The sequence below is a fragment of the Cynocephalus volans genome, chromosome 11 (assembly GCF_027409185.1).
Source record: "Cynocephalus volans isolate mCynVol1 chromosome 11, mCynVol1.pri, whole genome shotgun sequence".
NCBI lineage: Eukaryota > Metazoa > Chordata > Mammalia > Dermoptera > Cynocephalidae > Cynocephalus > Cynocephalus volans.
The window spans coordinates 94429102-94573280 of record NC_084470.1 but is presented as its reverse complement, the minus strand read 5'-3'; the positions used below and the strand labels follow the sequence as shown (position 1 = coordinate 94573280).

The window sequence follows — 144179 nt, the reverse complement described above, 5'->3', positions numbered from 1 at the left end:
AATACCACATGTTCTCACTTATTGGTGGGAGCTAAAAATAAATAAAATTCACACACACACACACACACACACACACAAACGGGTGGGGGAGAAGAAGACATAACAACTACAATTCCTTGAAGTTGATACAACAAGCAAACAGAAAGGACATTGTCGGGAGGGAGGGGGGAGAGGGGAGAGGAGGAGGGAGGGAGGTATCGGTAATGGGCCACAATAATCAACCACATTGTATATCGATAAAATAAAATTAAGAAAAAAAAAAATCTAATGTTTGCCATGCACTGTGTGTGTCATCTCATTTAATCTTCAAATTTCACTTGTTCATTTACTCAGCATATATTCATTGAGTGCTATTTTGTGCCAGATATTTTAGGGACTCAGAGATGAGCAATACATAGCAACCCTATGGGGCAGATACTATTATTATTCCTATTGCACAGATAAGGAAACTGAGGGCTGTGAGATGAATTGCTTAAGAATACACAGAGAGTAGCTGTTTCTTGGGCTGCTTCATCCTTTGCACAGAGAAAATCTCTTCTGGCTCTCAGCAGCCTGATGTATTGTTCTGTGTGGAAGGGGATATTTTCATTTGGAGTGGCAACTCTTTTTTCCTCTTTTATTTTTCCATTACCATTCTGGAAAAAATCAAATGAGGAAACCTCCTGGCACATAGCTTAGGAAATAAAGCTTGTCCAAAAGCTGCCAGGAGTAAAAGCTAACAACTTTCTCGACAGAGTTCGATTTCCCACTTTTAAGAAATTAGGCAGAATTCCTCCAAAATTATACTTGTTAAGAAAACTTTTAACAGAAAGCATGATATCTGTCTGCAGAGAGGAGGCTGAAAATAAAAAGAAAATAAAAAGCATGATAGATGTGAGTGGGCATGTAACAGTGTAGTCAGATCTTATTTTTCACTTTCCTAAATTAAGTCTGATTACAGTTATTGGCTGGGTAGCTTAGTGGCTATGTGCAAAAGCTTGTGAGTCAAACAGATTTGACAAAGCAGAAAGTTTTACAATAAATATTTTTATACCTCTAAGCTTCAGTTTTCTCATTTGTTTAAGACCTAAAGGATTCAGGGGTAGTGGTCACCATCTACCCCACCACACACCCACACACTTAATTTTCTAATATCCCTGCAAGATCCAAACAGATCCTGGAGGATGACAGCGGACTACTGAAAACTCAACCAAATAGCCCCAATTGTGGTTGGTGTGTTGGATGTGGTATCTCTTCTTGACCTGATTAACATAGCTTCAAGTTCATGACACCCAACCATTAATCTGGCTTACACATTTTTTTCACCCCTAACAAGAAAGAGGATCAGAAAAAGTTCGCTTTTGTGTGGGGCATACGACAATACAAGTTTATGGTCTACTTTAAGGCTATGTTAATTAACTCTCTTAACCTCTGTCATAATAAAATCTGAAGGGACAGGGCCATCTGGACATTCTGCAAAACATTGGTCCACGCTATCAGTGAAATAGTGTGAATAGGACTGGATGAACAAGACATGGCTCCAGAGAGTAGAAAATAAACCCTACAAGAATTCTAAGGACTCCAGAGGATGGTTGATTAAATTTCAGGGGCTCACCACATCAGTGAAGTTTTTAGGAGTTCAGTAGTCTCGGGCATGGTGGAACATCCTTTCCAAAGTAAAGGACAAGTGATTATATCTTGTTTCTCCTTAAGAAGGAAGTTCAATACCTGGTAGACCTCTGCAGTTTCTGGAATCAGTATATTTTATACCTGGGAATACTGCACCAGCCACTTTTGTGAGTGATATGGATGGCTGCCAACTTTGAGCGGGTCCTAGGGCAGAAAAGTTCTGCAGTAGATCCAGTTTATAGTGCAAGTGGCTCTGCCTTTTGGGCCATATCACCCAGAAGACCCTATGGTATTAGAGGTATCTGTGGTGGGAAAAGATGCCATCTGTTTACGGCAAGCCCCAGTATAATAATCACCACCTAGACCCTAGATTTCTGGAGCAAAGCCATTCAGTTTGTAGCAAAGAATTACTGACATTGGAGAAAGTCTTGGGGTGGGCCCTTGGAGAGGTAGAGTATGACCATGGGACATTACATAGCCCTGTAGCCATAACTCAGCGTCACAAGCTGGGATCTGCCAGATCCACTAAGTAATAAGTCAGGTGGGCTCGACAACAATCCATAGTAAGGTAGTACATCTGGAATCAGGCACAAGAAGGACCAGAGGGCATAAATAAGCTACACAAGACCCCCATGGTGGCCTAGACCCTCATGTCACCCACCAATGTTGCACCAGCATGCCTCCTTCAGCTCATGCTATGGCTGCACTGGGGCTCCATTATGACCCGCTGGCAAGGAGGAAAAAGACCAGGCTTGATTAGCAGATGGGTCTGTTTGGTATGTGGGTGCAAGCTGGAAACAGAACAGCTGTACAACAGCCTCACTGCAAAGTGACCCTTAAAGACAATATTGAGGAGGAATCTTCTCAGTGGGCAGTGCACCTGGTCATATACTTTGTGGACAAGAGAAATGGCCTGAGGTAAGAATAAATACAGACACATAGGCAGTGGCAAAAATAGGAAGGATAAATATAGAAAATTAGGGACAAGGAGGTCTGGCAAAGAGGGGTGTGTGTGGACAAAGTGTGATAATCTTGGCATTGCAGGTTGATGTCCACCGGATAGCATTCCTCATGGAAGAGGTACTACGCAACCACATAGAGTGACTCGGGCAGTTCAGCAGTCACTTCTGTCTCTGGCCACCCCAGTTTTGGCACAAGGGGCTCGTGCATGGAAAAGCTATGTGGCAGTGAGAGGTTTTGCTTTCATTAAGAATGATGTAGCTACTGCTACTGTTGAATGTCCAGTTTTCCAGCAACAAAGATTAACATGGAGTCCTCAATATGACAGGCATCATTTGAGGAGCCCCATCAGCCACTTGGTGTCAGGTTAATTACATCGGACATCTTTTATCTGTAAGGGGAAGAAATTCATCTTGACCGGGACTGGCATATGTTGGATGTGGGTATGCCTTTGCTGGCTACACAGCTTCAGCCAATCTAAAGACTTGCAAAGTGTTTGATAAACTGACATTTGGTCTCAGATAACATCACCTTAGAACAATGGTCTCAGATAACTCACATTAGACCAAGGGACAGCAATGGTGGTGCAGCAGTTTGCATATGACAGTGGGATCCACTGGACTTACCACAAACCACATTGCCTGAAAGACTTTGGAGGACTTTAGGCCTTTTACCTCCATCCGAGCCAGTCAGACTGGGCCCCAAGGAAAAGGCAGGTTTTTGGTCTCTTCCAGCCCCAGAAATATCATCTCACTTCTACCTCCACAGACCTGTAGAAAGCAAGTATGTAAGCTTTTAACTCTTTCCAATGTGTGTCCTTTCTCTCTTCCACACATGCAATACATTCTGCCTGACACTCTTGTACCAGGTGCTCCCTGGAGTACTTCCGACCCCAGCTTCTTTCCACAGACCTCCCTGGCCTGCCTTGAAGCTGTCTTGGTGAACGCCTGGCAAGGCTCCAACCTGGTGGGCCGAAGGCTCTGTAATTCCCTCCCTTCCCACCATCTGAGCAGATCCATTCCAGCTTTCTAGAGGCAAAGAATCCTAGTAGGAGGTAGACTCAGTTCCAATTTCTGTTCTTCTCCCAGGTACATGTTTAGCTCTTTTCAATCCAACAGTACCTAGAAAATGCTATCCCCAAAAGGCATGATCATAAGAATGCTGAGGAATGTTAACTCTCTTCTAAGCAACAATCACTTTCCTATTGTCTCCTAACTGGATTTGGCTTTCCCTAAAGCTTGCCATGATGTCATGGTGGAGGGGCCCACTGTACTCAGGCCACCTGAGAGTGAGCATTAAGGCCCGTACACCTCTGGCTGCCTTGACTCATCCTCCACTAAGACCATGTTCTCACAGGCGACAAGAGTGAGTGCACGTGAGGAAAGCAGTCAGGAACCTCATGACCCCACCACCCCAACCACTGTTCAATGGATACTGTTATGACTGAAGTTTGTATATCAAAGAATTGTTATATTAAATATGTTTGGTAAGTCTAAAAAAGTTTTAAGGGCCAGCCCATGGCTCACTTGGGAGAGTGTGGTGCTGACAACACCAGGTTGGGGGTTAAGATCCCCTTACAGGTCATCTTTTTAAAAAAAAATGTTTAAAAGTACTTTAGTGAAAAAGAGATATGGATGTGTTGCTTTGCCTCCCACGGATTTGTCACCCCTTTTTCCCCTGGGTGATGGAGCTGCCAAAGATTACTCAAAGCCCATCTCTTTTGAGCAGTGAGAAGCCCCAGAAAGGGGTTAATATCCCAGAACTTCTTCAAGCACAAGGCATTTCTTCCATTTGGGAAATTAACCATGAATTGGGGTTCTCTTCCTGCATTTATTCTCCAGACCAAGAAGTTACAGGAAGAGACATAGGTGGGGTTTTGCTAAGTACAGTTTAACAAGTTTTACAATAGAAGCTAGTAACATTCAGTAAAAACCGGTCAGATGACATTCTGTTAGGCAATTAAGTGATCCACTAACAAAGGCTTGATTTAGCAAACATTCCTTTTCCCTCCAGCAGCTTTTTAGTAACTTTACATATCGATTATTAACTTGTCTATCTTAGAACCAGCAGCCTTGCTGTGTTACGATTCTTATCTTGCAACAGAGACTCAATAGCCTGGGGAAAATTTCCTGTCCTTTGCAAGGTCAATATTTGAAACTGCAAGGCTTTGGAAAACCAGGCCCTGTGAAGTACATTTGCTTTATGAATCCTCTACATGGGTGAGTGACCCACTTGGGCATGATACTCAGCAAGGATGGAGCACCACCTTCCAGGTTGTGGTATTCACCCTAAATCAACAACCATGGATGGCTGCTGTCTACAATAAGTAGAACAAATGGATCTGGGAATCCATTTGGATGTATGAGTTGCTCCTCATCCCCACAGCTCTTGGCTCTGTAGGCCTAGAGGTCCTCATTCCCTGCAGAGGGATGCTTCCACCAGGAGACACAGTGAGAGTCTCATTAAACTTTAAGGTAGAGTTGGTAGAGCTCGTCACTTCAGGCTCCTTGTACCAAGAGGCCAACAGGTATGAAAAAAGAAGGAGTCACTACCTGCATTAGTCCGTTTTGTGTTGCTATAACAATACCTGAGACTGGGTGATTTATAAAGAAGAGAGGTTTACTTGGCTTACGATTCTGGGACAGCTGCATCTGGCACGGGCCTCAGGCTGTTTCTACTCATGGCAGAAAAGTGGCAGGCAACCAGCAGGTACAAGCAGATCACATGGCGAGAGGAAGCAAGAGAGGGGAAGCAAGAGAGAGAAGGTGCCAGGGTCTTTTTAAGCAACAAGCTCTCATGGGAACTAATCGAGCGAGAATTCACTCATTAATACCCCTCCCCCAGGGAGAGCATTAATCCATTCATGAGGGATCCGCCCCATGATTCAATCAGTTTCCAACACTGCCACATTGGAGATCAAATTTCCACATGAGGGGCCAACCCCGTGGCTCACTCGGGAGGGTGCGGTGCTGGGAGCGCAGCAGCGCTCCCGCCGCGGGTTTGGATCCTATATAGGGATGGCCGGTGCGCTCACTGGCTGAGCGCGGTGCGGCTGACACCAAGCCAAGGGTTGCTATCCCCTTACCGGTCACAAAAAAGAAAAAACAAAAACAAAAACAAATTTCCACATGAGTTTTGGTGGGGACAACACATCCAAACTGCATCATTCCACCCCTGGCCCCCCAAAACTCATGTTACTCTCATGTCACCCCAAAAGTCTTAGCTTGCTCCAGCACCAACTTAAAAGTCCAAAGTCTCATCTGAGACCAAAAGCAAAAGTCCTTCCAGCTGTGAACCTGAAAAACAAAACCAAATTTATCTACTGCCAAGATACAATGGTGGAACAGACATTGAGCATACATTCCCATTCCAAAAGGAAGGAATAGGCCAAAAGAAAGGAGAAACAGGCCCCAAACAAGTCCAAAACCCAGCAGGGCAGGCATTAAATCTCAAGGCTGGAGAATCAGATACCTTGATTCCATGTTCGACTGCCTCTGCACACTGGTGTGGGGGTTGTGTCCCCAAGTCCTTGGGCAGCTCTGCTCCTATGGCTTTCCTGGTTTCTGGCCACACTTCACCTCTCCCAGGCTGGTGTTCTACTCTCGTAGCTCCACAGGTCTGGGGTCTCCATGGCGGTCCTGCTCTCATGGCTGCACTAGGCATGGTGCATTTGGGGTTTCTCTGCTGTAACTCTGACCCCACATCTCTGCTCCACATTGCTCTAGTAGATGGCCTCTGCAGTGGCTCCACCCCTGCAGCAGGTCTCTTCCTGGGTCCCCAGGCTTTTCCATACATCCTCTGGAATTTGGGTGGAGGCTGCCACACCTCCACTGCTCTCACATCCTGCCAGCCTGCGGACTTAACACAATGTGGATGCTACTGAGGTTTCAGCCTCTACTTTCCAGAGCTGCTACAAGAACCACACTTGGGGCTACTCCAGTCGGAGCAGCTGGGATGCAGGGAGCAGGATCCCAAGGGCAGCTGTGCCCCAGGTCTGTCCTCCAGGATAACTCAGTCCTTCTAGGCCTCAGGGCCTGTGATGGGTGGGGCACCCTTCCAGACTTCTTAAATGCCTTTAGGGCATTTTTTCCCATTGTCCTGGTTCTTAGCATCTGGCTGCTTCACCACCAAGATAATGTCTTTAGCAAACAGTTTATCTGCTTCACCCATGTATTTTTCTCTTGCTCTCTACTTCTCTACCACATGGCCAGGCTGCACATTTTCCAAAACTTTACACTCTGCTTCCCTTTTAAATTCTGGCTTTACATCATGATTTTGCCGCCATAACTCAGAGTAGGCTCTTAAAAGCAACAATGCAGCTTGCTTAATGCTTTGCTGCTTAGAAATTTCTTTGGCCAAATGCTCTGGTTCACAACTCCTAAGTTCCAACTTCCACAAAGTCCTAGGGCATGGACACAATGCAGCCAGGTTCCTTGTATTGGTGTAGCAAAGGTTATCTTTTGTCCAACTCCCAATAAGTCCCTCATTTCTATCTGAGACCTCATCATCCATATTGCCTTTACTGTCCACATTTCCATCAGCATTCTGCTCGCCACCACATAAGTCTCTAAGACATTCCAAACTTTCCCTTATCTTTTTCTCTTCTTCTAAGTCCTCCAGACTCCTACAACCTTTGCCCATTACCCAGTTCCAAAGCTGCATCCACATTTTCAGGTATCTGTATAGCAACACCCCACTCCTCAGTACCAATTTTCTGTTTTAGTCCGTTTTGTGTTGCTATAACAGAATACCTGAAACTGGGTAATATATAAAGAAGAGAAGTTTATTTGGCTTACAATTCTGGGACAGCTGCATCTGGCACGGGCCTCAGGCTACTTCTACTCATGGTGGAAAGTGGCAGGGAGCCGGTGGGTACAAGCAGATCACATGGCAACAGGAAGCAAAAGAAAGAGAAGCAAGAGAGAGGAAGCAAGAGAGAGAAGAAGGTGCCAGAGTCCTTTTAAAGCAATGAGCTCTCTTGGGCCGGCCCGTGGCTCACTCGGGAGAGTGCGGTGCTGATAACACCAAGGCCCCGGGTTCGGATCCCATATACGGATGGCCGGTTTGCTCACTGGCTGAGCGTGGTGCTGACAACACCAAGTCAAGGGTTAAGATCCCCTTACTGGTCATCTTTTAAAAAAAAAAAAAAAAAAAAAAAGCAATGAGCTCTCACGGGAACTAATCGAGCGAGAACTCACTCATTAATCCCCCCTTCTCCAGGGAGAGCATTAATCCATTCATGAGGGATCCGCCCCCATGACTCAATCAGTTTCCAACACTGCCACATTGGAGATCAAATTTCCACATGAGTTTTTGAGGAGACAACACATCCAAACTCCATCACTCTCCTAGCAGGTTAATTGACCATGCTCATTCAGAGGAGGCAGGGCTGCTGTTACACAACACAGAAGAATACACTGACACTCTAGCTGATCTATTGGGGTGGTTTTTCGCTCTTCTGTGACCAACTTTGATGATAAGTAGACAGATGCAGCACCCATGACCAGGGTCTCAAAATCTAGGGCCATCTCACTAGGTAAGCCACCTAGATCAGCAGAGATGCTAGCTGAAGGTGAGGAGATCCAGAATTGGTAGGACAGGAGGGAGATGATGACCATCAGTTGTAGCCAGAGACCAGCTGTAGCATGAGAGCTGCAGTTCATTCCACTAACCCTCTTAAGTTTCCCCAGAAGAAGAGATGGATCAGAATCCCTGAGGGGCTGTTCTCGGGTGGGGTTAGCTTATTTTAGGAAGGAGGGGGATCCACATGGTGGAGGACTGTAGTGGATGCTGTGTTATGCTGCTAGATCTCCCCCTACAGGACCAAGGCACTCATTCCCCAAGTGCTAGGAGTTGTGTCCTCTAATGCAAGAGGTTACAAACCTTCTTTGGGGGCAGCCCCAGCCAGTGAGTGGCCTCTATTGGAGTACAAAGGCATGGTGCCCTTCTGTCAATTCAGGACAACTCTGAGAGGCCTTCCCAGTTTCAGAGCTCCCAGTGACTGAGGTCTCTGTTACAACTCCATCACAGTTCATTGTTTCCCTATGTAAAATTCTGTTTCCTCACTCCTCTGCAAGTGTTTTTCCTGAGAGCATTCCACAGTAAATCTGCATGCCAACCTCCTCCGCAGTTTGTTTCCCAGGGAACCTAACACACTATGCACATCCTCAACCACACCAGTTAATGTCAAACCATTCCCAAGATGGTTGTATCAACTTACATTGCTACCAGTAATGCAAGAAAGTTCCGTTTGCTCAACATCCTTACCAAATCCTGGTATTGTTAGATTTTTTATTTTTAGCCTATCTGGTGGGTGTGAAATGGAACCTCATTGTGGTTTTGATTTACATTTCCCTGGTGACTAATGAGATTGAGCACCTTTTCATGGGTTTACTGGCCATCTGGATTCCCTCTTTGGGAACAGCCTCAGCTCCTTTGCCAATTCCTATTTTATGGACCCACTCATTTCATGCTGGCTAATAAGGGAGTGAGTGCAGGATTAAGCCCAAGTAAAACTGAAATAGCTTATCTGAAGGCCCCCAACCTCGATGAATCTTTCTGACGACATCTGAGCAGTGTAAAATTTGGTTAACCACTCCCTCTGTCACCCTCTTTTTTTTTTTTTTTCTTCAAAAGATGACCAGTAAGGGGATCTTAACCCTTGACTTGGTGTTGTCAGCACCATGCTCTCCCAAGTAAGCCACAGGCCGGCCCCTGTCACCCTCTTTTGGGGGCTTCCCTGATATTGCACAATGCTTGTTTTCTCCCTACCTCTCTGGCTGTCCCTTCTCTGTCTCCTTTGCAGGCTTGACTGTTAAATGTTGGGGTTCTTCAGAGCTCAGTCTTTGGGCCCTCTTCTCATCTTACTCTGGACTTTCTCTCTGGGCAAACTCACCCTCACCCTCACCCTCATCTGCTATTACCATCTTTACACACTGATGGTTCCCACATTCCTCTCCTTTGACACATCCACTTGAACATCCTAAAGCCTCTCAACTTCAAAATATCCAAAATGGAAATCATGCTTTTTCAAAACCTGGTTGTTGTCCAGCATTTCCTGCTTCAGTAAAGGTCTCACAGTTCTTTCGGTTATGAACATCAAAACCCCAGGAATCCCTCTCTCTCTCACCCTGTACCCAAGCCATGATCAGAGTTGCTTATCTTAAATTTACCCCTCCAGATCCACTCTCCACCCTTCTGCATTCCACCCTCTGCTTCAGGAAGCTGATTATACGGACACCATTAGTGGGCTTCCATGTTCTTTACCTCATGACTGGGTTTGGCCAATGGCGGTTTAGTTACTTATTGCTGTATAACAAACTACTCTACAACTTAATGGCTTAAAAATAGCACCATTTTATTGCTTCTCGTGACTCTATGGGTTGACTGGAGTCATCTGGAGTCAGTCCTGCTCTATGTGGTGTTGTCTGGGGTGGCAGTCATCCGGAAACTCAATTGTGCTAGATCATCCAAGGTGGTGCTCTCATTTCTGACAGCTTAGTATGGATGGCGAGATATCTGAACTCAGCTGGACTGGACTGAAACTCTCTTTTCCAAGTAGTTTCAAGGCCTCTCCCTCTCCCTAAGGCCTTTCCATGTGGTCTTTCCAGCATGAGGTAACCAGACTTCTCATATGGCAGCTCAGGGTTTCCCAAACTGCAAAAGCTGAAACTGCCAGGCCCTTTTAGTTCTCAGGCCTAGAGTGGGCACAGCATCACTTCTGCTGCCTTCTCTTGGTTAAAGTAGGTCACAGGTCCAGCTTAGATATGATGTGGGATGGAACTACACAAAAGCGTGAACACTGGAAGGCATAATTCATTGGGGGCTGTCTTTGGAAACTAGCCAACATAGTCTACTATCTGGTCCTTACAGCCCTTCTCACATGCAAGATGAACTCTCCCACCACAACCCCTAAAGTCTAATCCCATTTCAGCCTCAGGCCCAGGTTTGAAGTCAAGTTTCTCATCAACCATCTCATCTTGTTGTTGAAGAGGCACTTGGGTATGGCTCCTCTTGATCTAGAGACCTGTGTACCAAAAACAACTTATCTGCCCCATACCATACTGTACCTGAATGAATGATGAAAAAGAGCTGGTGCACCACAATATACACCCCCATTCAGAAAGGAGAGACGTAGAGTAGTCACAGGCCCATAGCAATTCTGAAATTCCACTGGGAACAATTCTCCCCTCTCCAGGACTAGGAAATGTATGCTGATTATGGCCAGGTCTGCTTCCAGGTAATGATTTTATTTAGCCCTTGGCTCCATTCTCTGAGTCATCCTTCTTTTCTGTAAGAAATGGCCCACCTTTTCTTGCTTTCTATGCTTAGGAGAGTTGGGGCTACAAAAGCCGCTTTCTGTTTGAAATGGTTCTGTCCCTTTTAGTCCAAGTTAGTATAATTTAAAACTTTGTGAATTTCCTATGTATTGAATTATAATCTACCCCATTAGACAAAAGCCCCCTTTTTTCTTTACACTTCTGAGACAGGCCCTTTTCTGCTTTAGGCTATACGTAGGCTGCTAAAGGACAATGCCCTGAAGACTCTTAGAAGCCTTTTTGTCTAGCTGGGAGGACCTACCTTGTACATCCTTAAGTTTGAGCTCTCAACAAAAGGGTCTTATAATGCATCCTCCATCTGATTTTGACCCTGAGGCTACATTTTACTGGCAGTACCCTGAATTTTATCTTTGCCACCAGGTTTTCCCCCTCCCCTCATATTTTTGTTTTCTTTGAGAATCTTTATAGTTTGGGAATGAGAAACAATTTTATTTTCCAATCCAGCCAGTTTGGAGTCAGAAACTTTTTCTTTAGATTCTGCTTGAATACTGAATAATTCCTTCTTTAGCTCGTCTGTCTGTCAAAGGACAAAATTACACCAAATTTAGTTAAAAATCTCAGTTGGCTTTATTGTGGTACTGACCAATTATCTCACTTGGTTGGAAGTAATGCTGATAACACCAAGGTCAAGGATCCGGATCCCCTTACTAGCCAGCAGCCAAAACCAAAAAAAAAAAAAAAAAAGAGTAAGTATTCCGATGACCTGAGCAAAAGAGGTTGGTTTTATACACAGAAAAAGAGCTGAAGAAAGCAGAAACAAAGAATAAAAAGTGGATTGGTCATTTCAAAGTTATTTTGTAAAGTTATTTCTTTGTAAAGTGGGGACAGAACAATAGAAAAATAACTGATTATTTAACATCAGGTTACTTCTTTTGTGTAAGGATTAAAACAGATGGAACTTCATTATTATACCTTCTGAAGATTTAAACTGGCCAGTTAGCTCAGTTGGTTAGAGTATGGCCTTGTAACACTAAGGTCAACGGTTTGGTTTCCCATATTGGCCAGCTGCCCCCAAAACAAATAAACTGGTCTGTTTGAGAAATTGGCTATCTCTCTCCTGATTTCTTGGAAGATCAGACAACAACTTAGTTTCGGTCTGGAGATGTGGAACTTTAGCAGGGGAGACTCCATTTATATTTTTTAGTCTGATCTGTTGGGGCCTAGTGCAGAAACTTAGTACAAATAAATGACCTCCTATAATTTTTATTTAACGTGTCTATCCATGCCTTCTGATATGCAGCTAAAATGAACCAGTTGGCTCTTTCAGCATTCTGCCTTAGCCAAATCAACAAGTTCATAATGTTTGGGTCCTTGTACCAAAGGCAAACAAGTCATCAAAAACAAACAAACAAAAAGTTCGTGAGGTATATTTTCTATTTCCCACATTATCACAGGGAACAGTTTTACTAAGTGTTCTGCCAATACTTAAATTGGGTCCCCTTTACTCAGACTCCAATAACAATTTCTTCATAGTCCTTCCAGTTTCCAATGAGGATCTCTTCAAGGCTATTCCAGGATTTGGTAAGGATGTTGAGCAAATGGAATTTTCTTGCATGGCTGGTAGCAATGTAAGCTGATACAAACATCTTGAGAATGGTTTGACATTAACTAGTGTGGTTGAGGATGTGCATAGTGTGTTAGGTTCCCTGGGAAACAAACTCTGCAGAAGAGGTTGGCATGCAGGTTATCTATTGCTGAATAGCAGTCACCCCAAAGTTTGATGACTTAAAACAACATCAATGTATTGTCTCACAGTTCTGTGGACTCAGCTTCATGTTAATTTTGTTGGGAGAGCAGTCATCTGGGGTCTCACTCACATGGCTGGCACCTTGGTGGGGACAGCTTGAAGACTGGGCTCAGCTGGGGCACTGGGACACGGGGCCTCCCTCTATCTCTCTACTTGGCTTCTTTATGTCTCTCCTTGTTACCAAACCCAAGTATGGCTGCCCACCGCCCAAATGAACAAACAAACAAAAAAATGACTCAAAAATCAAATTGTTGGTGGACTAGGAAAACAGCTAAATTCAGCTGAGGAGATAATCAGACAAAATAACCCTCTCAAAAGCTCAGTTTTAATGGGGGGTTTTATGGGATAAGAAGCAGGAAGTGAAAAGCACGAGGAAGGGGAATGTGAGCTATGGGGGCTCCGTGCAAGGAGTCTGGTGCAAGGTCTCGCCAAGGCTCTGTCCGGTTTCTGTTCTCATGCTTGACGTTATCTTAGGGTCCTGTAGGATTTGATTTTTGGTTTGTTTTGGGATAGAATCAGCTTCTTTGTCAAGTCTCCATGTAGTTTTGCAGGGCTCTGGCTGGCCTTGGAATTCTGCAAGCCTCAAAAAAGAACTGTTAGTTTTGTAAGGTACTGATTAGCTTTCAACAGTCTTGATTTTTTACTTAGCAAGTAAGATAAGAAAGTCAGGGGATGGGACGAAGAGAGGAGGAAAAAATTGTGTTTTTTAAGAATATTCCAACAGCCCAGGTGGTTTTAGGTCCCAACATGGCTCAATCCTGTTCATTCTAACAGCATTCCCACCATCAATAGTTCCTTCCATTTCTATGGAATGGGCTGATGACTCATCTTACTGCTTCATGCTGAGTCAGGGCTTAATGGGAGGTTAATTTGGAATGAAACTATTTGACATGATGGAGGACATAGCTTTTGGTACCCAGCTGGAGTGGTGGAGGGACCAAAGGCATTTGTTTATCTGTTGTTTTAACAGTTGATTGACAACAGTACATATAATACAAAGCATAAGCATAAGGAAGAGGACAAAGATGCTGATGATTATAATAACAACAATTTGGAATACAGATTGAAATAAATTTCTTAATCCCAAAGGTAGCCAACTAAATAAATCATTGAGGGGGTCGGTGGGCCACACTTCTTTTTTTTTTTTTTTTTTTTTTTTTTAAAAAAGATGACCGGTAAGGGGATCTTAACCCTTGACTTGGTGTTGTCAGCACCACGCTCAGCCAGTGAGTGAACCGGCCATCCCTATATGGGATCCGAACCCGGTGCCTTGGTGTTATCAGCACCGCACTCTCCCGAGTGAGCCACAGGCCGGCCCGGCCACACTTCTTATAACCATTTTGTATGGGCAAATATTTTATTTACTTGGGTCTTGACTCTTCCTAAGGTATTAATGTAAGTACAACAGGTGGTGTTTGTTAAGACATAAACCTTTTCTTGCTCTGCCAGCAGAAAATGTAAAGCCATGTGGTTATCTAATATTACATGGCAGCTTACTCAGAGTTAGCAAGTTATACATTAATTGGCACATCAACAATTTAAAGAGCTACACGAATCCTTTGTCTAAGAATAGTATGTCTCATCCAAGTCATGAGGCCCCCCTTCAAGATATAAATATTTTTAGAGAACTGCTGGTGTAACTGAGTCAATAACAAGACATTATTTCCCCCTTTTCAATCAAAGTATTCTTCACAGAAGCATTGATGATAAGTTTTTCGATTGCCTACTTTTCTTTGTATTGATCCTTCAGCACTGTGAAGGCTCATTCCCAGGTAGACTGATCCCTCAGTGCTGGGAAAGCTTATTCCTGGGTAGTCATGTCCCATATCAAAGTGAAAGATGAAATAGCAGTTAGGCCAAATTAGGGCAACATGAAGTGGGGTCAGGAACTTATAAGAGACATGCTATAACCGATTGAATAGTTTAAATGGCCATCATCCTATCAAGTGAAAAAGATAGACATTAAAGAGGTAAGAGTCTCATTATGGCATTGGGTGGTTTGGTGAACTTTTTGTGTGGCCCATACATCAGTAATAAGAATTGTCACTTAAAATTCATTTAATTTCAGCTCATAGGGCTTTAGGAACAGAGCAATTTCCAATTTTAGTAATTCTATGGAGTAAAGGTGGATTGGAGGAAACTGGAAGAATTCAGGATCCAGTCTAATCTACAGGTAGGTAAGAAAGAGTCAAATACAATGCACAGAGCTACAATCCAACAACAGGCATATTATAGCATTTTTTTTAAACATAACTTTTTTCTACATTGACTACATAGGAATTCCAGATTTAAAACTTCTTGAGGCTAAGAAGCAAAATTAAGGTAGACTTTATTTATTTATTTATTTTATTAAAGCACCACACTCTCCCGAGTGAGCCACGGGCCGGCCCTAAGGTAGACTTTAGATTTTACTTTCAGTCTTAAAGTTTTGGGGCCTGCCAGATAGTGACAGTTTTATTTACTCACTGTAAGGCTGAGAACCCTTGAAATCAGGCATTTTATGCACATTTTAAAATATGATATCTCAGTCAAAGCCTCAGCAATATACCTAATGTTTTCAATTGCATCCTATTATAAAGAGAGAGCAAATTCTTATTGAACTTATGCAAAAAACCATAGAGCCATATAATAATGATACACATAGTTTTTAAATTTTGGAGGAATCAAATAGGGGGAAAAAGCAAATGCTTCCATCTTTGTTCATAAAATATATTTTACCAAATTACTCTAAGTTATGGATAGCTTAAGACAGAAATTTTTCTTAATTCTGGAAAACAAAACATTTAAGTAAAAAACTAACAATGAACGTTACAAAACATTATCTTTATCAGTTATTTAACCTAATGTAATTAATTTTTGCTTTGTTTGATCTTGACCAACAGTTTTATAAACCCATTAGTTTTCTTATTAGAGTTCTGAAAAACATTTATTTTGTCCATTGATCTGAAAGTCATTTGAAACCTGTATTTAAGAATACTTGTTATAGTCTTTTTCATGAGTCTGATTGTAGATGTCTTCAGAAAAAAAATCAAACCTGTGGATGACAGATACTTAGAAGAGTCATGGTTAAAATCTGATGAAAGCTTATTATAATCAATAATTTAGTGGAATTATTCTATTGCATATAGCACCTTCAGATAATAACCAAAATCTGACTGATAGTGTCACATCAGGACCATCAGACTTTTGTAAGCTTTATGTAATCTATATAGTATTTATATCAACAGTATTTTATATAAATATTCCCTTAAAGAAGATTTAATATAATAACCCAAATATGACTGATAACATATGAGATTTTAAGAATTTTATATAATTTATAACATTTATATTAACAACATATTCATAAATGGACCTGAAAGAAGATCTAATAAAATTTATCATTTGACAATCTTTCTCATATAATTTACTAAACAAGCTTAATCATTTATTATCTCCACAAGATGATAGATCTATTTCTCTGAGGTTCTCCAGGGGACCAACTGGAAAACCTCAGAGACTTAATCCATCAAAACAGGATCACAGGTCACTGTTGAATAATAGTCATTTATTTAACCTAAGTGATCATCAGAGACTTCAAAAGCAACTCAGAAAGTTACATAGATGTAAGAACCTTAACCCTTTCAAAGTTGCTTCCCAAGTAATCTAAAACCAATAAAGACAGCATAAGAAATTATTTGTCAAAATACAAAATCTTTGTTTGTTAGACCAGTTAAGAAAAAGGTAAAGAAAAACCTCCTGTAGTGTGATTGTTTTTCTTTACCAGAAGCCCGTTTAGATAACCTGTAAATCAAACTTAATGAAAAGGTATTTTGAATTTAATCAGACACAGGAAGAAAGTGTCCAAGGTTGTGAGAGTAACAATCCAAACATATAATGAAAAAGCCAAGAGTACAGAATCAAATTATACTGGAGGAAAAATATTGCTTTCCTGGGCCTTTAAGACAGCGTTTCAGGGTCAAATGATAACAGCAGAGTTAGCTCATGAAAAAGTTAAAGAGAGACCTATTCAAACCTTTTTAAGGGCAGAAGAAGTGAGGGCTGCAGGCAATGATAACCTGCAAATCATGTATAGTAAGATACAGCAGAAGATTCACTTCTGAGATATGAATCTAAGAAGCTTTAAGAGGAAGCTCTTACCTCAAGAAATAAAATTCTTAGTTTAAATGAAGAAGACATACTTTTCAACCTGAAAATGGGGGGATTAAGTGTCAAAGAAATGTGACAAAAGTAGAAACTGTAGTTTAGAAGATGACTGTTAAAGAAACAGATTTTGGAATTAAAAATCAAAACCTTTTGCACTTTTATTAAGAGCAGACCAATATGTCAAAAGAAACTTGTTGTTCTAACATGGGGGATGGGGGTGGGGGGAATTTAGTTCTGTATCAGTGTCCTTTTAGTATCAAAGTTCAATCTTTAGATAGACTTAGAAATAATTCCCCTTCTAATTATAGTCAACTTAATCATGTACAAAATTTTTTCATAAATTCACCCTTTACAAACCAATATTACAACTTACTCAGACATTCGCATGACATGTTTCAGAATTTCTGCTTTGTCATATATTTTCCCTTTCCTAAATAACCAGTCATTTTGTTTTAGAACAAAAGTTTATTACACAAGATGCCTTTTTATATAATAGTATTCTCTCTCTTTGTTTAACCTGTTAAACCAAAACTGCATCTTTATATCCATAACTTTTTTACATTTTCCCTTCTCCTACTTACTGGGGTTTTTCGGGTTTTTTAAATTTTTTAAAATTTTTTTTTCTAAATTACATTTTGAAGCAACCTCTAATAACCTCTGACTTTAGACAAAATTATTTTTTTAAGTAAAGAATACATAGCATTTCTTTTTAATGATTTTTTAATAAAAAAAAAAACCCATCTTATTTTTGTTACATTTTCTATATATAATTATATATACCAATTAGGCTTTTAACTCTTAATATTCTTCATTTTTAGTGAAACGCTAGCAAGCAAGTAATTTTGAACTGTCTGCTATATTTCAGTATTATTATTATTTTTTTTTAAAGATGACCGGTAAGGGGATCTTAACCCTTGACTTGGTGTAGTCAGTACCATGCTCTCCCAAGTAGGCTAACCAACCATCCCTATACAGGGATCCAAACCCGTGGCCTTGGTGTTGTCAGCACCACACTCTCCCAAGTGAGCCATGGGCCGGCCCTACCATATTTCAGTATTTTATTAATGAATATTTATCTCATATCTAAAATCTAACATACAATTTAAACAAGCACAGAAAAAAGACCAAATGAAGTGCACCACAAAAGCCAAAAAAAAAACAACAATCAGGTAGCAAGTCCAACAACTATTTCACTTGTCAGACAGTACCAACAAACAGCTGAACTCCCAAATGGCAAGGAAAGGGATTTTCAGCATGCACACCAGAGCGACTCGCCTGATTTTGGAGTCCAACTCACTTCAAACACCGAAACACAACATATAACATAATACATGTACATATGTCTAAACACCTATTCATATACAAATAAAAATCTTACCGCTTTCATTCTAGTAATGAGATAGTGATATAGACTCACCAGTTTATAAAAGACTGTTGAATCAAAATCATACTTCAGACATAATGGGACCTGTTCATATGGTTAAACTTGATTTACCCTGATAAAGGTAATTTATCCAATAAAGGCTGTGGACCAGACCTTAGGTAAAACAATTTTCATAGCAGTCTGATTTTTTTTTTTTTTTTTTTTTTTTAAGATGACCGGTAAGGGGATCTTAACCCTTGACTTGGTGTTGTCAGCACCACACTCTCCCAAGTGAGCCACGGGCTGGCCCATAGCAGTCTGATTTTTAAAGAAAAACCTTTTACACTTTTTTTCTTTAGTTTTAAATGAATTTGGGATTAAATTCTCAAATATTTATGTTTAGCTAGGACTGGCTGAATTGTATAAGAAAAACAAAATCTCTAAGTGGCTTTGATTCTTTCTAACAGTTTTCTCTTTTTTTCTTATTTTGTCTGTAATGCCATAAACAGTGAGTTTTTGTCTTAACAGTTGCAGAACTGTGTGCACAGAAAGACAAATTTCGTCTAGAGACTTAGCCAATTATAACTTTCTGTATTATAGTTTGTTTTTCAAGCTTGCCAAGAGAAACTCAGAAAAAACAACAAACAAAACATTTTTGTTTTGGTCATCAGGTCTTTAATGACCAAAAGGCACAAACTTAGTTACTCAAACCCAAACATACGAGCTCTCCCAAATAAACAACAAAATGCTGGCTTTTATGTCCTTGAGTCATTTCTCACACCCAAAATGTTACCTTTTAACAAACAAATGGTGTAGAAAAAGGACTCGGCATGCACATACTGGTGCAACTTACCAGCTTGGAGCCTAGCGACTCCTTACTAATGCTGCCCTTCCTTTACCAACCAAAAGGCAGGGAACTGATGGTTAATGCCAGCACTGGAAGATCAGGGAAAGCCCCGAAGATCCCAGGCACAGGGCTGGCCTACCACAGGTCGACCCAGCTGGCATTGATATGTGGACCCAGCCTTGCTCCCGTAGTGTGAACAGGTAAGCCCTGGCACCCTGATGTGGCCAATTGCTCCATCCACTGGAGGGGGTGGGGGGACCCTAGGCCACCCAGGGCATTTAGCTCCTGGTGGGATTGTAAAAATCTGTTACCCCCAGGGCATTCCACTCCTTGCTTGGCTTCCCAAAATCTTGTTACCAAACACAACTCTGGCCACCTGCCCCAAACTAAAACAAACAACTCAAAATTCAAATGCTGGTGGAATAGGAATTCAGCTTTACTCAGGAATACCAGTGACCTGAGGAGAGATGTTAGGCTAACCCATCTCTCTGGTAAACCCGAAGGAGATGGTTTTAGTCTGGCCAAGCCAGGGTTTTTGTTTGGGAGAAGCTGCTGCACTAGTTTTGGGAACATCCTGGTGGTCCTTCAACAGGGCAGGAAGACCAAGGACAAGTTTCATAAATGTTCTGCTCCCTAGGTGTGCTCATTCCTCAGTTGCCCGTTCCCCCAAGAAGATTTTGTATCTTGACAGGGCAGATGTCTTGTTTAAGCCACCATTTACCAGCCACTTGGAATTTATCTGTGCTGTCTTGTGCTGAGCCCTGGGGTAGAAGTTTGATATGTATTTTCTACCTTAAGCCTTAAGGCAAACACAGTTAGGGAGGTATTGCTTCCTCATTTTATAAAACTGAGAAATGTTCAGTGATTTGCCCAAGGTCATGAGCTAGACTGGAATCCAGGTCTAACCAACTCCACAGTCTTTGCCCTCTTCAGTCCACTGCCTGTCCAGACCTCCAGGGTTAGTTAGTGAACACTAGGGCAAGGTCACTGTTGGATGAGGGGCTTGGGAATTTTTAGGTGTAACACACATGGTAAAGTGCATAAAATGCACTAATTTTCCATGTACAGCTCAGTGATTCTTATATCTGTACACACCCCTGCCACAACTACCCAGATCAAGATACAGAACATCTCCAGCACCCTAACAAGCTTCCTTATGGCTCTCCCCAATCTATATTCCTCTGACTTTTATCATCAGCAATTAGTTTTGCATATTTTTGTCCCAGTGATAGTGTGAAGAGACAGACCTGAAATCACAGTTCAACACTACTTCCTACCTGTGGGACCTTGGCCAAGTTATTTAAGTTCTCTGAGCCTCAATGTTCTTATCTGTATAATGGGCACTAATAACCCCTACTTTACAGATAGCACAGCTTCATGGGTGCTGATCAGCAAGAGAGGCATGGACCCAATAAGGGTTAGTTCTCTCCCCTTTTTCCTTCTTTCAGCCAATTTTTCATAATCCCCAAAAATGTGCAACTCAGAGCAAAAAAAAATGACTTCAGGCAGGAGCATTGTCTCTTAACCCTAGCTATGCGTTAAAGTCACAGGGGAAAAATTTTAGCATACCAATGCCCAGCCCCTAACTCCAGAGTTTCTGATTTAATTTCTCTGGGTTAGTGAGCGGGCATCTTCATTTTGTCAAAGCTGCCCAGGTGATTCTAAGATGCAGCCAAGGCTGAGAATCACTGTGTTAAGTAATGAATTACTGTGCATTTGTTTGAGAGGCTGAAATGAGGGATATGTTGACCAACCATCCCAGTTTGCCCAGAACTGTCCTATTATACTGATAAGAACACTGAGGCTCAGAGAACCTCAGTCTCTGAGGTTCTCTGTGTGTACAGCCTGTGTGTACCTTGGCCAAGGTCACACAGCCAGGAACTAGTGGTGAACTATGATTTCAGGTCTGTCTCTTCACACTATCACTGAGACAAGAATATGCAAAACTAATTGCTAATGATAGAAGTCAGAGGAGTATAGACTGGGAAGAGGCATGAGGCAGCTTGTTAGGGTGCTTTAGCAATAAAAGTCGGGCATCCCAAGCGACCCCTCAGTTCCAGGCATAGTGGGATGGTTAGTCACTCATCAGGGAAATGATATGCAAATGTTTGCTGTATGGTGCTTAAATTTAGGATTTCCTTCCCATTTAAGTTTCAGGCTTGAAGTCAAAGTACTTTTAAGATTGGGGGGGTGGAGCGGGGGTGGAGCGCTGCTGGCCAGTATGGGGATCAGAGCCCTTGACCTTGGTGTTACAACACCATGTTCTAACCAACAGCCCTTGAAGTACTTTTGAACTTAGGGAATAAAGGCCAGAAAGCTGCTTTTACATCCCGGCTCATTTGGAGCATTTCAGCAGAGTTTGAAATGCATAGGGAAGCTTCTAATTCTGCAGCCCCACCACAAGTAGAAAGGATACAGAGGTCAGGAGAGAAGAGGATAGGGCAGTACTTCTCAAAGCTTAACATGCATGAGAATCATTGCAGGCTTCTATAAAATGCAGCTTCTGATCCAGTAGGTCTGGGGTGGGCCTGAGATTGTGCTTTTTTTTTTTTTAAAGATGACCGGTTAAGGGGATCTTAACCCTTGACTTGGTGTTGTAAGCACCACGCTCAGCCAGTGAGCTAACCAGCCATCCCTATATGGGATCCGAACCTGTGGCCTTGGTGTTATCAGCACCCCACTCTCCTGAGTGAGCCACAAGCCGGCCCGAGATTGTGCATTTTTAACAAGATTCCAGGTGACTCTGATGTTACTGGTCCAGGGACTGCACCTTGAGTAGCTAGGTTTCAGGGACAATGTTTGGAGTATAAGCTTTGGGTAGATAGCAACTTCTCTTTTACAACCCACGTGGCCTTGGGGAAATTCCTTCTCCTTTCAGACCTTCTGTTTTATCAGCTATAAGATGGAAATGATACCTATTTCACAGGTGATACCCAGGAAGTTCCACAGTTTAGAAAATGCATTGTTGTGAAGATTCAATGTGCCTGACATGCAATAGAGGGTGAGTACCTGTTAGTTCCCTTCCCATCTCCACCTAACTTCCCCCCTCCTGCTTGAAGGGCTCTAATGGTTCCTCACCAGTTAGCACAGTCCTTAATGTAGAGTAGGCACCCAATGAACATGCCTAATTGTTTGGAGAGAGGGTGGGGGTAGGCAGAGGACTTGGAACTAGAGCCAGTGGCAGGGGCCAGCTCTGCCTTTAATGTAACCATTTGTGTGCCTTGAAGAGGGAAACCTCATTTTATTTAGAGATGATGTTGGTAGCCAACAGTTTTTATTTCAAGACAAAAAATAAAAAAATTTAAGAGAAAGAAACGCTACGGAAAGAAAATTTTTTCTTGTTAACTGTTCTCGGAATGCTGAGGTTGGAGGAACTGTTACTGTTAGACAGGGCAAGTACTAGACTCATAAATAGCCTTAAGAGAAGCACAACCTTTGGAATCAAACATTCTTGAGTTTAATTCCTGGCTCCACCAGTTACTATGCTATGTGACCTTGGGCAAATCACTACCCCTCTCTGAGCCTTAGTTTCTTTTTTTTTTTTTTTTTAAGATGACTGGTAAGGGGGTCTTAAACCTTGACTTGGTGTTGTCAGCACCACGCTCACCCAGTGAGCTAACCGGCCATCCCTATATGGGATCCGAACCCGTGGCCTTGGTGTTATCAGCACCATACTCTCCCGAGTGAGCCACGGGCCGGCCCCTCTGAGCCTTAGTTTCATCATTTGTAAAATGGAGAAGACAATCCCTACCTGATTAGTGCCACCTCCTTCCAAATGCAGGCATCTGTGACTCATGCAATGTCTCTTACCAGTCAGCTACTAGGGAGCTGGGGCCGTTAGACAAGAGGTCCATGGAAGTGAGTGTGCAGGTTGGCAGTCTGGGGCCTAAGGGCTCTGCAGACCCCTCCCAGTCTTCTTATTAAATTTGAGCCAACTCCAAACCTTAAGGGACTCCTAATAAAATCCTGGAGTTGCAGCTCCCCTGGAAAGAATATTGGATCCAAAAACATTTCCTCTCCTTCCAGCAACAATTGTGCACAGTCCAGTCTGCCACAGGCCTTACCCTTCATGAATACTGACAGTTGAGGCTGCTTTGGGGCTTTCTTTACATCTCCTTGCATTTCTAGTCATAATCTGAAGTGCCCGATGATGGCAGGCTCTTATATAATCCTTACTATGTGACAGACACTGCCTCCTGCCCATCCTATGAGGCAGATGTTACAGATGCTATTATTAGCCTCCATTCCGTGGATGAGGAAGCAGAGGCACAGAGACACTGAATAAATGACCTAAGGCCACACAGCTAGGAAGTAGCAGTGTGCAAATTTAAGTTCAGGCAGCCTGGCTCCAGAGTGTGTGACGTTAGCTACTATACCACACTGCCCCTGCCAGAGATGCTGAGAGCTTTCTCCTATTTATTTCACTCAAAATAAACTAGTACCAGCTGGCTAGTTAGTTCAGTTGGTTAGAGCACAACCTTGTAACACCAAGGTCGCAGGTTCAGATCCCCATACTGGCCAGATGCTGAAAAATAAAATAAACTAGTGTTTGTTTTTCTGATAAAAGATAATGTTCATAAAAAATATAGAGAAAAGTTTAAAGAAGCAAGTAAAATATGTCTCACATTTTCACTCCCTACCCCTCTTCAGAAGTAACATTTTGGGGGCCAGCCCGTGGCTCACTCAGGAGAGTGTGGTGCTGATAACACCAAGGCCACGGGTTCGGATCCCATATAGGGATGGCCGGTTAGCTCACTGGGTGAGTGTGGTGCTGACAATACCAAGTCAAGGGTTAAGAGCCCCTTACCGGTCATCTTTAAAAAAAAAAAAGAAGAAGAAGAAGTAACATTTGGGGGTTTAATAGTCTCTGTAGGTAAATGGACATTATGCAAAATTAGAAAATATCATTCATGGGCCGACCCAGTGGCGTACTCGGGAGAGTGCGGCTCTGGGAGCGCAGCAGTGCTCCCGCCGCGGGTTCGGATCCTACATAAGGATGGCCGGTGCGCTCACTGGCTGAGCACGATGCGGCCGGTCACAAAAAGACAACAACAAAAAAAGAAAATATCATTCATATATAAAAAAAATCCTACAATGATGACAGCATGATCCAGAGCTCACAGTTGGGAGCCATTCAACCTGGGTTCAGATCTCCTAGATCTTTCTCTGCCTAACTATGTGACCCTGGAAGAGTTACTTAACCTAAGTTTCAGTCTTTCTTTCTGCAAAATGGGACTGATGATAGCCAAACCTCATAGAGTGGCCCTAAATATTCAGTAAGATAGTACATGAGGACCAAAAAAAACCCCCAAAAACAAACAAAACAAAGGTAGTACATGAGGAATGCTTAGCATGATTCTTGGCATCTAGTAAGTGCTCAATAAAAAATTTTAGCTAGGATCGGTTATGATTATTCCAGGCTGATCTATGCTTCTTAGATTTGGTAAGCCACTGGCCCAAGGAAGATCTGAATTGTGGCCACGGTGAGAAGAAAAAGGTGAAGATTACAGACAGTCTGAGGGTTGAGACACCAAGCTAGAAAGCAAAGCCTGTGGTCTGGTCCTGAGGGCCAGGAGCAGTTTAGAAAGTGAAGTGCATGGGGGCCTGGGGCTATGTATGTATGTGCTGGGGGTGAGGGAAGAGGCTGGAGCAGCTGCTGGCTCCAGCAGGTGCAAATAGAACCGGGTTCTGGGTCTCCGCCTGAGCCAGCCAGGCCCTCTGATGGGGAGTAGGATTCTCTCTGAGCACGCTCATCCACGCAGTCCAGAATAGTCACCAGGCACTGAAACTGGTCCTACAGTCTCCGCCCTCCAAATAAATAGGTGTTACTATTCTAAGTGAGGCCTGTGATAAAAATACTTGCTTTGCTTTGGAGGATTTTTTTTTTTTTTAAGCCATGAAAATAACAGGGCAGTATGCTGTCTATTTTAGGTTGGGGCCTTTGGACTGCTTTCAAAGTCACGGCCCAAATGAGATCTATTTAGAAACAGATCACTGTATACTTTGCACACGTTGATAGTCCCCTAGAACAAGCCCACACAGATTCAGCTAAGAGACTCTGGGGCCTGTACCCAAGGGGTGGAGTTGGAAGGAATTATGGGGCCATTGTTTATGCCCAAATGTAAATGTGAGCCCTGGCATCTCTCTCTGGGGCCTCAGAGGCCACCTGCTCTCTCCCAGCTCCCTCCCACCAAGTTCTCAGGAGGCGGAGCCACCAGCCTGCCTCTCTCCCACCTTAGGAATCCCGCCTCAGGGTGGAACTGGGATGTGGGGAATGCTCCCCGACTTCTCTATAAATCAGTCTAGCATGTGGCAGGACTGGAGTCAGGCAGGAGCTCCAGCTAGGGCCCAGCATCTGGAACTGGGCTGGATTTTTCCATCGTCGGTGGACCAAAGTGTGCCTTTGGGGACCGAGAAAGACACTCTCAGAGGGGATGGCCGAAGATGACAGAGCAGCTGGAGTGGAAAGAAACTGAGCAAGCTTTAAAACCTTGGCCCTGGCCCTCACTAGCTGTGTGACCTTAGGCAGGTTACATCACCTCTCTGTTCCCTTGTTTTCTTATTAGTAAAATGGAGATACAACTATTGAAAGGGTTAAAGAAGGCAATGTATTTAAAAGTACCTAGTACATATAGGGTGGCTACAAAGTCTGGAAACATAGAGCAATTTTCAGAATAAATGATTTATTGATAATGCATGCTAAAACTCTCCATATTTCCAGACTTTAGGGTCACTCTGTGGTTATAATAATTGCTAGCACTTATATGGTACTTACCATGTGCCAGGCACCATTCTAAATGCTTTACATATATGAACTCATTATATAACAACCCTATGAAGTAGGCATTGTTATCCTATTGTACAGATGAAGAAACTGAGATTCACAGGTTAAATGACTTACCCAAGGTCACACAACTAGCAAGTGGCAGAACCAAAAATCAAACCTATGCAGTTAACCACTATACTGTAGTTAACCACTATAATATTGCCTGTTTTACTTTTCTTTCTTTCTTTCTTTTTTTTTTTGTGGCTAGGAGGTGTGGGGATCTGTCCCTTTTCCTAATACTACTGATGTCTTGACACTCAGATGATGCTAATAGGTGAGCATAGTGACAAGTATAATGGTCGCAAATTCCTAGCATTACAAAGAATCTTAAGAAGTCATCCACTGACTCTGTGGTCTTAATCCTCTGCCTTTCTTAGTTAAGAATGCACCAAAAACATGTGGGGAGTAGTCAGCAAACGTTTTTTGACTTTACTCAGTCTGGTAGGTGAGAAGTGGTCTCTCAGTGTAGTTTCTCTTATTATGATGGTGGCTTTTTATATGTTTGATTTATTCGCATGTTCCTTTCTATGAATTGTCTGTTCAGTCCTTTGACTATTTTTCTTTTAGGTTTTTGGTTTCTTCTTACTGATTTTTGGAGCTCTCTTTATTAGGGAAATCAATCTTTTCTTTTTTTTTCAACTTTATAAATATTCAGCCTTTCTATTTTTTTTGGCAGCTGGCTGGTACAGGGATCCGGATCCATATCAGTCTTTCCTTTCATGGCTTCTGGCATTTGTATCATGCTTAGAAATGAGCCTTTCTTTAGCCTGTACTGAAAAAAAATTTTTTTAACTTTCCCATGTTTTCCTCTAGTACCTCTATGGTTTCATTTTTTACATTTAAATGTTCCCGTCATTTGGTTGGTATAACTTGCAAGGTAGAGATCATACTTGCCCCTCATTTTTCTAGCTGCTGGGAAAACAGCACTTTGGTCCCATTCTTCTACATGCCTGGCTCTTCCACATTCAGCATGGAATTATTTCCACCCAGTTGTCCTTGGTTCTGATTTTAATAAGAAAAATTTGCCTTAATTTGGCGTAGTAGTGTTCAGGGCTGCCATAACAAAGTACCACAAATTTGGTGGCTCAAAACAACAGAAATTTATTCTCTCACCATTCTGGAGGCCAGAAGTCCTAAACTGAGGTGTCTGCAGGACCATGCTCCCTCTGTATACAATCCTTCCTTTCCTCTCTCCTATCTCCTAGTGCTGCTGACGGTCCTTGGCCTACCTTGGCTTGCAGCTGCAGCACTCCATTCTCTGCCTCTATTATCTCCTGTGTGTCTCCGTCTTCCCCTCTTATAAAGACATCGATCATACTGAGTTAATGCTCACCTTACTCCACTACAACTTCATCTTAGCTTGATTACATATGCAAAGAGTTTATTTCCAAATAAGGTCACATTCACAGGTTCTAGGGATTAGGAATTCAACATCTCTTTTTGAGGGAACCAATCCCACTCTTAACATTTGGTTCTTCGAAATTATCTAATCTCTGGAGAGGACAGCATAAAAGCCATAAAATAAATCATAAAAAATGTCAAAATACAGATGAAAGAATTCTCTGGTTTAAAAATCTCCAAAATCACCACCACAATAATAATAACTATAGCAACAAAATTACTAAAACAAACAGCTTATTTTTTAAAATTTTTATTTTTAAATTTTATTTTGTCGATATACAATGTGGTTGATTATTGTGGCCCATTACCGAAACCTCACTCCCTCCTCCCTCTCCTCCCTCCCAACCAACAATGTCCTTTCTGTAAAACAAACAGCTTAAAAATAAAAGGGTGAAAACTAGGAATAAACATTTGCAGCAAATATAAATTATAAAAAGTTAACTTCTTTACTGTAAAAGATAAGTCACACATAGTGATAAGAAAGAACACCAATACCCCAATGGTCAAAAGTCGTGAACAGGTAAGTCAGAAAACAAGGAACATATCTATGGGGAAATATTCACCCCCATGATTAAACAAAGAGATACAACTTAAAACACTGATAAAGTACTTTCCTTTTATTAACAACCAAAAGAAAAAAATTACAGTATTCTGTGTTGGCAAAAGTATAGTGAAACTGGCAATCTCACATGTTGCTGGTAGCAGTTATATTGGTACGTTTTTGGAAAACAAGTTGGCAATATAGATTGAGGCCCATAAAAATGTTTATACCAGTTGATCTAGTTATTAAACTTCTGGGACTCTATATTGGATAAATATTCCAAAGCATGGAAAAGTTCTTTGAAAAGGTAGAGAAAAGGAACATTTGTTGGATCCCTACCAGATGCCAAGTTCTTTACATATCTTATTTAATTCTTTCAACAGCCTCATGAAGTACCTATTTGTATTCTTTACTCCATTTACAGAGCAAGGCTCTGTGAGGTCAAGCCTCTGTCAAGGTCACACAGAGTTGGGGGAAGTGATCCTGTTCTAAGGCCATGGGCTCTCAGCTCTTCAGACCAGCTAACCCCTCTGCCAAATGTGGGGACTATTGAAGGGTCTCTAAGATCTGAGCTTTTGTGACTCTTTATTACTGTAAGTAAACCTCAGGAAGGAAGGACAAGTACAGAAATGAGTAAGAATTGTGCAGAAAATATCAGAGACACTTCATTTCCCACTTCAGCTTTGGGACTTTCAGCCAAGATTAATCTTTGTTTTGGATTTTCATTTTAAGTATATTGGTGTTTTCTTAATTAAGATTCGCTACTTACTGGCTGGCGGGTTAGCTCACTCAGTTAGAGGGTTAGGGCTGTGGTGCTGATAACACCAAGGTCGACGGGTTCTGATCCTAGACTGGCTGGCCACCAAAAGCAAAAAACAAAAAAACAAGAAAAAGATTAGCTACTTACTTGTTCAGTGCCTATTTATTTGTTGAACAGTTAGATTGCAACAATTAAAAGTACAGGTTCTATATATGGGAGTTCTTTGCAAATTTTATCCTTGTTTGAAATTATGTCCAAATAAAGTTACTTTAAAAAATAGGGGTGAGGTTGGAGCTGGACAGCTTGAATTGGATCAAGAGCTCACACACACAGTGTTAGCTGTGTGTCTTTGCCTCAGTTGCCTCCTCTGTAAAATGGGATGATAATGGTACCTGTCTCAAAGGGTTGTTAGATTTAATAATATGATTTATGACCTTAAGGCATTATGCCTGACATATAGTTGATGTTCTATCACTGTTAGTGATTGTTGCTAATAATTTCCTTTCTATGTTATATGGCCAACCAACATGCTTTGGAGTAATTTAGCTTCTGAAATTGTTTCTAAAAGAAAACATTTGTGGGCTGGTTAGCACAGTTGGTTAGAGTGCAGTGTTATAACACCAAGGTCAAGGGTTTGAATCCCCATACTGGCCAGCAGCCAAAAAAAAAATTTATTTTCCTGATAGAACAAATATCTATGGGACACAAACATTACTAGAAGGAATCTGAGGAGGAAGATAAAACCACAGTTGCCTATCTCCATAATGAAAAAATGAACTAAGAGAAAGAAACTTCCACATTTTTAAATGTGCAAATCATACTTAAGGCTGAGAAAAGGGCTGTACGGATAGGCTGGATTTCTATTAATCTGATGACAGGAGTTTTAGCTAAGGTTGATCCTCTTGAATCAACTTTAAGTCTTTCCTTTCTAGAGAGGTAAGTGAAGGGGCGCAAATTTATGCTGAATATCAGGGGATTTCATCTCCAGCTACTGAACAAAGCTCTTCAGTTCTTGCTGACTCAGAGTTATGATGCAAATGTCTACTTGTAAGCAATGCCAAAGTTCTGACAATGTGTTAAACCTAGTCTGGTGAAGGTGGTCAATGGGCTGCTCCCAACATGAAACCCTGTGAATCCACAAGAACCTCAGAGGTTGCTGGCATGGAGAAAGCCGAGGGCACAGAACAGCAGAAGGAAGGCTGTGAGGCACTGGTAGACCTTTACCTCCATCGGTCCTTGGGGCATGGAACACTTTCAGTTCAGAGACTCTCTACCCCTGGAAGTGTGTGCATAGCCTCCCCAGTGATTTCCACATGTGCTGGGGAAACTCTCTTTAAAGGAAAATGAAAGGACATTAACTGAATGTTAATATTCAGTTTCCATAGAGGAAATCAGCAGCTGATCACCAGGGCATCTGTTACAAGTGGTAGAAAAACGAACTCAATGATTTTAAGTCCCAAAAAAGGGAGTGTGATGCTGTGTGGAACTGAAAAGCCCAGGCCTGTGAACCCTAGGCTCAGCTCTCATAATGTAAAGGAGCCTGAGGCAGTTCCAGACTTCCCATCCCTCAAAGTTCAAGTCCGTGGGAAAGCCAAGAAGACTTATTTGGGTGCTTTTTCAAAAAACCCAATATTTGGGCCGGCCCGTGGCTCACTCGGAAGAGTGTGGTGCTGATAATACCAAGGCCACGGGTTCAGATCCCATATAGGAATGACCGGTTAGCTCACTGGGTGAGTGTGGTGCTGACAACACCAAGTCAAGGGTTAAGATCCCCTTACCGGTCATCATTAAACAAACAAACAAACCAATATTCAATCTGATTGGATCCATTGGGTCACATGTGAGCCAATCACAGTGATCAGGGGCCTGTACCTGAGTCACAGGCTCCTTTCCTCGTACCAGGAGGAGAACCCCAGCCAAACAGGTAGGCTGAGAGCAGGAGAAGGGAGGGTCCCAAACTTTTGTTAGGAGAAGAAAGGAAGGCAAACAATGAAGTCCTCTATAACTGACTTCAAGTAAGGTGTTGAGCCTGACATAGAGGACAGCTCAAACGCTTCCCAGCCCCTGCCACTGAGCTAGGCATTGCACTCAGCAAATCTGATGACTTATGTCTCCTTGTGCCCACACACACTGTGTTAGTTATCTGTTGCTGCATAACAAATTACCCCCACACTTGGCAGCTAAAACAGCAAGCATTTATTATCAGTTGATGAGGGTCAGAAATCCAGGAGTAGCTTAGCTAGTGGTTCTGGCTCACGGTCTCTCCTAAGGCTGTAGTCAGCTGAGATGATGGTCATCTGAAGGCTTGACTGCACTGCAGAGTCTGCTTCTCAGCTCACTCACGTGGCTGTTGGCAGGAGGTCTCAGTTCCTCATCATGTGGGCCTCTCCTTATGGTGCCTCATGACAAAGCTTCCTCAGTGCAAATGATCCAAAAGAGAGAGAAAGAGACAGAAGACACACTTTATTTTTATTTATTTTTGTTTTTTTGGTGGTTGGCCAGTTATGGGGATCCAAACCCTTGACTGTGGTGTTGTAACACCATGCTCTAACCAACTGAGCCAACTGGCCAGCCTGACGCTTTATTTTTATCAGCATGACACTCTCCCAAGTGAGCCACTGGCCAGCCCCCGACACTTTATTTTTAAACCTTGGTTCAAGGTTTTTGTTGTTGTTAGCAGTTTCACACGTTGTCTTTTATGACTTAGTCTTGGAGGTGACATATCATCACTTCTGCCAGAGTCTATTGGTCATGTAGACCAACCCTGACAAAATGTGTCAGGGAATTTCATAAGGGAATGGATACTGAGAGGTAGGGATCACTAGGGGTCATCCTGGAGTCTGGCTACCATGCACTGTGTGCTATTTCCTGCCTCTGTGTTTGTCTTTACTTGCCCTATTCCTTCCGTTTCTCTCTTTTCATCTCCCACCTTTGGAGACCTTTATTTGGAGAACCTACCTGCCTTTTCCAATCATGCCCTCTCCGGGTAACATTGAGCCCTGGGTAGTCTACTATGTTTGAGTTCTTTACACGGGCCTGTAATTCATTTTTTTCTCCTCCAGGCTGGACAGTGAGTCCCCAAAGGCAGGGACCATGCTGGGCATCCCTATATCTCTTGTGGCTGGCTCAGCGCATGGCTCCCAGCATGCAGTATGTCCTCAGTGAATGTTCATTGAAATAAACAGAATTGTAGATAATAGAGAGTGGATGGGAAAACTGAGACAATTGTCCATATGAGTTCAGCAAAATAAAGCAACACAAGCACATCTTTGGCCCTGATTATCTGGCTTTCATTCCCCCTTTGGAATCAGCCAACGTGAGCCAATGAAGGAAACTGGACCAATTTTAGACTCTGGATAGTGGTGACAATGAAATGACCTGAAATTAAAGTTTTAGTCATCTAATAAGCCTTGTTCCTTTGGGATTTGTCTCTAGGCTGGAGCCACAGTTTTTCTTCTATCTTAGCTAATATTGAAATAAGTGTATATTAAGCACCAACTGTATGCCCAGTGCTACATGCTGGGGGATCAGGGTGTAGATATAACAATAATAAGACTTTCATCCCAGAGATTTAGACAGGCCTGAGCCACTTCCATTTTTTTTTTTTTTTTTTTTTCTTTTTCGTGACCGGCACTCAGCCATTGTGAGTGCACCGGCCATTCCTATACAGGATCCGAACCCGCGGGCGGGAGCGTCCCCGCGCTCCTAGCGCCACACTCTCCAGAGTGCGCCACGGGCTCGGCCCCACTTCCATTTTTTGAAGCCATTGGTATCTTTTTTTTTTTTTTTTTTTGGTGGTTGGCTGGTATTTTTTAAAATGTAGAAATGCCAAAGCATATATTAAAGATGGTGATGACATATTTTAAATGCTTATATTCAAAAAACTAATATTTTTCAATTCATAATCCCTTCCTGTAAACATAATGTAAATTTATGATGTTCTTTGCAAGCTATTAAAGGATTTATTTTAAAATGTAATGTATAGGTGTGGCTGATTATACTTTTTAAAAATGGCTGCAACAGTATCTCCGATCCCACGCAAATTTCTATAACCTCACCAGTCCTGCATCATGAGATGGAGGGAATCCCCCGACTCCAGAGGGCTAGTGACTGCGACTGCTTAAATCAGTAGAGGACAGTGGGAGTGATGCTCAGTGACTAGATCATAAAAGATCATGATGCTTCTGCATTGTCTACTGGTGCTCTAAGCTACCCTGAGGCCGCCTTGCTGGAAAGGCCAGGTACAGGTGCTCTGGCAGATCCCCCCAGCTGAGCTGAAGTTGGGGCTTGTTACCCAGCAATGGGCAACTGAAATCATAGTCCATCATGGACAGTGTGGTGTGGTGACTACTCTCCAGTTTAAAATTTTATGATAGGTGGTTTCCTTTTTCAGTCTAGTCAGTGTACCTCTGCAACTTGGTTTGGGGAGAATGGCAAATTTGACCCTCTGGCCTCTCTCCATGATCATCTACATAATTTGTGGGGCCCAGTGCAAAATGAAAATGCAGAACTCTTCTTCAAAAAGCAGGGGAAAAAAATACCATTAATGATACTAAAGTATAGAACTTTTTCCTTTCTTTCATCTCTCTCAACCTGTCTTGGTGTTTTGTATTTGCCATTTAATGTTGTGTACTCACAGGGCGAATGCAGACCCCAATAGGGGCCTGTGTGTGACCCTCAGCTGGCTCCTGGGTCCCCCTCCTGCCAGCTGCCAAGACTGCTGCACTAGCCTGGGGCAGGGGGCAGGGAAGTCAATGTCCCCTGCCTGTGGAAACACCATCCCAAGTCATGGTAGACAGTAACCCTCAAAGGATTGCAACCCCTGTGCTAGGTTTTGCTCAGTACCTGGGTTAGGGGTGAGAGAGAGGCCCCCGCTGAGTTGCCTGCCAAATGTGTGGTGGTCCTGCCACACTGGGGCCTGCTCAGTAGTCCAACACTGACCTTTCCTGCACCACCCCAAGGCAGAAGGCCCAAAATATTAGCTGGGTGGGACTGAGAGGGGGAGGCCTGGGCCAGGCAGGATGAGGGGAGAGAGTGACAGAAAGCAGTGAAGCAAGTAGCCAAAACTCCAGGGGAGATGGGGATGCGGCCAGAGACCACACATGAGCAAGGTTCCAAGTCCCGCATGCATGCTCCATTATCCCATTGGACTTCATTTACAAAATGCAAGGTCAAGGAGAAAATGATTAAGAATTTCAAGACAAAAACCACAGGGCCTTAAACCCAAGTGTGGGAACCTCTGAGTAAGGAAGGGGGTCCTGTGAGACTAGTTGATCTCATGCTCATGAAGCCCACCCTGCCTCTCAACAACACAAGAGAAGATGCTTTACGTAGGAGCCTCAGCCTCACCAGAGCCCTCGGAGGTGGGCATTATCCCTCTCAGACAGACATAACAGCTGTTTGCCTGGCCTGGAGTCACACAGCTAATAGGATAAAGAGATAGAAATTCAAAATCTGATTCCAAAGCTTGTACCTTTTCTGCTAGTTGAGGCAATAAGAGGCCAAGAAAAGGCAACAAACACAATGAGGCTCCCTGGAGATGTGGGTCTGGAGCTGGGATTTAGAGCAGGGAAGAGCATTTCCAACAGAGGGAATAGCGTAAGCTGCTGTGGGTTCTGCCGCCCTGCAAGGGTGTGAAGGGAGGAGAGGAGTCGTTCTCAGGACAAGAGGAATCAGACAGGGTCGGCGAAATAGGAGAGAAGCTCAGAGGTAGAATTTCAACAGGAAGGGCATGACCTTTACCAAACGCCACAAAGGGTATTGAGGCCTAGGCTTGGGAGACCCTCCTGGGATTTGACTGGGGGCATGGAGGGCAGTTTCTGTGGGAAGAAGAGGCATTCTGGGGGTGGCTGTGGAAGGCAGACTGTCAGGGCTTAGTGGAGGGGTGGGTGAAAAAATTGAGCTTGAGTCTTGACCATTTTTGGATACACTTGGACCTAAAAGGGAAGAATTAGAGTACATGGATGGGATGAACTGGTGTTTGAAAGTGCCATTGTTGGGCTGGCCACTTAGCTCATTTGGTTAGAGCATCACATCATGCTGATGGCACTGAAGTCACAGGTTCAGATCCTCTCACCAGCCAGCCACCAAAAAAAATAAAAAAGGAAATGCTGATGTTTTTCTTCAAGACCTGGTGACTTGCCCATGTAGGGTAGTAAGTCAGAGAGATGTGGTGGGGGGCACTGCTCCCTGAGCACCTACTGCATGCTGGGGTGTGTGCATTCCCATTTCATTTCCTCCTACTCCTTCACTCAGAGAGAGGCCAAGAATCACAGCAGGGAGGGGCAGGCTAGGATTAGATCTTGGATCTGCCTGACTCCAAAGCCCATGTGGCCCCTTTGTGCAGTGGAGGGAGGAAGGATTGGGTTTATCAAGAAGAAAATATATGTTCTCCTCACCAGCTGCTGAAGTAAGAGCATGGTGGACAGGGGGCAGTGAACAAAGGCCCAGGTTCCTGTCTAAGGCAGGTCTTTAGGGCTGGGAAGAAGCAGGCCTGAGGGCTTGGACAGCTTTCCTCTGGAGGTGGTGGGAGAGGCCCTGGGAGGCTGTGCACTGGTCACACCCAAGAAGTAGGTGAGCCAGGACCACCTTAAGTGGGGCTGTCTGGTCAGGGTGCCTTTTCTCCCGGGCTCTGCAGCTGAAGAGCTGGAGAGGCAGGGATGTGGTACTGGGAAGGATGGAGGGGCTGGCCAGGCAATCCAGGGTCCCAGAAGACCAGAGGGCCTGGCCCTGAGGCCTACTGGGAAGAATGGAGGGGCTGGCCAGGCAATCCAGGGTCCTAGAAGACCAGAGGGCCTGGCCCTGAGGCCTAGCCCTTGGAGTCCTGACTAGTTAGTGTCCTGGTGAGGGTCATACTGGGTTTGTGGATGAGGAGAGTGTGAACAGTGGAGAAGGTGCTAGGGCTGCGGGACAGGCTGTTGACCCTGCTCTACAGCTTGTTCCCTCATCTCCCAATTTTAGTTTCTAGTATGGACTGTTTAATTTGACCTCAAGGCCTGTTTTTTGTTCTTTTTAAAGTTTTGAGTAGGTAACACACATGGTTCAAAAATTAAAAAAACTATAAAAAGCTAGGCAATGAAAACTATTTTTCCCACTCCTGTCCCCATCTACCCAGTTCCCACCCTCCACCTGGCCTGTGATCACTGTAAGCAGCATTTATATGTCCTCCAGACATACTTTAAGACTTTGCAAGCAAATGTTTTCCTCCCTTTTCACAGAAAGCAGCATACTGTTCACACTGTTTGTTGGTTCTTTTTTTTTCATTAAACAGTATTTCTTGGACATCTTTTTATATCAATACATAGAGAATCATCTTTCTTATAGCTGCGTATTTGTTTAGATTACAAGAAATGCAGGAAGGAATAATCTGTTCCTACATTTTACATGTTTACAAGGGTATCTGTAGGATAAATTCCCAGAAGGAGAATTTCTGGGACAAAAGATGTATACTTTATAATTTTGACATTGCCAAATTAACTTCCATAGACATTGTTACAATTTATATGCCCTCAAGTAATTTATGAGCACCAAGGTCTTAATTTCTTTTTAATTCACCCATGTGTACACTGACCAGATCTTAATTTTTAACTGATTTCCAAGATGATGGCATTAGACTTTCATTGCAAATGACACTGCAGCACATATTGTGGTTGCCAGACATCATCTGCCCCTCCAGACCTCCCCTTCACCATTCTCTATGCTCTGGGGAGGGGTGGGGCAGAGAGCCAATCTCCAACCCCAGAGAACTGCTTGCTGTTTCCCAAACATATCATGCTAGTCAGACTTCTATTCCTTTGCCCATACTGTTTCCACCTCCTGCCCTTTGTGTCTTCCCTTCTCAGTGTGGAAAATTCCAACTCATACTTTCAGGCTCAGCTTAAATGTTTCCTGAATCTCCATAGCAGAGCCAGTCACTCCCTCCCTGCTTTGGGTGCCCTCCCATGAGAGCACATTTATATCACCTGGTGGGGTAACTGTTTACATGGCTCTGTCTCTCCCAGCACCCAGCCCAGGCCAGGCCCACACTTCAAACTCATCTGTGACTAAAATTAAACTCTCCAGAGAGAAGGATAGTATGGAAAGGCCACAGGCGTGGGAGTCAGACTGGATATGACTCCATCCTCTCTTCTGAGCCTCATCATGCATGCCCCACCCCCGGGTCTTCTGTGCTCTAACCTCACTGGCCTGTACTCCCGTCCCACTTCATGGCCCTTGCACGTACTGTTCCGACTGCTTAGAAAGTTCTTCCCCAGGTTCTTTCTTATCCTTCAGTTCCCAGCTGACCTGTCACCTCCTAGGAGAGGCCTTTCTTGACTACTGAATCTAAAGGCACATCCCCTTCCCATTCTACCATTCTCTAGCCATCCCCTTCATTGATTTACCATGATCCTAATGATCATATTGATTTATTTGTTTACTTGTTTCCTGCTTGTCTCCCCTGCTAGACTTCAAAGTCCTTTTTGGCTCGTACACTGCTATGGGCCCAGTGCTAATGCAGGGCTTGGCATATACTGTGCACTACAGAAATCTTTATTAACTGAATGAGTAATGAACAAATGAATAGGTCCAAATCCCCACTCCACCACTTACCAGCTTTGTGTCCTTGGATTAATTATTTACCCTCTCTCTCTTTTTTTTTTTTTGTGGGTAATAACATTTCATTTTTATTTATATCTTCATTAGTAGAGCTGTATTTTGCTTTATATGCTAAAAATAAAATCACCAAAAGTTGAATATATATTTTCATTACAATTCGGTAAAAATACATGTATGTGCATAAAGATAAAGATAGAAATAGAACATGCAAAACTGAAACAAACCTGCATTACAATGGTAGGTGAATTGATTTTGAAAGACTTTTAATGATATTATAACAATTACTTACCCTCTCTAAAGGGCCTTTACCCATCTGAAGATGAGGCCTTTCATTGGTTGTACATTGGAGATTGTGTAAAAATGCCTGAAACATGAAGAGGCCCCCAAAATGGCAGCTATTTTTTATTAAGTTTTTCTTTCCTTCATGTGAAAAATGCATCCTTTTTGCCAGGCTTAAAAATGTTACTGTCCATCTTTCAAAATAATTTTTATTGAGGTGTAACAAATGCGTAGAAAAGAACACCAATTTTTACATATGTACGTGTGTGTGTATACACACACACACCCGCTTCGCCAAGTAACGACCTCCCAAATTAAGAAGTAGAACATTCCAACATTCAGGAAAGTGTACATGGTAGCCTCCCCCCACCCCCAGTCCCCTTCCCCCAACCTGTGAAAACTCTCATTCTTTCCCTCCTCTGTTTGATCTGACATCACAGCACACCCATTCTTCCTTCAAACCATTTCTGATTCATTCCTTCTCCCCATTCCTCTTCTGAGACCTTTCCTAATAACTCTAACTCTCCTGATCTCTCCTATCACCAAACCAGAGGTCTCCAAAGTAAGGGACATATAACACAGCTGGGTGCAAATTGATCCCCACAATTCCACTCCTAGGTATATGCCCCCCAAAATTGAAAACAGGACTCAAACAAGTACATGTAACACACATGTTCCTAGCACCACTATTCACAATAGTCAAAAGATGGAAACAGCTCAAATATTCATCAACAGATGAATGGATAAACAAAATGTGGTATAAATTTACAATGGAATATTATTCAGCCTTAAAAAGGAATGAAGTACTGGGCCGGCCCGTGGCTCACTCGGGAGAGTGCGGTGCTGATAACACCAAGGCCCCGGGTTCGGATCCCATATACGGATGGCCGGTTCGCTCACTGGCTGAGCGTGGTGCTGCCAATACCAAGTCAAGGGTTAAGATCCCCTTACCGTTCATCTTAAAAAAAAAAAAAAAAAAAAGGAATGACATACTGATACACGCAACAATACAATGTGGATGAATCTTGAAAACATTATGCTAAGTGAAAGGAGCCAGACACAAAAGGCCACAAGTCCATTTATATGAAATATCCAGAATAGGTATATCCATAGTGACAGAGTGCACACTGGTAGTTGCCAGGGGATAAGGGGATGGGGAGAAACTGCTTAATGAGTAAGGGGTTTTACTTTAGAGTAATGAAAATGTTTAGGAGCTGGAGGTGGTGGTTGCACAACACTGCAAATGTACTAAATGCCACTAAATGTTCAATTTAAAATGGTTGAGGGGATGGCCAATTAGCTCACTTGGTAGAGCATTGTGCTGATAATATCAAGGTTCCAATCCCCATCCCTGCTGGTAGCCACCCCTCCCCTAAAAAACAAAAACCAAATTAAAGGTAAAATGGTCGGTTTCATGTTATGTGAATTTCACCTCAATAAATTTATTATTTTTTAAATCAAAATAATAAAACGTCAGCTGAGAGGTTTTAATGAGGCATAAGCTCCTGAAACTTCTAAGGTGTAAAGAGTTGGGCAAATATCAGCTGGGGTGACTGAAGGAAGGAAGGAATGGCCCAGGGGTTCAGCAAATGTGGCTTTACCACTCTGCCTCAAGTAGTAATGATGACAATAAGAGATAACTATAATTATAGCTAACACTTCTATAATGTTTAATATGAGCCAGGCACTGTTCCAAGTGCTTTACATCTGAAACTTACTAAATCCTTACAACTCTAAGGGGTTGGTATCATCACATTTTCATTACAGATGAGGAAACCGAGGAACTGAGAATCGGAGGAACTTGTCCAAATCACAGATGAGTTAGTGGCAGAGTCCAAATTTGAATCTAGGCAGTCAGGTTCCAGATATTGAAGTCTCAGCAACCAGGCTCTGTGCTAAGACATCTCCATGTTTTACCTCATTTAATCCTGTAAATTAGTTGTTATTGTTATTATTCGCATAAAAAAAATTCTCCTCATGTTCCTTCCACATTCCATGCCTTCCAGTCTTTCTCCTGCATTTATTTTCATTTTGGTCCACATAATCCTGTCATTATCTCCTCACTTTGCTTAATTTTTCTTTATACTACACATGTTACTACCTGAACTTTTTATTTTATTGTTTTTTGGGGCAGCTGTACGGTATGGGGATACAAAACCCTTGACCTCGGTGTTACAACACTGCTCCAACAAACTGAGCCAACTGGCCAGCCCTGAACTTATTATTTATACTTTCTTTTGTTCTCCCATCACTAAAAGGCAGGGATTTTTTTTTTTGGCTGTGGATTTTCCAATATCCGGAACAATGTGCGGTATATAATAGGCTCTCAATAAATAAAAATAAATATTAAAAATGCATTGTACTAGGTAGTATTGTCTTTTGTGCCCATGTTTGAATAAGATCAAACTATACATAATGTTATTTTTAAACTTAATGTCTTAGATTAAAAAAAAAATACATAGACCTAGCTCATTCTTTTTAACGGGTGGATGATATTCCACACTGTGGATGTAGCACCGTTCATTTAACCAGTTTCCCATTAATCCACATCTTCCCCAGTGTTTCTAATGCAAACAATACGGCAATAAACATATTCGCACATGCCTTTTTGTGCGTACGCGCAGGCACGTGTAGGCAGGAATGGAAATAACGGTAAGAAGGGTATCTACATTAAAAGTGTTAATAGAAAATGCCAAATTGTCCCCGATATCCATTCCTGCCAGCGCTGGATGAGGACACACAATAGGTTTCAATATACCTTGCACCAAACTGATTATCATCAGTTTTTTAAAAAGTTTTTGCTATCTAATGGCGGGGGGGGGGGATGAACCCTCAATTTACAGATAAGGAAACGGCAGCTTAACAAGGTTCGGGAACTTTTCCACACGGCCGGTGAGTGGCGGAGCCGTGAGGCGGCTTGGAAGTCTCGACTCCGCAGAGCACCTGCCAAAGTTGGACACTGCTCCGCGCTGTGTGTCCTCGGGTACGTCTGGTTATCTCTGGATTTTGTGATGTTGGCCGGCGGGCCTTTCTGTCCCCCTCTGAGCCTTACGCCTCTCCGAAGCGGCCTGACTGGCCCTTCCCGGTTACCGACCGCCTCTCGTGAGGGGCAGTCAGCATCGCCTCACTACCCGTTCAGCTCCGAAATGGCGGCCGCCAACCCCGCGAGGCCACGCCTCAGAAGGCGGAGCCTGAATTTAGGCCAGAGCGATGGATGCCCGAGCCGAGTTTGAAGTCGACTGCCAGGCGGGCTCTCGCAGAAGTGGTGGCGCCGCAGGTCGGGAGGAGGAGCGCCGAGTGGAGGGCTCGTTTGCCGGGGCCGCCCGAGTCTCTTCATCGAGGGCGGTGGGGCCGCCATCTTAGATGGCGGGAGTAAGAGGAGAACGAACCTGAGGCGGGAAGGCTTGTCCGCCGCTCTCCCCAGGCCCGAAAAGGGCCAGCTAGCCGGGCTTTGGGGCGTGTGCCCTGAGGCGCGGAGCGCGACTGCGACGATGCGGGGGCTGCCCGGGGCCCCGTCCCCTGGGCTGGGGACGCGCCGAATGTGACCGCCTCCCTTTCCCTCACCCGCCGCGGGGAGGAGGGGCGGACGAGACGCCGCTGCCGGACCACAGGACACGGGGGCGGCCCGGCTCCCTTAGGTAGGCGGCTGGGCCGGGTCGTGGATGCCGGCGGAGCCGGACGGCGGGGCCGAGTGGCTGGCTTCCCCGGCCACCGGGCCTGGGTGGCGCTGAAGGAGCGAGCGGCCCCGCGGTTGCTGGGCGGAGGGCCCGGGCCAGGCCGATGTCACCCCGGGTTGCGCTGGCGGGCGGGGGCCCCTGGACCCGGTGTCATGGCCGGCGAACCTACTAGCTCACACATCCCCAAATTTCCTTGTGTTTCGTGGAGACGTGCCAGTGCCCCCCCCCCCCGTGCTGAGTGCGCATTCCTCATTTTTTGGCAATGGGAAAACCCGCCCAGAGCTGCCCCATATCTGTGTTGTCACTCTTTGGCCACGGAGTGGGGACCCGGACTTGCACCTTAACATCGGATCCTTCACTCAAGCGGCACTCTTTTGGGAAGAGGAGAGGAATCGGGGAAGAGGAGGAAACGGGTCAGTGCCCCACCACAAAGGCATAGGGGCATAGCCTTCGTTTTCAGACTCTGTGGGTTACTAATGAAAGGTTTGGGATGCTTATGCTGAGGATTGGCCTCGGGATGCTTGTGAATGAAGAGCCGGGGCTGTCTTTTGTGTGAAGTGAGAGCCGTCAGGACGCTTCAGTTTTGCAGCTACCGAGGCTCTGCAGAGCTAGTCGATACCCAGAGAGAGGAGTCTGGACATCACGAGAGACAAGGCGGCTGTGCTCATTCATTGTTCTCTTTCCAGGGCTCTGGGTGTGCCTCTGGTATTCATTCTCCGGTGGGGAGAATGATAGGATCTCGTTGGTCTCCTTGAGATGTGACCGGGTTCTAGGGGGTCCCTTAATCCAAGTAGGGAATGAATTCCTCGCACGTTCATTGAACGTTTCTGCCTGCTTGGCCCTCTGAGGGCTGAGTGGAGAGTGCCCTTCCTGCGTTCCTAAGGAGTGAAAACAATACGGCGTGGTAAGGATTGGTTTACCAGGTGTTGGAAGTTTGCATAGGGGAGTTGAGGGCGCCTGTACAGTGGAAGAGACTTTTGCGATTTTTTGGGAGTTTTGCAGGACTGGTAAGTACTCACCAGGTGAGGGACTAGAGGAACCTCTGGTACAAAGGCATAGAGGCATGCAGGAATTATGATGAGTTTGGGGAGCAGCAAATAGTCTGGGGTGCAGGGAGCAAATGGCGAGAGATGAGGGTCTAAAAAGTTGCTAGATTGTCAAGGGTCTTTCTTGTAGATAATGATGAACTAGTTGGTTTAATTTGGATTATTCTAAATGAGTGTTGCTAATTCTTTATTCTTGCTGATAACCAGTTTTTCCCCCTTGATGATGTTGAAGCTGATAGTAATTGAAAAGATTTACTTTGTTAAACCCGGTAAAGAACATTTTTGATAAGTGTTTTACATCAAATGTCTTGCACTTACACGGTGATGAATGAAGTGAATTCATATTTCTAGGGATTCCTGCAAAAGATTTTTCTCACAAAAATGTTGGCTTTATAAATGTATTGTATGCTCCTATTAATTCTTTTTTTTTTTTAAAAAGATAACCGGTAAGGGGATCTTAACCCTTGACTTGGTGTTGTCAGCACCGCGCTCACCCAGTGAGCAAACCGGCCATCCCTGTATGGGATCCGAACCCGTGGCCTTGGTGTTATCAGCACCGCACTCTCCCGAGTGAGCCACAGGCCGGCCCCGCTCCTATTAATTCTAAATTTTAAATGGCTGTTGACAATATAAGCCATGTTCCCCATATAGAAATTGACAGATTTGGTGGGGGAGGGATTGGGGAGAGGCTGGGTAAAAGAGCATAAAGAATAATTTTTTTTCCAGTTATTTATTTATTTATTTATTATTTTTTAAAAATTTTATTTTGTCGATATACAATGTGGTTGATTATTGTGGCCCATTACCGAAACCTCCCTCCCCATAAAGAATAATTATGATTTGTATTGACGAACATGCTAATATCGATTTGATCAATACATGTACACAGGTGATGGTAGTCAACGTTGTACCCCAAATATATATATGATCAATTATGCTTCAATTAAAAAAAAAATCGACAGGTTATATAAAAACAATCTGAAAAAGTGTAGAATGCAAATTAATATTTTTAGTTTGATAAATGTATTTTATATAGTAAACTATTTCTTTGGATTGAGTCCCCAGATTCCAATACTGTTATAAAGACTTCAGCTCTGTGAACATAATTTTCCTAAAGTAGCTGTACTTCAGCTAGCAGTTCCTAAATCTTTGTTGGGTTGTGATGATGATATACCATTGAAGAACATTAAGATTCTTTTGGTTTGTTTTTATACTTATCACTTTGAGGGCTAAGCTATTTAAAATGCAACTGAAACATTTGACCCAGTTGAACAGTAGATACTTGGGAAAATAAACCTGTTATTTGTGTTCTAGAAGCTTATCTTTTAGGTATGTGGTGTTTGTGATTTTTTTTTTTTTTTTTTTTTTTTTTTCCGGTGACCGGCGCTCAGCCAGGGAGTGCACTGATCATCCTTATATAGGATCTGAACCCGCGGCGGCGGGAGCGTCGCCGCGCTGCTAGCGCAGCACGCTACCGAGTGCGCCACGGGCTCAGCCCGTGTTTGTGATTTTTAATTGTAGTGTAATTGCTTAGTTTTGATAAAGTTTGTCAAAGTTTAAAAAAAGTGTATGCCTTCAAAGTAGAAGCCTTGACTCAAATACGTTTGAAAATATTTTATGGGATTTGGTTTAGCAGAAGAAAGCAGTGAGAAGCAGATTAAGTTGGTCATCCCCCCCTCCCCAAACTGGTCATTTATGATGAAAAGCACCTAAAGGATGAGACTGGTTAACACAACTGCTGTGAAACTAGTTGCTTTTAGTTTAAAACATGCCATTTGTTTGCTCTGAAAATTAAACAACTTCATACTTATTGGAAGTTAAATTTGACTTTTTCTGGGGCTGGTGGGTTAGCTCAGTTGGAGTTGGTTAGAGCACAGTGTTTTAACACCAAGGTCAAGGGTTCGGATCTCCGTACCAGCCAGTGGCTCCCCCTGCCCCTCAATTGACTTTTCCAGAAGCAATAGATTATTTATGAGATGAAAGATATAATTAATAAGTTCAAATTACTATTTCAAGTAGTCTTATTAGTAGTAAATGTATGCTTTTGCACCATTTAAATTTCAAAAAGAACTTGGTTAGTTACCTACTGCCTAAAAATAGAAAATGTTACCTGAGGTAGTACTTTTGTTTGCCTTTTAGGAACATAATAGGCCATACATAATAATCATGATCTGGGGAGGAGTTTGTTAGCCAAACAGCATGCCTTAATGTTGACTTGGAGAAGAGAATTTTAAATATTGGCTTTGAAAGGCAGTGGTCTAAGTGACAGTGAGGGAGTTTATGAAACCACAGAATTGGGCTTTGACTTGAAAAGTTTTTTTTTTAGGTTGTGCAAATCATGGAAGTCATTTATTCAAAACAAATGATGATTCGTTGGACAATTGCTCACCTTGATGAAATTAATTGGAAAATCAGAGAACACTGGGTTCATTTAAGATGGGTGGAATTCCTAATTGCTCATCTGACTGTGTTCAAAATGTAATACTACTAGATATTTGTGTCATAATTCAGTTGGTACTTCTGGAATAGGGCTAAACTATCTTGTCTGAAATCATATGATAGGAATGGCAGGGTATTTTATTCTTGCCTTAAAGTTGTGAGTAAAAATTCCTTAATTACATATTAAAGTTTTCAACTTTAATTTTACAGTGTTTGAGTCATTCTGTTACTCCTTTTATTCCAGAATTACTTGGGTAGCTCTCAATTAGCTTATTTTATTTTTTGGCAGCTGGCCTGTAAGGGGATCTGAACCCTTGACCTTGGTGTTATCATTGCACTCTAACCAACTGAGCTAATCGGCCAGCCTCTCAATGATTTTAATAGTTAAGTTTAGATCTGTTTGCCTTTCTTCTAAAATTACTCCCAGAATCTCAGTTTAACCAAGGAAAATGTCAAATGGGCATTGTTTCTTTGTTATTGGTTTTGGCCCAGGCTATTGGAAATTTCTTTGGCAAATTAACATATTTTGATATGTTAATTGGCATCACATTCCAATCAGTGTACATGGTATTTTTTTTGAGGAACACTTGACACAGTTTTATTTTTAGTCCAGATTCTAAGAGATTTTGGTGGGTGGGGATTAACAATCCAAAAACTAGTTTAGAATTTTAAAATCTTTTTGATTTGGAGGTTGTTTACATTTTTGGTTAATGAATGGGGAGCATCAGGCAGTGACAATGTTTTAAAGGAGCCCGATATGTCTTATTGCTTCTGAGGACGCTTGTGGGCTGTATAGTGTCATTTTCCTTCTCTTCAAACATGTTGGATTTAATTTGTCATCCAGTAGCAAGATTTAGCAACTGTTTTACTAAAGATATTCTCTCTATTTTCCTCCATCTTGCTAGGCAAAGTAAAAATGGTCTGATTGTTTTGAAGCTACATAATACTCGGCATCACATTTGGATTAGTATTTCCCTTTCTTAATCCCCTCAGATTTTTGATGGAAGAGTTAGTTTGATGGAAGGTTAGTTAATGGTTAGTAAGGCTTCATAATTACAAGTTTTCATTCTTAATCTGGGTATTTTGGTGGTAGCCTTTTCAACCTCAGGTAACCCTTAACATCTGTCTAAGTTTGGGATAGATGATAGATGAAATTCTGGTTTTTCCCAGGAAGAACACAACTCTTACCCTCTATGGCAAGTCTAATTAGGAAGCTCAGAGCTTCTGGGAGAGGCATTTCCCTGGATCTAGGTAGATTGTTCACAAAGAAGCTTCCACTTGCATTTAGCAAAGTTTGTTTATAATAGAAAAAAACTAGAAACAATTCAGATTCCCAACAATAATAAAATGATTAAGTAGCTGTGGGACAGCCACTTGATGGGACACTGTACTTTTCATTTAATATGGCATATATGAAGCATTTATGACATAGAAAATGCTGAACACAGTTATGTATCAGGAATGATTACAGTTGCATTTGAAAAATACCCCAAACTTAATGGAATATTATTCAGTAATAAAAAGATATGATATGCATACATATGACATCATGGATGAACCTTGGAAAACATTGTGCTAAGTGAAAGAAGCCAGGTAGAAAAGACCACAAATTATATGATTTCATCTATATGAAATGTGCAGAATAGGCAAAAGTAGATTAGGGGCTGGGGGAAGCAAGGAATGAGCAGTGACTGTGATGGGGTTTCTTTTTTGCGGCAATGAAAAATGTTCTAAAATTGATTGTGGAGATGGATGCACAACTCTGGGTATATAATAAATCCATTGAATTGTAGGCTTTAAGTGGGTGAATTGTATGGTATGTAAATTACATCTCAAGCTGTTTTTTTTAAAAAAAAAACCCAAAATTTAGACATAGGAAAAAAATACATGCAGATGTTACCAGTGGTTGTTAACCAGTAGAAATAAGGATAATTTTCCTCTCTGTACTCTTCTATACTTTCTAAATTCTCTGAATATATTGCTTTTATAATAGAAAAACACATTTAATAAAGTTAAATAATTAATTCCGTTCATGGTATGGGCCCTTACATCATGCCATACATTTAGTCACTTGTCAGATTGCATTGATGATTGTGTTTTTGATCTGCTTTCAGCTACCTTCTACTGCCTCTAGATTAGTTCAGGTCTTTATTACTGTTTGCCTGAATTATTGTTAGAACCTCTGAACTGAATTCCGTTTTCTTATTTCTTCCCATGCCAGTACATTCTCCACATTATTTCCAGTTCACTTTCTTAATGTACAGGTTTTTAAAAATTAAATTTTATTTTTTGAATAGGTAATAAGGTCACATGCTGCAAAATTCAAAGGATACATGCTGTGCAGAGTAATTCTACCTTCCCCTTTGTTCTCCAGCTACCCAGCTTTCTTTCATGGAGGAAATTATGTTATGTGGTTCTTATGTATTGTATTTTGTGTTGACATAAGAATATTCAAGTGTAAATGTGCTGGTCTTATTTTGCTGCTCATATCTTTCAGAGGTCTCCATTGCCTACTAAGTATGCAGTTAATGCCTCTGTGTCTTGTTCACATGGCTTCCTCATACTATGTTTAGTGGAATCCAAAAGCCAGGTTTTTTTTTTTGTTTTTTTTTTTTACCGGTAAGGGGATCGCAGCCCTCGGCACGGTGTGGTCCACACCACGCACAGCTAGTGAGAGCACTGGCCATCCCTATATAGTATCCAAACCTGTGGCCTCGGCGCTCCCAGCACCACACTGTCCCGAGTGAGCCATGGGGCTGGCCCCAAAAGCCAGTTTTTAAAGCACCTATTAGGTGCAGGCTACTATGCGTGATGCATGATGAATAAGGCAAGTTCCTGCCTTCAACGTCCTTAACTAATGGAGGGAGGCTGACACAATTTCCTCACTTTTATCTGTTCCTCTTTTAGGAGCCATTTCAGACACCATCTTCTAAACATCATTTCCTGATCTTTTCTATACTTTCCACTCATAACTGCTATTTTCCTTCCTTGAGCCCCTCCTTAAAACACTTTGCATTTGTTTTTCTTATGGCCTTCATCTTATGGTCGTTTGTGAATTTATCATGCCATTAGATTATAAACGCAAATGAATGCTTCCCACTCAGTGTTTAATTCCTTATTTATTGATATTTGTGAAAAAAATTTCTATTTGAGAGGTTGAGGGACCAGGCATGTGTGCTTTAGTGAAAGTGTTGAATCTAAATTCTGGTGCTTAATAGTAGGATTGATTGATTGATCTATCTATCTATTTATATTTCGAATTTTAATTTATTATTAGCATATTCATTCTTACAGATCGTGATATTTCTTTATGTCCTTTGCCCGACCTATCACTTCCCAAACCCCCTTCCTCCCTACCCCCTATCTCTAGCATCCTTAGGTTTGTTCTCTCCTGAAAGTTCCACTTATTGCTGTGGTCTTTCCTTTCTTTCTTCATTCCTTCTTCCTTCCTTCCCTCCCCCCAGTACTAGGTTTTATAAGACCTTTTATTTAACCTTCGGTAGTTTGTGTAAATACTCTTTTTGGTACTATGCACTGTAGTCTTTATATGTATTTATTAAGACACACAATAATTTAATAACGTATTTGTTTACTTCTCTCCTCTTAGAGGACTGTGTCTTAATCATTTGAATACCCAGAGCTTAGCACTGTGGCTGGCCCCTGATTGCTACTCAGTTTGTTGAATATAAGATGCTAAATAATGTTTATTGAGTTGAATTTTTTGTATAGATGCCTTATGTCTCTGACTAGACTTAAAGCTTCTTAAAGGTGGGGCACTTCTTACTCTTGTTTATATGTCTCCAGTTCTTAAAACCTTGTCTTGCTTATACAACAAACAGTTGAATGAGTGGAGATTAATTTAGAGGTTAATCCCTTGTGGATTTAGTTTCTTCCTACTGCCATCACACACACAAAAATGCTTACAATAAAGAGGATGTACTTACTAAATTCAAATTCAGGACATGTGTTGCAGGAGTGACCTTGCTTAAGCTTCGCCCTTTATTGGGCACTATCTGTAGAGTGCTCCGGGTTTTTTCACTGATAGCTCCTTGAGGATGTTTGCCTGCTTTTAGCAGCTTGTTTACTCATTGGTAAAACAGCCCTTGCCATGCCGCCTATTTCCTTCTGCTTTCATAGGTTTTAGACATGGAAGAAAGTTTTAACCAGAGAGAATGAATGGAGAAATGATACTCTTCTACCTTCCTTAACCTAAGTCTGAATTGGTATTAGAATGTGATTGTGAGAATGGGGATCGTGACCTCCTTGACTACTGTTATATCTAGCTGTCTGACAGTGCAAAATGGGCCACTGTGCTTTGTGCATGTGTGTTAAAACATACATCACATAACATTTGGCATTTTAACCATTTTAGGTGTATGATTCAGTGGCATTAAGTACATTCACAACGTTATAACCATCACCACTATCCATTTCCAGAGCTTTTTCATCACCCCAAACAGAAATTCTGATTAAGCAATATCTCTCCATTCCTCCTCTACTCCTAACCCTGATAGATAACCTTTATTCTACCTTCTATGAATTTGCCTGTTCCAGGTACCTCATGTAAGGGGAGTAGTACTTTGGCTTATTTCACTTAGCATGTTTTCAGAGTTCATCCTTGGAGTAGCATGTATTAGTACTTCAGTCCTTTTTATGGCTTGAATAACATTTCGTTGTATGGCTGTATCACATTTTGTTTATCCATTCATCTGTTGATGGACACTTTGGTTGCATTCACCTTTTGGCTGCTGCGAGTAATGCTGCTATGAACATTGGTGTACAAATATCTGTTTGAGTTCCTGCTTTCAGTTCTTTGGGGTATATACATAGGAGTGAAAATGCTGGATCATATGGTAATTCTGTGTTTGACTTTTTTTTTTTTTCTTTTAAAAATGACCGGTAAGGGAATCTTGACCCTTAACTTGGTGTTGTCAGAACCACGCTTTCCCAAGTGAGCTAACCGGCCATCCCTATATAGGGATGTGAACCCGTGGCCTTGGTGTTATCAGTACCGCACTCTCCCAAGTGAGCCATGGGCCAGCCCGCTGTGTTTGACTTTTTGAGAAACTGCCAAACTATTTTGCACAGTGGCTGCACCATTTTACATTCCCACCAACAAAGTACCAGTTCTCTGCATCTTTGTCAACACTTGTTAGTTTTCTTCTTTTTTATAATAGCCATCCTAATGAGTGTGAAGTGGCCCTAAGCTTTTTTTTTCCTACTGTAATTAGCTCTAATGGGCAAACCAGAACCTTAGCTATATTTGGATCTGATAGATTTTTTTCTCCCTTACAAATGCATTTTTATGTAATGTTCTTCAGAGATAAATTAGTTACACAGTTAATGACTTATCTTTTTTGTAAAGAATAGTTTTTCTATAGGCTGATACAGGTAGTTGTCATAGTTACCTTCTTTATATTCCCATTCTTTTAATCTAAACTGTATTCAGCCAATCAGTGACAGGTGATTTTAATTAATACTGTGTGATAAGATAAGTGAAAAGGCACTGAAATATGCACAGTAAGATCCCACTTTTATAAGAAAAATATTTGTAATCCTATATATTTACTGGAAACACATGTCTACAAGTGTTGGCAGGTGCCAGTTACAGGTTATTTTAGGGGTTTTTTTTTTGGAATTTTTCTATATTTTTAAGTTTTTTCCCTCCCTCTGTGAACATGTATTCTGTAATCAGTCAGTGCATCTTTTAAAAAAATAGTTGATTGGGAAATATAAGTTATTGCAAAAATATCTGTATATGTATGCATATATATGCCTATGACATCTATATGGGATTATGAGGGTGCTTCAGAAAGTTCATGGAAAAATAGGATTAAAAGATAATATGATCTTTTTTTTTTCTTGGTGGCTGGCCAGTACTGGGAACTGACCCTTGGCTTTGATGTTAGAAGGCTGTACTCTAATCTACAGAGCTAACTGGTCAGCCGTTAATATGAATCTTTCCATGAACTTTTTGAAGTACTCTCCTGTAAGTGTGGAGGAAAACACTGAAGAATAATGATAGGTCACTTGGAGGGAGGAAAAGCAGGGGTTAAAAAACCCCCACTGATTTATGTATCATTTAAGTGCTGTAGGAAAAAAAAGGTAAAAGTTTTAGAAGGGGGAGGGCTTGCTATTTATAATGCATGTGTTTGTAAGGATATTAAATATGATTTAAAATAAAAGGAAACAAAATTGTGTAATAAAGAAAAAAGGCTGTACCCTTCTTCATCAGGCTCATTTCTTTCCTTACTTGTCCTCTATTCTTATTCCCTGGACACATTTGGGCTTTTGTTTTAAGTGCTGCACCTTCAAGCTCACACACTACAATGAAATTATCTTTTATTGTCCGCCTCTTTCTTCACTCAGTCTAGAAATGACCTTTCCATACTTTGAATTCTTATAGTAGTTTTCTTAAGAACACCTCCCCCCCCCGCCAAAGAAAAGATTACCCTTAACCATGTTTTGTTGTAGGCCTACTTGTCTTTCTGAAAACTCTTAGCACAAAGCCTAGCACATGTTCTGTTTTTGGTAAATGGTGGTGGCTTTACTTTTACTGTAAAAGCCCCTGGAAGGCAAGGGCCATGTCCTTTAGAACTTCATATTCATCAGAGCAGCTAGCAGTTGAAAGTTGATTCTTAGAAATTGTTGAAAGAAGAGTGCTCCTTATTCTTTTCCTCTCGGTTCTTTGCCAGGGTATTGAGAGGCATTCTGGTTCTTTAGATTATATCTTCATATTTTTTATGTGGTAGATAGTGATTCAGTGTCCATGAAAAAGGGTTAGGGTAATTATTGTAATTATATCTTTTCTCTATTAGAATTTCACCCAGCAAATATTTGAGCACCTCATTTTGTGCAAGGTACTATACTGGATAATGGATTATAACAAGATATAGGTGATATGTGTAGTTCTTTTCCTCAAGGCATTCATACTTTGGTGTGTAATTACATGGGTTACATTTTCATGTTTTGTTTTTTTAATCTTGTGGCAAAGCAGCTGGGTATAATTTAGAGCTTTGATGAATTAATGGTCTAATAGGGAAAACTTTTAAACATGTTCTTGTTTTAAGATCACTCTTGAAAAGTTAATTAAACAATTTCTTTTTGTTTATTTTGTTTTGTTTTGGTGGCTGGCCAGTTCAGTGACCCTGGACGGTGGTGTTATCAGGACCATGCTCTAACCAACTGAGCTAACCGGCCAGCCCAATTAAAAATAACTTTTTTTTTTTTTTAAACATGACTGGCAAGGGGGTCTTAACCCTTGACTTGGTGTTTTCAGCACCATGCTCTCCCAAGTGAGCTAACCAGCCATCCCTATATAGGGATCCGAACCCATGGCCTTGGTGTTATCAGCACCGCACTCACCCAAGTGAGCCACGGGCCAGCCCTAAAAATAATTTCTGAAAAACAAATGATACTATCAATTTTACACGTACCTTACTGTAATTCTTTAGTTTTTGGCGGCTGGCTGATACAGGGATCTGAACCTCTTGACACTGGTGCTGTCAGCCCCACACTTTAACCAAGTGAGCTAACCGTCCAGCAGCCTTGTTGTAATTTTTTTGTGTGTGTGTGGCTGGCCAATATGGGGATCCAAACCCATGACCTTGGTGTTACAACACCATACTCTAACCAACTGAGCTAACCGGCCAGCCCCTTTGCTGTAATTCTTACAAGTTCTTTTTTTTTTTTTTTTTTTTTTTTCTTTTTAGTGGCAAGATGTAAACATGGGGGAATACTTCTTGAGAAAAAATCCCAGTGTCTGCCCAAATGAGTGATGCCAATGTGTAGAATGGTGGATTCACTTACTTTATATTTTGAGTCTTTATTTTTTGAGGAAGCCTAATTTTTTTAAAAAATCACTTTTTGAATATCCAAGATTTGCCACTAAATTCATGCCTTTTATGTGGAACGGAAATTAGCAATACAATGATAAGTCATGTTGCCAGCTGATTAAGCAGAATGAGACAACTGGGTGATTTTTGTTTTCCGTTCTTCCACCTTCAGTATGTAGCTGTTTTTTACCCTATTGTTACCTGGCCATCAGAATGATCATTCCTAAATCATATTTTATTTGTGCATTGTATATTTTGGTACTTGTGTTAACGGTGTACTTTGTAAATGGGTCTGTTCACTTTTAAAATTAGCAGTTGCTGGGGCTGGCCCATGGCTCACTTGGGAGAGTGTGGTGTTGGTAACAACAAGGCGATGGGTTCGGATCCCTATATAGGGATGACCAGTTAGCTCACTTGAGAGAGCGTGGTGCTGACAACACCAAGTCAAGGGTTAAGATCCCCTTACTGGTCATCTTTAAAAAATAAATAAATAAATAAAAAATAAAAACAATATTAGCAGTTGCTGCCTAAATGAGTTCAGGGGCCGGCCCGTGGCTCATTCGGGAGAGTGCGGTGCTGATAACACCAAGGCCAAGGGTTCGGATCCTATGTAGGGATTGCCGGTTGGCTCACTGGCTGAGCGTGGTGCTGACAACACCAAGCCAAGGGTTAAGATCCCCTCACCGGTCATCTTAAAAAAAAAAAAAAGAGTTCAGACAAAGTGATTTAAAATGAAAATAATGAAAAACTTATTTGCGGTAAGTTAAACATGAAATTGGCTCCAGACATATTTCACTGTGGAACTGATTGTTTTAGCATAATTTTGTTTGAACTGGCTCATTTTATTTTAAAATTAATTACGCTTTTAAAATGCCAGAGTCTGTTTTTTCTAAATTTAGGCAGCCCCTGCTTGCTAACTTATAGCAGAGTAGAGTGCCACATTTCTTCATGTGCATTTATGCTGGCCAGTCATCTGATGGAGTTACCAGTTTGTGGTCAGAAATTGAGAAAGAGAAGTGAAGAAACTCACAATATTGACACACACACACCACCTTGCAGTGCATCAGAGTGCCCTTTTGGACTGGTTGGGAAACTGTGGCATAAACATTTCCAAACTAGGTATATTGTTGTTTCCTAGCTTGGATGAGATGAGTATTTGAGCATGTTTGTTCAGCAGCAACTTTTTATGTGTGAGGATGATTTTTTCCAGTGTTGTGTGACTGATTGAATTAAAAAAAAACCCCAAAACACATGTTCCCTAAAGGATGCTTGGTAATGTTGAAACTGATCACTCAGTCAGTCTGTCAGATGAACCAAGGCTGGACTGAAGAAAGGAATGAGTTTAAAGAAGGAATGAATTCAGTGGTCATATTATAACCACATTAAAATATAGTTATTCAACTATGTTTTTGCTCTGTCAAAAAATAGTGGTTTTTAATATTATGGGCAATTTTAGCCACCAGTTCTCATACTGAGCATATATTCTTATGAGATGTTTTATTTGCATTTGGAGAAAGCCAGTCTATTTCTTTGTAGTTCTCAATTCTCACAAGCCTTATAGTTTGACCATCATACAGTTGAATATGATTCTTTTATGTAAAAATAATTTTTTAAAAAGTGATCCCTAATGATGATAATAGCTTACCTTTATTGACTGCTACCTGCCAGGTTCTTTCAAGAGTATACCTTAATATGTTTAATCTTCCCAACAACCTGGTGATATGGGTACGTTGTTAATCCTTATTTTAAAGAGGGACAGAAGCAAGGTGGAATAAATACCCTAAGTATATGTCATCTACTTAATGGGAGATTAAGGGAATATTCTAGGGTAATTTTGGCTCAATCATATCATGACCTTAGAATTTAACCCCCAGGTGTGATGTAAATTTACTGTACAAGTGTTTTTAAGTTTCTGAAAATGCCCTCATCTTTATAATTTGCTTTATGACCCATAGTAGTTCCATTTCCTTCTTATGGGACTAACTCTACTATTCCTTGTATTGTTTCTTCAACTAAATTATAAAATTATTGAGGGCAGAGATCAAGTCTTAAACTAATTTGCCCCTTAAGTACACTCATTGCTGCCTTTTTCATGGAGCCTTCAGAGATACCTTTTCTTTTTCTTTCCCCAAATGTCTGATTTAGAAAAACAAGGCTGCCCAGCTGATGGCAGTTCGATGATGATCCGTGAGGGCCGATCTTGGCCTTCATTGCTGCCTGAGGAGAGAAGGGAATCCCTACAGCCCTGTGGGAGAGAGGCCCTAGAGATATCTTTTAAAGAGTTGTCTTTCCTAAACTTTTGTTGACCTGAGTAGAAATACTTATATCCATTACTCTTTTTTTCTGTAAGATGATTTTGTTACTTTATATGTGAAAACTTCTCTAAGATCTTAAATATTTAATTTAGAAATTTGGCCTAACACTTTGGGAAATATTCTTCTATCCAAAAAGTGTTTTCCTTTACCACCAATCAATATTTTCTAAACTTCTAAGAAACTTACTATCACTTATGTATGTATAAAACATACCCATTTTATGCAAGCATTGTTAATGAGATTGGGGGCTCAGACCGAGTCCTTTTAATCTAAAATTTAGGGCACTTAGGGGTATTCACCAGATGTTTTATCTTAAACATATACTATTCAGTAGAGGGACTTGCCTCTTTGGAAAGTTTTTCTGTGCTGATTTTGCCAATTTTTATGAGAGTGTTTAAGATGCCTGGAATTTTATATTTTAATTTAATGTAATTTAATTTTAGTTTGATTTCATTTTTTTGGGGGTGGCTGGCAAGTATGGGGATCTGAACCCTTGACTTTGGTGTTATAACACTATACTCTAACCAACTGAGCTAACAGGCCGGCCTTTTTTTTTTTGGTGACTGGCTAGTACAGGGTTCCAAACCCTTGTTGATGCCTGGAATTTTATACGATAGGTAATACTCTGAAGTGAACTTAGTGGAAAGGTTTCTAAAATGATTAGATTGGCTTTTGGAATCTTAAAAGTTCATTATACAATTAGGCTATCAAAACTAAGTAAACACAAGTCTGGAATACTGTTCTGATCAAAATGTCTATTGTGGTCATTAAAAAGTGTATATATTTTGTTTATTTCATTGCTACCATTTATCCTCTACTTCCTGTCTGTTTTCTAATCTTCTGATTTATCAGAAAGATACTTGCAGTGTAAGAATATTTTAATTAGTTAACTCATTAAAATATAAACTGATTATGTACTTCAGATATACTGTATGTTAATAGAGCTACTTTTACATGTATTTTACTTAAAGAACAGTGAATAGAGTATTTTATATTTCTCTTAAGCATTAAGTAGCTTTGAGTTGTACATGCTGTTTGGTTTATTTTCTCTTGTATTTGATATTAAATCTTATCTTATTTCTCCTATCTTGGAGAAATAAACTTTTTTGAGGAAATGATAAATCCAGACAGATTTTTCAGAAGGTTGTATTGGTTACTTACAGGTGATTTAGGATTGCGTTGATGTCATTCACAGGTTCCAACTTATAGTCTAATGCATGAAGTGTCTGAAATTGTCCCATGCAGGCTCTGCAGAGAATCTCTGAGAGTCTGGAGACAGTTTGTGAAGAGCAAATGAATAAGATGGTGTATAGTCAATATGGGGAAGTATAGGTTTCCCCAAATGATGTGAAGGTTCAACAAGGTCTTTCACAGTTGATATGTACTTTGGAACCTGGGACTTAATTTTTAGAATACAGTAACATAGTGGTTAAGAGCTTTAGGCATTGAAGTCAGAAAAACCTAGGCTGGAGTTTTAAGGGCTATCTAGAAGAGTTTCAAGTTATTGTAATCAATAGAACATCATTCCTAGTCAATAGAACCTTCATTGCTTGTATAACAAATAATAATGATAGGTAACATTTACTATCTCATGCTAACACTATGTGCTTCCCATATATTTTTTATTTTTTGGCAGCTGGCTGGTAGAGGGATCAAACTCTGGACCTCGGTGTTATCAGCACCATGCTATAATCAACTGAGCATTATAACTGGTTAGCCAAGAAACGCAAGTAAATCTTAAATTGAGATGTCTGTGAGGAAAATGCTGCTTAAAAATACTGGCACCATTGAATACACTCAGGTACTGGGGAAAAAACCACACCCATACATCCACACATGTGCACAAACCAGGCATCTTAGTGTATTCAGGTCATTATGCCAGATGTAGACTTTTTAAGCTCTCTCTACCATTTCCTCCTCCCTATGCTTTCAAACCAAGGAGAAACTCAGGGCAGCCAGATAATATTACAACAGAATTTTAACTCTAGGGCAGTGCCTGGGTTATTTTGATGTATAGGAATTCTTTTGTATTGACTAATATTCATAATTAATGAGTCATGGTTTGTAGTTCAGCGGTCTTGAAATTACATGGAGATTTTATATTGTCTAACCCATATTTATTACCAACTCTGGGGAGAAAATTTTGAGAATGAAGATAAAAAAGAATGACTTAAAGGAAATTTGTAGAATCTTCGTTATATTTCTACTTGTCTTAAATTCTTATCCATTTGCTGTAGATTATAATGTTAGCTGCGTGAATAAAAGATTATAGTTTTTATATTCCCTCTCTATCATTTAATGGGTGTAAGAAGAAAGAAAGACCAGGTTAGAAAAAGCATTAGGAATATGACTGCTCTAAGGTAATGAATTTAAACTAAATTGTTTATTATTTAGAAATGAAGTAAAAATCTTTTAAATATGAAAAAAAATTCTAATTGCTTATGATATATGGCATAGTATATATTTTCGTTTCCTCCATGTATAGGTCTGATGCATTATTTATACACAATATATATTTCAAAGTAGTATAATACTAACCATTAAATAATTTAAGTCCAAATTGTGTTATTTAAATCATTGTGTTGTAATAGAAAGCTGTAATTTAAAGGCTGTGGATCTGAATTTTTTTGTTTTGCTTCGCTTAAAATTGTCACTAAATCACTTTTTCTTCTTCTAAAAGACGTGAGAATAATTCCTGCTTTAGCCTGTTTAATTCCAACAGTCCTGTGAGATAAAGAAGAGGAAAGCTTAATAAGCAAAAGTTCTATAAAATTCTGAGTTCTCTTGACTGAAGTAAACTTTCTGGAATCAGTTCTTTTTTACACATTCTTTTTGCTTTCTACATGATCTTATGTATGTTTAAAAATGCATTTCTACATTTCTTTAGCAAGGGTACTATGGTTTAAAACTACTTTTTATTTTCAACAGTATATGTTTAGGACAAATTGGGTTTGTGTGTAGGTAGAAAATGTTTAATAGTTTAGCGTGACAGAGCAATTGAATAACAAGAATGGTGCTTGGTTTTATTTGAATATAAAGCAGCTATGAAGGAAAATGCCAGCCAGTAGTAGTAAATCAAACTTTGGAAATACCTCTAGCACAGTAGACTTCCATAATGGCTTCAATTGGGTATTATCAGATGATTTCTGTCTGTTTGGGATTTGTTGGATGAGTTGTTACATGACTTCAGCTGACTACCAGTCAGCGATTATTCAGGCTGATCTAGTGTATGTATCATAGAAATATAGGGAGACTACAGTTAAACAACAAATTACTGTATAACTTCAAATAGCTAACTGAGAAGAGTTTGAGTGTTCCCAACACAAAGAGGTGACAGATGTTTGAGGTGATGTATATGCTAAATTCCCTGATATGATTATTGCACAGTCTGTAAATGTACCCAAGTATTACATTGTACTCCATAAATATATACAATTATCATGGGTCAATTAAGAAAAAAAGAAAGAAAGAAATAGAGAATAGTGGTTACCAAGGGCTGGCCCGTGGCTCATTCGGGAGAGTGTGGTGCTGATAACACCAAGGCCTCGGGTTCGGATCCCTACCTAGGGATGACCGGTTAGCTGACTGGGTGGTGCTGACAACACCAAGTCAAGGGTTAAGATCCCTTTACCGGTCATCTTTGTTAAAAGAAAAAAAAAAAATAGTGGTTACCAGAGACTGGGAAGGGGAAGGGAGGATGGGAAGAGGTTGGTAAAAGTTACAATTAGATAGGAAGAATAAGTTCTGGTGCTCTAGGGTGACTAGCTAATAATTTTGTATTGTGCATTTGCCAGAAAAGAGGACCTTGAATGTTATAACAGAGAAATGATAAATGTTTGGGTGATAGGTATGTTCTAACTGCTATTTGGATTATTATACAGTATATGCATGTATTGAAATAAACTGAACTCCATAAAAATGTACTATTTAAAAAATAAATTTAAAAATTTTTTCTGGATTGTTCCAGCGGCACGTGTTAGCGCGCCTCGCTTTACACTAACGACTTCGGCTGGTTTGGGGGAAACCTCTGGCCCCTGTGCCCTGCTCTGACTGCGGGGGGTGTGGGGAGGACGCGGGGACACCCCGGAAGCAGGGAAACGTTTCTAAGAAGAAAAAGGAGCTCCTGAGTCAAAGAAGATGCCTCGAACTAAACAGATCCTAGAAATCTAAGAACTGTCTCAGGAGAACAGAATGCCATGTTGGATGCTCTGCTCGTTGAGTGAAGAAAATCCGCGGGCATCGCCTGAGCCCCGCTCCCGAGAAGGGCGCCGCTTCCCCCAGGGAAGGGGACAAAGACCCCCTGCCACCAGCCCATGAGGATATGGCCGAGAAAGGCTCAGCGGCTGCAGCAGGAACCGGACCGGCACCGGAGCGGCGGCAGCAGCAGTACCGCCTCCTCACCTGGTGGTGGCAGCGGCAGCGGCCCCTCCTCACCTGAACATCAGGGCCCTCCAGACCCAGGTGCCCCAACAATATCTCCTCAAGCCAAAGCCCCGGGACCCCAAGGACTACATTTGCACACCCTCCCACCCAACTCCTCCTTGGGACCTGACCTGACTGAAGGACATTTACCAGCCAACTGCTCCCACCAACTCGCCCTAAGAGAGCCAGTCTGCCTGCTGTGTTCATCAGACTGCCCAGTGGAACAGAAGATACTCTGCTCATTTCATCTGATCTGTGGACTGTGAAACCCCCTGCCACAATGAATAAACATCAAAGAAAAGATACCAGAAATACGAAAAATCAAGAAAGTACACCACCAAAAGATAATAAATCTCAAGCTTTAGATCCTATAGAACAAGAAGCCCTTGAAATGACTGACAAGGAATTTCAAGTGATAATTCTTTTTTTTAATTTTTTTATTTTATTAGGTCGATATACATTGTGGCTGATTATTGTTGCCCATCACCAAAATCTCCCTTCCTCCTCCATCCCCCCCCAACAATGTCCTTTCTGTTTGCTTGTCGTATCAACTTCAAGTAATTGTGGTTGTTATATCTTCTTCCCCCTCACCCGGTTTTGTGTGTGTGTGTATGTGTGTGTGTGTGTGTGTGTGTGTGTGTGTGTGTGTGTGTGTGTGAGAATTATATATTAATTTTTAGCTCCCACCAATAAGTGAAAACATGGTATTTCTCTTTCTGTGCCTGACTTGTTTCACTTAATATAATTCTCTCAAGGTCCATCCATGTTGTTGCAAATAGCAGTATTTCATTCGTTTTTATAGCTGAGTAGTATTCCATTGTGTAGATGTACCACATTTTCCGTATCCACTCATCTGATGATGGACATTTGGGCTGGTTCTAACTCTTGGCTATTGTAAAGAGTGCTGTGATGAACATTGGGGAACAGGTATACCTTCGACTTGATGATTTCCATTCCTCTGGGTATATTCCCAACAGTGGGATAGCTGGGTCGTATGGTAGATCAATCTGCAATTGTTTGAGGAACCTCCATACCATTTTCCATAGAGGCTGCACCATTTTGTAGTCCCACCAACAATGTATGAGAGTTCCTTTTTCTCCGCAACCTCGCCAGCATTTATCATTCAGAGTCTTTTGGATTTTAGCCATCCTAACTGGGGTGAGATGGTATCTCAGTGTGGTTTTGATTTGCATTTCCTGGATGCTGAGTGATGTTGTGCATTTTTTCATATGTCTGTTGGCCATTTGTATATCTTCCTTAGAGAAATGCCTACTTAGCTCCTTTGCCCATTTTTTAATTGGGTTGCTTGTTTTTTTCTTGTAAAGTTGTTTGAGTTCCTTATATATTCTGGATATTAATCCTTTGTCAGATGTTTCGAGTGATAATTCTAAGGAAACTGAATGAGATACAAGAAAACTCAGCTAGACATCATGATGAAACGAGGAAAAGTATACAGGACCTGAAAGAGGAAATGTACAAGGAAATCAATGCACTGAAAAAAAATGTAGCAGAACTTGCCGAACTGAAGAAGTTATTCAGGGCCGAGCCCATGGCGCACTTGGTAGAGTGCTGCGCTGGCAGCGCGGCGACGCTCCCGCCGCGGGTTCGGATCCTATATAGGACTGACCGGTGCACTCACTGGCTGAGTGCCGGTCACGAAAAAACGACAAAAAAAAAAAAAAAGTTATTCAGCGAAATAAAAAACACAATGGAGAGTTTAACCAGCAGGCTTGTGGAAGTTGAAGATAGAACCTCTGAACTTGAAGATGGGCTGTTTGAAATAACACAAGCAGACAAAAAGAAAAAAGAAAAATGAATCAAAGGCATAGAAGAAAATCAGAGAGATATCAGACAACCTTAAGCGCTCAAATATCCGAGTCATGGGTATTCCAGAAGGGGAGGAAAAAGGAGATTGCATTGAAAACCTATTCAACAAAATAGTGGCAGAAAACTTCCCAGGTATAGGAAAAATCACAGATCTTCAGATCCAGGAAGCTCAATGATCTCCAAACGTATTCAACCCAAAAAGGTCTTCTCCAAGACATGTTATAGTCAAATTGGCAAAACTCAAAGACAAAGAGAGAATCTTAAAAACTGCAAGAGAGAAGCGTCAAATCACCTATAAGGGAGCCCCAATCAGGCTAACATCAGACTTTTCATCACAAACCCTAAAAGCCAGAAAGGAATGGGATGATATATTCAAAATACCAAAAGACAGAGATTGTCAGCCAAGAATACTCTACCCTGCAAGGCTATCCTTCCGAAATGAAGGGCAAATAGTATATTTCTCAGACAAACAAAAACTGCGGGAGTTCACCACCACACGACCACCCTTACAAGAAATTCTCAAGGGAGTACTGGGTTTGGTTCCTGAAAAATAACTACCACTGCCATAAAAACTCAAGAAAAATCTAAACCCACTAGTATAATAAAAATGGCATTCATGAAGAGAAAACAAACAAACAAAAAGGCTATCTACAACCTAAGGAACCAACAAACACAGAAAACAAACAGTAAATCAGAAAGCAAGGAACAAAAGACACCTAAGACAACCAAACAACAATCAAAAAAATGCTAGGAATAAATCAACACTTTTCAATAACAACTCTTAATGTAAAAGGCTTAAATTCCCCAATCAAAAGACACAGACTGGCTGACTGGATTAAAAAGGAGGACCCAACTATATGCTGCCTTCAAGAGACCCACCTCACCCATAAAGATTCACATAGACTAAGAGTGAAAGGATGGAAAAAGATTTACCATGCAAACAGAAAAGAAAAACGAGCTAGAGTAGCTATTCTTATATCTGACAAAGTAGACTTTAAACTAAAAACCATAAAAAGAGACAATGAGGGACACTAAGTAATGATAAAAGGACTGATCCATCAAGAAGACATAATCATAAATATGTACGCACCCAATGTTGGAGCAGCCAGATTTATAAAACAAACTCTATTAGACCTAAAGAAGGAAATAGACACTAATACTATAATAGCAGGGGACCTGAACACCCCACACTCAATATTGGACAGATCATCTAGGCAAAGAATCAGCAGAGAAACACAAGATCTAAACAATACTCTAGACCAAGTGGACTTGGCAGATATCTGCAGAACATTCCATCCAACAACCTCAGAATATTCATTCTTCTCATCAGCACATGGATCATTCTCCAGGATAGATCACATATTAGGTCACAAATCAAGTCTCAACAAATTCAAAAAAATTGGAATTATCCCATGTATTTTCTCAGACCATAATGGATTAAAACTAGAAGTCAATAACAAACGAAACTCTGGAAACTATACAAACACATGGAAATTAAACAGCATTCTACTTAATGACATATGGGTCCAAGAAGAAATCAAGCAGGAAATCAAAAAATTTATTGAAACTAATGAAAATAATGATACATCATACCAAAACCTGTGGGATACTGCAAAAGCGGTATTAAGGGGGAAATTTATTGCATTAAATGCTCACCTCAGAAGAATGGAAAGATTGCAAGTGAACAACCTAACACTTCACCTTAAAGATCTAGAAAAACAAGAACAATCCAAACCTAAAGTTCGCAGACGGAAAGAAATCATTAAGATCAGAGCAGAACTGAATGAAATTGAAACCCAAAAAACAACACAAAAGATCAGTGAATCAAAAAGTTGGTTTTTTGAAAAGATAAATAAAATTGACAAACCATTAGCATGGCTAACAAAAAAAAAAAGAAGAGAGAAGATTCAAATAACAAAAATTAGAAATGAAAAAGGTGATATTACAACTGATTCATCTGAAATACAAGGAATCATTCGAGACTACTATAAACAACTATACGCCAACACGTTTGAAAATCTGGAGGAAATGGATATATTTCTGGACACACACGAGCTCCCAAAACTGAGCCATGAAGATGTAGAAAATCTGAACAGACCAATAACAATAAAGGAGATTGAAGCTGTTATCAGAAAGCTCCCAACAAAGAAAAGCCCAGGACCAGATGGATTCACAGCAGAATTTTACCAAACATTCAAAGAGGAATTGACACTGATTCTTTACAAACTATTCCAAAAGATTGAAACAGACGCAAATCTCTCAAATTCATTCTATGAAGCAAACATTATCCTGATACCAAAACCAAGTAAAGATATAACCAAAAAAAGAAAACTACAGGCTGATATCCTTGATGAATATAGATGCAAAAATCCTCAATAAAATACTAGCAAACAGAATACAGCAACACATACGTAAAATTATTCACCACGATCAAGTGGGATTCATCCCAGGGATGCAAGGTTGATTCAACATACGCAAATCAATAAATGTGATACACCATATTAATAAAATCAAACACAAGGACCATATAATCATCTCTATAGATGCTGAAAAAGCATTTGATAAAATTCAGCACTCATTCATGACAAAGACCCTCTATAAGTTAGGTATAGACAGAAAGTATCTCAACATAATTAAAGCCATATATGACAAACCCACTGCCAATATCATCCTGAATGGGGAAAAGCTGAAAGCTTTTCCTTTAAGAACAGGAACTAGACAAGGATGCCCACTCTCACCACTCCTATTCAACATAGTGTTGGAAGTACTAGCCAGAGCAATCAGAGAAGAGAAGGAAATAAAGGGCATCCAGATTGGAAAAGATGAAGTCAAACTGTCCCTGTTTGCAGATGACATGATCCTATATATCGAACAGCCTAAAGCCTCTACAAAAAAACTCTTGGAGGTGATAAATGATTTCAGCACAGTAGCAGGATACAAAATCAACACACAAAAATCAGTAGCATTTCTTTTCTCCAATAGTGAACATGAAGAAAGAGAAATCAAGAAAGCCTTCCCATTTACAATAGCCACCAAAAAAATAAAATACTTAGGAATTGAGTTAACCAAGGATGTGAAAAATCTCTATCATGAGAGCTACAAACCACTGCTGAGAGAAATTAGAGAGGATACAAGAAGATGGAAAGATATCCCATGCTCTTGGATTGGAAGAATCAACATAGTGAAAATGTCCATACTACCCAAAGTGATATACAAATTCAATGCAATCCCCATCAAAATTCCAATGACATTTTTCTCAGAAATGGAAAGAACTATCCAGACATTTATATGGAATAACAAAAGACCATGCATAGCCAAAGCAACGCTGAGCAAAAAAAATAAAGCTGGAGGCATAACACTACCTGACTTTAAACTATACTGCAAAGCTATAATAACCAAAACAGTATGGTACTGGCATAAAAACAGACACACTGATCAATGGAATAGAATAGAGAATCCAGAAATCAACCCACAGACCTACAGCCATCTAATCTTTGACAAAGGCACCGAGCCTATACACTGGGGAAGAGACTGCCTCTTTAGCAAATGGTGCTGGGAGAACTGGATATCAGTATGCAGGAGAATGAAACTAGACCCATATCTTTCACCATACACTAAATTCAACTCAAAATGGATTAAAGAATTAAATATACACCCTGAAACAATAAAACTTCTTAAGGGAAACATAGGAGAGACACTTCAGGAAATAGGACTGGAAACAGACTTCATGAATACGACCCCAAGAGCACGGGCAACCAAAGGAAAAATAAACAAATGGGATTATATCAAACTAAAGAGCTTCTGCACAGCAAAAGAAACAATTAACAGAGTTAAAAGACAACCCACAGAGTGGGAGAAAATATTTGCAAAATATACATTTGACAAAGGATTAATATCCAGACTATATAAGGAACTCAAACAACTTTACAAGAAAAAAACAAGCAACCCAATTAAAAAATGGGCAAAAGAGCTAAGCAGGCATTTCTCTAAGGAAGATATACAAATGGCCAACAGACATATGAAAAAATGCTCAACGTCACTCAGCATCTGGGAAATGCAAATCAAAACTACACTGAGATACCATATCACCCCAGTTAGGATGGCTAAAATCCAAAATACTGAACGATAAATGGTGGGGAGGTTGCGGAGAAAAAGGAACTCTCATACATTGTTGGTGGGACTGCAAAATGGTGCAGCCTCTATGGAAAATGGTATGGAGGTTCCTCAAACAATTGCAGATAGATCTGCCATATGACCCAGCTATCCCACTGTTGGGAATATACCCAGAGGAATGGAAATCATCAAGTCGAAGGTATACCTGTTCCCCAATGTTCATCGCAGCACTCTTTACAATAGCCAAGAGTTGGAACCAGCCCAAATGTCCACCATCAGATGAGTGGATACGGAAAATGTGGTACATCTACACAATGGAATACTACTCAGCTATAAAAACGAATGAAATACTGCCATTTGCAACAACATGGATGGACCTTGAGAGAATTATATTAAGTGAAACAAGTCAGGCACAGAAAGAGAAATACCACATGTTCTCACTTATTGGTAGGAGCTAAAAATAAATAAATCAATTCACACACACACACAGAAAAAAAACTGGGGGGTGGGGGGAAGAAGACACAACAACTACAATTCCTTGAAGTTGATACGACAAGCAAACAGAAAGGACATTGTTGGGTGGGAGGGGGGAGAGGGAGGAGGGAGGGGGGTTTTGGTAATGGGCCACAATAATCAACCACATTGTATATCGACAAAATAAAATTAAGGAAAAAAAAATTATTCTGGCTGATTCTTAGCTGACTGACACTCACCAATTATTCTGTGCTGATTCTACAGTTTTTCCACAATTGTCAGTGTTCTAGTCCTAAGCGTGGCCCCTTAGCATAATGTGGTTCATAAGTGGCTCCGCTAATGATTTTTGTTGAATTCACTAATTGCAAGATTGCCCAGATGCCAGCATTTGTTATTCATTCAGGAAATATATCTTACGGACTTACCATATATACTAGACATTCTTAAAGGTAATGGGGTTATATAGGGTGAACTGAACTTAGCTTCTTGGAGCATACTATCTAATGGGGTTAGGCAGCTATCTAATATAATTTCAAATGGTGATAAATTATTATGAAAACCATAAAGTTGAGTAAAGAGAGAAGAATGATGCGGAGGGGCTGGATACACTTGAACAGTATTGTCTTGCGAAGTTATGTTTTAGGGGTAACATTTGAGTGGAAACATTATTGACAAGAAGTGAGCTAGCAGCAAGAAGGCCAGCATAACAGAAATAAAGTGAGCAAGAGGGAGAGGAGTAGAGGATAAGGTGGAGAAGGGAGACAGAGGCCAGGCCATCATGTAAGGTCTTGCAAGTCACAGTTAAAGAATTTGAGTTTTATTTTAAGTGTAATGGGAAGTGGACCACGGATTTTAGTAGAGGAATAATACAACCAGATTTATGTTTTAAGATCACCTTGACTGCTCTCTAGAGAACAGATTTAGAAAGATTGGGAGTGGGCATAGTGACACTTGGAGTAATCTAGGCAAGAGACGGTGGTTTACGTAGATTGGTTGGGGTTAGGTTAAAGTGGTTGGATTTTAAAGAAGGAGCTGACAGGACATGATGGATGATCGAATGTGGTAGGTGAGGAAAATAATCAAGGATAATGTCTAGTTTACTTTGTTGTACTGATAAACAGTTACATTATTATCAATAATATTAATAAAATAATTAAATAATTAAATAAATAAAATAATGTAAAAAATAGCTATTATGTATTAAGTGCCCACTCTGTACCAGACATTGAGTTTTGCATTCTTTATTTTTCATTTGTTTCTCATAATACTCTCTTAAAATATAGTTGTGCTAATTTTCCTAAAGATGGAGAAATTATGGCTTATATGTGTAGTCATTTGTGACCAAGAAGGTCATTCAGCTGCAGGTCTCATTGACTTCGGAGTACATGCTGAATTCATTTAGTGATTCAACAACTACTTACAAACCATTCTTCTAGGAGTTAAGCATGTAGAGGTTAAAGCTGATTCACTGCTGTTATGAAGTTTGTTTATTGGCAGCTGGCAGGTTCTTATAAAGTTTTAAATAATTATAATTTGTTAAAAAAAACCTCTTAACCATAATAATAGTGTATGCATTTTTATGGTCCAAGTGTATAGGAGAACCTTGCTTACCTGAGTGTTGGATTTCTGGTAGCCTTTATCTTCTGGAACATAGCTTTGACCTTGTAAGCCTGTGCTAAAAGCCTTTCAGTACTCAGTAGGCTAGGTCTCCAGGCTTTTTCTTTTTCTGTTGTGTTCTTTTACACACAGGTTTGGTTATCTATATTCCTCAAAGCAGGTTGTCAATAGAAAATGCTGAGAAGTAGGGGAGTTAATACAGATTGTAAACTCAGTGATAGTCAGAAATAGCACTGACAACCAGGGTGCAAAATTGTCTGAAGAATAAAAAGGAGACACAGAACTGTGTTGTCTATTACATCCATCATCATATTTTTTGGGAAACATTTCCACCAAACTACCACCAATATTAGAAAAGATTAAATGCCTACTCTTTAAGCCTGAAAGTTCTCTGAAGTCATATTTTATATTTAAAATCTTTGGTTTTTATATTTTACTTCATAATGATGTATTATAAAAATATTTTAAAATATTAGTTACCTTATTCACCTCTCTCAGTCAAGTCTGAGTAAAACTGGTGTTTTAGGAAAACCTGGTATACTTATATTCTGTCAATAACCAGAGGTTACACATTATAGTAATTTACAAATCACTAAGAAAAGGTTGTTTGGTATAATCTATTTGGAAAGCTAGGGAAACATTCTATAATTGGGAGATTTTGATACATGCAAATGTTCCTTAATTTATATGGTGCTAGTCTGGATTCAATTTATGATGGTTTTATTCTGACATAACCCCATTGTAAGTCAAGGAGCTTACTGAACAAGTATGGTTTTTGCACCACCTTTTTTATTTATTTTTTTTTTTTGGCAGCTGGTCGGTAAGGATATCCGAACCTGTGACCTTGATATTATAAGGCTTGTTTTGTTGTTTTTTGTGGCTGGGTGGTATGGGAATCTGAATCCTTGACCTTGGTGTCATAACACTGTGCTCTAGCCAACTGAGCCAAAATGGCCAGCCCTTGTACATCTTAAAGTAAAAAAAATTGTTAAGTTGAACCATCATAAGTTGGAGACCCTCTGTATTTGATTTCCATGGCACTAGAATCATCATAAGATGTTTGAGCTAGAAGGATCATTACAGTTCATCTCATACAACTTCTTATTTTGCATAGGTGGTAACTTAAGGTCCAAAAAGCTAGTGATTTATTTATGATCATACTTGTAGTTGGTTGCAGAGCCTGGATTTAAATTTAGGAAAGGCAAATTATATACATTTTTGAGTTTTATCCTCATCTGAGATTAAGAACATCTACTTCAGAGTTATGTGGATTAAATGAAATAGCACATAAACATGTGGCTCAGGGCCTGGCTCAAGATAGATGCCCAAAAGATGCTGGGTTTTATTTTTCTTTCTTTTTTTTTATTGGAAGCCAGTATGGGGATCCGATTGTTTTTCTTTATCTGTTAAGTCTGCCCCTTTTCTATGGTCTCATATTTTTCTTTCTGGAATTTTTACTTCCCTGGTCCCAGTGACAAATGTGTTCCAGGGAAGCAGTTGAATAAGGAAACTTCTAGAATCATGTCTCCTTTTTGCTTAGGGGACCATATAACCTTCCAAGGATCTTCCCCTAAGATTAGATAAAAAATGGAAGTACAGGGCTTAAGAAAACCCATGTTGCTTGCTTGATTTTGCATGGATGTGTGTTGTATAAACAGTGGCAATATCTGAGAAGCATGAAGTTAAAATATATCACCTGAATTTTTTTTTTTTTGGTGGCTGGCTGGTATGGGGATTCAAACTGAATTTTGATTATATAATTTAAGAGTATGCACAGGAGGCTAATTTAAGGATATCTCTTAATACTCTCTCCTTTAACCTTTGACCTTGGTGATTGTTACCTGTAAATGAATGTAGTGGGCTCCTGTTGTTTGTTTCTATTTTGTCCCTTTGTTTCATGCTAACTATATACCATATTTTCTCTGAGGAACTGTCGACCTGCATTTCCTATTACATAGCCATTAAGATTGAATGAGACTGACTCCATTCTTAGCTCTAGAGGTGAGCCCAATTAATTTAAAACAATCAGTAAAGCTCAACTATTTGGACATAGTAATTTGTTCACAGGAACTCACTGAAAGCCAGTGAAATGTGAGGTCATGTTTGGGGCTTCCTTACTCCAAAGAGCTTCCCCAAGAAATGCTGTTTACCTGCTTAACTTAAGTGAGGATGCATATAGCCCTCGGAATCTGCTGTAGCCTCCCATCTTGTGACTTAGGGTGTGACAGTGCCAGCCTTAGACTGAAGCAAACACCAAGGAGGGCAGAGAGGAGAAAACCAAAGAAACCAGATCTTTAGTGACATCAGGAGTCATTGAATTAAGCCTTTTTGAAACCATTCTACCTTTGGTCTTTTTCAGTTAAATGAATCAGTAAATTATTCATGTCAATTTGAGTTGGGTGTTCTATTACTTGCAACCCCAAAACTTTTAAATGGTAGCACGCAGCTTACCTTTAAACTATCTGTACTTCCTTTCAGATATTCAGGGGCCTAGACCTGGGGAAATCAGTTCAAAGAGCATACTGCCAGGTGAATTAAATCTGTCAGTAAGCATTGGTGGAGCTACTCATGCATTCATTCATTCAGTACATATTTGGGTACCTGCTGTGTGCCAGAATCCATGCAAGGTGAGGAGTTGAAGATTGGTTCCTGTTTTCAAGGAACTACAGCTTAGAGGAGGCAAGCCATATAGGTACGTTCAAGTAATTTTTTTTTTTCTTAACATAGTGGCTCTTCCTGATTTTCCAGATTGTTTTAATTTTCTTTGTTTTAGAATGTGCTGCTATATCTTGTTTATATCTCATTATTGTAATGTTTCTACTTTATAATATAGTTTTTTTATAATTATATAATAAGCATGTATTCCCCACCTCATTTGTCAGTCTCTGTAAAATTATAATGGATAAATAGACTTTTTAAATGTTAAAATGTGTTACTGGCATATAAAACAGCAAATCAGAAATGAACAAAGGGGAAGAACTGATCACAGGATTTTTAATTGCTGCTCACCCTAATCCTAGTAATAGTTGATTCTTTCTTTTTAATGACATGGTAGGTTTAGGCAATTATACACATTCTGTTTTTTATTATTATTGTAGTAAAATGTACATAACATAAAATTTATCATTTTAACCATTTTTAAGCGTACAGTTCAGTGGCATTAAGTACATTCACATTGTTATGCAACCATCACCACCATCCATCTCCAGAACTTTGTCATCTTCCCAAACTGAAACTGTACTCGTTAAAATTCCCATGCTGTTTCTGCTACAGCCCCTGGCAGCCACCATTCTGCTTTCTGTCCTATGAATTTAAATACTCTAGGTACCTCATATAAGTGGAATCATCCAGTATTTGTCCTTTCATGACTGGCTTATTTCACGGTAGCATGTGTCAGAATTTCTTTCCTTTTTAAGGCCGATAATATTTTATTGTGTGGATACCACATTTTATCTGTTCATCTGTTGTTGGACACTTGAGTTGTTTCCATCTTTTGACTATTGTGAATTGTAATGCTGCTATGAGTATGTGTACAAGTACCTGTTCGAGTCTCTGCTTTCAGTTATTTTGGGTATGTCCAGGAGTGGAATTGATGGATCATGTGGTAATTCTATTTTTAATTTTTTGAGGGACTGCCATCCATATCATTTTCACAGCTGCTGCACCATTTTACGTTCCCACCAGCAATGCGCACAGATTCCAGTTTCTCCACATCCTCGCCAGCACTTCCTTTCTTCCTTCTTTCCTTCCTTCCTTCTTTCCTTCCTTCCTTCCATCCATCCGTCCGTTTTTCTTTCTCTTTCTCTTTCTCTCTTTTTCTTTTTTCTTTCTTTTCTGTCTTTTCCTTCCTTTCCTCCCTCCCTTTCTTTCTTTCCTTCCTACTATCATCTTAAGATGTGTGAAGTAGTATCTCATTGTGGTTTTGATTTGCATTTCCCTAATGATTAGTGATATTGAGCATCTTTTCATGTTCTTATTGACTGACTGTTCTTCTTCTTTGGAGAAATGTCTATTTAAATCCTTTGCCTATATAGAAAAAATTTTTTTCTAGATGCAAGTCTCTTATCAGATACATGATTTGCAAATATTTTCTTCCATTCTTTGGATTATCTTTTGACTTTCTTTCTTTTTGTATTTTTTTGGCAGCTGGCCAGTAAGGGGATCCAAACTATTGACCTTGGTTTTATCAACACCATGCTCTAACCAACTGACCTAGCCAGCGCTCTTTTTAATTTGTTGATGATGCCCTTTGAAGCAAAAAAGTTTTTCATCTTGATGAAGTCCAGTTTACCTATTTCTTCTTTTGTTGCTTATGCTTTTGGTGTCATATGTAAGAACCCACTGCCAAATCCAAGGTCATGACGATTTACTCTTATGTAAATATTAGCCCTTACATTTAGGTCTTGATCCATTGAGCTAAATTTTGTATATGGTGCGAGCTAAGTGTCTAACTTCATTCTTTTGCAGGAGGATCTACAATTCTCTGAGCGCCATTTGTCCTGGGACCATTGAATTGTTTGTCACACTTTTCAGTTCTGTTCCCTTGGTCTTTATGTTTATCCTTCTGCCAGTCTCACACTGTCTTAATTACTGTAGCTTTGTAAAAAATTTTGAAATTGGGAAGTGTGAGTTCTTTAACTTTGTTCTTATTTCTTTTGGCTGTACTGGGTCCCTTGTGTTTCCATGTTAATTTTAGGATCAATTTGTCAATTTCTACAGAGAAGCCAGGCAGGATTCTAATAGGGGTTGTGTTAAATTCATAGATGAGTTTGGGGAGTATTGCCATCTTAACCGCCGACCTACTTTTATTGCTTTGAATATACAAGAGTACTTCAGAAAGTTCATGGAAAGATTTGTATTTTTAAATTCTGTTTTTCCATGAACTTTTTGAAATATCTTTATACATGGACCAGCATTCTTATCCCATAGCTCCTGAGTTTACATGTCCTTAGTTCAAGGGATTGTTTTGTCTAGTCTCTCAATTTCAGACCAAGTTCCTGGCTTGGCCCCTTGTTTCATTCAGTTGTAGTGGAGGCTGCAGGGATAGGATTATGAATATAAACATATAAACATTGCTCCTAGGGACTTATTTTTATGGGTAAAGGAAGTTCTTTAAAAAGGAGTGTAGGTTTGAGAGACAATATAGAATTGTCCACTTTTTTTTTTTTTTTAAGATGACTGGTAAGGGTATCGTAACCATTGACTTGGTGTTGTCAGCACCAGTGAGCCAACCAGCCATCCCTGTATAGGGATCCGAACCTGTGGCCTTGGTGCTATCAGCACCACACTCTCCCAAGTGAGCCACGGGCCAGCCCCTGAATTGTCCACTTTTCACGGATGGAAGAAATAGTTCAGAGTAGAAAGGCTGTGGAAAACTTGGAGAGTATGGTGAAATAGAGCCTGGAGGTACATCCATAGTTGAGGCAAGAGAGAGACTAGAAGCAAGCAAAGAAGAGGAGATGCAGTTGGAGAGAGAAACCCCCGAAACTGCAGTGTAATGAAAGTCTCTTTAGGTGGAAGGGAGAAGGAACATTGGACAGAAAAACACTAGATTTGATTGCTAGAATTTTATGGTGGTTAGGCTTGTTTCAAAGCCTGACCGGTTAGCCAGTTAGCTCAGTTGCTTAGAGCTTGGTGTTATAACACCAAGGTCAAGGGTTTGGATCCCTGAACTGGCCATTCACCAAATAAATAAATAGTCATTTAAAAGCCTGACAGATAAGTAGTGGCAAGGTACCAGATCAATTTATTTAAAGAATGTATTGCTTCTGCTAGACTAGTGTTTCATTAAGTCATCAGGTATAATACCTTCTTGACCTTTAGTAGAGCAGAGAACTACCTATAGTATTGCTTGTTTAATATTTTCTCTTAAATAGCTCACTTTAAAAATTAACACTTAAAAGGAAGCTTTAAAATATTTCTGTAGGAAACCAGTATAGGCATTTCTGCCATAGTGTGATGTGTTCCTGAAAATTCATACGTTTTGCCAAATCACACACCAAAAATAACAGGGCTCATGGGCAAAATAAGGACAGGCCAGTAAACACCTATGCACTTTAAGAATTCTAATACTGTATAAATATAATATGAATGCTCATGTAAATATTAGCACAGTTTAAAAGATACTTTAAATTCCTAATAAGTATATACCACAGTAAATACCTTTAGAAAAAGGTAAAAGTAGTTTGAGGCTGTTGACTTATGGAGAAAAGGGCTGAGTGACAGCGTCATCACAAGTTATAGGAGCAAGGCAGGTGCAAGCCTTTTTGCTAGAAATGTAGTGATGTACCCAGGGTGGATGGCTGTGGTTCACTATCTTGGGTTGATTTCTTTTGCACAAAAATGGGTGAAAACAATGTTGTAAGTACTTCCAAAACACACGGTTGAAATGAAAACAGAAGAACTGCCAGGAGAGTTTTTGTTTTTATTAAAAAAAAGCATTAATTTTTAGTTAGATATTATGGTATGTCAGTGGTTTTGAGTTTGAAATCTGTTCTTTTTTTATTAAAAAAGATTAGGAAGTGTTAAAGAGGTATTAAAGATATACTAGCACCAAATTGAGACTTCTCCTTATTATAATCCTTATGTGATTGATTCACTTTTAGTTTATGTCATCTCTACATATCCCTAAAATCATTTTGTAAGCCATGAATAGTACTTGTCCCATGCTATGGGAAACACTGTGCTGCTAGGCTATTTTATTCATGTTCTTCAACCATCTGGACTATCTGAAGACCCTGCACAGGTCTCATTACCTTCTCCACAAGGAAAAGAGTATACTTAAAGGGGCTATAGGACATGTAAAGCTTTTAAAATGTTCCTCTCCATCTTCTCCCTCTCTCCCTCCGTCCCTCCCTCCCTTCCCACTTCTCTCTAGGAAGAAGAAAAGAAAAATCCATTGTGTGAGTGTTGTTGGTGATGTTTTGAGACTGTTGGAAAGTGTCATGTAATTATGGATTCTTGTGCTAAGTGTGCCCTTGTCATCCAGGGGTTTCCCTCCATTGGCCTTCTGGAGATTTCCTTCACCTCTTTCCTGTGTTGGATGCCCTGTTTCCTATGTTCCCAGTCTTTGTCTCTGTTGATTTATTCATGTAACAAATCCCTTGAGAAAGGGATCATAGGGTAAAATTATTGTAATTATGAATGTCAGAAAATATCTGTCTTCTGCTTTCATTGATAGTTTTGCTGGTTATTCTAAACTGGGGATAATTTTCCTTGAGAATTTAGAAGGCTTTGCTCCATTATGTTGTTAAGCTTCCAGTGTTTTTGAGAAATTTGAAGCCATTCTGATCCTGATCCTTTGTATTTTTTTTTTACTCTGGAAGTTTATAGACTCTTCTGGTCCCCCATTATTGTAAAATTTAATGTGCTAGTCATTCGGTGGGTTCTTTTAATCTGATGGTTTTAAGTCCTTCAGTTGTGTTTTTTTTCCCTGTGTGTTTTGGTCTTTGTCATCCTTGTCAGAGGTTCTCCTAAAGTGTCTGGTATTCCTTGGCAATCTGTTTACAGACATACTCCATTTTATTGTGCTCTGCAGATACTGCCTTTTTAAAAAAAAAAAATTGAAGGTTTGTACCAACCCTGTGTCGAGCAAGTCCATCGGTTCCATTTTCCAACATTTTAAAGCAATAAAGTGTTTTTTAATTAAGGTATGTCCATTGTTTTTGTATACATAATGCTATTGCACACTTAATAGACTTTGCTAGACTGTAAACATAGCTTTTATGTGCACTGGGAAACCAAAAAATTCTCATGACTTGCTTTGTTGCTGTATTTATTGCAGTGGTCTGGAACTGGACCTGCAACATCTCTGTGGTATGCCTGTATTTTTGGATAGGGTTAAAAACTTACTGAAATCTTTGAGTGAGTAGGTGAGTTGTCTTTGAGCTTCACTGTAAGGTAAGGGAACTAGGATGTTAGTTTCTTTGTCTGATTGCCCAACTGGGGAAGAGGCTGCTGATCTCTGCAGTCAAGCATTCAGTTAGCACAGTTTTCAGAATAGCATCCACGCTCTCAGCTATGCCTGGAATAGAACCTCTAGTTTACCTTCTCTAGGAATAAAGGCCTACCTGGGCTTTTCTTACTAGAAAGGTTACAGAGAGCTCTTTGGGAACTGGGCTGTTGAGTTCTACTTTTCTTAAAAGGAGTATAAAAAACACAAAATAGTCTCACTCAATAGTTGCTGATAGAAAGCTAACCTAATGTGGAATTCTTAGAAATGTTATATTCACTGGTGTTGGTTGCCTTTATCAATCTGTATCTTTATCCTCTCTAAACTTTTAGAAATCATTGTCACTTCTAAGAAAGATGAAGTAGCAGCACAACCCTCTTTTTCCGGGTTAAACTTACACTTGTCCCAGTTCTACCCACCACCAAAAGATCAGAAAAAATAGATAATGACCAAATCACTTTGTAAAATAAGCTTATCTTAAAAACAAGAACTCACCCAAATTTAGTCTTGAAATATTAAAATCATGACAGCAGCACTCACACATAATTCTTACCCTTGTGACCCAGTAATCCCGTTCATAGGGTGTTAAAGAGCATACCCATATACTTGAAGGTATTCATTTTAAGTTCCCTGTTAAGTAGGACAAATAAGGTACACCATTGTTTTTAAGATGTATTCAGATATCAGGGATTTAAAAACTTTTTTTAAATGTGTGACTTAAAAATAGGTAAAAAATAAATTTGTAACCAACACAGTGGATTATGATTAGACAAATAATGATCAAATATTTAAAATTAAATCAGAAGGAGAATATTGTAACATAGGATTTGGATTGAGAATGCAGTTGTGTAAAAGTGCATATGTACATGGACAAGGATTAGGGCCCCAAATAGCCCTGGTGACACCATTGCTAAATAGAAAAAGGTCCCCCCTGTAATGGTCTCAGGTAAATCACACAGAGGACATAGCTCAGCTAGCAGGACTACCACCCTTCGTGTGAATTAGAGGGATCCCCTTCCTCCAGGCTAATGCTGTCTATGTACCAAGGCACATGGTTCAGCAAGTGAATTTTCACCCTCTTTCATCTCCTATGTTGGGTGTTCTTGTGTAGGGCCAAAGCTGTAACAGTGTCGTTTACTGTGTGTGAAGCACAGTGCTAAATGCTGTGGAATAATTTTCGTAACAGCACAATGAGGTAAGTATTATTATCCTTATTTTACAGTTAATTCTTCAGCCCAGACATCTTCTGTACTCCATAATTGTATATCTAATTGCCTGTGTAGTCTATTTTCAATATAGCAGCTGGAGCAGTCCTTTTAAGATCTAAGGCAGATTGTGTCTCTCTTCTGCTCAAAACCTTTCAATGGTCCTCCATTTTTCTCAGCAATAAGCAAAGTCCTAACAATGACCTACAAGATATTGTGTTATCTGCATTGTCCCCTTAATCCCAGCTATACTCTCACTCCACTTAACACTGTGATCTCTTTGCTATTCCTCGTACACAGGGTTTTCACTGGCTGTTCCTTTAGCCTGGAATATTCTTCTCCCAGCTACCACAAATCAAACTCACTGACTTCCAAGTCTTGGCTCAACTCTTACCTCCTCATTGAGGCAGACTCTGACCTTACTATAGAAACTGCAACCTGTCTCCCTCCCCCCAGAATTTATCACCCATTACCATATAATTTACTGTATTGTGTGTGCATCCCCTAGAAGATAGGCTTCTCACAAGATCAGGGATCTTTGTCTCTTGTTCACTGAGGTAACCCTCGAACAGTGCCTGGTACATGGTAGGCACTTAATAATGTTTATTTTCTGAATGAGTGAGTGAAAAAATTGTTGTGTGGGGAAGTCAAGCAATTTGGTGAAAGGCCAGTACAGCCTATAAAAGATGGAGGTAGATTTTGAACTGATATCCATGCTTCTAATATTAGAAGATGATATACAAAAAAAGTTGTTAGGATGAGTAAGATTATAGGTAACTTTTTCCTTTATTCTCCTCCCCAACTTTAATTCTTGTTTTATTATAAATAACAGTATAATTAAAAACAAATTACCAGAATGGAAGGAAAGAGCCTCAGATACCAGGAGGCTAGAGCAGGTAGCCACAAGGTTGAAATCTAGCACTTCATCTAAGGAACAGCCTATCCCACAAAGGCACTGATCTTATCGGCCTTAAGAAGGAAGAATAATGGTGTGATGAAGCCCTGACACTTGTGAATGCTTTTTATCTCACATAGCCTGTCAGTAATATTGGATCAGTATCTTACTGTGTAACTTTGGACCATTTTATTTAAACTTTATGGTCCTCAGTTCTCTCTTCTCCAAAATCAGGATGATAGTTTCATAGGGGGATCATTGGGAGGATTAAATGAGATGTTGTACCTGATATATAATTAACACCCAATAGCCATGAACTAGTGTCATTATCATTATTGTTGCTTCTGCTTAGTTGGTAAGAATTTTAAGAAATTTATTTTTTGGTGGATACATCTTGTTGCCTGGTGAGTTTTATCAGATGTCAGAATAGAGAGCAAACAAATACTATTATTGTTCAGAGAGTAAAACAGACACTGTGTTCAAAATTTCTGTTTTTCATGGACACTTGTTTGTGGTTATAATTTTATACTAAATCTTAAACAGTCATCTTTCCTTAATAATTTATGTAAATTTTAATATTTAATATGTTGTGGATTCTACAGTTACCACTGTTCCGTTGGTTTTGCAGTTTTGGTTGACTCCTATGGGTCAGCAGATTGAAAATGATCAGTAGGAATTATGAATACAGCTGTCATGACATTTAAGTTAGTGAACCAGTAACCTAATCACCATCGAAGAGTGGTCTCAGGTTAATCTCACTTATATGAATAGAGGTTACTATCGATGTATACATTTAAGTAGATATCTTCTTCTTTTAATAGAAATTTGAATGATAAACAAGGTCACAAAATAATTAATAGTACCTGAGAAAAGAATGAAAACTCAATATAATGAGTTTTTTGAGTCAGCACAACAATGAAATACTTATATGAAAACTGGTAGAATTACATGAAGTAGGAGAAATGACTTTTTTAATGTGATGTTTAAATATAAAATGGAATTAGGACACATGGAAGAGTTCATTGGTAGGACTAAGGAAGATAACTTTAAGACTAGATGGATCCTTAAAAAAATTAGTCCTGCAAGTGCAAGAAGATATATTTTGTTTGGAGAAATTGATGCAAGCTCTCTTAGGGATTCTGGGCTTTAGAATTACACCATTAGCTTTTAAACTTAGTAGTGATCCACTCTAAGAAATATGTTTTATGTTTGTGTACCTGAATCAAAGATTTCTCAAAATAGCACTTAGTTGTACTATGTGTCATACATTCTATCTTATTTTTTAAGAAAGCTGGTCATGACTCACCAAAATGATTTCCTAACCACTAATGGATCATGTCTTGCAGTCTGAAAAAATGCTGAATTATACTTTAGGAAAGAAAGGGACTGAAAAAAAATTTCTTTTAATTACCCCCCCCCCCCCCGCCCCACGACTGGAATTTTTGAAGTTTCTTTCCTGAAGAAGCTGGCTATTATGAAGAAAGTATCTATCCTATCTTTGTTAAAACCATATTGGGTACTTTTTTACTTACACCAAAAAAAAAAAAAAAAGACCCAAAGAAGGCAACTGAAATGATTCGCAAGATAGAGAGCATGTCAGGTTGTTCAGGAACTTGGCCTTTGGCTCATGCCTGAGTCCTTCCGCTACATAGTTCAGAGCTGGGTGCCTATCTTTCTACTCTAGTTTTTTGATTTTTTATTTTTAGTTAAAAATTTTTTTTTCTACTCTAGTTTTTTATTTGCTCTTAAACTCAGTACTATTTAGAATTTTAAGTCTATCTTTCAACTTCAATATAGAAAAGATTTCACTCTATAACTTTCTAAAAAGGAATATTCATATAGGGAATAAATGAGGTTGAGAGATTGTGACAAGTATACTATGTTAATAAAAATGGACATTTTCGTATTTATATATGTAATTTTGAAGAGTTTAGACTATAAAGACCATGAATTACATGATTAAAGCAGACATATCCTCAAACTCCAGGTGGCATGAAGCATGAAGCCAATAAAAGGCAAACTTTGGTGAACCTATGGAACCTATGGAAATAATGTAGGCTAGAAAAAATAAATTCAGAGACATTTATACAAACTCATGATTGACATGATTTAGAGTGGGTGACTACGGAAAGCTAAGGTATCTGGCAATTATGAGTCACTTCTTTTTACTATTGTAAAACACACCCTGGTGTCTTTCATAGACTGTCTTTGGGGTTAGGCCTATTATGGTTATTTAATGGAGTGGTAGCCAAAGTGGGAGAAGGCCAAGTACAGGAGGATCTAGGCTTTTTGATTTCTGAAGCATTCTGTGATGGCTGGTGGGGGTGGGGGAGTCTGGAATGCAGAGGGAAGCAGCTTGGAACCAGTTGAACCTGAATTCTAGAATGGACTAGAAGAATTTATATTAGGTAGGTTGTAGGCTTCTGAAATAATTTATAGAATGTAGCTACCACACAGTAAATGAAACTGAATATGCTGTGTCTTTTCTGGCATGTAAAACGTACATGTTTAATCTATAGAATATAAATGTATATGTGAAGAGAGTTATCTTTAAAAAGATTATTTTTATCACTGGGCAGAAATGAGATTTGGCAGTTAGTTTCCCATATAAACTTTTTGTTACCAAAGTTATCTTCAAATGGCATACTTAACAATCCTCTTTTAAACAATACACTTTTATGTAAGGGTTGAAAAAGTTGGATGAATACTAAGAAATACTTCATGCACATTTTTAATTTATCTTTTTTTGATGTTTGATTTACTTTTGATATTACACAACATGTATAGTCCTTTGAAGTGTTTTAAAATGTCTTGGCGACAGATAGATGGCATTGACCTCATTTTTACATTATGGAGAATGATTTACAAGTTTAGCAGTGTAAAAGTTCAGTAGTTTTTCTAGTTAAATATAAAAGTATAAAAAACTTCCTATTTAAATTTTTATTTTTTATTTATTTTTAAAAATCTTTTTCTGACCAGCCGCACCGCGCTCAGCCAGTGAGCACATCGGCCATCCTTATATAGGATCCGAACCCGTGGCGGGAGCACTGCTGCGCTCCCAGCGCCGCACTCTCCCGAGTGCGCCACGGGGTCGGCCCCCTATTTAAATTTTAAAGTTTTCTTTTTTAAAACAAGTTTGCTCAAGAAAGAATAGGGCTTTTCATAATTTTGGATGATATTTTTCCTGGGCAAAACAGTCTGGATAAATATTCTTTAAATCAGACCTTTAGCCAGCGTGTTGAGGAGCATCCTTTCTTGGGAGGTCTTGTTTTTAAAACCAGTCTTGCTTTAAATTGTTCCAGTTTTAAGTTCCATGGTGTTGGGTCTGACGTAGTTTATAGTTTATTGATATTACAAACAACACTACAGTAAATATTCCTGTATGTTTGTGTAGTGCTAGTTGTTTATTCTGTAGGATGCTTTGTCAAATGATATGTGAATTTAATCTTTATTGTTAGACTGTTGTGGTTTACCCTCTTACCAGCAGTATAATGAGAGGGTAGATTTCCTCAAATGCCTGTGATGGATGTTTTCAGTCTTCTGATTTTACAATTCTGATATTAAAAATATTTTAGTTTTTATATTTGTATTTCCCCACTTTATATATAAACATGTATGTTGATTGGCCTTTGTGTTTCTTTTCTGTGGATTTAATTCCTTGTTTTTTCCTTGTGGCATTGTTCATCTTTTTCTTATTAATTTTCAGGAGCGTTTTGTATATTAGGATTTTTTTTCCCCCCAACTGGCCAGATGGGGATACGAACCTTTGGAGGAATGGTAATTTTTTTATGGTGGGGTATATATGTCTCTCTTTTTAAACAATTGATTTCTTACAACGTAATAAATTTCACCCATTTATAAGAGAAGGCACTTGTTCTTTGAACTTTTCTGTAGAACTGTGAAAGATGTTTCACATGCAGAAGCTGATTTCTACTTTGGCCTATCTAGTTTTAGTATGAATCTTGGCGGGGGATGGGTGTGTATGTGGTTGCATATATATATTTCTTAACATGGAGCATTTAGTCAATAGGTCAGAGAGAGAGGCCACAGTTTTAGAAGCTAGATCTACGTTTACATTTGAGAGTAGTATCAACAGGGTTTCTGAATGTCTGCATTTAAGATTGAAGTGTGTTACTGCTGTATGTTTTTTTCCCTTTAGAAGGTGTTTCTTTCTTGTTTTCATATGTCTGCTCTTTAGTAAATTGATTAAAAAATACCTTAGATAGAGTTATCTGTGATGAACAGGTTAGGTGTGTACCCATCTCCCCTAGGGCAACTGGTAGGGCTCTTGGCCTTGAAGCCCTGGGCTTGTTACTTTTAGCTGGAGCAGCCTAGTCTTACCTCAGCATGTCTTGCAAATATGAGCCGTCATTTTGTATGAGCATGGTGACATGAAAAAGGTTAGGAAGCACTGACTTACTGTGCCTCTTAGCCTATAAGTGGTCTTGATATATACATGGAAAAATAAAAATTATGAATTCTAAATAATGTAAAACTTGAGTTAAAGTGGGTTTATTTTGGGCTGGCTAGTTAGGTCAGTTGGTTGGAGCACAGTGTTATAACACCAAGGTCAAGGGTTTGGATTCCCATCCTGGCCAGCCGCCAAAGGAGGGGAAAAAAAGTGGTTATGTTTTTCTTTTGTCACTTTTTATTAAAATTTATTGGTGTATGCTCTCTACTAAGTGCCAGTACTATATTTTCTGAGTGCCTGCAGCACTTAACAATTTATTGTAAAATTACTGTTCTTGGTCTTAGTCTTGTAAGCGTGTTCTTTACTGAAAGATACTAATACATCTTCTCCCACAATTACATATGGAACGAAGTTTATTGCAGTTTGTCTTTTTCTGAATGGTGAGATATTTTTAAAAGATGTACTACCAAATGGAGATTTAATTCACGTTTAGTAGTTCTTGATAGGCCTTTTCTATTAAAAATTACTTTTTTTGTAGCATTATTCTTGTTTTTTAACTTAATTTATTTAATATTTGAGTTCTTTTTTTTTTTTTTTTTTTTAAAAAGATGACCGGTAAGGGGATCTTAACCCTTGACTTGGTGTTGTCAGCACCACGCTCAGCCAGTGAGCGAACCGGCCATCCGTATATGGGATCCGAACCCGAGGCCTTGGTGTTCTCAGCACCGCACTCTCCCGAGTGAGCCACGGGCCGGCCCTAATATTTGAGTTCTTTTGTGTTTCAGGTGCTGTATTAAGTACTAAGGATACACCATTGAACAAGATTGGCAGGTTCCTGCCCTTACGGAGCAGAAGGAGGGTGGGGGGACTGACCAAAACTTGTAAACAATATAACATAGTAGGAAGTGTCATGCAGAAAACAAAACAGGATTATTAGATGAAGGAAGGGAAGCAGCCTATTTTGGCTAAGATGGTTAGCGAAAGCCTCTCTAAAGAGATGTGTCTTGGGTGGAGACAAGATGTGAAAAAAACCAGCTTGCCTGTTTTTCGGTACTTCAGCCTTCCAGGTGAACAGAACACAAAGTTCTGAAATCCTGACGCGTGAAGTCTTGCATGTTCTGAAAGAAGGCCTTAGAGGCTTTGTTGAAGAAGAATTTAGATTTTATTCTGAGGAGTGACATGACAAGTTGCCTTTTTAAGATTGTTCTTGCTGCTATGTAGATAATCAAGAGCCATGTTGTTTCAGATTAGTGAGGTGCTGAGATGATCTCTCTCTTTTCCTAATCTATTTTTCTCTCATCTGGTCCTAAACTCTTTCATCTCTTCCTCCTTAGTTGGTTAGTTGGCAGGAAAAAAAAAAGTCTAGGTTAAAGAAGAGCTGTAGGTGCCCATAAAAAATGACCTCATAGTAACCTGGGACTAGAGTTAGGAGTGAGTCAGGGCTTTGCTTAGGTGCCAGAGGCAGAAGACAGTGTGTGATGGCCATTTTCTGAAAGAGGAAGGCTTGAGAAGGATGGGATTCTCTATCAATCTCATAGTTTTCTACAGGAGGAAACGAACCCTTTACTTCTTCATGGTTGCTGACTTCCAAGCCACTGCCAGGGCATTGCAAGTCTTGTTGTCTGAGGCTTGTTATCTGACCACTTATTGTGTGACTAGCTGTGGACTTCTATAGCAGTTATGTTATTGCCTAATTAAAACATGATTATTTTGGGTTAGGTGACTGTCTCTGCTTCCTTCTGTTTATAAGCTTTGTTTCTGCACCAAAACTGAACTCTGAATGTTATAGTGGAAAATTCATGACTTTAAATTTGCCTATCATCTGGTTGTTAAGTGTGTGACTTCTCTGTTTAAAAAAGAAAGGGTGGATAGAAAAAGGGATTTAACATCTTTGGGGTTTCTATACAAATTAAATGAGATAATTTATAGAGAGAGTGTCTACCATCCTAGAAATATTAGTTTTCTTTTCCTTCCCTGAAGGTAGAAATTATGGCTTACACTTTTTTGGGGGTGTTTTTCATAGTACTAATGTGTTACTGAAAGAAAGTGAGCCGAGACACTGGGTACTGATTCAAGCTTTATTAAAGGAAAAAATCTGCCAGGCTGCATTCAAAATGGAAAGCAGCCAGGGCTGCCCTCAAAATGGAGGACAGCACCAGGTGTGGGGGTGGGAGAGGTTGTATAGACTGTAAGGAAGGCTGAAGTAATCAGGGAGGGGTTTGGTGCTGGTGTGGAGGAGTTTCTATTAGAAACCACGAGGTTTCTTGTAAGGGAAAGGCTGGTGGCCATTTTGTGCTGAGTGTGTGTAAAAAGGCGCCCGTCACATCTAGAACCTATCATTTCTGACTTTTAAGTATAGGGAGAAGGGAAAAGGGGCGGAGGTCTCATTCTTCTGAAGCTACTTCCTGCTGGAGATGGGCAAAGATATGAAGAAATAAGAGATTTATGTTGGTGGGTAAAACAATTAGGTGACGGGGTATTGGTTTCATGTGGGGAGGCTGTATTCTTCTGGGGAAGGGTCACTGATTCTGAGGGGCCGATATACTCCTCCCATGAAGAATTCAGTGACCTTTTGATTGGTGAAGGCCTGCATACATTCCTGTAAGAAACTAGAGAAACACCAAAAGAGGCAGGGACCAAGAAGAAGGATAAGTCCCATCATGGTCAGGGGTCCAATGTGTTTTGTCCTGAAGTCCTCCCCTATTGCAGTAGCCTAGGTGAGTGGTTTGGGTGAAGCAGAAATGTTTTTATGGGGGGGAGGGGTGCTGGACTCCAGCAGAATCCCCTTTAGAGAGAGCTATCCAGTAGTTTTTAGCCCCATAAGAATATGATGTGGCAGTCGTCTTGTCATAGCATGTTGTGGGAACATATGTCGGGGATGTGAATGTGTCCTGTAGGTTTCCCCCGAGGATTCTGGGTAGCAGACCCGGGAGGTTAGAGAGTGTCCTTCCACCCACCAAGACCTTGGTTATACATTGTGAGCAGGGTGTGGCATATGTCTCTGTTAGGAAAAGAAGCAGGAGGAAGAGAAAAGGCAAGTGTTCAAGGGGCTGAGAGGTTAAGAGGGTACATACATAGTAGGAAAGAGGAGTAGAGAGTAACCTCGTTGTGTAATCGCAGAGGGCGCCTCGCCAGGCTAATTCATTTACCCACTCAAGGATGTCTTCAACACTGGAGGTTGCAGGTGGGGACCAGTCTTGGAGCAGCTCCTGTGTGAAGGACGTGAAGCAGGCCTGCAAGAGTGAGAGGATCATTGCCAAGGGAAAGATCATCCTTCTTCTGGGATTGGGGGAAGAGTGGAGGTCCTAGAGATTTTCAGTTTTGTGGGTGCTAAAATGGAAGAAGTGTAAGGAGATGTTGGGTTGGGGGATGAGCAGAGGGACCCCTCTGGCTTGGTGTTAACAGATTCTTTGGGTAAAGTCTCAGGTGCTAGTTTTACCAAGGATAAGTGATACCAAGAGGCCTTTCCTAGTACTTTTACTGCCATGGGGGTGGTGAGAAGTACTCTGTAAGGCCCTTCCCAACATGATGAGAGGGGCTTTGGGATTCAGGTTTTAATATACACTTGCTGTCCTGGGCTCAGTTTAAAGTTTGAGGGGGTGGGGGGGAAAGGATGAGGTAATAGAAGGTTGGCCTGTTCCCCAAGAAGATCCCTAATGAGTGAAAGAGTACGGAGATACTGGCCTAAAGGCAATGAGCTGGAAGGGAGAGGTGTGAGAGCTTATGTATGGTAGGCTCTACCATACATAAGCTCAAAGGGGCTGAGGCCTGTGGGGTTGCGGGGGGCAGCTCGCAGGTGAGTGAGTGCTAAAGGAAGAAGTTGGGTCCAAGGGAGGTGAAGTTCCATGGATAGCTTGGTGAAGTGTGTTTTTATGAGGTGATTTGCTTGCCAGAGTGAGAGTGTGGGTGAGGGCAATGAGTTCTGCCTGTTGGGAAGTAGTGTTAGCAGGGAGGGGGGCAGCCTCAGTAGTTTGTGTTAGATATACTATGGTATAACCTGTCCAGGGGACGGGCATAGAAGTGGCGCTCCCATCTATGAACCATGTATGTTGGGGCCATGTAATGGGATGTGGGGAAATGTGTGGAAAGGGATTGAGAAATAGATCTAAAGCCTCCATTCAATTATGTTCTAAGGGTTGTGAGTGTTTGGGGATGAGAGTGGCTGGATTTAAGGGAGGGCAAGGTTTAAAGGAGAACTGGGAATTTTCGATGAAGGTAAGGTGGATGAGTTGTAGGCGGGAAAGGGAGAGAACTGACATGGCCTTATGGCTGAGAAAGTCTTAAAGATTATGGGGGGAACAAATGACTGTTTGTTGTCCAAAAGTTAGTTTAGAGCCTTCTTGGGTTAAAAGGGCGGCTACTGCCAAGGCCTGTAAACAGGGGGCCCATCTCTAGGCTGTGGTGTCTAGTTGTTTAGAGAGGTATGCAACCGGGGAGAAAATATCTCCTGGCTCTTGCCCCCAAACCCCGACCACCAATCCTTGGGTTTTGGTGAAGTATAGGATAAAAGGATGAGATAGGTTTGGGAGGGATAGAGCTGGGGCTGCAAGGAGAGTGGCTTTTAATCACTGGAAGGGAGAATGAATGGGCTTTGTGGAATCTAAGGGAATGGCAGGATCCCTTTTGGCTGCCTCATAAATTGGTTTTGCTAGCACGCCAAAGTTAGGAATCCAGGATAGGTGAGGATATCCTGCAAGCCCCAATAAAGAAAGGATTTCACCCTTTGTGGTAGGAGTAGGGAGTTCAGAAATTAAACTCTTGTGATCCACCGTTATTTCTCTGGTGTTGGGGGTGAGGTGGACTCCCAAATAGGTGGCTGAAGGAGAAGAAATTTGGGCCTTGCTGGGGGACACTTGATATCCCCTGGAGGCCAGGAAACTTTTTTTTTTTATAAGAAGGATCCGAACCTGTGGCCTTGGTGTTATCAGCACTGCACTCTCCCGAGTGAGCCATGGGCCAGCCCAAGGCCAGGACGTTAAAGAGAGCAACAGTGTGGGCCTGTGAATCCTCACAGGAGGGGCTGTAAAGAAGGAGGTCATCCACATATTGTAAGGGTGTAAGGGGATAGAAAAAAAGGCATCTTTGAGGTCAAGTACAGAGAAGAAACAGGTTGTTGTTGGGATTGTGGATAGAAGAGTATAGGGGTTAGAAGCGATTGGGATTATGGGTAAGATGGCCGCATTAATGGCCCTGAGATCTTGAACTAAATCATATGAGCCACCTAGGCTTTATAACTGGAAGGATGGGTGTATTAAAAGGTAAGTGGGTAGGCCATAAGAGATGAGAAGAAAGAAGTTTGTGTATGATGGGCTTTAAGCCTATGAGGTATTTGTTAGTGATAGGGTATTGTGGGACATTAGGGAACAAAGAGGGGTTCTGCAACTTAACAAGGATAGGGGAATGGTGCATAGCAATGGAAGGGGAAGAAGTGTCTCATACTATGGGATTAACCTTGTGGGGGGGGGGAGTGAGGGGAAAGTGAAAGCCTCAGGGGCCAGGTCTGGGGTGGCCTGTAAGAGGAGTATTGTAGCTGGAGTTAAGTGTTTAGGGTAAGAGTAGCTTTCGAATTTGAAAAGAATGTCCCGTCCCAGTAAGGGGGCTGGGCATTGAGGCATTATTAAAAATTTGTGTGTGAATTGGGTGTGCTTTAGAGTGCAGGAGAGGGATTGAGTGATCTGTGGGCAGTATTCTGATCCTGTGACCTCTACTATTGTGATAGAGTACGGGGTTGTTGGTCCTGCATATTTAGGAAGGGTAGAGTAAGTGGCCCCTGTATCAGTGACAAAAGGGATTTGCTTACCTGCTATGAGGCGAGTTACCCTGGGCTCATGCGTGGTGATCTCCGTGGGGGCCCCAAGCCCTGAGCATTGTCAGTCCTCTTGGGTGAAGCCAAGAAGCTCTGGTAGGGATGGCCATGGAGCTAAAGGTTGTGGATTAGGGACTGGGCCACTCCCTCTCTGGCGAGTAGCACAGTCAACTCCCCAGTGACCTGGCTGTTTGCAGTGAGGACAGGGCCCAGGAGGGGGCCTGGGGTTATGACAGGCCCATGCCCAGTGGCCCGGTTGACTGCATTTGAAACAGTTCCCGGCTGCCTTGCCTCTTGAGGCAGCCAGCTTTGTGGTATGAGAGCCACAGATGGCATTAGCCAGGAGCTGGTATTTGGCCTGATCTCTTTTGTAACGATCTTTCTTCTCCTCCTGCTCCCTATTGTTAAAAACCTTGAAAGCAGCATCGAGGAGGTCTCGTTGGGTTGTATTTGGATCATCCTCAATTTTTTTAGTTTTTTTTTTTTTGAATACCAGAGGCTGATTGGGTAATGAAATGAGAGCAGCAGGGGAGTTTGGGTCTATACGTGTGTATTTATGTAAAGCCTCAGAGAGACGGGTTAGGAATTCACTGGGATTTTTAGTGGATCTTTGTGTGATTTCTCTAAGCTTGTCATAACTGACCGATTTGTGAGTAGCCTTTTAGAGCCCGTGAAGTAGGTGTGTTATCATGTTATCCCGGAGATACCAATCCCCATGGCTGGCCTGGTAGTCCCAATCTGGGTCCATGCAAGGGACGGCAGTGGCTCCCACTGTCCGTCTGTTATTCTGAGCATGTATCTTGTCTGCCTCTTGGTGGGCTGTGATCCAGACCTGCTCCCTGTCCTCGGGGGACAAAGTAGTAGTGAGAATCAGAAAAATATCATGCCAGGTGAGATCATAAGACTGGGTGAGATATCTGAATTCCTTGAGATGTGTGTCTGGGTTAGACTGGAAAGATCCCAGTCATTTTTCGATTTGGGAGAGATTGGAAAGAGAAAAGGGGGCATGGCCCTGGACAGTTCCCTCCATCCTAGCCACTTCATGGAGGGGGTATAAAGGAGCTGGAGCTGAGGCAGGGTTGTCACCTGATGAAGGGGGAGAAGGAGAGGAGTTAGGTGGCTGAGGACGAGAGTCTCAAGACCAGGTAGGAGGAGGAAGAGAGAGAAAAGGTGAAGGGGCTGGTGCAGGATCTGGAGCATACGGAGGTGGTTGGAGAGCAGAGTGTTCTGACGGATCAGAAGATTGATCTGAGTCCAGAAGGGGAGGTCAGGCATGAACTAGGAGAATTTGAGATGTAGGACAGTTTTGACAGAGAGAAGAACGCATTCAGAGATAGAAGAAAGCTTGAACATAAGGAAAGGAATCTTTCTGACTTTGCCGTTTTGGTGACAAAAGCTGTCTAAATCTCTAAGAGTATCTAAATCGAGAGTGCCATCTTGTGGCCACTGGGATCCATTGTCTAGTTTGTGCTTAGGCCAAACCTGATTGTAAAACAAGACGTTCAGGTTTAGTATCTTCCTGGAGGCCAAGAGGTTGGCCAGGAGACAGCCAGGAGGCATAGAGCGTGGATTACAGTAGAAAACGAGATGTTTAGGTTTAATGTCTCCCTGCAGGCCAAGGGGTAAATTGGCCAGGTGACAGCCCAGGGGAGTAAAGTGTGGTGGTTTGGATTGTGAAGATCCCATTTAGAGGGTGAGAAAGGGGGCGATCAGTCCTAATAGAAGAAGGATAACACCAAGGAGCGTCCTCTTTGGTGCTCGCCTTCTTTTCAAGAGAAGCCACCAACTGGCTAGAGGAGCGTCCTCCAATAGCTGGGGGGCATGAGAGGGGTTCCCTCGGCCAGGCGCCTGGGCTTCAGGAGCGAGAGGAGAGAGAGAGTTGGGGGAACCTGTGGAGGTAGGACTGACCCACTGACTCACCCTGAATTGAGGCCAATGTTAGATGCGTTGGTCTGAAATGGCAAAAGGAGAGAGTCCCAGAGGTACCCAGTTTGGCAGGTCTAGGAAGGGTGGCTGAGGACCAGTCAACCCAGGTGGGGATCATCCAAGAACATCGGCCAGAACCCTTCCTGAGTTTCAGCACCAAAATGAAAGAAAGTGAGCCGAGACACCAGGTACCGATCAAGCTTTATTAAAGGAAAAAATCTGCCGGGCTTCACTCAAAATGGAGAGCAGCCAGGGCTGCCCTCAAAATGGAGGACACCACCAGGTGTGGGGGTGGGAGAGGTTATATAGACTGTAAGGAAGGCTGACGTAATCAGGGAGGGGTTTGGTGCTGGTGTGGAAGAGTTTCTGTTTCTCCGAAACCATGAGGTTTCTTGTAAGGGAAAGGCTGGTCGCCATTTTATGCTGAGTGTGTGTAAAATGGCACCAGTCATGTCCAGAACCTATCAGTTACTTAAATTCAAGTGTAGTTGCTCATACTTAATATACAATAACCAAAGAAGAGGAGAGATGAAATTGAAAAAGTATTAGACTAAAAGTCAGAAGATCTGGGCTCATGTTCCAGGTTGGCTTTTAACTGGCAGTATAACCCTTGATAAGTCTTTTGACCTCTGGTTATCATTTTCCTCATTGTTGACTTGTCTATGAAATATTTTATGGAAATATAGTATTATAGAAGTTTTTCTTTTCTGATTAATTTATTTAGACAGAAAGTATCGCTTATAAAAAACCCATGTACTGCTATTTTCACAATTAATTACTCTTTATATATTGTGTTCCTGGGTTAAGTGCTTTTGTTCGAGAATTATAATTATTTGTCTTTCTTACCAGGTTTAAGTATTGTTTAAGCTGCATCAATGGAGCACATACAGGGGGCTTGGAAGACGATCAGCAATGGTTTCGGATTCAAAGACGCAGTGTTTGATGGCTCCAGCTGCATCTCCCCTACGATAGTTCAGCAGTTTGGCTATCAGCGCCGGGCGTCAGATGATGGCAAACTCACAGATTCTTCTAAGACAAGCAACACTATCCGTGTTTTCTTGCCGAACAAGCAAAGAACAGTGGTAAGTGAACATTCCTCTTAGGAAATTTAGCTAATCATCTGCCTGTAGAAAACATTATGGATCATGCTGCTGAATTTACAGGCAAAATGTTCATTGTCATTTAGGGTCTTTGTTAATTGGTTTTTCATTTGCATATTTTATTTCTTTATATTGCTGTTCCTTCCACACCACTTGCTCCCCCCCCCCACATCTTGGTCTTCCTTCTACTATTACTCTTGCCCAGAATGTCTTCCTTTCTGCCACTTCATCTAAATAAATGATATATTCTTATTGGGATATATTTCAAAGACTTTTCTGTGAAAAGTTCCCTTAGACCTCTCTAGTTAATTAAAAAAAGAAGACATTTATTTTTCCTGACCACTGATATAAAATGTTCATCTACATTTTTTTGGATATTAAAATCAAGTATAAAGAACAAAATAAAATTACTTAGAAAAAATTATTTTGGGGTGTTTCATAGGCCCAGGACAAATCTAGAGGTAGCTTAGAAATCACACTGTCATCTTCTTTTCCAGGGCAGTGGCACCAGCAAGTTTTTTCTGCATGGTATGTTTTGAAGTACTACTGACAGGTTTATGTTGGCATCATGGCATGACGTGTCACTGGGTTTTCTGACACAAAAACCCCAATTTTTTAAAAGAACTTACTGCTCAAAAAAGTTTTCTGCTACTCTGGATTTAAAAAACAAAAACAAAAAACACCCAACCCACATGGCTAAAACAGAAAAGTGAAGTTGTACTGATTTTGTCTGGTGGGATGTTTGAGAATACCTTAGTTCAAAACTTCCACACTTCCTCCTTTCCTTCTCTCCATTCTTTGTGTAAAATCAGTACATTGTGTTTATTCTGTATACTCAGGTGAAGCAAGGTTCTGAAGTTGGTTAGTCCAGTCCAGAGTTTTCTCTTTGTAAGAGTTCTGTTTTCTACAGTTTGCTAATAAATTTCCTTATACTTTCATGAACCTAAGGAGCCTCCCAATTATAGTATTGGATACTTAGGTACATTTTTATCTGACTACAAAACTCAAAAGGCCTAGGGTAAAGTTTGAGTAAATTTATTTTTGTCCTCCTTCCTAAAAAATGAATGTTTTGGGCTGGCAAAATAAATAATAATAATCCCCTTGAACAGTGGTCTTTAATTTGCAAAGTGATTTTTGCCTACTGTTTTAAAGTGTCTTATCTTCATATTTCACATCAGTATATCTCACTTTACTTCTTTATTTCTTATTAATTTTCTTTCTGGCATTAAATTGAGAGGTCAGGGTAGGAAGTGTGAATGTTACGGGGAGCTGAAGACCATCTGGTGCTGCTTCTGGGTGTTACTGAAACTATCTTCTCCATCCCCACTTACTACTGGTTTGCCTAGAAGGCTGGGAAACTTAATTTGGCATAGTGGTTAAGTGTATCTATTTGAAGAATCAGTTGGTTCCCTCTTACCCTGTTGTTCATGACCTTTCCTCTCTTCCATATATCTGAAGGAGAGGACTAACCATCAGAAGCCAAGGAGGCTGTCACAATCTCCAAAGGAGCTGTTGTAGTTTGCAAAAACCCCTTTTCTTTCTCTCAGATGACTGATCCTCCAGGAGAATGTTCCTTCCTCACTCCCATTACCTCCTGAATTTACCTGTTCTACAGGTTCAGATTTTTCTGTATTCTACCCTCTTAATGTGGAGCCCATCTTTATGTTTCAGAGATTGATTACTGGGCAGAGAAGTCCCCATCAGTTGCCAATAATAGCAAGGCAAAGACTTGTGAAAACCTTCTTACATTGCCCCTGACTGATGTTTTCAAATTCCTAAGGCTCGCTTCACTCCCATCCCTCCTAGATTGTTTTGTTATCTCCACTTTGCATCTAAATACTGTGCCCTGTTTTTGAATCTAGTAACTGTGTAGGACCAGACACCTCTGTCTTAAGACTTTTGTCTCTATCCTATGTCAGCCAGAGAAAGATTGGCTGGATTGGCATTGCGATGGCAAGAGTATGAGCCAGGAATAAGAACACTTTGGTCCTGTTGGAGCCGTACATACTTTGCTTCCTTCCCACCCCTGGTGTACATATATATATACATACTCACCTCTCTCTGGGAAGGGGCTGGGATGGCCACTGTTAGCTGTTACACTTTCAGCCAGAGGAGGAACCCCACTATAGGCAGTTCACAGGCACTCCAGATGTACATTTTGCTCCTCTTGCTGGCCATACTGACTCTAACTGCCTTGCTTTTGATTAACTCTCTTGGCTTTGAAATCTTGGCTAAGATTTTGGCCTTTTTTTTTTTTTTTTTAATGGCTGGCCTGTACAGGGATCTGAATCCTCGATCTTGGTGTTACAACACCACTCTCTAAGCAACTGAGCTAACCGGCCAGCCCTTACTTAGGTCTTTTTTTTGTTGGTTTTTTTGTTTTTTTATATACAGCTGCTATTAATAGTACCCTGGGCACTTACACTTCCAACTAGGCTTTCGAGTACCTTCCTAGCTTTTGAGGATGGGGTACAGGGGAATGTGAACAGTCATATGCCACTAAAGGCTACCTGGCATGATGTGCCCATATATTTAACCTTGCTGTTTGTCCCTACAGCAGGGCAGAAGCTTCATTTTCTCCACTTCTTGCTTGCCCTTGCTAGTGTGAAGTGCATGCGAGATGGAATTTTTGTTGGGAAGATCAATTGTTTTGTTGAAAATAGGTTGAAATACAAATTTTTGATCATAAAAAGTCATGTTTGTTTATAAATCAGATCAGCTTATTTTCCTTTGTTGTGGATTTTCGTGCTTGTATGTACATTTCAGTGAGTCAAACAAATTAGAGATGTATAAAGGGAGTTTATCATTTTATCTTTCCCAACCATTATCTCTTGATATTAACAGCTAGGTGTATATCTTTTCACACTCATACAACATATATAAACATATTATATATAGGATTTCCCGTTTTAAGTCATTTCATTCTTTGAATTATTTTGAAAAATATTTTCGCCAATTTATATATCATGGACTCCCCCCATCCCAGTTCATTATAAATAATATAGTAGCTGTATAATGTGACATAATATGGATGTTGCATACCTCATTCAAGTACTCCCCTATTGCTGGACATTCAGGTTGTTTCCTTTGTGTGTTTGTGCATGTTTGTGTGTGTTTACCATTACACACAGTACTGTTATAAATCTTCTACCTAGTACAGACTAGTACATTTTTTTCTGTGCTCATCTTTCCAAGGGGTGCTACAGCTTGTGTTGGTCATAACGGTGGTCCTTTGTTTGGTAGGTCAATGTGCGAAATGGAATGAGCTTACATGACTGCCTTATGAAAGCACTCAAGGTGAGGGGCCTGCAACCAGAGTGCTGTGCAGTGTTCAGACTTCTCCACGAACACAAAGGGTAAGAACCAGAAAGTCAGTGAGCTCTTCCTTTAGACTAGTAAGGATCTCCTGTCTTCAAATAATAACTGTATTTCCATTAAAGAGAACTGTACTAGTTTACTACAGAATATTGTGTATAAAGAGGTGATTCAGAAAAATCAGGCTCTTAAGAACTTGAAATTATTGCTTGGACATTCTCTTGAAAAATAAAATACATTTTTAAGTTTTGATAGCATTTCCATGGATGAAAACGGTAATGTTAGGTGGTATGTTTCTTAAGAGCAAAGTTTTTTCTTTGCGTTTGCTATAATGCATAATACAGAGTGGACTGCATTATTATAGAAAGTGTTTGCATTATTGTTTTTAGTTAAAGACTGCTGTCCTCAGGATGACTGTTGTCATTCACTCATTCATTTTTATTCAGTTTAATGGGTACTGAATCCCTACATTTTGATAGACATGGGGCTAAAAGATGCAGGAGAATATCTGCTTCGGGAAAGACTCCTATTTCATCCTATTTCTTTCTTTCTTTTTTTTTTTTTAAAGATGACTGGTAAGGGGATCTTAACCCTTAGCTTGTTGTTGTCAGCACCACACTCAGCCTTTGAGCTAACCAGCCATCCCTATATAGGATCCTAACCCGCGGCCTTGGTGTTATCAGTACCACCATCTCCTGAGTGAGCCATGGGCTGGCCCTTCATCCTATTTCTGATGGCAGTAGCAAGATAGAGGCATCTCCTTAAAGGAGCAATACTCCATAGCAGCAGAGCTGTACATAATTATCCGTTATCCATTATTTTCCCCTCCAAATGGGAAAACCTTTCAGAAGTTTCATTTAACTTTACCCTCTTCTTGGAATTTTGTTCTTAAGCTTACATCTTTCATGTTTCAAGGAGTTTCCGAGTTTGAGAGAATAGCCCAGGGAATAAGTCTACTCAGATGGGTGAACTTAAATCTGTCTATTTCTCTCAGTTTAGGAGGCAGTTTGTTGAAGTGTAAATCTTTGATGCAGATGTCGGCTTTAGCTATATGTAGCCCCAAGTTGGTTTCCAAGGCAACCCATAGTGCTCCTTAAGGACTAGAGAGATTCTGAGAAAGTGAGGGGCTTGGTCCACTCCCCTCCAATGCTGCATTGATTTGGAGCTACCCTGAGTTCTCTAGGATGGAGAGCATCTGAAGGTTGACCAGAAAATAGGGTTTCCCCTCCCTCTCTTCATTATGGCAAAATAGGAGTTTGGAGTGATAAAGAGTTTCCCAGATCTCATATAGGGAATTATACGAGAGTACTTTAAAAAGTTCACAGAATGATTCATATTATCTTTCAATTCTATTTTTCATGAACTTTTTGTAGTACCCTCGTATTAAGGGGTGGATTATTTACTGTTGGATAACCAGGAAAATGGCTTGAATAGGTTTCTTGTAGGTGATGGGAGAGGTTTGGATGGTGCTATATATGTGTTATTTTCTCCTTACATGAGAATATTCTTCCTTCAGGAAATGGGCCAGGTTATCTGGATAAGACATGAGAAGGGAGCTGGGCATCAATTTTTACTTAAATGTATCTATTTTTCTTTCTTGTTTACTCTAGGCATAGAAAGAATGGTCTCAGAGTAAATTTTAAGACAGTTGAGTCTCCCATAGACTTATATTAATAGACCCTGCAAACAACTCAACAGATTTGAGTCTATTATTAATAGAAAAGTGCATTTAATTTGTGGTTCCTTTCTACTCATGTATCGTCTAGATTGAACAGGCTATTGAAGACTAACTGTTGGTACTGTAGCAATATTTATAACCCATTTTACAGGATTTTAGGATTTTTATAGGATTTTAATGTCACAAAATCCAATTTAATATATATTTATTTTACCGTGAGATTGTTATAGTTCATTGTTTAAAGAAACTTTAGGGCTGGCCGGTTAGCTCAGCTGATAACACCAAGGTCCAGGGTTCGATCTCTATCCTGGCCAGCTGCTAAAAAAAAAAAAAAAAAAAAAGACAAAAACAAAAGCAAAAAAACTTTATTCTAAGAGCACAAGCTTTGGAATCCAACAGAGCTGGATTCCAATATAGTTTCTTTCACTCAATGTGTGGCCTTGAGCAAGTTGCCTTCTTAGGGCTCCAGTTTTCTCATATTTTAAATGGGGATAATACCTACTCATAGGTTTGTTGTATGAATTAAATAAGTTAGTGTTGTATGTAAATAAGTCGTGTTTAAGTAGCAGGCCATAATGGTAGCTGTTGTTGTTATTCGTATTGAACTCTTACCTTGTTTAAACATTTCTCTTTCATGTTATGTTTTTAAAAATCCTCTTTAGTAAAAAAGCACGTTTAGATTGGAATACTGATGCTGCCTCTTTGATTGGAGAAGAACTTCAAGTAGATTTTCTGGATCATGTTCCCCTCACAACACACAACTTTGTAAGTTTCAGATTTCTCTTTGTGTGCTTTGCATGGCTTAATAGGAATTTTTCAGAGGTAATAAGCATATACTGTTGGATTGTTTAAAGGTCTGGTTATACCATTGTTTACAGTAAGGCGATTTAAATTAGGGATATGCTTTTAATTTCTGGTTATGAATTTTGCAAGTGTTGGAAGTGTTATTCTTCATGTTGTAAAAACTCTTGGGGCCATCTTTCATTTACTCAAAGCTCAACTTTTTGGTTTTTTGTCTTATTTCATTTATTTAGCATAATCTACACCTGTGTTCTTATTGTTGTAGGCTCGGAAGACGTTCTTGAAGCTTGCCTTCTGTGACATCTGTCAAAAGTTTCTGCTAAATGGATTTCGATGTCAGACTTGCGGCTACAAATTTCATGAGCACTGTAGCACCAAAGTACCTACTATGTGTGTGGACTGGAGTAATATCAGACAACTCCTGTAAGGCATTTTTTTTTTTCAAAGATGTAGGGGTAGGGAGTATAAACACCTTTGATGGTGCTTATTGTATGTTTGGACTGACAAGTCTGGGTTTTAGACTTGTTAAATGAATTGTTGTGATCCATATCTACTTTAGAAACATGATAGTCTGAAACTAACTAGATTTCATGTGGCATTACAACTCTCCAGAATAAGCAGGTAGGACCTATTATCTGTCAAATAGAAATTGACTTACAGTTATTCAGTGAGGAAAAGAACAAAAGGGTATGAAAACTGAAAGGGTTGCTAGTAGACCACTACTGTGTATTTTGTTGAATATGCTGAACAGGCCTTTGATGTTGAATTGGTGCTATTTCCTTCTCAAACTGGAAAAAACATTATTTGGACTTAAAATGGTTTGAATGTAAAATCTTGATGAAAGACTCTTGTTTCCATTAGGAGACAAACCAGTTGCCAAAAGATATTTCACATATACAAAATATTTACTTTTATTAAGTAATTTAAAGTTTAAATGCACATTTCAGAGTGCCTTTTAAAAACTATTAACAGGAATATGAAAAGTCAAAGTCTTATCCTTTTTTGATGGTATTAGGAAAACCAAGGGAATGTTATCATTTGGGAACATCTTTTTTCTTTCATGGTAGTCATATGTTGATTTTGTAAAGAGAGCTTGAGTAGCATAAATGGCACAAGCTTTGGAGTCCAATGGACATGTGTCAAAATCTCAATGTTATTAAACTAGCTGTAACCACTTCTGAGCTTCAGTTCACTCATCTGAAAAAAGGGGGCATTACCTCCCTTTCAGTGTTCTTGTGAGGATTAGCTGAGATAGCAGCTGGTGAAATTGCTAAGCATAAGGGCCCAGCTCATGGAAAGAAGGTGCCCAATTAATAGTAATCTCACTTTTTCTCTTATTTATGATAAGAAATAAGGGGACCAGAAGGTGCTGAATATGATTTATTCTTTATAGTTTAGTCTTTTCATCTATGTGTTTCTAAGACAGAATGTTTTCAGAAAAGCTGTATGTGCTATAGGTTATAAAATGCCCTACTGCAGCTTTAAAAAACATTAGTTTGATACAGCTGGACATTGGACCAATATTTTCTAGAAATGCACTCTTACCCATGTATGTTCATTGGCAGGTCAGTATTATTCACATTTTATAATTATTCAGACCAGTCATTTGTGTTGGTGGTTCCTTTACTGTAGGTAAAATGGTGGAGGAAAATGCACCTAGGGAAAATTCAGTTGGGGTAACTGAGTTTGCAAGGCAAAGCAGGCTGATTTTCTCTGTGAAATTACTGCAAGTCTGTAAACCAGTCTTTCCCTGATTTCATTTAGATTGTTTCCAAATTCAACTATTGGTGATGGTGGAGTCCCAGCACTACCTTCTTTGACAATGCGTCGGATGCGAGAGTCTGTTTCCCGGATGCCTGTTAGGTAATTTTTTACCTATATCTTTTCTTTTGGAAAGTTATGTACAAGTGGGTAGAGGTTGGAAACCTGAACACAAAAGACAAGAGTTCCTTTGCATTCCCTCCTTTCTCTCTGTGTAAACCCCCTTGCTACTCCTGTGGAACTTGATAGTGGTGTTCCAGCAAGATGTAGAAGTTTCTCTTTATGGCCCTTAATAAGCTCTTATATTCTGGAAAGTGACTTTGGCCACAGTTCCTTCTGTTATCTTAGCACATCTCTTAATATTTCATTACATGGTAAAGAGCTTGAGATTCTGCCCTCTAGTATGTAATGAGTTGGGCCTCAATGGAAAGGGTCCCAAAACTGAGTACAGTAACTTAGTGAAAATAAAACCCTCATTTTTGAAATGCTTATTATGGCCTTGCATTACTAAAACCATGATACTTAATAGACTGCTGTCTTTAAAAAAAATTGAATTAGATTTTCTGTATAAATATTCTTTCTAATGTGCCCATGAATTTGCATATAACTTGTCTTTGCTCTGTTTTCCAGCTTTAAATTCAGAGATTTGTTGAGTTCACGTCTTGCTCAGTGTTGCATATGAATTTGGAACCTAAAATAAAATCTACATCTTTCTCTAAAATATCTGACTTTAATGTGTATGTAATCAGATAACACTTAACGGCCCTTGTAAAACTACCATGAAAATTGTTAAAAGCAGCATATTTCAGAACAAGGAATTTGTATTCGGATGATATCTGGATAAATATTTGTGTATAATTTATTTTTCTTGATAATTTGGGGGGTGGGGCGACTAGCCCATATGGGGATCCAAACCTGTGACCTTGGCATTACCAGTACCACTTTCTCCCAAGTGAGCTAACCGGCCAGCCCCTTTCTTGATAATTTGAAAAGTAAGTCTGACCAAAAAACTACTTTCCTCCAAAGATTAGAAGAAACCAGGCCTCTGAAGGCATAAACAGAGAACTACATGGGAAGGTAATTTTTCAAGGCAGTAGAACAATTTCCTTTGGAAAAACTAGCCTTTTATTTCTTGAATTCATACACAGATGCTACCTGAATCTGAACAAAGCTCAAACTGATCTTTAGAACAAATAATGAAAATGTTATACCTCTTTTTAGCCTTTTTTTTGTGGGTGGTTGGTATGGGGATTGAACCCTGGACTTTGGTGTTATCAGCACCACGCTCTAACCAACTAAGCTAATTGGCTAGCCTCTGAAAATGTTATAGTTCTTTTTTTTTTTTAAAGGTGTCCTTAACCCTTGACTTGGTGTTGTCAGCACCACGCTCTCCCAAATGAGCTAACTGGCCATCCCTATATAGGGATGTGAACCCTTCACCTTGGTGTTATCAGCACCACACTCTCCCAAGTGAGCCACAGGCTGGTCCTATGATGTTATAGTTCTTAATGTGTGTTCCCTGTTTGGTTGGTGGGAGAATATGGTGTTGGCTGAAAAGAAGCCAGTGATTAATATCACAAATAGGCATTGGAGTCTGGAAATTGAGTTCACATTAATTTACTCTGTGTACTGGTTGTAGAGGGGAAAGGATGTGCAGTGGTAAAATCCTGGCCTTTTTGCAGACATGCTCAGCAGGTCTAACCATCTGTTTAAAATCTTCCTTAAAGTTCTCTAATTTAGTCTCTAAATTAAACGGAGCAAGTTCCAATTAATTTACTAGGTGGTGGTGTGGTTGGCAAATCTTAATCTATTCTTTCCCAGTGATGCTGTAAAAATTTGGAGTATTCTAGGGCCGGCCCGTGGCTCACTCGAGAGAGTGCGATGCTGATAAAACCAAGGCCACAGGTTCGGATCCTATGTAGGAATGGCCGGTTAGCTCACTGGCTGAGTGTGGTGCTGACAACACCATGCCAAGGGTTAAGATCCCCTTACTGGTCATCTTTATTAAAAAAAAAAAAGAATTTGGAGTATTCTGTAGAGATGATTTGTTAAAAAAAAGAAAACTTATAATGTATTCTCTTTTTCATGTGAATTCTAAGCACATATATTATTTCCTTTTCAGAAATTTGCATGCAAAGGCAAAAGAGAACAGAAGAGAATTTTTAAATGGTGCATATTGAAAGAATAAAACATTTTGTCAAAGATTGTACAAGTAGAGTTTGCCTCTAAATATCTGAATGAAGTTGGTAGTTGAAAGACTTTACCAGTGGGAGGCCTGAATGCCAATCATGGAATTTTCTTTTTCCTCCTGGCCTAGTTCCCAGCACAGATATTCCACACCCCATGCCTTCACGTTCAACACCTCCAGCCCTTCCTCCGAAGGTTCCCTCTCACAGAGGCAGAGGTCGACTTCTACACCTAATGTCCACATGGTCAGCACCACCCTGCCTGTGGACAGCAGGATGATTGAGGTAATAGGGCCCCTTGGGGGTGGTGATGAGCACCAGTCAATTAATGTGGTGGTTGATTGTCTGTCAGGTTTGGTTTCAAACCTGATCAGGAATGTTGCAGCACTTTCTCAGATCCCTGGACTTAAAATTTTTTTTATTCATAATGTTTTTAGACTGTCTAAATAATCTGGTTGGTATATCATTCAAGTGGAGAACTAAATCTTCTTGAAGAAATGTTAACATTTGAACTCATCCTTTCCACGTCAGATTTGAATAGGATTACAATGAGCTAGTATATAAAATGCCTAAAGAGTAGTTTTATTTTTGTGTGGGAAAGAAAATAATAGTGATGGAAGACTACAGTCTCTCTAGAAGACTTTTCAGTGGATTTTATTTAGAAATAAAAGGGCGGAGTCCTAGGATTTTCATAAGCAGGTATTTAGGGAGATGTAGAAGCCCAAAGTTAGTGTTTTCAAACTGCTTTTTCTTTTCTTGGCTTTTGGTATGTTCTGTTTGGTTTGCTTTCTTGTTCATCTTTAATAACAACTGAATACACCTAAAATACTTCCTTTGTTCTTTATTCTTTTTTATTTCTCATTGCTTTGGACTAGAATAACAGCCTGAATGCTTCTCCCAGGGCGTGGTCCAGACGATTTTGTTTGAGGGGAAGAGTAGGTATTTTTCTTCATGCCTTTGCTTTCTGGTTAACAGGATTGCTAAGACTATCAGACAGTAGACTATCAAAAATGAAACAATTGCTAAGTTAAATTTATATTTCTTGTCAGATTTGTTTCCATGCTTTCTTTTTTTGGCAATAGAGTATTTGGGAGTAAAAAAAATACATGATATTGCTAATAGGTGAAGTAAATTTCTCAAGTTAGGTTTTGAGGCCAAGGGCATTAAAAAAAAAAGAAAAAGTCATTTCCAACCAAAGACTAATGTTAGACTTATTTAGTTGGTGTTCCCAGTGTCAGTATTCTATTTATACCTTAGAAACCAAATGTGTCAGTTTGGTTTATATACCCTGGAAAATCCTTTATTAAAAGCTCATCAGTGATAACTGTGCTCTTTCTGCATCATGAATTGTTCTTTGAAAAACCTCACAGAGAGTTTATCTCACTCAGACGTCAAGTCACTTGCCACTATTGTGAGAAGATCATTTGTAAGCTAGAATATAATTATTTCTGTTTTGTTATGATTAGTCTTGATAATAATACAATAATATATCAGTTACTTTTCTTCTATTATATGATTTATTCCTGTGTTAACAAACACTGATACTTAGGGAAAATTAAAAGTGAAAAATCTTGAATTTTTATTGTAAAATAACTAGCACTAGTTAAATTTTGGTTTCTGTTATTTTTTAAAAATCATGTATGACTCAGCATTTTAAAAGTGGGCATTGTTGCTTTATTTAGGCCATTTGCAGTTCTCTTTAACTGATGTTTAGATACCAGGACGACAGAAAAATTCCTTCTAAGATAAATCAATCCAACTGTAAAAATTAGCACAAAATAAAATATGAGTTATAAAATGGATACAAGGAAGAAAATTGCTATGACATAAGGAAAAAAATCCTAGTACATGGAAATATAATTCTGGTTAATAAAAATGCATTGTGCTATGCTTTCACTAAAAACAAAGAACAGATCAGTTGGATATTGAAGCTACAGCTGCTGAATAGTCTATTGAAATCCAAGTTATTTTTGGCCATTGTTTGCCCACCTGGCAGTTATCCTCCCACACTTAAAAATATACAAAGTCCTGGGGCTGGCTAGTTAGCTTAGTTAGTTAGAGCACGGTGTTATAACACCAAGGTCAAGGGTTTGGATGCCCATATAGGCCACCTGCCAAAAATACACACACACGCACACACACTTACTCCTGAGCTTCTTACCTACCCTCCCAGACATACTTAATCAATCCTAGTGTGTGTGTGTTTGGGGGAGTCTGTATTCTTAAACACTTCTCCAGGTGATTCCAAAGACTGGATAGGTTTAGGAATCAGAACTAAGCTTGACTTTATTGATAAACTCTGAAGATGTTGGATGGGGCTGCTGAAGTGGGGATGGGGTGGCAGAGGAGGAGCAGCTTGGTTTATGATTCTTTTTATGTTGTAAGGGTGTCACTGAGTGGGAGCATTCTAGTAAAAAGTATCTTGTCTATACTGTAGTTACACAAAGAAAACAGAGTAGGACTTCGAAAAAAATATTCTTTTTGAGGAAATGGGGGCCAAGTGGTTTTACATTATTCTGTTATAAATTCTACTCCAAATGAAGATTTTTTAAATTAGGATTTAGGATTCATAGAGGCCTTTATGATTTAAACTCTTTCCCAGTTTCTAATAACTGTATTGGAAAGTCTTTCTGTGGTGAAAGAGCTGAGGGCTGAGATTTGAGATCTGTGTATGATGGTTTCAGCCACCTACTGGCTCTGTGACCCTGGCCAAATCTTTTTTCCTGTTCAGATGTGTTTTTTACATGTAAAATGTAGGTTTTAGACTAGGATTTATGGTCTTTCCAGTGTAGTCACAGTGCTAACCCTTGTCACATTCAACCTCTGGTCAATTTACTTTAACTCCTAATGGAGTAAGAGTGAGTTTGCCACCGAATCCCCCAATTTTTTTTTGAGCCTCAGTGAAGCAAGATCCCCAATCTTTGGAAAAATCTTGGCTGATAATAACTTTGTTAGCCTTCCTTAAAAGAGTGTTTGTTGTGAACATTGTTTTCTTCTGAGAAAAAGAATGTAGTTTTCATTGTATATGAAAAATTAATACAAATTCTTCTAATGTTTAATGAAAAACCAATCTTGGAGATATTAGCCATCAATGTTTGGTGAATTTAATCAAGGAGAATTGATTAAAGTTTACAATTAGACTTTTTGTGTTTTAGAGATTTTATAATGCACATTGTTCCTGCAAATCCTCCTCCTCTCTTTTCCCTCCCCCAGAGAAAATCTTTCTGGTGTACAAGTTGACCAGTTTTCCTTTTCTGTTTCAGGATGCAATTCGAAGTCACAGCGAATCAGGTACTTTTCCATAGTCATTTAGCAAATAGTAATGGACTTTTTCTTTTTATGCCATGTATCTTCTGTTGGCTTATCCATGTGTGGATTCTGTTTGTCTTGTCTATTAAGCCTCACCTTCAGCCCTGTCCAGCAGCCCCAACAATCTGAGCCCAACAGGCTGGTCACAGCCCAAAACCCCTGTGCCAGCACAAAGAGAGCGGGCACCAGGATCTGGGACCCAGGAGAAAAACAAAATTGTGAGTGTGGCTAGTAGTACCTCTTGCTGATTAGGGTGCAGTAAGAAAAACCTAGTTGGAAATTAGAATGCTTTTAATTTATTTTGGGAGAGGACTATAATATGTTTAATGAAGGAGTTTAGAAATGCCAGTGCCATTTTTGATGTGCTTGCATTGGATAACTTGCTAGTTTGCCACAACTAAAATGGTATTTTTTCAAAAGACAAAAATTGGAATTAATGGTTAATATGTCTATCTTTAAAAGATATGGGAACAGATAGGGGTGCGTTGATCCGTTCTTTGATGTCCTTGTTATCAGCAGCCTGTTAACATTTCATAGAGTATATTAATGATCTCTCCTTGTTTCAGAGGCCTCGTGGACAGAGAGATTCAAGCTATTACTGGGAAATAGAAGCCAGTGAAGTGATGCTGTCCACGCGGATTGGGTCAGGCTCCTTTGGAACTGTTTATAAGGGCAAGTGGCATGGTAAGTGTGGGGCCCTCCCTTGACTGCAAGGTTTTGGTGAAGTCAAGTTTCAGTCCAGACAGGACCAAGAGGGGGATGAGACTGAGTGTGCTCCTTGGCTCGCAGCAGAACTCTCCTGTGGATACTTGTTTCCATCTGAAGATAGAGTTTGATGATATCTCTGTGAAATTTCACAGTATTCTTTTTAGACTCATGGTGCTTTAATTGGTATGATAAAAGTTCCCAGGATAATTAGAAATTAATGGACAAGACTTGAGCCCTTTAGTCAAATGTCAGGGGTGCTTCTCCTTATAAACTGATTAAATACAGTCTGCACATGGGACATGCTTTGAAGCTCCTTAAATGAGCAAGAGTCTGCTGCTCTGGGGGGAGCATGGGTTCTAGGAACTTAAAACTGGAAAGGACCTTGAGATTTTGCATGCAAGAAAATGGGGGTCCTGAGAAAGGGGCTAACTTGCTCACGGTCAAACAATTGGACATATAAGAAAGCCAGAAACCTCCTGAAATAGCTTTTCTTTGCTCTACTATGGGGTTAGTTGTGGGTGTCTGTCAAACAGGGAGTGCACACACACTTAGTTCTTGGACCTTTGTGAAGTGAGCCAGCTGAACTAGCCGGCCAGCCTTTTTTTTTTTTGTATTGTGTGAGCTTTTAGACTGTGATAAAGAGATGTATTTGTTACAGTGTTACTTCCAAAAAGACTAGGAATAGAATGTTGACAACATGTCTAGTGTTTTTAAGATTCTAAATTTTTCTAAGGGGGCCTGAAAAGTCAGAGGAGCAAGGAGCAGTGGAGTTTTATGCCATCCTTTCAGAAAGCAAGTCATAGTCTGTGAATGAAGAACAAAAATGAGAGGTCAAGAAAACCATATTTCCTAGATTGAGTGTTTTGCACTATACATTTTGAACTTGGCCCAGTAGCCATAGAATTAAGTAGAATGGTCTCAAAGCAAACAAGGTAGAAGCCTCAGATCCATAACTAAAGCTGACATATTTATGTAAAGGAGAGCTGCTCAAGCCCAAGCTTAGAATCTCCTTTGGAGCCTAAGTTTGGAGTCTGATTCGCCAGCCTCTGCTAATTACAAACAGTGCATTAAAGGGATAAAGTCACTGTCAGAGGCCTTCGGAATGATGCCAGCAGGAGTAATCACTGATAGCACAGAAAGCAGAAAACCCCTCAAGCAATCTGCACACCTGAGAGGAACAGCCTTGGTGTAACCTACATCTGGAGAGCCCCCCCTAACTGAGGGCAGCAACTGGGGTTTATAACTGTGGCTCAGTCAATAGGAAGGAGTGGTGTTCATTCTGTTCTGTTTTAGAAAGGAGGGATGTATATAATAAGTTCAGTTAATCCCAAATGGTTAAAGCAGGAAAATGACTTGATGTTTAAAAGGTAAAAACATTCCAAATTCACGAAGTGATAATAGACCTTCTTCTTCCTTCAGTGGTTGATGAATGAGGTATCAACTTAATATCTTATTAAAAACATGATAACCAATAGGAAGGTGTCTTAACTCTTCTGTACTATATTTGCCTCTGACTTTGCTATTAAGGGAAAGTAAGAAGTTCTGGTTTGATGTGTAATAACTACTTCCTGAGCTACCTTCCATAAAAAGTTACCTAGCCATTTAATTACTTTTGTCATTTATATTACTTGCTAAGATTAATAAGTACTATCCTTTAAAGGTTCTAAGATTGCCAGCTACAAGGGTATTTGGTTAATTCCAGAGGGAATGTATAAGGTGTTACTATAAAATTTTGTACTTGTTTGAGAAATGGGTTCAAAAGGAGAGAGGGATGAGCAGTAAGCAGTTTACCGAATGCCTGTTGCATGGTGTGCTGGAAAGGTGGACATGGGAATGCCCAAAGATTGCTGGGGCCAGGTTGGAGAGCTGCCTTTATTTTGGGCCCATCCCTCCTATCCCTAATTCTATAGACTTGGTGCCAGGCAAGGCCTGGGGATCTCAGGCTGGGCACTGAGTCCTGAATTCCCCTGCCAGAAACATTTCTTGACCAGTGCCAGTGCTATAAGCAACTAAGTTCCCAGTATTCCCTACCAGAGACTAAGTTCCCTCTTCCACTCCAGAGTCTCAGATGGACACATTATCAGTTTATAACTTGCCTAGCTGACAGTTTCATCTCAGAATTCATTCATTTGTTCATCCAGTGTTTCGTGAACATTTTTGTTTTAAACACCAAGCATTCTTTTGGTGGCTAGGAAATGAAGCAGTGAACAAAACAGATTAAATTTTTTATTATATTCTGGTAGGGACAATAAACAAGAAAAGTAAAGTCTATAGTGTGTTGCTAAGGAGGAATATGAAGGAAAGCTGGTATGGAGTGGCAAGCCCAGTTCACAAATTTTAGTAGATTGATCAGGGAGGAGTCTGCCAAGAAAGTGGCATTTGTGTGGAGGCTTGAGGGGTAGTGCAGATGTCTGGGGCACAGCAACAGCTGCCTGTTCAAAGGACTCGAGATCTGAATGGTTTCAGTAGAGTGAGCGAGGGGGTCGGGTGTTGTTAGGGGTCTATAAAGATTTGACTTTGAGTATCATTTTGGATGAAATGGAGTCTTGATTGTGACCTTTGGAAGGCTTGGCCAGCCTTTGCCTGAAAACCAGATTGATGGGGAGGGAGCTCATTCTAGCTCCAGACAGTTCCTACCAGTAGAAAATCATTCTTTATGTGAGTTGAAATATGTTTTCCTGTGATGTTTGCTCATTAACCCTAACAGACTGAATCCTTGGGTTATTTACACATAAATGGGGAATGCTGGGCCATTTGCATCCTAGTGCTGATTTCATCCCAACAGACCAATATCGTTGACCCATCATCACATACGGCCTAACCTCTGGGGCTGCCAGGTTTGATGCAAACAGTTTAAACTCTAAGCCTGCTGAAGGCCTGTGGGGTGGATAAGGATAGCAGGTAACCTGATTAACTTTTTTCAGCCAGTTGGATTATTTAGGAATTTGCAGATTTGTTCCATCTGTGGAGGCATGAGATTCTTTGAATAAGTGATTTACTGTATGTTGCCCCAAACTAGGATATTTGAAAAATAAAAGGGGCCGGCCTGTGGCTCACTTGGGAGACTGTGGTGCTGATAACACCAAGTCCATGGGTTTGGATCCCTATATAGGGATGGCCGGTTAGCTCACTTGGGAGAGTGTGGTGCTGACAACACCAGGTCAAGGGTTAAGATCCCCTTACCTGTCATCTTTTAAGAAAAAAAGAAAAATAAGATCACTCAACTGATTGCACTGACTACAAACTAATTTGTAGGAGATGTTGCAGTGAAGATTCTAAAGGTTGTCGACCCAACTCCAGAGCAGTTCCAGGCCTTCAGGAATGAGGTGGCTGTCCTGCGGTGAGTAAAAAGTTGGCCTGCCAGTACCACCAGAGTGGCAGGGCTGGGGATGTGGAGGAGGAGTACAAGATCTGTGGAGTATGCGGGTTGCAGGCGGCTGGGATTGGTGGCTAGTTAGTGTGCACTGTGGAGTTCCTGTGGGGGGATGCTCCTTCCTTAGGACTGAAGGGATGTTTCCTTCCAGTTATGTAGTTGTCAGGCCTTTAGAAGATCCTCTTTTCATGAGAATACCCTCTTCTGAGCACATTAAATTCAATAGCCCAGGTCATATCTCTGGTTCTTGGCTTGAGGTAGGGAGAAAATAGGTCCTTTTACCTTTATTTCCAATAACCCATTATATACCCAAGTTGCTTTATTCTGGACTTCAAAATCTTCAGCTTTCACATCTTTCAGTCACTATTTAGACTTCTAGGAATAAGTTGAGTTAGTTGTGGACTCTACAGATGAGGAGTCCTGTGACCCCCATGGGGGGAGTCCTGAGTGTACACTGATGAAAGAGAATGCCCTCTCTGTAAACAGGGCCAGTACCAGGCGGACTGCTGCCTGGCTCCTCTGTTTGCTCAAAACGCCATCTGGATTATTAGCCCCTCCAGACTGGAGCTTGGGTGGTGTCAAGAATACATGGAATTCAGTGTGCGTGGGAAAACAAAGGAGACTTCCCTGAGCATTTTCTCTCTTCTCCCCACCCAGCAAAACACGGCACGTGAACATCCTGCTCTTTATGGGGTACATGACAAAGGACAACCTGGCGATTGTGACCCAATGGTGCGAGGGCAGCAGCCTCTACAAACACCTGCATGTCCAGGAGACCAAGTTTCAGATGTTCCAGTTAATTGACATTGCCCGGCAGACGGCTCAGGGAATGGAGTGAGTAGATGGCCTGTTGACTCTCTCTGGGGCCCAAGCATCAACTTGTCCCTAAGTTGGAACCAGGATCAGGAAAAGCCTTCTAGTCCATTAAGTGATTATGTGATATCTTTGCAAAGCTGAAAACAAGCCTCTGGGCCGGGCTGGAGGGGATCAGTTGTCAGGAATGAGAAGTTCAGGTTCCCCACTCAAGTGAGCATGTCCCCTTGGGGCTCAGATTCAGGCTTCAGCTGCCACCCAGTGGGGACAGGTATGTTCTGCTTGGGCAGTCATGGCAATGCCCTCTGCTCAGATGTCTGAGGCACAGCCCATCCACAAGTGTGTTCCACACAAGTGTTTGATCAGATGTCACTTTTTGGATAATTTATTTTCCTTTTAGAGAAGGCTTAAAGGTCATCCATAGTTCCTCCATTAAATACTGCCCTTCTGGGTCTCTCTGCCTGACACATTCCTCAGTGAAATGGGTGCCTATGTTGGTATGTGCATGTTCCTTTCCTGGCTAGCTGAGGGCAGTGCTTCTCAAACTTTTCTTCTGAAGTGCCCCTTATGGTAGGGAGCAGGAATTCCTCATACCTCCTGCTAAGCTAGAGCTGTGCTTACAAGTGCTACATAACTTTCCATGTTCTATATTTACAATTCATATGAAAGTTGCATTCTATTTTAAGAAATAAGTAGAATTACTTTTTAGAAAATATTTGATAAGATTCACGTACCATAAAATTTATCCTTTTAAAGTATACAACTCAGTGGTTTTCTAGTATATTCACAGTTGTGCATTCATCACCACTGTCTGATTTCAGAATATTTCATCACTCCAGAAAGAAACCTGTGTCAGCTAGCAGTCTCCCCACCATACCTTCCCACCCCCCAGCAGCCCCTGACAATCTACTTCCTCTCCTTATGGATATTGCCTATTTTGTACATTTCATATGAATGGAATCGTATATGTAATATATAAATATTTAAGATGTGGTCTTCTTGTGCCTGCCTTCTTTCACTTTGCATAATGCTTTCAAGGTTAATCCGTATTGTAGCATGTGTCAGTACTTTATTCCTCCCCGTGGCTCAATAATATTCCACTATATGGACATGCCATGTTATTCATTCATCAGTTGATGAACATTTGGATTGTCAGAATTACTTCTGAGTAAAATTGATGCTTAAAGAAGTGTCAGCACATTTGTGCTGTGGCCTCACTTTCAGGTAAGGAGTAACGGGGACCAGCTGAACCAGCATAGGCTGACCAGTCCTTATATGTAATACCTCACCAGAAGCCAGGCCTTCAGGTGGCTTTATTTTCTTCCTAGCTGTAGTTTGAAACTGCTTTCTACCCATGTCCCTCAAACTGTTTTTAATAGATTTCTTTTCCCTTCACAGCTATTTACATGCAAAGAACATCATCCACAGAGACATGAAATCCAACAGTATCCTTTGGTGGTTGAGATTTGTTTGACGGCTCAGTTCTAAATTTAGGGAAACAGAAGGGACCTCTTTTATCACAAGTGGTTCTTGATGCCAGGTGATATCTTTTTAGGGAAAAAGGCAAAAGATAGGAAGAAACAAAAATCCGAAGGGGCCAGCCCGTGGCTCACTCAGGAGAGTGCGGTGCTGATAACACCAAGGCCACGGGTTCGGATCCTATATAGGGATGGCCAGTTGGCTCACTGGCTGAGCGTGGTGCTGACAACACCAAGCCAAGGGTAAGATCCCCTTACTGGTCATCTTAAAAAAAAAAAAAAAGTCCGAAAGTTGAAAACAGAATTCTCAGGTACACCTGAGGATTAGCATGTCCTTCAGCAGTTTCTGCCTCATCTGTACTGTAGTGAGAGCCATGTCTGGGGAAGTTTCCTTCCTTAAGTTTATCTCAGCAAAAGTGATTTGGAAAGATTTCCACTAGAGTTGAGATACATGTTTGGGTTAAGCTTGAAACAGGCCCAATATTACTAGTTTTATTACCACTGTTTATTATGAAATTTAATTTGGGGGGAATGGGCTTTTGTCTTTTATGCTTATTTCTAGTTTGTGGACAGAGTGTGTAGGTCAGAAAGTAGCTACAAGTCAAATGTTGCAAGATTTCCAAAATTCCTACCTAAAATTGTCTTTCTTGAATGTACATAAGTGGTTTCCTTAGAGGTCACTGTTGAGGAACCCCCCCCCCAAAGACTTACTGTTTTTATAGAAAAGAGTGAATAAAGGTATTTTTCATGCTATAAGGAACAAAATATAACAATTTTAAATTTGCCACTCTCCCTCAACCTTTCCCTTTGAAAGGAATGTGGCATTACAGCTGAACCTTGCTTCTTGGTCAGCAAGAGGCATGATAGGTGTGTTGAGTTGGATTATGGGACGTGGCCTATTTTGGGTACATTTCAGTCATGGAACACCTTTCATTGATGGGTTTTTTGGTCAGCCAAACATTATATCGTGAAAGCAGACACCACAGATACAAGGAGGTGTAAATTCCTGGTCACCAGCCAAGTGACCAGGAACAAGTTGGACTTTAATTGCCTGACTTCTTTACCCAGAAGTGAGCTGATTTTGGTTCTGAATCTGTAGTTCTAGTGAGAAATTTCTTATGACAGCATTCAGCCCTCAGTGAAGGATTTGCTATGTTGTTAACCATTCATGTTTCAGTTGGTTGGTTGAAGACAGAATGCAGGCAGAAACAATTGTAGCAATCGGCAGTCCCTGTTTGGCCCTCTGGGAGTGCTGGAAGGCAGCCTCTGTTCTTAGTCTTGGGGTTTACCACACCTGTATTAAGTGGGAAGGTCACAAGGCCAGCGACCCAGCACCAACATGTGGAAATGGGGAAAACTTTGGCTTTTTTTTTGGCTATGTCCCTGCCTGCCTCCTGAAAGAAGGGGCATTTCAGAAGCACTTTCAAAAACTTTAGAAACCTTAGCAAATTCATTGCAGAGAAGGCTAGGGAGATAGAGAGATTACTTCATTATAAAGAACTTTGGGAAGTTTTTAAAAATTAACTTGACCATTCGTTTGAAACCAGAGTCCTTAACAAGCACTGAGATATATTTCTCCATGAAGGCCTCACAGTGAAAATTGGAGATTTTGGTTTGGCAACAGTAAAGTCACGCTGGAGTGGTTCTCAGCAGGTTGAACAACCCACTGGCTCTGTCCTGTGGATGGTGAGGAATCTGGGCTCCCACTAGCAGTCCCCAGTACAGGCCCAAAGGAATGTCCTGGAGCTCTACATGCAAATGTAAAGCACTTCTATACATTTCCCCAAAGTCCAAATAACCTCTAGTGTCAGCCTGGGGCAAGTGTGGGTTTCCTAAAGGAAAGTGGAGATCAGAGCCATTCTGAAGCTTACGTTGATAGGAGTTAGCAAGCTGGGTGAGAAGGGCGGGGTCCTGGTCAGAGACCAGGGTTCCTTAGCTGGCTTTAGCCAGTGCCCAAGAGTCCTTTGGGGAAGAGCTACCTGGGGGCTGAGGAAAAGACTTTCTACAGCCTGGCCCCTGGATGTCTGTTGGGGCCTATCACATGGCAATGAACGTACTTTGTCCTGTAGGCCCCAGAGGTGATCCGAATGCAGGATAACAACCCATTCAGCTTCCAGTCTGATGTCTACTCCTATGGCATTGTACTATACGAGCTGATGACGGGGGAGCTTCCTTATTCCCACATCAACAACCGAGATCAGGTAAGTCTGTGCTGGCACTTAAGGCCTAACTCGTAGGAGCCCCTGGGCCTCCTGCCTATCTAAGCAGCAAGAGGGTTACTTTCTGTTTTCTGTCCATTCGCTCAGCTGTTTTCTTTCCTTTAGATCATCTTTATGGTGGGTCGAGGGTATGCCTCCCCAGATCTTAGTAAGCTATACAAGAATTGTCCCAAGGCAATGAAGAGGCTGGTAGCTGACTGTGTGAAGAAAGTTAAGGAGGAGAGGCCTCTTTTTCCCCAGGTAAGAAGACTTAGGTCAAGTGTGCTGGAACTGGATTAATTAACGCAGAAGTTCCTAACAGTAAAAATAAAGGTGGCAAGTGCTTTGTTTTGTTTGTAGGGAGGGGACTCGTGTCCTCCACAAGATGTTGGGGGAGGCAGGGGACAGCCTGTCTTTGGACCCTATTGAAAGCTGCTCCTGAGGAAACAAGCCCCAGCCAATCAGACCATTCTGTGGCCTTGTTTCAGATTCTGTCTTCCATTGAGCTGCTCCAACATTCTCTACCGAAAATCAACCGGAGTGCTTCTGAGCCATCCCTGCACCGGGCGGCCCACACTGAGGATATCAATGCTTGCACGCTGACCACATCCCCAAGACTGCCTGTCTTCTAGCTTTGTGCCTGCACTCAGGCCACCAGGGGAGGAAGGGAAGTCAACAGGCACCACTTTTCTGCTCCCTTTCCACAGGGGCAGAGCGCATGTTTTCAGAGTAGCTGCTGCTAAGGACCTTCCAGACTATGCACAGGCCTTAACCTCATGTTGCCTTCTTTTTTACCCCTTCTGGCCCTGGGAGCAGGAAGCCATTCATGAGGCTGCTCCGGCCTCCCTTCGGCCCGTGCTCAGGAGCCCAGCCTTCTCTGGGTGCACAAGTGGATGCCAATGGCAATACAACAGCGGGGGCCCTGGCTGTTAGCTAAAGGAGTGTTATTAGGGGAAGTAACGGTAGCAGGCAGTCCAGCCCTGATGTGGGGATACATGGACTTTGGAAATCACCTTCTGTCAATAAGGAATGCATATCACAGGAGGGACTTTTCTTCAGAGATGGTGCAGCGCCAGTTTTGCACATAACGCACCAAAACAGCCCAGGACTGCCGAGAGCCAGCCGCCCACGGGAGCCTGCTTTGGTACTATGGAACTTGGCTTTGGACACGTCCTCCTTTCGAAGCATCCAGTGCATCAGGCTCGTTTTCCCAGTGAGGCACTCGGCCTGCCCTCTCAGGGAGCAGTCTTCCGTCATGCTGAATCTCGTCTTCCAGGAGCTGCCCCTATGGGGCAGGGCCAGCCTTGTCTCTAGTCACACCATATATGTATGTAAGGAAGCCAGGAATACAGGTTTTCTTGATGATTGGGGTTTTAATTTTGTCTTTATTGCGCCTGACAAAATACAGTTATCTGATGGTTCCTCATTTATGTTATTTTAATAAAATAAATTAAGTTTAGGTTTAATGGCTGTTAAAGTAATACTGAGTTACAGCTTGAACTGTCTATTTGTTCATGCCCATTTGGAACAGAATTCAAATGGGACATAAGCCCAGAGCCTAGGCTGGGAATGAACTTAATTTAGCCTTTGTCTATGCTCTTTATAACTAAACCTTTACCAAAGAGCCCACTATAAAGATTAAGCAAAAAGCACTGTAAACTCAGGTAAGAGATCCTCTACCCATACTTTAAGCAATGTATCTTATAAAATATGCTCTCTATAGCTTTTTACAAAAATAATAGATAATTCAGGCTTGGAACAAGTCTGTTCTGACTCACAAGGTTATGCTTGCCCTTCTATTAAAACCGAGCTGATGACGTAGGACTTGCCCTCATTTCCTTTCAGGACCACTGCTGGGTCAGAGCCAGGCTTTACAGGTAAGAATAGATGACTTGTTAGCTCAGTTGGTTAAAGCGCCGTGTTACACCACCAAGGTCAAGGGTTTTGATCCCAATACAGGCCAGCCACCAAAAAAAGAATGGATGGCTTGAGTAGGAAGCATGCATTGCATAAGCACACCTGTGTTTTTGAGTCCTCAATACAACTGCCTTGATGGACAGGAGCCCCCTTAAGAGGGAAGAAGGTTTACGGTTTCACTTTGCACATATGGCAACTGGACTACTGCTCTGATTTAGGACACTTTAATAAAAACTGTGCTACAGCTGAGTAATGCTCACTTACACTGTGTGTTCTGAAAGCTCTATAAATCAAGATTTTGACCACACACTATTTAAATATGCTAGGCAAATCCACTATAAAGGAATCCTTTTATAGGGGTTGAAGAAACCTTCAGAAAGAAAAATGAATCTGCTGCTTTAGAGGCAGCTGCAGGTTTACTGTTTCTGGAGAGAAAAAGATCAAGAAGGACAGGAGCCAACTTTGTTTTAAAAGCAACGAATCAAAACAGTCCAAGTAGCTAGCTGGCTCCCCTAGTGCAACTACGATGTCAACTATAAAAATAGCAATTCCATATACTTGTTACGTTATTTTATATCCTTCCCTCTTCCATGGCTGTAATGAAGAGTGGACGAGACCAAGGGTAACTACAACCCACTCAGATCCAAGCCTTATACTGCACCTTGGGCTGCAGCACAGGGAAGCTCTGCACACCCTGGCTTGGGAACATTTCAGCCGGCTTAGTGCAAGATGCAGGGATGATCATCTACGCTTTAGGGTTCTGACGACTCCACTCCAGAAAGGTGCATGAACAGGTCCCCAAGCTCTGTCATGTCGACATCTTCAGTGTTGGGGACATGCCGGCTTTCTCGGTTCTCGATGAAATCCCAGAGCCGCACTGAATTGAAGAACTGCAAAAATAGCCAGCAAACACGCCTGGTTACTGCTGAAGGTGACATGAAGGCTGTGTAGCTTGTTCCTACACCGAGAGGGGCAGGGAACAGTACCTGGAAATGCCCACCACTAAGTGACCCTGACTAGAGACGGTGAAGTCCTTACCCTCACGGTGCCTTCAGAACTGAGCTGTTTCCGAGGCTTCTCAGGTTCTGCGAGCCGCCCGTCAGGGTAGGCATGGCGGTAAAGGCATTTGCTTCCAAATGGGCAGGTCCCCTTGCCCTGTTCAAAGTACTTACAAGCTTTTTTCCTGAAAGGCAGAAAAGAAAAAAATAAGGCTGGTGGGAAAATGAGATGAGCTACTGCCTTCTTCCATCCCCACCAGTGACACCAGAGCTAGTCATGTTATAAGTGGGGATACTGAGACTGAAAGGGGTTAAATAACTTGTCTCAGGTCATACACAGCTGGGATTCTGATTTCCAACATGTATAATATCCCCACTGGGACATGCAGCCTCACACAGAATTTAAACCTGCCTGGGACCTGCTGTGTGTGGAGCCTGTGGTGCTCCAGAGGCCCTCCAGGCAGTTACTGTGCTTCCAAGGTCACCAGGCAGCAGCCGGAGAACTAAACCAGGCCTGTGCCTCTGAGGGCCAAGGTCTGAAGCTGGGCCATTTGCCACCACTCAACTCCACCCATGTAGTTCCACCTAGGTGAGTGGCCAGCAGTGCTATCAAGAGGACCATGGACACTAGGAATTAAAAGTCACAGGGGAAGCAGTGGATTTTAGTATCTGCTTAAAGCTACAGGTCTCATTCCAATTTTCCTGTGTCCTCACCCTCTTGAGTAAGGCTGCTTCATTTGCTTTGGACCCTTTCTCAGAACAGTGTTTTTAAATGCATAAAACACATAAGTTATCAAAATTACAGTTATCAAAAAGTTCGAGTTTTCAGGGGTTGGCCTGGGGCTCACTTGGGAGAGTGTAGTACTGATAACACCAAGGCCACAGGTTCGGATCCCTATATAGGGATGGCCGGTTGGCTCACTTCATAGAGCGTGGTGCTGACACCACCAAGTCAAGGGTTAAGATCCCCTTACCGATCATCTTTTTAAAAAGTTCGTGGTCCCCCCCCCCCATCTCCGAGTTCTACCCACAGGCTCCTATGTTAAGAACCCTGCTTCTGAAGAAAATCTGAATCAAACAAATTCCCATTTATTTTTGCTCAAATGAAATTTGGCTTATCCAGTCGTAACTGACCCCTCCTGAAGAAAAGGAATAGATGTCCAAGAAACCAGAGGACCACCTGGGAGGACAGGATGGGAGAGTTGCAGAAATAAGCTGTGTCACAGCAGAAAGGGCAGGCTGCTGCTGGGGCACGTGACATGGTAGATGGGAAGGGGGTAATCCTTGACTCCAGTGGTTTTCTGTCTTCTCCAAGGGGATGGCGAGAGACCACAGGTGAAGTTCTCAGAGACAGACTGCAGAGCATATAAAGAAGAGCTCCCCGAGAGCTAGTACAACCAAGCACGGGTGGCTGGGGAGTGGATTCAAGCAGAGCAGGCATGTGGACCAGACAGATGTCTTCCAGGGCCCCTACCTGCCCCTGAGCTTCTGAGCAGACGTCAGATGTCCACTTCAGGGTATCCCAGGGCACTTGCGTTAGTAACTCATCAGGTTCAAAAAATTATTCTTTAGTCCCTAACCCCATGACAGTTGTTCTTTTTCTTCCCCAGCCTTATCTGGTCACCAAGGCCAGAGGCCTCCAGGTCACTCTCACTCCCTCTTTGTTCTCAGTTCTCATCTGACTGTTTACAAAGCATCTCCTGATCTCCCCATCCCTTCAGGTCCTCCTCTGTTGCAGCTGTCGGGACGCCATCCTCTCCTGCCTGCCTGCCACAGTCATTCCTTAATTGGTCTCCTTCCCACCCTCACCAGTTTCCAACCTCTTCACCGACCACAGAAGAGCTTCCCAAACAGTGTGTCACTCGTCATCCTGTTCTTAAAGACCACGGTCAAGCTGGGACTCGTCTTTGTCCCTGGAGGTCCTTCCACACACCTATTTCAACCTCAGGGACCATTCCCACTGCCCTTAGACACAAAATCTGCACCTTCCTGTACCCATGTCATTCCATCCCTTCCCCTCCCATAGATGGGCTCTTCCTGAATCCTGGCTCTGGGTCTCTGTATTGCCTTCCCTGATATCCTCAGGTGGATCCAAGTGCTCTGTTATGACATCTGGCTTGGGCCTCTCATGAAGAATCTGTCACCAGAAAACCTGTATCATAATTGCCTTTTTATAATTTTCCACGGGATTCTCTTACATTCTCTGCTCTACAGCCTCCAGTGGTGCTTAGCTTGAAGGTGCCTGGCCCACAGTGGCAGCTCAGCACGTTCGTGGAATGCACAAAAACAGTCCTCGAAAGAAGCAAGGCCAGGAAAGATCTAAACAGGAGTAATGAGAATTTTCCACTCCTCTTCAGCAGAGCTGCTCTCTACAGGCTGGGACCTGCATTCTTCTGCACCCAAAACAACATCAATTGAGGAAAAAATGGGAAAATGGGAAAATATCAAGACTTAGCAACTGATACGCCACATAAAGGAACCATTTAGAAAGGTAAATATAGTTCTGCTTTTAGTATGGTCAAGTAAAATTCTACCAGACTTGACCCTCCCAGAGATAACTATAAACATAAATATTTCAAAAGGACCTGAAAGCTCTGAGAATGAAAAAAATCAGGAAGAATAGAATGGCAAGGGGTGAATTAACACTTTTTGAGCAGGCCAAAGTCAGCACCATGCAGGGTGGCTAAAACTCCAATGGGAAATCCAGTTTTTCTTGCTGAAGAACCAAAAGGCAAGAGTTCACAGAAATCAGCCATTGGAAAGAGGAAGCAATCCCAAAAAGTAAGGGCCTGAGAAGGAGTGCTCCACAGGCTGTGTGTAAACTCTGCCCAAATCTTTGCCCCCAGCTAAGGATTCAAAAACTGCTGCCTGAGTTTGAGTTCAAACAATTTACTTGCTTGTTAAAAACATCAACACTTTACAGATGAACCTAAGGGAATCCAGAGTCTCCACAATGTAACATTTACAATGTTGAGGATATAATCTAAAGTGATTGGACATATGAAGAACGAGGAAAATGTGACCTGGTCTTAAGAAAAAAGATAATCAACAGAGACCAACCAACCTCAAGATAATAAGGATTTCAAGACAGCTACTCCAACCACATTCAAGGAGATGGAGAGAGAGGGGAAAAAAGATTGGAAAAGAATCTGATGAAGCAATGGCTAAAATTTCCCTAAATTTGGTTAATGACAAACATACAGATTCAGAGAATACAGAGAATATGAAGTAAACCACGCCTAGGCAAAATGTCAAAATGCAGAAAACCAGGACAAAATCTTAAAAGCAACATGAGAAAATGACACATTACCATGGGACTTACCACTGACTTCTCAGAAACTACAGAGGCCAGATTATAGTTGTAGGACATTAGCAAAGTGCTGAAAAAAAAAATGTTAACTTGGAATAATACCCATTGAAAGAGGAGGCAAAGGTGGAAAGAGGGAGACCCAGTACACAGCAAACCCTTGAACGTCATGGGTTCAAACTGCATGAGCCACCTATATGAGGATTTTTTCAATAAATATATTGGAAAATTGTGGTTAGGTATGTCATACATACCTAACCAGACGGTTAAGTAGTTTACTTAACAGTAGGCTATTAGCAGTTAAGTACTTAACTACCTACTACTTAATGGACATGCTGGAAGTGAAATTTGAATCAACTCCTTTCTCACACCCACACACCAAATTCAATCCATCAGCAATCCTTCAAACAGATCCAGAAGAATCTGACTTCTCTCCACTCCCACTCCTACTACTCTGGTCTAAGCCACTGTCATATAGTGCCTGGGTCACTGCAATAGCCTGACTGGTCTCCCTATTGCCACCTCTGCCTCCTCTTTCAGTATATTTTTAATAGATCAGCCAGAGTAGTCCTTTCAGAATATCACTCAGATCATGTCGCTCCTTTGATCAAAACCCTATGACATCTTCCCCTCTCATTCAGAACAAGCAGTGACCTACAAATCTGCCCCTCACCCTGTCCTCCTACTCTGTCCTCATCCCCAGTATTCTCCCCCACCTGCCCCTCTCCCCCGGTTACTCCTTGACATTCTTCAAACAAGCCAGATGCGCTCCTGCCTCAGTCTTTGTAGTGACTCTTCCCTCCCTCTGGAATGTTCCTCTCATTCACGGTGGCATGGCCCACTGCCTTGCCTCTTCTACGTCTTCCCTCAAGGGTAACCTCACAGAAACATTGTTGGGTCCCCAGTGAATGTAGCCCTCTTTGCTCCCTATCCCACTGGCTTTCGTGTCTCTCCTTAGTCCAGATCACCATCTAGTATGTGTTTTCCTCACTTGTCTGTTCCTTGTTATTTTCCTTCACTAGAATGTAAAGTTGTGTGAGGACTGAGATCTGTGCTTTCTTTAGTGCCATATCCCAGCACTGGAAAAGGCCTCTCAGGCTGGCTGGCTCACTTGGTTAGAGTGTGGTGTTGATAGCAACAAGATCAAGGATTTGGATGTACATACTGGCCAGCTGTAAAAACAAAAAACAAACAAAAAAGCCTATCATATAGTAGATCCTCAGTAGATATTTGTTGAATGAATGAACTGTCACGATGCCAAGTCAACCTTAGCACCAGAAACTAGGGGTCCTAGGGGACATTGCTCAGCTTAGAAACTAAACAAGTACGGGCTGGCCCGTGGCTCACTCGGGAGAGTGCGGTGCTGATAACACCAAGGCCCCGGGTTCGGATCCCATATAGGGATGGCCGGTTCGCTCATTGGCTGAACGTGGTGCTGACAATACCAAGTCAAGGGTTGAGATCCCCTTACCGGTCATCTTTTTAAAAAAAAAAAAAAAGAAAGAAACTAAACAAGTCCACATCACCATGTCCCTGCTCATCTCTTGCATTCCAGAGCCCAGCCTGATGCTTGAGAAAGGAAGAGGCTCTGAGTGGCTTCAGGCCCCCAAGATCACATTCTCGGGAGGGAGGGAAGGGCCAAAAGGAGGACAAAGACTGAAACCAGAGCCTGGCAGGCAGGCAGCAGGGTCACATCAGAACTCAAAGCACTTACCCCATCCCCTGTTTGAAAGCTTCAATCAACTCATTCTTTTTATTCTGATCTTCTACCCAGTACACACTTGGAATCACAAACTCTGATATCACACGGCATTCTGGACAAGACCTGAAATAAGAATCAGGTTAGTGAGAGATTACGTTACAATCCTGTGCATGCTCCACTACTTAACAAACGCCTTGCTCAAATGCATGACCACTACGGGAACAAATTCCAAGAGATGCTATCACAGTCACCTAAGAATCTTACCTACTACTGTTAAACACAGATTCTCCTCAACAATAAAAGGATAGGTAACCCAGTTTTAAAATGAGCAAAGAATGTGAGTAGGCATTTCTTCAAAATATCCAATAAGCACATAAAAAGATGTTCAATATCACTAGTTGCCAGGGAAATGCAAATCAAAACCACAATAAGCCTCACACCCACTAGGGATGGCTAAAATCAGAAATAAAGACAAAACAAGTATTGGAGAGGATGTGGAGAAATTGGAACCCTCGTATACTGCTGATGGGAATGTAAAATGGTGCAGCCACTTGGATGTCTGGCAGGTCCTCAGATGGTTAAACAGAGTTGCCACACAACCCAGCAATCCCACTCCTAGCTAGCTACCCAACGGAAATGAAAACATATGTTGATGAATATGCTAATTATCCTGATTAGATCATCACATATTGTATACCTGTACTGAAATATAACTCTGTACCCCATTAATATGTACAATGTTTCAATAAAAAATTAAAACATGTCCACACAAAAACTTATACATGAATATTAATTCATATTCATATGAATGTTCATACTTATAGCAGCATTATTCATAATAGCTAAAAGTTGGAAACAACCCAAATGTTTACCAGCTAATGAAGGGATGAACAAAATATGATATATCCATTCGATGGAATATTACTAAGCCATAAGAAAGGAATGAGATACTGATTCATGCTTTGACATGGACAAACCTTGAAAACATGCTAAGTAAAAGAAAACAGTCGCAAAAGGCCACATATTGTAGAACTACATTTATATGAACTGCCCAGAACAGGCAAATCTGTAGAGATGGAAACTAGATCAGTGATTATCCAGGAAATTTTTTTGGCAGCTGGCTGGTATGGGGTAGTGGTTTCCAGGGCCAGAAGGTGAGGGGAATGGGAAGTGACTGCAAATGGAGGTTTCTTTCGGGGGGTGATATTCTAAAAATAGATTATAGTGATGTCTGCATGACCCTGCAAATATACTAAAAACCACTGAACTATACATTTTTCTCTTTATAAATCTGTTATTTTACCAATTGTGTGACTTTAGGCAAGTTACTTGACCTCACCATGGTTCAAGCTTCCTATCTACAAAATGAGGTATAAAGTGAGGGTGGTGACCACAGGGCTTCTCAGAGAAGGGTCTGAACTACAGGTGTGCAGAGTTCCTGACAGCACAGAGCATGTAGTAACTGCTCTACATGAGCCAGCTCTTCCTGCCCCACTGTAGGACCAGCTGCATTCAGTATATCCCATGACCAGGCATTATGTCAAGATTTGGTATGCCTTGTCCCACTTCATCCTCAACACTCTCTCTCTCTATATATATATATATTTTTTTTAAATTTTACTTTTTTTTTTTTAATATATATTTTTAAAATTTTATTATTATTTTTTTTTAGGTTAAAAAAAGCTCAAAAAAAAAAAAAAGGTTAATAGGCAGTTACCCTAAGGGCAGACCACTAGTCACTATTAGTACTGGATTCAAACTCGGTCAACACTTTTTTACACAGATGATCTCTGCTGAGTGTCCCCTGAACACCCTGAATGCTTGATAGCAATTGTTACCCATCTTTTATAGGAAAAGGCACCTGGGCTTAGGAAGGGTAAGTGACTTGCCCAAGATCACCCAGCCAGGGGTCAGGACTCACCAGTCACTTTGCATTAAAACACCTCTGGAGAGCTGGCCAGTTAATTCAGGTGGTTAAAACATGGTGCTGATAATACCAAGGTCCAGAGTTTGATCCCTGTACCAGCCAGCTGACAAAAAACAAAACACCTCTGGAGGGCAAGGGAAGGCACCCATGTGGACAGAAGAGGGTCCCAAATCATACATTCTCCTCTGCTTCTACAGCTAAGATCCCTGGCTATACTTACTTAATGATTGGGTTTTCAAACTGCTTGGCACACCTCCACTGCCGAATGCAGGACAAGCAGTACGTGTGGTTACAGTTGGAGAGAATCCCAAATCTCCTCTCAGAAGCAGATGACTTCTCCAGGATCACTTCCATGCAGATGCTGCATACTTTGTCCTGGCTTGCCTGGAAGGCAAAGGCCTTTTCCATCTCATGTTCAAATGTTGACATGCAGATCTGAGGGACAGATAGGGAAGAGAAAAACCTTTTTAGGTTCTGGGCCACTCAGGAGCAGTGAGAGCCTGGAGAGTGGCTGCTGGCCCCACCACTACCACCAGGAACAGGAAGGAACACGGGCAGCACTGGTGTGCAAGGGCCCAGCACCTCCCGGGGCCAGGACACAAACCTCCTTCTCAGATCACAAGCACTTCAAGCCATCCATTGCCATCGAGCCCCTCGCTTTCCTAGTGTGACTTGCTCACTTTCAATTTAGAGCTCAGTCCACAGAGGTCCAAAAAGGTTGAGAGGACTGCTGTGGGGTCACAGAGTTCCTAAAGACCAGGACTCTGGGTCTCCGGGCTTCTCTGGGCACTGCCTTCCCCACTCTGAGCCACACCAATGGCAGAAATGCTGAGGCACCCTTGAGACGTGAGGCTGACAGCCCAGAGTCTCCCAAGAAAACGATCTGATGCTGTGTTCATCCACTGAGCATGCCCTGAAATCCTTCTTCGTGCTGGCACTCAAGTGACTGTAAACAGTAAGGAGCCGGGGCCCTGACCTTAGGAGCTCACAGAGCCCATTGATGTGAGACAAACCAGCTGCACAGCACAGAGACTTGCACACGGGGAGGAGGAGAAGCCCTAACTCTGCTCTCCCGAACGCTCCCTGAGAAGACAACAGCCAAAGACAGACAACCTGGATGGGCCACAGTGGGACATCTCCATGACAGATCCCGTGCTGATTCACCCCTCGCTCCCTAGAAATGTGCTGCCACTGAAGCAAGCACAAGGTGGCCCTCCCAGAGAGGGGCCCCTCCTTCAGGTGGGGCACGCTAGCAGCATCTGGTCCCTCATCAGTATGCAGCCCTAACTCCAAGTAACCCAGCCTCTGACACTGTAGCCATGAGCTACTCTCTGCCTCTTACCCATCCCCATACACAGAGCACAGTGTGAGGTACAGCCTCCAGAAACACAATGGGCATCAGCGACCTTAAAGGTCCCATCCTAACCCCTGGCTCCTCAGCGTCTATGGCTTGGCCTCCTCGAATCTTCCAAAATTCGTACTAGCTGGATCCCCACCACATGATGCATAAACCTAGGGAGGGAGGACACTGAGTTTGTAAGAGAGAGAGACACACGCATATACGCCATGATCCTGAGCCAGATCTGTTCTCTGAACTTCGCATTGCTTTATGTTTCTGATGCTGCTTCTTTTTCTCTTTATTCTAAATAATCAAAACTTGATGAGGGGGGTTTGAGGAAGGACAGGTCAGTAAAGACAGAAAAATCATGATTTGTAATAATGAATATGCTAATAAAAAAAATTGGCAAAATGACAACAGGAAAAAGAACCTGAAAATAGGATGTAAATATGCCAGGTACATAATGCAGGTGTTATTGGCAGAAAGATGCCTGTAAAAATACCAACAATTTTGTCACTTAGTACATTTCAGATTCCTTAAAACAAGTTCACACCAAGGTCAAGGGATCAGATCCCCTTACTGGCCAGCCGCCAAAAAACCACACAAAACACATTTATGCAAAGGTCTGCAACTTGATACCTTCTCATGAGCTTTCCTTTGCTCTGGGTCAAAGGGGTGCAAGACCCGTAGCCGACAGATTTCACACATTTCCCCATGTAGGTAGACACAGCCATCCCCAAACCGGCACTCCCCGGCAGCTGCGTAGGGGCACAGCTGCTGCTCGCTGCTGCAGGAGCCGCTGGCCTCCAGGTCATCGAGGCCACTTCTGATGGCATCCAGGTAGGAATGTGGCTTCATTTCCAGGATGGGCTGGGCGTTGCTGCAGCCAGCTGGACTGCTCACCATGCTCGGGTGAGTCTTCTCTTCAGCCATGCCAGAGAGATCTTAATACAAAACACACAGCACACACACAAATGAAAGCTGGCCCAAGCTTTCTGTTGAGTCATCAGTGAAAACCTGACAAATTTATTGACTATGACCTAAGGAATTCCACTCTTGGGAACACACAGCAAAAATAGGCCAAAAGGGAAAAACAAAAGGGAAATATAAAATGTTCACTGTGACATTACTTAAAAATAATAATAAACATAAATGGTAAGACAGAGAAATAACAAAATAGAACATAATATATTTATACAAAAGAATGCTAAAGTTGCTATTTAAGATTGGCGAATATGAAAATGTCAACACATGGACCAGTTAACACAAACCAAACAAAAAAACCCAGAAACATGAGTCAAAAGGAACTGAGAATGAAGTGACTAGAAGGCAGTGGACTCCTTTATACGGCCACATTACCTGTCATAAAGAGAACTGCAATAAGAGTCTGGAGCAAATCTCTGGGTCCTGAGGCCAGTGGTAAACTGCCATACGGCGACCCCTTTCTCACTCCAGGACTACTGCCTTCCTAGTGTGCTTTTCCAAGCTTTTCAGAGGCAACATACTTGACTGGATTGATTACTTAATTGCTGAGGATGGAATCTGCCTATCCTATGGTACGCAATTCCAAGAACTACAAATCCCTTCACCTGGTGAGAACAGTCAATAAAAATCACTTTAACAATTTTCAGCCTTCTTCCTTCCCAAACCCTGTTCCAGGGCACAGACCACTCCCCAGACCCTAATATGCTATTCTGTTTCCAAAGGTGCAATTAAAAATACCAAACACTGGTCAGCATAAAAACTAAGACAATGCACTGACCTAAAAGACACAGTGAAACATGCTCTTTATCAAAATATTCAGCTTTGAAAAGAGTAGCATGATGCTTCCCGCCAACTGGACAACTGCCCTAAAAAGATGGCAGTTACATGCTAACAAAAAGATCAAGTTTTATGTTTTGTCAGGCCAGACTTGGAGCTCAGCCCAGCTTTGGGCATGCAGCCAAATGCATCATCTGAATGCTCTACAGCCAAGTGGAGCCCATTCTCCGAACAGTTTTGGTGTCTCTACGTCTAGACAACCTGGAGGGGTATTAGGTTATGAGCCCTCCTGACAAGAAAAGGCCAGAAAGGAACACCAAGAACAAGCAAGACTGCTTTTCAGAAAGAGGAACAAAAGGCTTCTGCTCACTCACTTCGGTCTCTAAGTACCAATGTTCTCTTTTCACGCTTCCCAGGTTCGTTTGAGTTAGTTTTCACAACAGATGCAGTAAGGTTGGAAGGAGAGTGAGGACTGTGGAACCCCGGGGAGGGCACACTGTGGAGCATGGTGCCCACAGCACCAACAGCTGCAGCAGAGGGCCTCGTGTGATCGTATCTAAACAAAACACACAGCAGACATGTTACAGACACACTCCCCACATGTGTTGCCCACACTCCCAGACACCTACAGCCCTCTTTCTGCTCCACTTGTTGAGGTAGAGGAGAAGACAATCTTTTCCCATATTTTAAACTATCAAAGGCTCATCAATTAGTATGAACTGCCTGGCAATTCAGAGTGAGCGGTACATTTGCTATCTATCACCTATACTTAAGTGTCCTTTTGGGACTAGAGTGAGGGAGTGACCACCCAAAGAGAGCCTGAGAGTTCCAACAGATGTTGAACTGAAGCCTCCTGATGCCTGATCAGTGTTTCTTTGGCCAGGAGTCCCCAAAATGTAGATGAAAGCTAGTGTAACAGTTGGACACAGGCATCCCCAAAACGGCAGACTGGCCTCTCCTTGACTGTGTCTCTGGGGCGCCCATTGGCACGGGGAGGGCAGGGTAGACTAACTTCCAACATTCTTCACCACACAGAGGAAGGAGTGAAGGAAGCTTTGTAGTCCAGGAAAGAACAGATCAGTTCTTGACTACAAAAGCATGAACAGGTTTTGGAAATTTTTTCCTGTCTAGCAGTTACAAAACTTTCCAAAGGAGGACTCTATGTGCTTGGGGTACTTGTACCAAGAAACCTGGAAGCCACATAAATATCAAATAGAGGAATAGTTAGTAAAATGACAGTACATTATGAAATATTATAAAATTACAGTTAGGTGATAAAGTAGCAGCATAGGAAAAAGCTTATGACATGTTAAATGGGGATAAAAAACAAGATATAAAATCTTATGTATACAGTGAGTACAACTTTATAACTATATGTTCATAATAATAAGGCCTGAAAAGTGGTTTTGAAAAGTTAAAAGTAGTTTTAGGATACTGAAACTGAGGTTGTAAAATTACTTGCAATACTTTTTGTAATGTTGTTATATTTTAAATTACAATTTTCCCCTCATCAAGACCCATGCTCCAAATGAAGGACGTGAACCCTGATGGTATTCAGCTGGGGGGCAGTTGCAGAGTCCTTGCCTGCACCGAGTTCCATAGGCGCAGTATCCTTTCTGATAGTATTTGCAGATGGTAGATGGCTTGCTGTTTGCCAAATCATGTGAGAACAGGCACTGGCTTCCTTCCCGACACACACCATGCATAAAATACCTGAAGAGACAAGCATAGACACATAGCTTTCAGAAGCACACTTTGATTTGTCAAATCAGCATACTCTTCTTGAACATAGCATACAAATATTTGCTAAGCACATATCATGTATCAAGGCTCTATTCGGCACTGGAGATATACATATTTCCTTAATTCTAAGACACACTGATTTTAGATGCACCATAACTGATTTGATGACAACTTTTCTGAAAGAAAAATAAATGATCTTATAATAAGTTTCTGTTTTAAGACATACTCTCCTGATTTATTTTAAATATGTAAAATGTGAGCCTCATAATTGAGAAAATACTCTGAAAAACTGCTCTCTCTGTTCTCATGGAGCTTAAAGGGTATGAAAGTAATGGAGTCAGAGACACCTGGGCTCAAGACCCAGCTCTGCCACCTACCACCAAGACACAAAACCAACTTCCCTGGGCCTCACTACCTTTATCTAATAAAATGAAGATTACACCACCACCTCACTGGGTTGTGTTGAGGATCAAATAAGACAGTGTGGCATCAAAAGAATGTTCCACTGAGATATGGAATCCTGGCCTTGAAGTAGGGTAACCGGGAGGCATTTTCATTCTGTCCAGCTGGAGTACAGAGGCCTGGGTAAATGCTCAGAGCAAACAGCAGAGACCCAGAGGGACATGCCTTGGTACTGAGGCTAGACTAGTCCTAGAGTAATATAGTATTTCAGACCCATCCTAACAAAGCTTAAAAACATGTTTTAAAAGGATCAAGCTGACAGCAAGTAATTTATTGTGAGCCAAAACAAACTAACACTCTTTAAAGGAAGACAATAAATCCAAATGCTCAGAAACACTCACAATGTTAAGCATATCCAATAAAAAATTACTAGCAATGCCATAAAGCAGAAAAATGTGACTCATAATCAGGAGAAAAATTAATAACAGGAATGACAGAGATGATGGAATCAGCAGACAAGGACCTTAAAAACAGCTATTATAAATATGCTCAATATGCTGAAGGATTTAAAGGAAAACATGAATATAATGTGGAGAGAAAAGGAACATATATAAAAGAAACAAATGGAACTTCCAGAAATGAAAATTACATTGGATGAGCTTAGGAGATTAGACACTACAAAAGAAAAAAATCAGAAAACTTGAAGACATAGCAATGGAAACTAAACTGAAGCAGAAAAAGAGAGAATAGATTTTTGCTTCTGGCTATGAAGGAGTACAGAACTTGAATGAGAAAATGGGACACAACATGTGAAACAACTGCTTTCAGACAATGGACAAAAAGCAATACAAGACTGGTCCTTGAAAGAAGAGAAGCACGGAGGTGAGCCCCATGGTCAGCTTGACTTTCTACCCAGAAGGCACATTCTGGGTCATGGTGCAGGGAGGGGACCCCCAGGCAAAGTGCAGCAGTCTTGCTGAGTTGAAGAGACAGAGACTGGAGTCCAGGGAGGCTGAGGGGGGCTCTTTAAAGAGCCTGTAAATAGAACCACACATAATCAATTAACTTTTGATGAAGATGTCAAGGTAATTCAGTGGGGGAAAAAACAGTCTTTTCAACAAATGATGCTGGACCCATTATCTATATGGAAAAAATTTAACTCAAATATTGTGTGTCTGCTGATGAGACCCAACATGAAGTCCACAACATAACCTGCGATGTATTCTAGCCCGAAACATTTACTTGGATCCAACAAAACTCCAGATCTAGCTCCCAGTCTATGGGAAATACAGGGGATTGGGAACAAGCTAAAAGACATCACGAGGAAGCAACGACATAAATGCCACACAGGCTGCATGTGGGACAACTCAGTTTAACAACTGAGTGCCAGATAAAAAAGGGGGGCTGGGTTTGGAAAACAGTTTGACAGTTTCTCAAAAACATAAACATAAATCTACCACAGGGCCCAACAATTCCACTCCTAAGTGTTTACCCAAGAAAATGAAAACATGTCCCTATAAATACTTGCACATGAATGTTCACAGCAGCATTGTGCATAATAGCCAAAAAGTGCAAACAACCCAAATGTCCATCAGCTGACGAATGGATAAATAAAATGTCATACATACATACAATCGGCTATCATTTGGCCATAAAAGGAATGAAGTACTGACACATGATACAACATGGATGAACCCTAAAAACATTATGCTAGGTGAAAGAAGCCAGACACAAAAAATCACATGTTGCATGATTCCATTTACATGCAATGTTCAGAAAAGGCAAATCTACAGGGACAGAAAATAGATCAAGTGGTTGCCTAGAGATAGGGAAAGGGGAGATGGGGAGTGACTGCTTATGGGCACAAGGGGTCTTTTTTGGGGTGACAGGAGTTTCCTAAAATTTAACTGTGGTGATGGTTGTACAATTCTGTAGATTTACTAAAAATCTTCGAATTCTATACTTCTGTTTTGAAAAAGGAAGAAGAAAAGGAGGGGGCTATGCTAGGTTAGTAGGCAGAATACAAGGAACATAATTTAATCCTGGATTATATTCAGGACAAACCAGATATAAAAAACATTTTGAGGACAACTGGGGAAATTTGAGTATGGACTACATATTAGATAAAATGAAAATTTATTGACATGGAAAGCTGAAGATTATTAACTGGAAAGAGCAGATTATAAAACATAATATACAGTAAAATGGTGCTGCCACTATGGAAAATAGTATGGTGGTTACTCAGAAACTTAAAAATAGATTTATCATATGATCTAGCAATTCCACTTTTGGCTATATACACAAAATAACCGCAAGTGGGGACTCAAATATTTGCACACCCAAGTTCACAGCAGCATTATTCACAAGAGCCAATATGTGGAAACAACCCAAGTGTCCATTGATGGATGAGTGGATAAACAAAACGTGGTGTACCCATACATGAAATATTTTTCAGCCTTAAAAAAGAAGGAAATTCTGACACATGCTACAACATGGATGAACCCTGAGGACATTACGTAAAATAAACCAGTCACAAAAAGACAAATATTCCACATATATGAGGTATCCAGAAGAGCCAAATTTGCAGAGACAGAAAGTAGAATGGTGGCTATGAGGAGCTGAGGAGAGGGAGAAATGGAAACTGTTGTTTAACGGTATCATTTCAGTTTTGCAAAACACAGAGTTCTGAAGATTGGTTACACAACAATGCAAATGTACATAACTCTACAAAACTACAGACTTAAAAACGGTTAAGATAGTAAGTTTTATATTATGTATACTTTACTACAATAAAAAAATTAAAAACCAACAAATACAATGTGATCTCATTTGAGCATGAAATCATAAAGGCATACATACACATGTATTTTTTAAATCTGGAAAGATACATAATAGTGTGTGAAGAGTGCTGATCCTTTAGTGTAAGTTATATGATATTTTTATCTTCTTATTTTTGCTGATCTGTACATTCTAACATTTCTACCATGAACACATACTACTTTTGTAATAACAAAAGGTTGTTATAGTTTTAAAAATTATAAAGACCAACCAATACTGAGAAGGGTGTGGTTAAAAATTATGTAAAATGCTCAGTACAGTACCTATCCCATAGTAGATACCCAAAAAAGTTCAGCTCTCATTAAAGTCCAGTAAAGGACGCTGACTATAAACTGACAGTTATAAGAGTGATGTGTGCTTTACTACAATGTAGGTAGAGCACTGGGGAAGCAGAGAGAAATATATCAGGGACTGAGGGAGGGCAATGTCCCAGAGGAGGCCATGCCCGAGCAGAGTCTTCAAGATCAAGACTTCAAATTTGCAAAGTGGAAGGCGCTGGATGGGAGGAGTATGTTCCAGAAAGAGAGAACAGCAAGAAAAAAGGCAGCAAAGTGAGACAGGTGAAGCAGGTAGGCAGGCCTGCTGAGACCCGAGACTGGAGACATCACTATCCCAGCTGTGCCAAGATACCCTGAGGTCAGCTGCAATACAGATGCTCTATGTGAGTGCCTCAAAACCAGGGATCAAGTAAGCTTAGGAACCCACAAGGTCTAGACTCTCTCTGAGATTTACAACAGACAGTAGCAGAGGAAAGGTTCGGAGAGTCCTGCAGACTCTTATTCAACACACTGTTTCCCAGGCCTTTTTCAGAAAGGTCCCTTAAGCTGCAGGGTGGAAGACAGGCTGCAGAGGTTGAAACTGGAGGAGAAGAGACCATTAGAAGGCTGCTACAGTGTGCATACTGGGAGGGCATTAAAAAAAACAAAATTGTCAGTTTATTAAAGGCTAAGGAAATCTTGCTATGAAACTCTTCTTTGAAAAAAGCTTTATCTATGAAATCGTTTTCACTTATTTAAAGCACATATTATGGAAATTTTCTAACATATGCAAAATAGAACAGTAGAATGAACTCCTGAAATGTACATAATACCAGCTTTTCTTCAACCAACTCACAACCAATCTGGTTTACCCTCCTCTCCTGTATAATTTTGACAGTTTACGCTTGGTAAAGAGGGGTAACTTACACACACCTTGAAAGAAGACTTTTGGGGAAAGACGGCCCTCCCTCCAAACAAGTACATTATGAGAAATATATGAAATGAGAAAAAATATAAAAGATATGACAAATAGTAACTATCAATCCTCTGTTCACCTCCTTTATCTCATTTAATCCTTCTATCACCATGAGGAATATTATTACAAACCCCATGATGCAAATAGGAAAGCTGAGGCTCAGAGAGGTGAGATGACTTGCAGAAGATCTAACTGCAAGGTACAGGGACTCCAACTCTGGTCTTTCCATACCCGGACCTTTCCCCACCTAGATCTACTTCGCTATCACAGTGCCTTTGTCCATACCGCAGCCCCTGACTAAAATGCCACACCCCATCTTTCACCTCACTAAATTATTATAACCCTTTTCTCCTTGACCAGCGTGAGTCCTGGCTGATCCAAGAAGCCTCCCTACATCTCTCCAGGCCACAGACTCACCACCTGGTGGCATCCACACAGTATGCTGCTTCCCAGTCTGGGGTCCCAGACCCCAGGGAACTACTGCTTTTGAATATGGAGTTGGGAACATCTGGTCTCTAGTGAAGAATGCCTGGGGATAACTTCAGGAAGGCACAGCTGGGACATGACTAAATGCAAGTGAATGCAAAAAGCCTAAACCTAACCTGATTTTGTCTGAACTGGAAAACAGAACTAGACAACGGAAGGAAGGGAGTGGTCTCTAGAGAGCATCAGGAAGACCCAAGAGGCCCAGAATGCCAGTGCCTCCAGAGAAAGGGTACTAGTGAACACAAATGACCAATTCACACTGCATATCTGCCCCTGACAACGGACCTGGAAGGTGCCTCAGCTGGACACCACATGAGCTGAAGATCTTCCATCCCTCCTTGCTTACCAAGCAAACTTCTTTCTTCACCTGTTTGTCTACCCAAAAGCAGATAAAGTGCTGACCAGGCCCACCTGATGGTTTCTCACCCCCCATGGAGATGATAAAAGGATATGTCAGTCTCTGAGTTTGGCTAGCATGAGCCACCTGTACGTACATAACAGAATCAAATTTCTGAGACTGCAAAGACAAGAACTGGACCTAAGTGACTATACCACAGTACCATCCTATAGGATCTTCTCTAGGTAGTCAACTCGGCTTTCCCCAGGGAACACCCCCTTGGGAGTCTACCATTACATCAGACACTGTACAGTAACTTGCTATAAGGTTGCTATGGGTTTACTTTAAAAAAAAAAAAAAGGAAATTAAAAAGAAAAAGCACAGAACAGAACCTGGCAAACTAAGAGTACTCTCTGTTAGAAACTTAAAGGGAACTTAAGAAAAAAAAAAGGTCTATTCCAAAGAGTTCATGCTACTCATGATACTTAAAAGTGCACAGGATTTTTAAAAGTGCACAGATTTTTATTTTTATTTATTTTTTTTATTATTTATTTATTTATTTATTTATTTTTTAAAAGATGACCGGTAAGGGGATCTTAACCCTTGACTTGGTGTTGTCAGCACCACACTCAGCCAGTGAGCGAACCGGCCATCCGTATATGGGATCCGAACCCGGGGCCTTGGTGTTATCAGCACCGCACTCTACCGAGTGAGCCACGGGCCGGCCCGTGCACAGATTTTTAAAAGTGCACAGGAAAGAGTTACCATAGTAGGTCTGAGACTGCTATCCTTAGAAAGGCCTGCTTCCGAGGCTGGCCCTTGCCTGGCATCTGGGAACTTGGCTGGTAAACAGTTCCCTACACTGATATAAAATTTCCCTAAATAATGAGAGTGGCTCATTATTGTTTGTATTATTTGTACAAACAATGTGGTTTATGCTGAACACCTGCTTTCCTTTGGGATTCTGGAATTTTGGTGCATGCTAGGCTGAGGGTGCCTACATGACCAGCCTGGGCACTGAATCTCTAATGGGCTTCTCCAGGCACATGTTGCTCCATTTTTGTTGCTGGGAGAAGAGTGTACTGTGTGACGGAGGAAGAGAACATGCGAAGCCTGCACACGGGTTCCTCCAGACCCTGCCAGTGTCTTCTGCACTCAAGATCTGGCTGTGACTCTTGACTATGTCACTGTAATTATCTTAGCCTTCAGTACAACTATATGCTGAGTCTACAAGTCCTCCTAGCCAATCTCTGGATGTAGGGGTGGTCTTGGGGATCCCAGACATAAAAGTATATTATACATCTTAACAGTCTGATAATTCTTCTTGAGAAATGCTACTCAAGATTGCAACATTATTTCAATTGTCCTCAACTATAGTAATCTTTGATCTCTGAAGGCATAATAATAAAAAAAATCAGTGCTAAGAGCCAAGTCTGAATGACAAAGAGGTACCAGGATTGGTAAACTCGTAATTACCAGAAGAGAACAGGTTCACGGTAGCTATATGAACAGCTCCACAAAAGTGAGATCTAACAAATATTTCATAGTTTCTTTTGGAGAAACAACGCCAGAAAAGTTCCTGAAAGAACCAGGGTGGAAGACTACCAGAGATCCTCTTCCAGATACTATTTGTTAACCAGGCAGGCAAGAATTATTTTTTCAGATCCTATAAGGATGCTTTTTATAATTCTACCACCATCTCCCATAAGCCCTGTTCAGAAAACTTGCCTTCCAAACTGAGCTTACTAATTATCTTTTCCATTAAAAGATCAAATATTTAACTGCTGACCAGAGCTTCTAGTTAGTTTGCCACTTATAAGCTGGTGACTTCATGCAAGCCACTTTACTTCTATAAGTGACTGAGCTGAGATTTAAACAGGTTCAAAAATAACTTCTAGACCACCACCACTGCCTTCAAGAAAGGCAAGAGTGAAACAAGTGTTACATAAGAGGTGAAGCCAGCCCAGTCCTATTTTTGTAGCAAGTCACTATTTCCAATCCTTAGTGACAAACACAAAACCACCTTGAGCCCACCCTGCCTGTTCTTTGTGGCATTTCTGTCATCTGTCTCCAGTCATTCCTCTCCATCTATGTGGTACTAAGCTTAATCCAGGCCTCTTACATATTGCACTTTGTAATAAATTTCCAACTGCTCATCCTTCCTGATGGACAAACCACCCCTTACATCTTCCAAGAGAGAGGACTGAGACATGAATGGGTTGGAGTGGGGTGTTTGACTACAACTGGAAGGAGAAATATGTAGCTAGAGACTCAGAGTAGGGAAGTTCTTTCTGGGGGACACTCGAAAGGTCCAAAGGGATCTGTTATCCTGGGAGACCCCAAAAGATCGTTTCTGGGCCGGCCCGTGGCTCACTCGGGTGAGTGTGGTTCTGACAACGCCAAGGCCACGGGTTCGGTTCCCATATAGGGATGGCCGGTTGGCTCACTGGGTGAGCGTGGTGCTGACAACACCAAGTCAAGGGTTAAGATCCCCTTACCAGTCATCTTTAAAAAAAAAACAAAAACAAACAAAAAAAAAAGACCGTTTCTGACAGTATGGCTATTATACATTGCAAAGGATACTAGGTTCACAACCGGCCACAGAACCACTGGTTTCTTGCAAGCTCTTCAATGGCGCCTCTCTCTTTACCAAAACGTTTTTGCAAATCATTTCCAAATTACCCAATTTGCATTCTCAAAGTCTCTTTTCTTTACATTTTCCTACATATATTCACAGGCTAAAATTTCATGGCTGTACTGCTTATGATAGTAGATCCTTTGAGAGGGAAAGGAGGGAATACTAGGTGCTGTGGTAGGCTTGAAATAAATGTATTGATTAGAGGTGGGAATGAAATATAGTGTGGAGGTTGAGTGAAGATCCTGAAGTCTGACTGCTTGCTATGTGACCTTGAGCAAATTATTTCAATCTCTGAGCCTCAGTTTACCCATCTGTAATATCATTATAACTCCTGAACTTACTTCACAGACTGCTGTAATAGACCACTGTGAGGTTTAACTATGACAATGCATGTAAGTGCTCAGCCTAACACATAATAAATGCTCTAAGATGGTCTGCTGCTATTATTTAAAATTTCAACCAACCCTGCTGGTTAGGCATTACCATCTTGATTTTACAGATGAGGAAATCATGGCACCGGTGGTACAAGGATCAGAATCCAGAAATGCCCAACTCTGGAGCTCAAGCTCTTTCTACCACTTACTGGCAGACAAGATCCCCCATGTTTTGTGACTTTGAAAGAATCAAAAGCTCTAGGCTTGACTATCTCAGAAAACTGAAATTCTAAGTCTTCTACTAGCGAATATGAGACAGAAGAAATCTCTACTACATCGGGAGGGGAAAAAAGAAACTGGTTATCAAGCTATAATAAAGGTCTGTACCAGGGCTTTGAAAACATATTGGTAGACATAGGGAGACGGTTAGGGAATAAAATCAGCAAAAATGATCCCTAGATTGAGATCCTGGGTAGAGTGGCATGTCAAGGAATGAGGAGAAGTGACTGATAGCATAACTGTCATTCTTGCCATTCCAGGCAATAAACACATGGAGTGTCTTTGTCATTAGGTTTGGGAATCCTAGCATTGATATTCATTTCTCAGAGGAACATAATGCATATTTGAATGGAAGCAGAACTGACTCTTTGCTCTGTGACCATTCAGAATAAGCATGTACATTACATTCCACAATCAGGAAAACAAACCCAAAAACACTTTGCAACCTGAGATAAACCAAAAAAGACAGCTGAGTACCCTGCTTAGATCTGGTCCCCCAAATAAATCAGACCTTGAACATTTCCTGTGAGTTACCAATGTCTGGAGACAAGGCCTTTGTGAATAAGATAATAAAGGGAGGAAAGCTTTCCCACCATGAACATGCTAATGTGAACTTGGTACTCTTGGCAAATATTGTAACTTTTTCCATTTAAATATCTGCTCTGGTTTTTTATTTGGCAAAGTAGTCATTGGGAGCCTTGACTCCTCCAAACTCCTTTGCAAATAAATTTCTTCTCCTTTCTACATGTTTTTGTATGCGTTGTCCTTTTATTAAAAGCTTTGGAAAGTCCTACAAGAAACGGAGGCCATACAGTCTTACAGCATGAACTCTGATGTCACACCTCTGTCACGTGGAAGGTGAATGACCTTGGGCAAGTCACTTCAATGCTCAGGCTCAGTTTCATGGATTACACACCATATGACTGATAGAGCACCTGAAAGTGCCCCTGGCACACCATAAGTCCCCCAACAAACACTAATCAGTATTTAATAATAACAACAACAATAATAATAACAGAAGTGATCCTTTCCCAACATTCCAACCCACTCTTAGCTTTTATGTAGCAACATCCTGCAGGACAACCCTGTTTGGGAAACAGAATTAAAGCTTTCAGGTCAGGATATTTCCAGGTGCAGAAGGAAAAAACCAAGATTACCCTGATTTACATTCTCATTCCTGCACTAAGATGTGAAAGTTTGTGTAAGTCTCAAGTCTTTCTGAGCATAAGGTTTCCTTATCTGTAAAATTAGATACTGCACAGAGTTGAGATTCAACCAGAAAGCATTAAATAAATGAGCACTGTTTTGTGGACACATTTTAGGAGCAGAAGATGGGAATGGTAGAATTAAACCACAAAGCAAGTGGAGGAATAGAGGTTTTTCTAGGTAGCTAGAATCTGCTTTACAGCGCATGTTGGGAAAATATAGGAAAACGGTCAGGGCTCCTCAGATGTTCAGAATCTTGCCAAGCATTTGATGTAAATATGCACATGCGCCCAGATGTTCCTTCCTTGGTTATTCTTTAACGTAATTGCACATGCGCACCTGGGTGTCCTGGGTTAGGGACTTACGTATAAAGGATGAGTGGTTCTGATCCACAGCGCCCCCCACCCCTACCCCTGTGATGCCCCGGAGAGGGCGATGGGGAGACCGCTATTGCTGCTGGAGACTGTTGCTGCCAGTGTCCCCGGGACCCTCCGTGAGGCCACCGCCACCATAGGACCTGTAAGCTGCTGCTGCAGTTGCTGAGGACTGAGCTCACGTCGTCTGCCAACGGCCCCCAGGATCTTTCCCAATTACCTAGCGTGGACCTGCGTGTGAGGGGTCTGGTAACCCAGCCTGGCTTGTGAGGGGTCTGGTGACCCAGTCTGTACAATGGGTTTGAAGGGTCTGAGCCCTAGCCCAGACAATATAAATGGAAACTTAGCATAACTAAAATAATAAAACATTTTGGCTTTAGTTATGATATATGCCTTACTCAACAACTGGCGTAGTTGTGCAGCTTTACAGTGCACAATGCTCTAGGAACCTTCCTCCAATCGGGGAAACTTTACACAAATAAAGTAAATACACATACACAGTCGTCTTCACAAAAGACTTTCTAGTACAAATAGCTTACTAAAAATCTTTTTATAGACACTAGGTGCAAATTTCTGACAACTGCTTAACATAAGCCACCTGAGCCTTATTAAACTGGCTGAACAGTTAACAGACACTAATGCTAACAGAAAACTTTTTACATAGTCACTTCTTAGTTATTCATATTAATGAAGAGAAGTAACAACATAGATGATACATAAATAGACTATTACATAATCAAACTATATGATTTTTTCGCAATGCTTCCCACATAGGTTTTACTGAAGCCAGTTACTAAAATAAAATTTTTACTTTCCAAGCATACAGTGCAATAGGACTGCAAGCTTACCAAGGAATGAGTGTGACACAATCCAACCATTTCTATCTCACAGTTTAGCCATCTGGTTTTTTTGTTGTTGTTGTTGTTGTTTTGGCGGCTGGGCGGAATGGGGATCCGAACCTTGACCTTGGTGGTTTATCTATTTTCTATTACATCCATTACCATTGCATTTCTCCTCGTAAATAGCTCTCGTAAGATGCTATCACTTAATCTCTTTCACTCTGTTTCCTGCACTGTAAAACGGGGATAATATCTCCTTAGTACTGTTATTGTTTGTGATAATTTAAAGGACTTGGAGATAATGTGGGGAGCTTAACGGACTCACAGGAAACGCTCCTGCCGTCATGATGTTCCGCACACCGACTCTTACCTGCTAACGCCCTGCAAGTTTAGGATGCAACTGGGTACTCAAACTCTTGGGATGCGAAGAGGGCTTCCGAGCCCCAGCTTCTCTGAGGTCCTTACGACCGATAAATAACCCACTCCTGCGTGGGATCCCCATTTGTAAATGGCCTCTTCGTGTCCCTTTACTCAACTCCAAATCTCCTTTTCCAGTTCAACTGGAAGCCCCAGAGCCCCGGGCCCGGGCCCGAGCGCGGCCCTGGCCAGCACATCCTAACTCCGGGCCCCCAGAGCCAGGCTTCCAACTCGCGGCGCGGCCCCCGCGCGGGCCTCGGCCACCACACACCGCCACGCACCCGCCCGACCCCGGGCTCGGGCCGCAGCGCTGGCTCCGCCTTGAAAAGCCTCACAGAGAACAGGGGAGGAACTTTCCACGAGTCCAGCTCCAGCCTCAGTTTCCCTGGCGGCGAGACTGAGGAGCGGCCCGACATTCCCAGACCCCGCGGCGCCGCGCACTGACCTGCAAGTGACCTGCTTGGTACTCATGGCGGTTGGGCTTGGGGGCAATCGTCGCGCCGCCACCTCTAGCCGCTGCCGCCGCCGCCTCAGCCCGGCCCACCCAGCGCAGCCGCATCACGCCGGCGCGCACCGCCCCTCCCGTGTGGCACTTTTGAAGCGCCGGCCGGAAACCTCGCCGCCGTCACAATTGGTTCCGCACCGGGGATGGGGTCGGGCGGTCCCCCCATCCCCGCCCTCCGTGTCCGGCATTCCCAAGCCTCCCCGGCGGAGGCTGGCCGGCACCCTAGTCCTGCCAGTCTTAACCCGGGTGCGAACTGTTGCTTCCTACGATTCTACCCTCATCTCCAAGAACACCGGTTAGCGACCTATCCCGCTCCTGGAGTCACCTCGCGCCTCCCGGGCCGAGCTCCCGCCTCTCCTCTGCGCCCCTCAGTCCCAGATGCTCCTGCCCTCCCAGACTGCACTCCCCAGGCCCCCCTCTCAGGCCTCGTATCCCACTTAAGGAAATTCCTTAGCTCTCTCCCAGCTGCTCTTTTTCAAAATCTCTACTCCCACCCCGTTTAAGTCCTCATTTTCTTTCCTGGCATTCCTCTGCTGTTGGTCTTCCATTTCCTAAGGTGGAAACCCCAGAAGCTATTCTTGACACTTCCTTCCAGTTCTCTGTATGCCACAGATCCTGCTCCCGCACCTGTGCCCAATGCGTTCTCATCTCTCCAATTCCACCGTCATGGTTCCAGTCTAAGCAACCATTCCTTCTTGCGTAGGCCCATGCAATTGTTTTCTGTTTTGTTTTGGTTTTTGGTGGCTGGCCGGTAAAGAAATCAAACCTTGGACCTTTGTGTTAGCAGCACCACTTCTCTAACCAACTGACAAACCGACCAGCCCCGCAGTAACCTCCTAACTGGTTTTGCTACTCCTCTGCTCCTGCCCTCTTCTAGTTTGTGGTCAAAGTCTATTAAAACATAAATCGTATCATGTTATTGAGGTGTCCTTTCAATCTTTCGATGATTTCCCATTGCTTTTTAAAACATTTTTTAATTTAAAAAATTGAGATAGAGGGCTGCCCAGTTATCTCACTTGGTTAGAGCGTGGTGTTGGTAACACCAAGGTCAATGGTTCAGATCCCCCTACCAGCCAGTTGCCGTAAAATAAAATAAAAAATTAAAATAAATTGAGATTTGATATATTTTACTTATGCATACACTCATGAAACCACCACCCAGATCAAGATAAAGAACACTATGAACACCTCAGAAGGCCCTTTTATGTCCCCTCCGAGTTGATACCTCCCAAAGGTAACTGATTATCTTTCACCTCTATCGCCACAAATTAGTCTCCCTTGTTTTTGACTTCCCTTCATACGAGTATAAAGGAAATAACTCAATATGTACACATTGTCTGCCTTCTTTTGACCAACATATATCTGTGAGATCTTTCCATGTTGTTGTGTATAGCTGTATGTTGTTCTTTTACTTTGCTATTAAAATATTGAGTCCAGCAATGAATGAATATGACATATGAGGGTACCTCAAAAAGTTCATGGAAAAAAGAATTAAGAGATAATATGGGGGGCTGGCTGGTTAGCCCAGGTGGTTAAAGCCCCATGGTCAAGGGTTCAGATCCCCAGCAAAAAAAAAAAGGTAATACGAATCTTTCCATGGACTTTGTAAAGTAACCTCGGATACTTCCAATTACTTAGAACTTTTGAAAATTTTCTCAGGAATTTGGAAGTATGTTGAAAATTTTGTAGTTTTCAGTGTATAGGTCTTGAACAACTTTTATTAGATTTATTCCTAAAAGTCCAAACGGGTTATTTAATGCTATTTTAAATGATATTTTTAAAATTTCCTAATTGTTTATTGCTTGTGTACAGAAATAGGAATACACTTGATCTCTGTATATTGACCTGGGATCCAGCTCCAGGTAAATTTTGAATTAATTCTTTTTTTTTTTTTTTCTTCCTTTGGTAGCTGGCTGGTCTGGGGATCTGAACCCTTGACCTTGGTGTTATAAGGCAGCACTCTAACCAACTGAGCTAACTGGCCAGCCTAAATTTTGAATTAATTCTAATTATTTCTTTGCAGATTGTTTTTTATTTTCTACACACATGATCATGCCATCAGCAAATAATGACAGTGTTACTTCATTTTCAATCTTTATATCTTTTATTTCTTTTTCTTGCCTTGCTGCACTATCTAGGACCTTCAGTATAATGTTTAAGAAAAGTGGCCATGGTGTAAATCTTTTGTTCCTGAATACAGGGAAAGTATTTAATATTTTGCCATTAATTAAAATGTTAGCCCTAGATTTTTTGAAGCTATACATTATCAGGTTAAGTTTCTTTGATTTTTTAGTTTTCTTAGCGATTTTATCATGAACACATCTTGACTTTTATCAAATGCTTTTTTCTGTACCTACTGAGAAAACCATATAACCATATTGTTTTTCTCCTTTATTCGGTTAATGTGTTTAATTATATTGATTGATTTTTAATGTTAAACTAACCTAATTCCTCAGATAAACCCCACATGCCCATGAAATAATTTTTCTTCTATAAATCATCTGTATATTCTATTTGTTAAAATAGTATTTAGGATTTTTGCATTCTTGTTCATGAGACATATTAGTCTGTAGTGTTCCTTTCTTTTTTTTTTTTTTTCCTTCCTGGCAGCTGGCCAGTAAGGGGATCCAAACCCTTGACCTAGGTGTTATAATACTGCACTCTAACCAACTGAGCTATGTAGTGTTCCTTTCCTGTAATGTCTATAGCAGACTTTGGTATATGGAATTTGCTGGTCTCATAAAATAAGTTTGGAAGTCTTCCTTCTTTCCTATTCCCTGGAAAAGTCTGTAATGCAGGTATTGAAGAATTTAACATGAAAGCCATTTCAGCCTGCAGTTTACTTTGCAGGAAGATTTTTAATTAAAGATTTCATTGTTTTCTTATATGTATAACTATTCAGATTTTATCTTCTTGTGTCAGGTCTGAAAAGCCTTATATTTTTCAGGTAATCTGTCTATTATATCTAAATTGAAAAATTTATTGTCATAAAGTTGTTCCTAATATACTTTTCCTTTTATTATGTCTGTAGGATCTGTAATGTCTCCTTTTCATTTTTGATATTAATAACTGGTGTTTTATCTTTATAATCAGTCACAAGAAGTTTATCGACTTTATTAACTTTTTCAGTGAACAAGCTTTTGCTTTGTTCATTTTCTCTATTGTACATCTGTTCTCTATTTTACTAATTTCTGCTCTTATTTTTACTTTTTACTATTTCCTTTTTCCGTGTTTTTTGAGTTCAAATTGCTCGTGTTTACTGGCTTCTTGACATGTAAGCTTAGTTTATTGATTGTTAAGCTTTTTTAAAAATTAATTATTATTAATTTTTTACATTCTAAGATGTTGTTACAGAGCAGTTGGGCTGGAAGGGGAGAGAGGAGGGGGGAGGATAGGGTAAGAGGATGAGGAAGGGGGAAGAGGCATGGCCAAAGCCTGCGCCACCCCCCTCATTCTGGCAGAGGAGCACAGGGGGCTTCCGACGGTGGCTCAGTCATGGTTGGGCTGGATTCAGAAGTCAGGGGGACATGGCTGAGGCCCCTGGGTTCCCCATCCCAGCTCAGAAGCCAGGGGCGCTTCCAGCGGTGCGTGGTGGTCATCGCTGGGCCAGATGAGGACGTCGGGGGTGTGTGGCTAAGGTCTTCGGCCCCCCCACCGCCCTGGCTCAGAAACTTTTTTTTTCTAACTATTTAAAGCTATAGTTTTCCCTGCAAGCACCATTTAGCTGTATTCCATATGTTTTTATATCATATTTTCCTTAACATTCAGTTCAAAATATTTTCTAATTACCATTATTATTCTTTGACCTATAAGTTATTTAGAAGTCTGCTGCTTAATATCCAAACAACTGAGGGTTTGCTAGTTATCTTTCTCTTATTGACTTGTTTCTTTTTTTTTGTTTGTTTTTAATTGAAACATAATTGACTTGTAGATATCTGTAGGGTACAGTGTTGAATATCAATTCCTGTGTGCAATATGTGATGCTTAAATCAGGATAATTAGTATATTCAACATTACACAATGTAATCATTTTTTGTGGCCCTTTACTAATTTCTTGCTACCTACCCCCGCTTTCCCTCTGTCGATTTCTAATGTAATCCCATTGTGGAATTGTCTGTTCTCCTTTTAGATTGGTCAATTCTTTTATATATTATAAAGCTATGTTTTTAGGTTCAGACAAATTCAGGATTGCTCTATCTTCTGTTCTGCCAACTCTTTACCACTTAGAAATGTTCCTCTTTGTACTAGTTACACATGTAAATCAGGACAGTGTTGTGTCAGTGAGTGAGTGAGATCATGTAATATACTTTGTAAAGACAGATGTGTAAAAGATGTTTCTAAGAATGCTTGTTTTTTTTTTTTTTTAAGTCCCTGTTTATCTCTAGAAATACTTGTTTTAAAATGTACTTTGATATGGGCCGGCCAGTGGCTCACTTGGGAAAGTGCGGTGCTGATAACACCAAGGCTGCGGGTTCGGATCCTATATAGGGATGGCCGGTTTGCTCACTTGGGAGAGCGTGGTGATGACAACACCAAGCCAAGGGTTAAGATCTCCTTACCGGTCATCTTTTAAAAATTAAAAAAAAAATGTACTTTGATATTAAAATAATCATATCAGTTTTTATTCAGATAGTGTTTTCATGGTATATCTTTCCCCATCCTTTTATTTAACCTACCTGGTATTTTATATCTAAGCTATCTCTCTCTCTCTCTCTCTTTTTTTTTTTTTAAAAGATGACTGGGATCTTAACCCTTGACTTAGAAACATCTTGGTGTTGTCAGCACCACGTTCACCCGTGGAGCTAACCGGCCATCCCTATATAGGATCCGAACCCGCAGCCTTGGTGTTATCAGCACCGCACTCTCCCAAGTGAGCCACGGGCCGGCCCCTAAGCTGTATCTCTTTAGATAGCACATAGTTGTTTTATTTTAAAATCTAATCTGATAATCTTTGTTTTTTAATATAAATATTTAGTTCAAGTACATTAAATGTAATATAGCTGAATTTTAATCTACCATCTTGCTATTTATTTTCCATTTATATCATCTAATATTTGTTCTTTATTTCTCCTTTCTTGTGTTCCCTTGAATTAAGTATTTTTCGTTATTCCATATTTTTCTTCTTCCTCAGTAATAACACTTTAATTATACATTTAAAAAATTAATCTGTTAGTGATTACCCTAGAGATTACAATAATCATCCATAGCTTATTAGCATCTGCCAATTAGTACTATTATCACTTCCTTAACAATGCAAACAACATACAAATGCTTAACTCCATTTACTCTCCTCCTACCTTTTGTGCTGTTGTCGTCATATATTTTACTTCTGCATATCTTTAAACCCAACAAAATAGTGTGATTAATGTTGTTTTAAAATTAAGTATTCCCATACTGGCCAGCAACCAAAAAACAAACAAACAAATTAATTAATTAAAATGGAGTATTCTTCCTTTCAATTATTCC

General features: G+C 41.1%; 2 protein-coding genes and 1 non-coding gene across 7 annotated transcripts; 1 reads left to right on the top strand and 2 right to left on the bottom strand.

The window, feature by feature from the left end:
• The first annotated feature begins 40699 nt into the window (after positions 1–40699).
• RAF1 (Raf-1 proto-oncogene, serine/threonine kinase) lies at positions 40700–113578 on the top strand. 5 transcript variants are annotated; one of them, XM_063115337.1, is made up of 18 exons: positions 40700–41050; positions 90221–90453; positions 93715–93827; positions 96127–96229; positions 96531–96688; positions 98030–98128; positions 100344–100497; positions 101088–101147; positions 103476–103503; positions 103612–103739; positions 104088–104205; positions 107485–107569; positions 108260–108436; positions 109814–109860; positions 111461–111579; positions 111963–112094; positions 112218–112352; positions 112580–113578. In XM_063115337.1, exons 2-18 carry the CDS (start codon positions 90247–90249, stop codon positions 112721–112723), a joined length of 2007 nt encoding a protein of 668 aa, XP_062971407.1. In that variant the 5' UTR covers positions 40700–41050; positions 90221–90246; the 3' UTR covers positions 112724–113578. The 5 variants fall into 5 exon arrangements, with proteins under 5 accessions (XP_062971407.1, XP_062971409.1, XP_062971408.1 ...); XM_063115338.1 differs by lacking the exon at positions 40700–41050 and adding an exon at positions 41835–42096; XM_063115340.1 differs by lacking the exon at positions 40700–41050 and adding an exon at positions 90969–90999 and having other exon boundaries at positions 90293–90453.
• LOC134391441 (small Cajal body-specific RNA 20) lies at positions 54540–54670 on the bottom strand. Its single transcript, XR_010024979.1, has one exon. It is a non-coding gene; the product is annotated as a small Cajal body-specific RNA 20 (non-coding RNA).
• MKRN2 (makorin ring finger protein 2) lies at positions 113445–138769 on the bottom strand. The gene is made up of 8 exons (XM_063115342.1): positions 138654–138769; positions 126627–126755; positions 125417–125598; positions 123921–124225; positions 122163–122377; positions 120028–120138; positions 115047–115191; positions 113445–114898 (listed from the first exon to the last, which is right to left on the bottom strand). The coding sequence occupies exons 1-8, from the start codon at positions 138677–138679 to the stop codon at positions 114761–114763; spliced, it is 1251 nt and encodes a 416-aa protein (XP_062971412.1). The 5' UTR covers positions 138680–138769; the 3' UTR covers positions 113445–114760.
• Between the last annotated feature and the right edge of the window lie 5410 nt (positions 138770–144179).

What these genes read in the sequence shown, in the direction of transcription:
- RAF1 (XM_063115337.1), top strand. Translation starts at nt 90,247, where the DNA reads ATGGAGCACATACAGGGGGCTTGGAAGACGATCAGCAATGGTTTCGGA. An exon ending in AGTAATATCAGACAACTCCT is followed by an intron (nt 96,689 to 98,029) that starts GTAAGGCATTTT and finishes GATTTCATTTAG; the next exon opens with ATTGTTTCCAAATTCAACTA. An exon ending in TGGACAGCAGGATGATTGAG is followed by an intron (nt 100,498 to 101,087) that starts GTAATAGGGCCC and finishes GCTTTGGACTAG; the next exon opens with AATAACAGCCTGAATGCTTC.
- MKRN2 (XM_063115342.1), bottom strand. Translation starts at nt 138,679, where the DNA reads ATGAGTACCAAGCAGGTCACTTGCAG. An exon ending in ATTGGTACTTAGAGACCGAA is followed by an intron (nt 124,226 to 125,416) that starts GTGAGTGAGCAG and finishes TTTTGTATTAAG; the next exon opens with ATCTCTCTGGCATGGCTGAA. An exon ending in GTTCTGAAGGCACCGTGAGG is followed by an intron (nt 114,899 to 115,046) that starts GTAAGGACTTCA and finishes CTATTTTTGCAG; the next exon opens with TTCTTCAATTCAGTGCGGCT.